The sequence below is a fragment of the Salmo salar genome, chromosome ssa24 (assembly GCF_905237065.1).
Source record: "Salmo salar chromosome ssa24, Ssal_v3.1, whole genome shotgun sequence".
In the NCBI taxonomy this organism is placed as follows: domain Eukaryota; kingdom Metazoa; phylum Chordata; class Actinopteri; order Salmoniformes; family Salmonidae; genus Salmo; species Salmo salar.
The window spans coordinates 10,889,725-11,033,903 of record NC_059465.1 but is presented as its reverse complement, the minus strand read 5'-3'; the positions used below and the strand labels follow the sequence as shown (position 1 = coordinate 11,033,903).

Below are 144,179 nucleotides of genomic sequence, written 5' to 3'. Positions count from 1 at the left end.
CTGGACGCATTGTTTTTTCCAAGTTCCCATGAAACGTGTCTAGAAGCATTTCGCTACACTCGCAATAACATCTGCTAACCGTGTGTATGTGACCAATACAATTTGAATTGATTCAGAACATTATCTTAAATTCGGAGAACATGGTAACAAAGTTCTGGGTAAGTTCTATTTGACATTAAGGGAATGGTCTCTTTGAAACATTCCTTGCACATCACAGGAGCATTCCTATGAAAACATTAGTTAATGACCTAATGAGACTCTTAAAGGAACGTTCTCTAAAGTTGTGGGAACGTTTGTTAGCTGGGGAAATCCATTATCCTCATTGTCAGATATTACACAAGGAAAATATGAAAAGTTCAGTAGATGGGTAGGTATCTGCACCAATTACACTTGACAACTGTACTTTTAAAAATGCGTTTTATAACTCTGCCAGTCCAGTGAGTCAACTGAAAATGGGCTACCTACCGTACTCCACTGTCCTTGAGGAAGATATTGGCTTTGACACCTATTGCTCCAGGCTCTCTGAGTCACTACAGAGATGAAAGCTCTGTACTGAAGGGGCCATTAAAGACAATTCTTGCATCCCAAATGGCACGGTTGGCACTCTAATTCACTTTATAGTGCACTACTTTTGACCTGTTACACTATAGGGAATAGGGTGCCATTTGGGATACATCCTATCATCCTATCATGCTCTATTCTAGTTCTTGTGGATCTCAGTGTCCTGATTGACACAATTGATCATAACATTCTTGTTGACCGGTTGCAGAGGTGGGTGGGAATCTCCAACGTTTCCCTCGACCGGTTCAGGTCATATCTATGTGGCAAATGTTTCTCAGTGAGCATGGGTGGTTCAGTATCGTCCCAAGCATCCATTCACTATGGTGTCCCTCAGGTCAATTCTGGGCCCCATACTTTTTTTGGTGACATCATCCGCAATCATAACATTCAGTTTCACTGCTATTCAGATGACACGCAGCTGTATTTACCAATCCGACCCATTGACCAAGCTAACCTTCACAAGTGTCTTGCTGACATCAAATGTTGAATGTCTGACCATTTTCTCCAGCTTCCATAGCTCCAGAGTCCAATGGCGGCGAGCTTGACACCACTCCAGCTAATGCTTGGCATTGCGCATGGTGATCTTAGGATTGTGTGCGACTGCTTGGCCATGGAAACCAATTTCATGAAGCTCCCGACGAACAATGATTGTGCTGGCGTTGCTTCCAGAGGCAGTTTGGAACTCGGTAGTGAGTGTTGCAACCGAGGACAGACGATTTTTACGCGCTGCGCCATTCATCACTCTGTGGTCCCATTCTGTGAGCTTGTGTGGCCTACCAGTTCACGGCTGAACCGTTGTTGCTCCTAGACATTTACACTAAACAATAACGGCACGTACAGTTGACCGGGGCATCTCTAACAGGGCAGAAATTTGAAGAACTGGCTTGTTGTCCTATGACGGTGCCACGTTGAAAGTCACTGAGCTCTTCAGTAAGGCCATTCTACTGTCAATGTTTGTATATGGAGATTGCATGGCCGTTTGCTCAATTTGTATACACCTGTCAGCAACGGGTATGACTGAAATAGCCAAATCCGCTATTTTGAAGGGGTGTCCACGTACTTTTGTATATATAGTGTATCTGGACCCATTACAACGGTTAGGACTGTGCATAGTACATAAAGAACTGCATTTAATAACTCCGCCAGGGTCCAGAGGCTCTGACTCAGTAAGGTACTCGCATCACTTACCATCACAGGAGTTGTCCTGACCTATAATCACTTCTGATCAACACTGATTGTAACCAGTTTGTCCTTAGCATTGATGGAGGTGGTGATGACATTCTAACAATAGCACTTATAGTCTTGTTAGGGCTCCCGAGTTACGCACTGCATCTCAGTGCTAAAGGTGTCACTACAGACCCTGGTTCAATTCTAGGCTGTATCACAACCGGCTGTGATTGGGAGTCGCATAGGGCGGCGCACAATTGGCCCGGTGTCGTCCGGGTTAGGGTTTGGCCGGGGTAGGCCGTCATTGTAAATAAGAATTTGTTCTTAACTGACTTGCCTAGTTAAATTTAAAATAAACAGCACAATTAATTTGTCAACAACTGTGTGATCTGCTTGCTTATTTTTCCATTTAAATTGATGGATGGAAGAAACAGACCATTAGCTAGTACTGAATTGACATCACTAATACAAATGGAGGAGGCTCTCACTGGCTGTAATTACAGAACTTGCTGTGTAGAGACTTCTAATGATGGGCTCATTCTATTCAAGCCAGTTAGAAGGAGCTTGTTGCTGTAATGCATGTGAATCTCGCCTGTAGCATGTTGGCTGAAGTTCATCGGGTACATCCAAACTCCCCTTAGATCTAAATGCACTGGTCGCTCACAGAGTCACAGAGAAGTCTCTTGGGCTAAATCCCTCCTTCCTCCCAAAGTGTGCACTTGTTCACTTCTGTTCACTGATTTGAAAGGAAATTACTGCTATTAGAAATATGGTAAACTCCTACTATCCCATGCCTCCATCAATCCAATGGTTTCAGATCTGTGGGATGTAGTGAACAAGTGTAGGAGAAAGGTGATATTTTTGGGAAGTACCCTAGCTCTGTTGGCTAAGACTTTGAGTTGCATGTGTTGGATGTTAGCGTTCCGGTGGGGGTACAACAGAACATAAGCTAATAGTGATGTAACAATGTCCAAATGACATTAAATAATGCAGAGGAGTCTCCAATAACTATGGAAGAAAGGTTTGTTCAGTTCAAGCCAATTAAAAGGAACTTGTTGCAGTAGCGGAAGCAAATATTTGTACAAAATCTTAACATGAAAGGGCTGTCAACTTGTCAGTCATTAACATCAACCTTTTCCTTATTAGCCATATTCTTTGCATGACTTTAAAATCTCTGTCCCAAATGTACTGTCTATTTATCTCATATGAGTAAGCAGTTTTTCTGATCCATCAACATCTCTAAAACAAGTATGCCATTGAATTATGGATGAGTAATCTATCAATCATGAATTTATCAACCTCTAAACACAAGTCTGATATTGAGTGATCCATGTGTTTACGTACTGGTCAAGCATGCAGCCCCAGGCTGGAAAATCAAGCATCAAGCAAAATCAAGCAAGAATTATAAGTGAAATAATCTGCCTGTAAACAATTGTTGGAAAAATTACTTGTGTCATGCACAAAGTAGATGTTCTAACCGACTTGCCAAAACTATAGTTTGTTAACAAGAAATTTGTGGAGTGGTTGAAAAATGAGTTTTAATGACTCCAACCTAAGTGAATGTAAACATCCGACTTCAACTGTAGCACGCTTCTGTCTATTTGAGCTGGTCAGTATGTTTAGGTAATCCTGTCTAACACAGCTTTTTTTTATTAAGTGTATCACGTAGTAAAACTGCATAAGTGTTGCTCTCCACTTTCTGGAGGACAGAGTTTTGAAATTATTGGAATTCGAGAAGGATAGCTAAGGAGATGGAGAAAGATAGGCATTCAGCATGTTTTGGGTATGGTCAATTATTTGGGGAAGTTTGTACCAAATCTGTCAGCTAAAACAGTGAACTTAATGGACACTCCTTCAGGTCAAGACAGAGTTCTCGTGGAACAGAGAACATGAAAGAGTGTCATAAACCATCACTCAGAACCCCGTCAGTACAACATGTCTTCGGATTACATCTTTAAACTAAGGGCAACCGTGGCATCCATGACCGGAAGATGCGTCCATCCATGAATAATGTATGTAAGATAGTCTAGCGTTACCTGTATGATCTTATTATTCGTATCTCAGAGCCATTTCCATTGCTAGTTATAACTTAATGTTAGCTAGGTAACATTGAACCTGGTTGGTTAGCTACCTGCAGATTCATGCAGGGTAGTAATGTCATGAATTGGGATTATGGGTAATTGTTTAGCTAGCTAGCTAGCTACATGTCTTACAAAAGACTCCACTATGCAAGTATCCATTTCAATAGAATGTCACTGCAACAACTGTTGATGCACGTAGCTGGTAAATTCACTCTGGCTATCTACTCCGATTTCAGACCAGAGGTAAGATAGTCTAGTTAGCTACATTTTGACATCAAGTCTTTTCATTTCAAGTTAAAGTGTACTGTTAGCTGGCTGGCTCGCAAGCTAAGGTTACGTGTATCAGCTTATTATTCGTATCTCAGAGACATTTTCTTGGCTAGTTATAGCCTAATGATAGCTAGCTAACATTGAGCCTGGTTGGTTAGCTACCTGCAGATTCATGCAGGGTAGTAATGTCATGAGTTGGGATTATGGTTAATTGTTTAGCTAGCTGCATGTCTTAACAAAAGACTCCACTATGCAAGTAACCATTTTGGGTCCGTTCGTAAATTCAATACTCTGATTTCAGAGCACTCTCGTCTGAGTGTGGCAGAGCACAGATTAATTTACGAACGCTCAACACTTGTTGAATATGGCCGGTGTCAGTAAACGTCAGCAAAAAGGGCGTAATTAAATTGTTGCCAGCAGCACAGTTACTGTCACGTGTGCTCCCTCTCTGGCCTCTAGGTCACCAGGCTGCTCGTTATGGCGCACATCTGTCACCATCGTTACGTGCATCAGCGCATTATGACACTCACCTGGACTCCATCACCTCCTTGATTACCTGTTAGTGTTTCTTGTTTTGTATTATGTTCCGTTTATTTTATTAAAACTTGCTTCCCGACTCTCAGCGCACATCGTTACAGAATGACGCCTCACCAAAGGGAAGCATCAGTGAGTGTATTTTTTTTTGGGGGGGGGGGGGTTGATGTCGGGTCTGGGTGTCAGAACCGGAGCTACCTGGGAGGCCGGTTTGTCGGATTCCCCTGCCTCGGCGGGTTCGACAGGTTCCCCTGCCTCAGCTGGCTCAACGGATTTCCATACCTCAGCGGGTTCGATAGGCTCCCGTGCCTCAGCGGGTTCGATAGGCTCCCGTGCCTCAGCGGGTTCGATAGGCTCCCGTGCCTCAGCGGGTTCGATAGGCTCCCGTGCCTCAGCGGGTTCGATAGGCTCCCGTGCCTCAGCGGCCCCGATAGGCTCCCGTGCCTCAGTTTGGTGAACAGGTTCCCGTGCCTCGACCGAGGCAACCGGGGAGGGCTCAGTCGGCTCATCAGGTTTCTGCGCCTCAGCGGAGGTGACCGGTCCGCTCCTGATCCCCGGGATCTTCCCTGTGGTTGGCGTCCTGCGGCTGTAGCAGAACACGCCGGGGAGGGGGTACTGTCACGTATGCTCTCTCTCCGGTGCTCTAGGTTGCCATGCTCCCGTGCCTCAGCTGGTTCGACAGGTTTCTGCGCCTTAGAGGTGACTAGTTCGCTCCTGATCCCTGGGATCGTCATCTTGGTCGGCGTCCTGCGGCCGGAGCCGCGCGTTGGGGAGGGGGTACTGTCACGTGCGCTCCCTCTCCGGCCTCTAGGTCACCAGGCTGCTCCTTATGGCGCACACCTGTCGCCATCGTTGCGCACATCAGCGCATTATGACACTCACCTGGACTCTAATCACCTCCTTGATTACCTGCCCTATATATGTCACTCTTTGGTTCCTTCCCCAGGTGTCATTGTTTCTGTTTCTTGTCTGTGTGCTGTCAGTGTTTCTTGTTTTGTTTTGTGTTATATTCCGTTTATTTTATTAAAACACTCACCCCTGAACTTGCTTCCCGACTCACAGCACACATCGTTACAGTTACAGTCACCAACACTCTGGATAACATGAAAACAGCCTAACCAGCTCTGCTAGGGTGAGTAAAATGGTCAGAGTTTGGGTGGGGGCTAAAGCTTAAGAGGGTGTGAACAATGCTGAGTGGGTGTAGACAAAGAAGAGCTCTCCAGTAGGTACCAAAATATTAAAAGGCAATTTTCTGAAAAAGTGAGCTTACAAGTTTATCAACTTTCAAAGCGGAATTACCTTCCCATTGTTCATCAAATGCAGTGTATGATATACCATTTTGTAGCTCTGTGTCTCTGCTTTTATCCAAAGTAAAAAAACTCAATTTTGCTACATAAGACCGAATCAAGGTGGTCGGTCACATATGTAGAATGAAGCACATTGAATAAAAGCCTTTTCCATCTTTAATTGTTTAGTTTTCTCTCTATCAAGCTTTATATTCCTTTTATCTCCCTTTTCTTTCTATTTATCTGTAACCCTCTCACCAGGCTCGAATATGACTCTCACAATATTAACTTATGCAGAGTATCTCAGCAGCATGGGATGTTAGGTGAGAAGGACATCTCCAATAAGAATTCCTATTGTAAACTATCTAGGGGTATGACAATAGGGTATTAACTTCAGATGAAATGATTATAGGTTTCTGTTATTGAATCAGGATAAACCATCCCATGCATTAAATGAAATTGAAACAATCAATGACTCCACCAAGGCAATATACATAACGTTCCATATGTGTATTAAAACATTTTTAAACACAAATACATTTTCAGACACAACATCAAAAGAAATAAAAAAAATAATCCCCAATCAGTCATGCACAACCCGTGTCCAAATTATTTCAAGTTTGCTTAAATAAACCGTTGGCGCGCGTTGGAGCTAAAAAAAAATGACGACACCCAAAAATATCCTGAAGCACCTCACGTTGTGGTTACTCACTGCTTGGTAGATATTCCCTCAGCGAAGTATAGCAGTTCCATGCAGGTTTCCTCACAAAGTCCAAGGCAAGCACAGCTACCCATGCAGACAGTACTCCTTAGCCGTAACCGATATCCCCATGGGAACACGAACTCGTTAAGCTTCCCAAGCAATTATCTCCCGGTGTCACACGATGCTAGGCTAACCTCAGGGCTGGCAAATACCTCCACGACAAGACGGTAGCTTCAGTCTTTACTAAGTTTTAACAAAATTATAACAACTCTTTTATAAAATAAAACATGTCTTAGTAAGTATGGGTTTTGTTCTAGTTCTGTCGTCTTCTTTTATAACTTTTCTTCACCAACCGTCCTAAGGTAAAACGTCCATCCTTTCATCAACGTCTTTTTCCCTCTCTTTTTCCCAGGTCTCCCGTTAACCAGGTCAACTCCCATTGGCCACAACTTAACAAGCGACCTTATTGGTCAAAACTTAAACTTCAAAGTAAAACAAACTATTCACTTATACATTAAATAAATATTTCTTCAAAAAGCATAATACATTAACAACATTACAGTTTAGGAGCAATTCAATCATCTTTTAAATATATAACCAATTAATTATAACAAATAAACTCAATACCTGGTTCAAACAAGGGTATTACATATCTTTTTACTTAAATGTAATAGAATGGAACACTTTTTCTTTGTTCCATTGATAAACTGAATCACATGCGACTTGGGTTTATTAAAGATGTTCAGTTGTTCGTGGAGGAAAACTGAAGAAAATACTTCATCCTAAAGGCCATGATAATAAGACTTTGGGGCGGCAGGTAGCCTAGTGGTTAGTGCGTTGGACTATTAACCGAAAGTTTGCAAGATCGAATCCCCGAGCTGACAAGACAAAAATCTGTCGTTCTGCCCCTGAACAAGGCGGTTAATGAAAATAAGAATTTGTTCTTAACTGACTTGCCTAGTTAAATAAAGGGGGGGGGGGAAATGAAAAACTTGACTGTGAGCTAGTACCCTAACAGTATACTGTGATTTTTTTCTCCCCTTTGTGACTATAAGTACACAATACTGTCCACCCACACACCAGCAATTAACAATGGCATTTAGAAGTCTACCCATAATAATACATCTGAGAACAGAATAGAAACGTGTCTTCAATATGGCAGAACAGGACTGCTTCCCAAATGGCACCCTTTTTCCTATATAGTACACTACTTTTGACCAGAGCCCTATGGTATAGTGTAGTCCACTAGGGGATAGGGTGCCATTTGTGATGCACACCTGCACATGATTGTTGCTAAAGCCTATTAAACAGAACCACAGAAGTGGATTAATTGTGTGTGTGTGTGTGTGTGTGTGTGTGTGTGTGTGTGTGTGTGTGTGTGTGTGTGTGTGTGTGTGTGTGTGTGTGTGTGTGTGTGTGTGTGTGTGTGTGGTGCAAGGTACAAGCTCTTGCAGGAAGACGTCAGGTTAGAAAAATCTGCCTAACAATGTCTACAATTAACAATAACTGATGTAATAAGGAAATACATTTCTGAAATATACTGCTGATGGTTCAGTTACAGTACATCCACTTTGAAGCATTTTCTTTTACTGTGCTACAGTGCAGATTACATTTTTAATGGCAGAACTGACTGTATTTCATATTTGGAAGCTGCACAAATGACACTTTATTGATTAGACATTCTAAATGGCAAATAGATAAGGACAGAACCCTAGATAGATAAATGCCATGGAAATATCAACAATGCCTTGATAGCAAAAAAAAACGTATTTAGCCAGCACTGTCCAACTGTCATCATAACATTGTCCATCTCATCTCAAGGGCTTTACGTTAACGAAAAGCCCTTGAAAGCAGCAAACTGTGAATTTATGGATTGAGGACAAATTAGAGGCACTGAAGGGGTGCTTTCTATGCAGATCATTTATTTCAGATCCAGTTGGGCAATTATGAAATACAAAGATTGACACAGGCTATGTCCATATTTTGGTGATGACCAAAAATCACAGTTAAAGAATGAAACCGTCTCTATGATGTCTTTGTGGTTCTAAAATATTATAAAGGATATGCAATCTGGAAACAGGTGTGAACAGGTCCGAGAATCAGAGTGGTTAGTACAGTGGTCTGATGGATGAACAACGTTTCATACTTACTTTACTGTCAAAATAACACACTAGAGGAAATCATTTTCAACTAGCCTGAGGCTTTCCATAATGACACCAGAGAAGCACATAGTCTAAGTATCTGGGTGTAAACATCAATAGAAAACTATACTGTGTCCAGCGCATTCCAGAGTTCACCAACCTTATTTTTAATGAGACCCAAGAGTTTACAAGCTGGATAGCATATTGTCTAGGTTCACACAATCATATGATTCAGAATTCAACAACTGTATTTTTTTATTACACCCACTGTAGGTCTTTGGAGTTTACTATATGTTGATTCTTTGGACATTCTCCAAGTAAACCATTTTTGTTTTATCATGTTTGGTACAAATTTGACCATTTAAACATTTTCCAAAAGTGAATGGTTTTTCGGTTCCAGTTTCACACAGAATGACCCTTCTGTGTATCACGTGTTGTTGGTTTCTATAAAGCAATGTGTACACTACCGTTCAAAAGTTTGGGATCACTTAGAAATGTTCTTGATTTTGAAAGAAAATCACTTTTTTTGTGCATTTAAATAACATCAAATTGAACAGAAATACAGTGTAGACATTGGTAATGTTGTAAATGACTATTGTAGCTGGAAACGGCCAATTTTTTTAATGGAATATCTACATAGGCGTACAGAGGCCCATTATCAGCAACCATCACTCCTGTGTTCCAATTGCACGTTGTTTTAGCTAATCTAAGTTTATCATTTTAAAAGGCTGATTGATCATTAGAAAACCCTTTTGCAATTATGTTAGCACAGCTGAAAACTGTTGTTCTGATTAAAGAAGAAATACTAGTTGAGTATCTGGAGCATCAGCATTTGTGGGTTTGATTACAGGCTCAAAATGGCCAGAAACAAGAACTTTCTTCTGAAACTCGTCAGTCTATTCTTGTTCTGAGAAATGAAGGCTATTTCATGCGGGAAATTGCCAAGAAACTGAAGATCTCGTACAACGCTGTGTACTACTCGCTTCACGGGACAGCACAAACTGGCTCTAACCAGAATGGAAAGAGGAGTGGAAGGCCCCGGTGGGCAAGAGGACATGTACATTAGAGTGTCTAGTTTGAGAAACAGACGCCTCACAAGTCCTCAACTGTCAGCTTCATTAAATAGTACCCGCAAAACACCAGTCTCAACGTCAACAGTGAAGAGGCGACTCCGGGATGCTGGCCTTCCAGGCAGCATCCTGTTTATATTTTTGTTTAGTACAATTTACAGTGCCTTGCAAAATAATTCAAACCCCCTTGGACTTCTTCACATTTTATTGTGTTACAAAGTGAGATAAAAATGTATTTAATTCTCATGTTTTGTCAACAATCTACACAGAATACTCTAATGTAAAAGTGGACTAAAATATAGTTGTTGTGTAAGTTTTCACCTTCAAATCAAATTTTATTTGTCACATACACATGGTTAGCAGATGTTAATGCAAGTGTAGCGAAATGCTTGTGCTTCTAGTTCCGACCATGCAGTAATATCTAACAAGTAATCTAACAATTCCACAACAACTGCCGTATGCACACAAGTGTAAAGGAATGAATAAGAATATGTACATAAAAATATATGGATGAGCGATGGCCGAACGGCATAGGCAAGATGCAGTAGATGGTATAGAGTACACTATATACATATGAGATGAGTAATGTAGGGTATGTAAACATTATATAAAGTGGCATTGTTTATATTGGCTAGTGATACATTTACTACATCCAATTTTTAATTATTAAAGTGGCTAGAGATGAGTCAGTATGTTGGCAGCAGCCACTCAATGTTAGTGATGGCTGTTTAACAGTCTGATGGTCTTGAGATAGAAGCTGTTTTTCAGTCTCTCTGTCCAAGATTTGATGCACCTGTACTGACCTCGCCTTCTGGACGATAGCGGGGTGAACAGGCAGTGGCTTGGGTCCTTGTTGTCCTTGACAATCTTTTTGGCCTTCCTGTGACATTGGGTTGTGTAAGTGTCCTGGAGGGCAGGTAGTTTCCCCCGGTGATGCGTTGTGCAGACCTCACTACCCTCTGGAGAGCCTTATGGTTGTGGGCAGAGCAGTTGCCGTACCAGGCGGTGATGCAGTCCGACAGGATGCTCTCGATTGTGCATCTGTAAAAGTTTGAGTGTTTTTGGTGACAAGCTGAATTTCTTCAGCCTCCTGAGGTTGAAGAGGCGCTGCTGCACCTTCTTCACCACGCTGTCTGTGTGGGTGGACCATTTCAGTTTGTCTGTGATGTGTACGCCGAAGAACTTAAAACTTTCCACCTTCTCCGCTACTGTCCCGTCGATGTGTATAGGGGGCTGCTCCCTCTGCTGTTTCCTGAAGTCCATGATCATCTCCTTTGTTTTGTTGACATTGAGTGTGAGGTTATTTTCCTGACACCACACTCCGAGGGCCCTCACCTCGTCGTTGTTGTTAATCAAGCCTACCACTGTAGTGTCGTCTGCAAACTTAATGATTGAGTTGGAGGCGTGCATGACCACGCAGTCATGGGTGAACAGGGAGTACAGGAAAGGGCTGAGAACGCACCCTGAGGATGAGGATCAGTGGAGTGGAGATGTTGTTTCCTACCCTCACCACCTGGAGGCGGCCCGTCAGGAAGTCCAGGACCCAGGTACACAGGGCGGGGTCGAGACCCAGGGTCTCGAGCTTAATGACGTGTTTGGAGGGTACTATGGTGTTAAATGCTGAGCTGTAGTCGATGAACAGCATTCTTACATAGGTATTCTTCATGTACAGATGGGTTAGGGCAGTGTACAGTGTGATTGCGATTGCGTCGTCTGTGGACCTATTGGGGCGGTAAGCAAACTGGAGTGGGTCTAGGGTGTGCGGTAGGGTGGAGGTGATATGGTCCTTGACTAGTCTCTCAAAGCACTTCATGATGACGGAAGTGAGTGCTACGGGGCGATAGTCATTTAGCTCAGTTACCTTAGCTTTTTTGGGAACAGGAACAATGATGGCCGTCTTGAAGCATGTGGGAACAGCAGACTGAGATAAGGATTGATTGATTTGAATATGTCTGTAAACACACCAGCCAGCTGGTCTGCGCATGCTCAGATGACGCGGCTAGGGATGCCGTCTGGGCCGGCAGCCTTGTAACACGTTTAAATGTTTTACTCACGTTGGCTGCATTGAAGGAGAGCCCGCAGGTTTTGGTAGCGGGCCATGTCGGTGGCACTGTGTTATCCTCAATGCGAGCAAAGAAGTTGTTTAGTTTGTCTGGGAGCAAGACATCGTAGTCTGCGACGGTGCTGGTTTTCTTTTTGTAGTCCGTGATTGACTGTAGACCCTGCCACATACCTCTCGTGTCTGAGCCGTTGAATTGCGACTACTTTGTCTCTATACTGATGCTTAGCTTGTTTGATTGCCTTGCGGAGGGAATAGCTGCACTGTTTGTATTCGGTCATGTTTCCGGTCCCCTTGACCTGATTTAAAAGCAGTGGTACGCGCTTTCAGTTTTGCGCGAATGCTGCCATCAATCCACGGTTTCTGGCTGAGGAAGGTTTTAATAATCACTGTGGGTACAACATAACCGATGCACTTGCTAATAAACTCGCATACCGAATCAGCGTATTCATCAATGTTATTGTCCGACACTATGCGGAACATATCCCAGTCCACGTGATCGAAGCAATCTTGAAGCGTGGAATCCGATTGGTCTGACCAACGTTGGACAGACCTGAGCACGGGCGTTTCCTGTTTTAGTCTATAGGCTGGGAGCAACAAAATGGAGTCGTGGTCAGATTTTCCAAAAGGAGGGTGGGGGAGGGCTTTCTATGCATCGCGGAAGTTAGAGTTACACTGATCCAGGGTTTTGCCAGCCCAGGTCGCGCATTCGATATGCTGATAAAATTTAGGGAGCCTTGTTTTCAGATTAGCCTTGTTAAAATCCCCAGCTACAATAAATGCAGCCTCAGGATATGTGGTTTCCAGTTTACATAGAGTCCAATGAAGTTCTTCAGGGCCGTCGAGGTGTCTGCTTGGGGGGATATACACGACTGTGATTATAATCGAAGAGAATTCTCTTGGTAGATAATGCGGTCGACATTTGATTGTAAGTAATTCTAGGTCAGGTGAACAAAAGAACTGGAGTTCCTGTATGTTGTTATGATCTCACCACATCTCATTAATCATAAGGCATACACGCCCGCCCTTCTTCTTACCAGAGAGATGTTTGTTTCTGTCGGCGCGATGCGTGGAGAAACCAGGTGGCTGTACCGATAACGTATCCCGAGTGAGCCATGAAACAAAGAACGTTACAATCTCTGATGTCTCTCTGGAAGGCAACCCTTGCTCGGATTTCGTCTACCTTGTTGTCAAGAGACAGGACATTGGCGAGTAGTATACTCGGGAGCGGTGCGCGATGTGCCCGTCTACGGAGCCTGACCAGAAGACCGCTCCGTCTGCCCCTTCTGCGGCACGTTGTTTTGGGTTGCTGGCTGGGATCCGATCCGTTGTCCTGGGTGGTGGACCAAACAGAGGATCCGCTTCGGGAAAGTCGTATTCCTGGTCGTAATGTTGGTAAGTTGATGTTGCTCTTATATCCAATAGTTCCTCCCGGCAATGTAAGAAATAATACATAAAAAAACAAAATACTGCATAGTTTCCTAAGAACGCGAAGCGAGGCGGTCATCTCTGTCTCATTCATGAGGTAATACATGTTAGAAACACCTTTGGCATTGATTGCAGCTGTGAGTCTTCTTGGGTAAGTCTATAAGAGCTTTGCACACCTGGATTGTGCAATATTTGCCCATTAATTATATTCAAAATTCTTCAAGATGTTGGGGATCATGGTTAGACAGCGATTTTCAAGTCTTGCCATAGATTTTCAAGCAGATTTCAGTCAAAGCTGTAACTTGACCACTCCGTAACAATCAAAGTCACTTATTGGTAAGCAACTCCAGTGTAGATTTGGGCTTGTGTTGTAGGTTATTGTCCTGCTGAAAGGTGAATTCCTCTCCCAGTCTCCGGTGTAATGCAGACTGGATCAGGTTTTCCTCTAGGATTTTGCCTGTGCTTAGCTACATCCTGTTTATTTTTATCCTGATAAACTCCCCAGTTTTTGGCCTCATTGCAACGTCCCTGAGTAGTTGCATTCCTGTCCTGCAGCTCAATTCAGAAAGAAGACTGTCTTTGTGTCTGGGGTGTTTAATACATAATCCACATCATAATTTTTAACTTTGACTATCTCTATAAGTATTGTAATGTCACTGCCATTCGTTATGAGGCTTTCAAAAAGCTCCCTATAGTTAAATCTGTGTTTTGAAATTCAATACTTGACTGAGGAACCTTACAGATGTTGTATGTATGGGGGTAGGAGGAAGGGTTAGTCAGTCAAAAATCATGTCAACCCCTATTAATTCCCTATGTCCATGGAACTTATGTGATTTGTTAAGACACATTTGACTACTGAACTAATTTAGGCTTTCCTAAACGAAGAGGCTGAATAGGCCAACTTAGGCAATGACTATATTTTAGTTCTATTTTTTTTTTTGTATTATTACCTTAAATACGTTTTTTTATATTTTGTGTAGCTTGTTGACAAAAAAGTACAATTAAATCAATTTTAATCCCACTTTGTAACACAATAAAATGTGAAGAAATCCAAAGGTCCTGAATATTTTTGCAAGGCAGTGTGATTTTTTTTTTTTCTTCTTGCACACATGATAGTTAAGGCCTTGTTCATTGTTTTATAATATAATTATTATAAAACACATTTCCAGTATCTGTGAAAGGCAATTTATTAAGAAAAAGGTTCAGGATAAGGTCACTTATTGTACATGTCTCTCTTTGTTCTCAGGCTCTTATTATTTTAGGGCCTTGTTCGTAGATTAAAATTATAACACACGTAATGTCTTCCTGGCCTACAGTATGCTGTTTCAAAAAGGCGTCTGTGAAAGAAAGGAAAAGAACAAGAACAATTTTCAGGTTAAGGCCACTTATTGTAAAGGTCTCTCATTGTACGATTCACTGAGAGCATACAATGATCCTTGTACGTGACTCTGTCAAAGATGCAATGTAAGATAAATGATTAGTGACAGTGAGTCTCTAAGGGGAACCCACTGGGCACACACTGGTTGAATCAACGTTATTACGTAGAAACAACGTGGAATAGTGGGAAGTGATTGTGGTCTTGGAAAACATTTAAAAACATTCGAAAATGAGTACCAAGTAAAATAAAAAGGTTTTCCAGTAGATGGCATGAAAACATCAACAGGTGTAGTCAAAACTGTTCGCTGCTCTGGCACCCCAATGGTGGAACAAGCTCCCTCACGACGCCAGGACAGCGGAGTCAATCACCACCTTCCGTAGACACCTGAAACCCCACCTCTTTAAGGAATACCTGGGATAGGATATAGTAATCCTTCTAACCCCCCCCCCAAAAAAAAGATATAGATGTACTATTGTAAAGTGGTTGTTCCACTGGATATCTTAAGGTGAATGCACCAATTTGTAAGTCGCTCTGGATAAGAGCGTCTGCTAAATGACGTAAATGTAAATGTAAATGTGTAGGATCTTAATTTGATCACCCTGTTGCAGGACAAGGAGATTTAAATCTTTGAGGTTTAAAAACGCTTCTGAAGTTTAATAGCCACTTTGAAATTTCAGACTTGATTTTCCCTTCAAATAAAGATCCTACATGTCTAAGTGTACCGATATTGTATGAAGAAACAGAAAGTTAAGTTGACAGACATTACATTTTTGGAATAGAATTATAGAAGCAGAATAAATGCCATATCAGAACATTTTATGTACAGTATATAATTAAATACTTAAAATAATTAGACTGAATAAGATTGTATGTGTCCTTTAATTGGAGAACATCTTGAGATTTAACCTACAACTAAAGATTAATTTACTTTTCTACTGCCTTCCAAAGGCAAACATGAATTTGTCATTTTACTCAACAAGCTTTTTCAAATTCAGCTCACTTCGAGCAGTTTGTTGATCGAACAAACTAAAACATTGGCCCAAATTCTTGTTCATTTAAAGTCCACTCAACTCAGAATAAGCAATTGGTTAGCATGGCTTTTTTTTATATAGTAGACGTTTGTCGATGATTTGGGTATCATGTGCACATAATTGAATTACAGTAACTGGTTCAAATATAGAACTGTGTAGAACCTGATTTAGTGTTTGATTCAGGAGGTGATCGTTGCTGGACATTTTTTGAGGTCAACGACTGGGCTAACTGGCATGTAATTTTAGCTCTCATCAATGGGAGCTGCTTGTGAGTTAACTTTATCTATTACTAAGAATTGTGCTTCATGTCATTGTGATTCATCTTAGTGTGTCTGAGGTAAGCGTACATTACTACAATGACAAATTGATGATACAGTGGGGGAAAAAAGTATTTGATCCCCTGCTGATTTTGTACGTTTGCCCACTTACAAAGAAATGATCAGTCTATAATTTTAATAGTAGGTTTATTTGAACAGTGAGAGACAGAATAACAAAAGAAATCCAGAAAAACACATGTCAAAAATGTTATAAAATGATTTGACGTTTCTTGTAGTTGGCCACCAGGTTTGCACACATCTCAGGAGGGATTTTGTCCCACTCCTCTTTGCAGATCTTCTCAAAGTCATTAAGGTTTCTAGACTGACGTTTGGCAACTCGAACCTTCAGCTCCCTCCACAGATTTTCTATGGGATTAAGGTCTGGAGACTGGTTAGGCCACTCCAGGACCTTAATGTGCTTCTTCTTGAGCCACTCATTTGTTGCCTTGGCTGTGTGTTTTGGGTCATTGTCATGCTGGAATACCCATCCACGACCCATTTTCAATGCCCTGGCTGAGGGAAGGAGGTTCTCACCCAAGATTTGACGGAACATGGCCCCGTCAATCATCCCTTTGATGCGGTGAAGTTGTCCTGTCCCCTTAGCAGAAAAACACCCCCAAAGCATAATGTTTCCACCTCCATGTTTGACGGTGGAGATGGTGTTCTTGGGGTCATAGGCAGCATTCCTCCTCCTCCAAACACGGCAAGTTGAGTTGATGGCAAAGAGCTCCATTTTGGTCTCATCTGACCACAACACTTTCACCAGTTGTCCTCTGAGTCATTCAGATGTTCATTGGCAAACTTCAGATGTGCATGTATATGTATTCTTGAGCAGGGGGACCTTGCGGGTGCTGCAGGATTTCAGTCCTTCATGGCGTAGTGTGTTACCAATTGTTTTCTTGGTGACTATGGTCCCAGCTGCCTTGAGATCATTGACAAGATCCTCCCGTGTAGTTCAGGGCTGATTCCTCACCATTCTCATGATCATTGCAACTCCACGAGGTAACATCTTGCATGGAACCCCAGGCCGAGGGATATTGACAGTTCTTTTGTGTTTCTTCCATTTGCGAATAATCACACCAAATGTTGTCACCTTCTCACCAAGCTGCTTGGCGATGGTCTTGTAGCCCATTCCAGCCTTGTGTAGGTTTACGATCTTGTCCCTGACATCCTTGGAGAGCTCTTTGGTCTTGGCCATGGTGGAGAGTTTGGAATCTGATTGATTGATTGATTGCTTCTGTGGACATGTGTCTTTTTTACAGGTAACAAGCTGCGGTTAGGAGCACTCCCTTTAAGAGTGTGCTCCTAATCTCAGCTCGTTACCTGTATAAAAGACACCTGGGAGCCAGAAATCTTTCTGATTGAGAGGGGGTCAAATACTTATTTCCCTCAGAAAAATGCAAATCAATTTATAACATTTTTTACATGCGTTTTTCTGGATATTTATGTTGTTATTCTGTCTCTCACTGTTAAAATAAACCTACTATTAAAATTATAGACTGATCCTTTCTTTGTCAGTGGGCAAACGTACAAAATCAGCAGGGGATCAAATACTTTTTTCCCCCACTGTATGAGATCCTTGTTATTTATTCTGAAAGCAATGTCCTCAAGTCAGATCGAATGTCTATTACAGTGTCTTTGTCCCAATATCCAAACTTGTGCACTACCAAGTATGAAGTGTATTGGCCACTAAGTAGGCTATGAAAAATTCAAATGACTGAATAATTAGAACGTCTGGAGATACTCTGTATGGATACACAATGAATCTGCTAGAATTTCATAAGGAAATTATTTGCTTCTGTTTGTCTGTGTCCCAAGGTGCAGAGTGGTGTGTGTGAGTGGCTGCGTGCCCCACCCTGAAAAAGAGAGGAGTGATGGAGGTGTGGAGCAGCGAAGAAGAAAAGGGTCTGACTGAACTGGAGGGCTTGAAAGGCACCATGATAGCCATGAACTCCTCCAGCCACCACCTCTACTATGATGCTGCTAACCACACCAACTACACCACCACCAACAACATCACCTATTTCCCTTACTATCAGCACTCCCTCCCTGTGGCTGCTAGCTTCATCCTGGCCTACCTGTTCATCTTCCTGCTGTGCATGGTGGGTAATGTGCTGGTGTGTCTGATCGTGCTGGGGAACCGCCGCATGAGAACCGTCACCAACCTTTTCATCCTCAACCTGGCGGTCAGCGACCTGTTGGTGGGCATTTTCTGCATCCCCACAACGCTGGTGGATAACCTCATCACAGGTAGGTAATGGTTTAACTGACCTGGTGAATGCAACTCTGTATGGGGTGGCGAATGCAACTTTGTCTGAGCCGGCGAACCAAAACTGGTCTACTACATCACATATGTACAGATACTGTGCATCCGGAAATATTTAGACCCCTTCACTTTTTCCACATTTTGTTACGTTAGTGTTGTTCTAAAATTGATTAAAAACAAAATGTTCCTCATCAATCTACACAAAATACCCCATAATGGCAAAGCAAAAACAGGTTTAGACATTTTTGCAAATGTATAAAATAAAAAAAGATATCTTACTTACATAAGTATTCAGACCCTTTGCTATGAGACTCGAAATTGAGCTCAGGTGCATCCTGTTTCCATTGATCATCCTTGAGATGTTTCTTCAACTTGATTGGAGTTCACCTGTGGTAAATTCATTTGATTAGAGATGATTTGGAAAGGCACACTCTTGTCTATATAAAGTCCAACAGTTGACAGTGCATGTAAAAACAAAAACCAAGACATGAGGTCGAAAGAATTGTCCATAGAGCTCCCAGACAGGATAGTGTCGAGGCACAGATCTGGGGAAGAGCAACAAAAATGTTTGCAGCATTGAAGATCCCCCAAGAACACAGTGCCCTCCATCATTCTTAAATGGAAGAAGTTTGGAACCACCAAGACTCTTCCTAAAGCTGGATGCCCGGCCGAACTGAGCAATCGGGGGAGAAGGACCTTGGTCAGAGAGGTGACCAAGAACCCAATGGTCACTCTGACATAGCTCCAGAGTTCCTCTGTGGAGATGGGAGAACCTTCCAGAAGGACAACCATTCCTGCTGCACTCCACCAATCAGGCCTTTATCGTAGTGGCCAGGCGGAAGCCGCTACAGTGAAGCATGGTGTTGGCAGCATCATGCTGTGGGGATGTTTTTCAGCATCAGGGACTGGGAGACTAGTCAGCATTGAGGGAAAGATGAACAGAGCAAAGTACAGAGAGATCCTTGATGAAAACCTGCTCCAGAGCGCTCAGGACCACAGACTGGGAGAAAGGTTTACCTTCCAACAGGACAATGACCCTAAGCACACAGCCAAGACAACGCAGGAGTGGCTTCGGGACAAGTCTCTGTGTAACGGCTGTCTGAGGAAGAAGTGGACCAAAATGCGGCGGAGTTAGGGTTCGTCATATTTAATTCAACGAACACTATGCAATTCACAAAAACAACAAAACTGACAGCCAACACAGTCCTGTCAGGTGCAACCACAATGACAAGAACAATTACCCACGAAACACAAAGGAAACGTAGGCAACTTATGTGTGACTCCCAATCAACCACAACCCTCTACAGCTGTGCCTGATTGGAAGTCACACGGCCAAAATCAATGAAACAATAAAACACACACTCCCTTCGGCCACATCCTGACCCAACTACACCCTCTACTGGTCAGGACGTGACACTCTGAATGTCCTTGAGTGGCCCAGCCAGAACCCGGACTTGAACCCGATCGAACATCTCTGGAGAGACCTGAAAATAGCTGTGCATTAACACTCCCCATCCAACCTGACACAGCTTGAGAGGATCTGCAGAGAAGAATGGGAGAAACTCCCCAAATACAGGTGTGCCAAGCTTGTAGCGTCATACCCAAGAAGACTCGAGGCTGTAATTGCTGCCAAAGGTGCTTCAACAAGGTAGTGAGTAAAGTGTCTGAATACTTGTGTGAATGTGATATAATTTTTTTAATTTGTAATACATTTGCAAACATTTCTAAAAACCTGTTTTTGCTCTATCATTATGGGTATTGTGTGTAGATTGATGTGGGGGGGGGGAACAATTTAATCAATTTTAGAATAAGGCTGTAACGTATCAAAATGTGAAAAAAGTGAAGGGGTCTAAATACTTTCTGAATGCACCGTGTCATTTGTCTCTGTCTCGCTCTGCTGTGTGTGCATCTTGCTAACTATCATGCAAATGGCAGGGGCTGAAGCTTATTGGCTGGAACTCAAATTGTTAGGGGGCTGGCCAATGTGGGGGAAAATGGTGCAGCACAGCTTCCCAAACAATTGTTGATTTTAACTAGGGATTTTGTTGCTAATTGAAGTAAGACATTCTGCTCATAGATTATGCATGTATGAACTACACATTGACACATCCAGACCACAGCGGGAGGTAAAAAAAATACTTAATAGCAAAGTTCCGGAGCGTGTCTTTAGTAATTTGTGAATTTACTGAATGACTCATCAAAAACAAAGAACAGAAACATTGTTATAATGAATATAAACAGTGTTGCTGCAGGCAACATTAAATGATCAGAGGAGACATAACAGAGTGAGAAATATTGTCAGAGATCCTTCCTGCTGAATGCTTTTCATGAGTTTGTATTTTTACCACTTACCACTGGCCATTTTCTTCTTATCTTCCAAAAGCAGGACCAAAAAAAATAGGAAACTTGGCTACTTCAGAACTCAATTTACATAAGTATTAATATTTTATCACTGGGTTTGGATATTGGCGGGACCCATGTATGCCCATAAGCATTGAACATTTTAACCTTGGTCCACCCCACTATCTTTTCGTCACCCCCAAGACCCAATGTAAAGGCCAAACCCTGCCAGTGGACATACATTACAAGTCAAAACACACACTTACTCATTCCAGGGTTTTTCTTAATTTTTTTACTATTTTCTACATTGTAGAATAATAGTGAACACATCAAAAGTATGAAATAACACATATGGAATCGTGTAGTAACCAACAAAGTGTTAAACAAATCAAAATATATTTTATATTTGAGATTCTTCATAGTAACCACCCTTTGCCTTGATGACAGCTTTGCACACTCTTGGCATTCTCTCAACCAGATTCATGAGATGGTCACCTGGAATGCTTTTCAATAAACAGGTGTGCCTTGTTAAAAGTAAATTTGTGGAATTTCTTTTCTTCATAATGCGTTTGAGCCAATCAGTTGTGTTGTGACAAGGTAGGAGTGGTATACAGAAGATATCCCTATTTGGTAAAAGATCAAGTCCATATTATAAAAGAACAGCTCAAATAAGCAAAGAGAAATGACAGTCCATTACTTTAAGACATGAAGGTCAGTCAATCAAGGACTTTTTAAAGTTTCTTCAGGTGCAGTCGCAAAAACTATCAAGCGCTATGATGAAACTGGCTCTCATGAGGACCACCACAGGAATGGAAGACCTCTGCTGCAGAGGATAAGTTCATTAGAGTTATCAGCCTGTCATTTCTCTTTGGTTATTTGAGCTGTCCTTGCCATAATATGGACTCGGTCTTTTAACAAAATGTTTGACTGGTACTGTACATTAACTGACAGAAACAGCAAATCCTCCATGTAATTAATCTCATAGGCCTAATAGTACTGTAGAGCTCTTTTTACTTGCACACAATATAGCTGGGTCGCCCTGTCCTTTCCATAGGGGTTCACCACCCTGTAGCGCCCCAACTTAACACATCCCAGTCACTCACATCCCACTGAGCAGCCCAGCAGCTAGGGATTGACTAAATGGGTATCTCCCCTGACGTGGGCATGTTTTCAATGCAGACTCCTTTAGTCATACTGTATTCCATATAAGGCATCCAGACCTTATGAAAGTTGCCCAGTATACCCTTTAATCTTGTAATAAATCAAATCTAGTGATACATAACTAGACATTGTGGGAGGATAACCAACCTTCCAATGAATGGCAATCCATGTCTTAGCTGCTATAAATGCTTGGTTACACAGTTTCTTCAGATAAGTCTCCAGTAGCAGCATTTCCAAGCAAACAAAAACAGGAAGAAGGGAGAATCTGTAGACATGCTGTGATAAAAGAACATACAGAATTCAGCCAGCCTTCACAAGATCATAACATATGCAAATATGTCCCCTTCAGTGTTTTATACCTCCAGCAGAGGAATAACATTTCTGAGTGCATGATATTCAGTTTCACTGGCATATAGTATGTTCTATGGATGATCTTAAACTGCTGCAATTTATGTCTGAGATTATATGAACATGACTGGGCATTCAAACATATCTCTATCCATTCATCGTCATCAATATCTTCTACCAGGTCTTCTTCACATTTTTGTTTTGCATGTTTTGTCTCATTGGGAAAGCCTATCATCCCTTGATACAGTTTGGAAATTAACTTTGGAGGTTTGTCAGACTGCCTTAAAATAGCACAGAGAGAATAAAGTGTTGTATCTGGACAAATTCACCTAAGCGCCGTCACAGACTGGTCTTCCCTGGTTGCCTGACCCTGCTGAGAGCCCTGTCACCCTCTGATCCTCCTAAAATGAGGCGTGTCAAAGAATTACCTTGGTGTACATTGTTACATTAATTATATTATTGGATAATATAATGGTTCAATAATTGAAATGACCATTATTCCCAGAACCAAGACTATAGCTTTAAGATTAAGCTGCTGTCCTATAGCTACTTTAGGTCTACCTATCAATTCAAGATGGAACCCCTGTCACCATCTGATCCTGCTAAGACATGGTGAGCAGTGTTGAGTACTGATTGTGCACTAGAGGGCTGCATTCCCCCGGGAGGCCTGTGGTACCTGCGGGTGTTAGGCCAAGGGTCCCGACAGAGATCATTGCGGATACACAGACGACTTTGGGATGACTTTTTTTTGTCCCACAGATTATTTGGAAACTGTCCTCTTTCTGCGTTGTATGCGTTAGCCTACCTATTGTATTAATAACACATATTTTTCGCATTATTCACACACTCAGAATATGCTGTTTCAACTTCAGTAGCCTGAGATATTATCACAGATCAGATTTGCCCTAACAAAAAATGCCCCTTAGATATATTAATTTAGAATCCTCTAAATCTAATTATTGGTGAAGTCACGTCATTGAAATTTTTTTTTTGTTGATATACTGTAGGCGACAAGAGTCTCACTAGTGTTGAGTAATGTGCTGTTAAAAGTGATGTAGGTCTTATCTATTTAAAAAGCATATTGAAGTTAGAAGCAATAGGATATGAAGCAATAGCCTACCCGCTGTGGTCCACTATTTCAGCACCGTTTCGCGCTGCTCTGAGACAAGCATGGGGACTGGTCTTGATAAATCACTGCGCACATAGGTTAGGCTACTATGGCGAGCGAGTGTTACGCCTTTTCATTTTCAATAAGAATTGATTACCCATTTATGCCTCTGCCTGCAAATCATCCTCCTAAAAGGCAGGCTATAGGCCTATGCAAAACGTAGCAAGTGTCGCTGTCATCATTCTTGCTGCTTCAAGTTCAGTAGCCATAACTGCGAGTTCAGGTGCGGGTGTGGTCTCAATTAAATAGAGTAGGCTATAGCCTATGCATGGGCGTAGAAGCACAGGGAAGTTACCTGTCCAAGGAAATTTACTTCCTAAATACTTTACTACATTGCCTAGAAATATGCCTAAATATTGATCAACCATATTTCTCAGTCTGAAAATCTTTGAACTCCTAAAAGCTAGGCTATAAAAATAGCTCAATAGAAAGTGCAAGTCTCTCCTACTCTGCTCTCTTCAAACTACATCTAGCATATTGGCTGATATAGCCCAGTAATACAGGTAGCCTAATATAAGGGCCATGTGAGAATCTCTGTTAATTTAAACAATTTATAAAGTTATTTTTGCGCATTTGATATTGCCTATAGGGCGCAAAATTGCTGGGACCATGGCTGGCAAGTGAGCTGTGTCACATACGCCTAAAATAACATTGCGGGACTGCAGTTGGGTTTGGGACCAGGGAGTCCAGCAGGTGCGGGCGGAGTGCGATATGAAAAGCTGTGGATGCGGTGCAGACCTCTACTTTGCACCATGACCGTAATGCCTGTAATGCTAGTGCTGTTTATTACTGTCTCAGTGTGAAAAGTAGGGAATTAGCTAGGGAAACTGACAGATCAATAATGTTACATCGACGTACAGACTAATAAAAGCTCACATTGCACTGAAAAAAACTTCTGAATATCAATCTTCAATTGTTTGGCTGATGGTTTCATCATTTGATTCAGGTCTAGTGTGATTGAGGCAAAAATAATAGCTAAAGTTAGCCAACTTTTGGCAAGCTCTCTCTCTCTAATGGTACATCAACTGGCAAAAGCTAGCCAAGTGAATTTACTTCTGTTGAAATGGGACAAAACAAAGGCTACAAAACATTTCCATACAAACAACTGCTGTTAGATAGTAGTAATAATAGCCACCTTATATCGCTATCTCACAGATAGCTAGAGGCTAGAGCTGACCTGGCTGTGGTAACTGCTAGCTAGCGTAGCTAATTCATTCACCTCAGTCGAGAGGGGATGAAACATTAGCTAACGTTACATGTCAGTTACAATACTAGCTCAGAACTGCGAATAAAAACTAGTTTAGTTTTTTTCTGTAAAGTTAAACAGCAGTTACCTGGCCAGCTATATCAGTCAACTAAAGAGTAGCCAGTTTCTGCTCTACTTGCGTTTACAACTCGGTGAAAGAGGTCCACACACACACACTGAACTATGCTCAACTCTTGCGTGCTGATCCAGCCAGCCTTCCAGAAGCTTTGCATGACCCCCGTCCCCAGTGAAAGTTGCACCCCTGTAAAAATATATGAAAAATGTATCCAAAGTTAGAAACCTAGCATGACATTACGGTCAACAACCTTCATCAGACAGAGTAGTACCACTACTGCAGTTGTTTGAGCACCAAATCCTCTTTTTCCTTTGAGACAATGTAGAGTCATAATGAGATTTAATTCACATTAATGATGGGTAAGAGTAGCACCTCGTGGACAAAGATCAGATCCTGATTCTCTACATTCTCTGTTGAGAAACCATCCCTATAAGAATGGTTGTACATATCCTCTTGTACATATCCTCTTGTCCTCATTATTCATAATGTTAACCTTTTGCATGCCCATTCATTTGAGGAAATTAAATTACTATTGAACTAAAGTGTTTTGTAGAAAGCAATCTAATGAACAGAAAATCATTGCTTCTTGTTAATATACATTTTCTGCAATTTCTCTAGGCAACAGGATATAAATTGTGCCAATACCCTGCTGAGCTTGGTGTGATGAAGAGCTTTGTTCAAACATAATTTAGAAATCTTAGACACTGTTTTGAGTTTTATTTAATGCATATTTCATCATGTTCATTTCAGACTGTCATTATGCACTTTCTACTGATGGAAAATGGGGGAATGTAAATTGCTAATTTATAGACTAGTTGTATAACTGTTATACATATAGAGAATGGCTCATCTATAGTTATATAATTTCATGATAGCAAATTACAGCCAAATAGCAAATTATACTTATGATTCCCCATTCTACAGACACAATCGAATTGGTTTTCATTACCATCTTATGCCTTATTCATCAAGTCCTTCAAAACAAACAGAATAGATGTTTAACCAGTGTTTATCTCCATCTGTAGGTTGAGTGATTGTGTCTGTGTAAATGTAAATATTGTGCCATCAACTTGTTAGTGCATATGACAACTGTGTACAAGGCCTAGGAAATTGCAGCTGGGAAAGTCTATATATTTTCATTTGTCCTTATTTTACCAAGTAAATTGAACTATATGGCTGCTGTCTCTTTGTAGTTGTTGGTAATTGTCATGGATTTTGTCAACAGGCTGGCCGTTTACCAACACTGTGTGTAAACTGAGTGGTCTGGTGCAGGGGATGTCTGTGGCTGCCTCAGTCTTCACCCTGGTGGCCATCGCAGTGGACAGGTTGGTATGATGTAGCTCTACAGTGAGGCCGGGGAGGGAATTTGGTTGGAGGCAATGATTCTTGTTTACTGTGTAATTTCTCACCTGTGATTGAGGGTGCCCTACAGTGTAGAAATAGCCATTTAACCAGTTTTGAAAGTAAAAAACAGAACATTGGGTGCCCAATATATTTGACCACATTTGTATAGTGCCTTGGCACAAAAAAACAGCAAGCATTCTTCCTTTTCCTCTCTCCATTTCCACTCTCCACAGGTTCCGCTGCATTGTGTACCCTTTTCAGCCCAAACTCACCCTCCTAGTTGCCAAGGCGACCATAGCGATGATCTGGGTTCTGGCTGTGGTAATCATGTGTCCCTCAGCAGCTGCCCTGACCGTGGAGGAGGTGGCTGATCACTACATGGTTTACAGCCAGAACTACAACATGACCTACCCCCTGTACTCATGCTATGAGAACTTTGCTGACCCGAAGATGAGGAAGGTATACACCACGGTTCTGTTCGCCCACATCTACTTGGTGCCCCTGTCTCTCATCATCGTCATGTACGGGCGCATCGGGGTGAAGCTCTACACCTCTGTGGTGTCAAGCAGAGAACCTCAGGATGCAGCACCTCCTCCCCCCCCAGCCAGGCACGAGGGGGGAAGGCCACAGATCTCCCAGAAGAAGATCAAGGTGATCAAGATGCTGATCGTGGTGGCCCTGCTGTTCATGTTGTCCTGGCTGCCGCTGTGGACTCTGATGCTGCTGACGGACTATGGCGGGCTGGGAGAGGAACAGCTGGAGCTCCTCACTGGATACATCTTTCCCTTCGCCCACTGGCTAGCCTTTTCCAACTCCTCTGTCAACCCCATCATCTACGGATACTTCAATGAGAACTTCAAGAGGGGCTTCCAGGCTGTCTGCCAGACCAACTCTTGCTGCCCCACAGGGAATAGGGATGAGGTAACGGGAAGGGGAACTAGGGAAGGTAGAGCAAGAGGTGGGGGTAATGGTGGATTGGATGGAGGCGGACTGAGGGATCCCACAAGCAACCCCAATCCTCTCTTGTTTGGGGCAAGAAACAAAGTATACACCGATGGTAATGTGGCAGACTCTGTGCTCCTTGAGCTGGAGTTGAAGAAGAATTCTAAGGTGGGAAGCAACACGGTCCATGTTGAGGGCAGGGGGACTGGGGCGAGTGGAGGAATGGGGATTGGCTATGTGATGAACAAAAAGGGGATTCATGTTGAGGAGCCCACCAGCCCAATGGGAGTGTGTCAGGCCTGGGATCATTAGTGGGGATTGAAACCATGGAGGTGCTTTCAGCATCCCGTATGAATAGAAAAGATAGGCACAGTCTTATTTATTGTCTTTCAGATGGTCTGGTATGTGGACTCATGTCAACATTAAATTAGACCACATGACAAACTTTGATCTTGGAGTCATTCTAAGACTCCAACCACTAAAAAAAACCTGGGCCCGTATCCACAAAGTGTCTGAATAGAAAATTGGTCATAATAAGTGCTGAGAATAGAGACATCCCAATGGGCGCAAAATGGTTGAATCAACGTTGTTTCAAAGTAATTTGTCAACACGTTGTGCTGTTGAATCAACGTAGAAAATGCGTAGGATTTTTTTTTTTCAAAGTCATCAACCAGCACTGTTTATCAAATTTCAAACCAGCGTTGTAAACATTGAAATTAGATTAAAACAAACTTAAATACATAACCTGACTAACAGGTTGTTAAATTTATGTCAATCTAATTCCAACATTATCATCAGAACTATGTCTACTTTAAACTGGGTTAAATTCTACATAGAAATGTTAATCTTTTTCATCGTATATTCAATATACATTGTTTTGGGTGGTTGGAATTATGTTGAAATTCATCTTTGATTAGACATACAGTGCCTTCAGAAAGTACTCATACCCCCAGACTTATTCCACATTTAGTTGTGTTACAGCCTGGATTCAAAATGGATTAAACATATATTTTTCTCACCCATCTACACACAGTACACCATCATTACAAATATTTTTTTGCACATTTATTGAAAATGAAATACAGAAATCTAATTTACATAAGTATTCACAACCATGACTTGTAGAAAAGAGGCAGAAAAGAAAAATTGCCAGAGCTGAAGGCATCTATATCGGTCCGCTAATACAGAATTAGTAAAGGCCCAGTGCACTACTTTTATGAAAGAAAATGTAAACTAAACATCTGAGTGTTTACCAGCAACTTGAGTCTGATAATTGTGTACAAAATAGTTATCTGATAATACTTGTGGAATATAAAAATACTTTCTTGATATGTTTTCTAGTTTTTTGAAATACTTTGCAAATGCAACTTATTTCTATGTAAAAACTGACATGGTCTATTCATTCCTATTCCATTTTAGCATACACTCTTATCCAGGGCTACTTACAGTAGTGAGTGCATACAATTTTCATTACTGGTCCCTGGTGGGAATTGAACCCACAACTGTAACATTGCAAGCACCATGCTCTACCAACTGAGCCGCATAATCTCATCACAAACCACTTCGTGTCTCAATGTACTCAGTTACTGTATTGTGCATAGTTTTTCTTCTTGGCGATGGAACATCTACAGGTACAAACCTAGATGAAGAGCCTATGTTCAATACCAACAAAATCTCACACTATATTCATGCAAATATGTACAAAAAGTATTTTAGCAGATTGTGCGTTTTCGTGAGGCTTAAGTTGTGTGAAAATACAGACATTTTTGTGTGACTTCGTTCATAGGAAAATACATTTATTTCGGGGGCAAACTGAAGAACAATCTTTGAAAGTTATTGGAGCAATGCATTTTGACAAATGCTGTTCTACACTGCCTTTTGTGTCCCACATTTATTCATATAAAAAAAACTGTTAGCAACCCAATATTGTTAATCAACCAGGTTGTCACCGAAATACTTTTGGAATCTTTTTGATTAATGCCTATGCTGTTTTCTGTTTGTTTTTGCTTAATACTTTGGGATACTGGTGCTATGTTTGCAACTATAATGAGTCTGGACTATGATCAAGCCATAAATGCAGTTAAACAGGTTCATATAAAATAATGAATTATGTTGGCTTACACTTATGGCACTTCCAAGGCCATTTCATTATGATTATTACGGTACATAGGCTATTGTAACAAGGTATATGCCAGCATTGTAGGCCTACTGGCTTTGCCCAGAGGCTTACTAGGTTTCCATGGCAATGGCTGTTAGGGAAAAAAAGTAAGCTCTAGGTATGACATTTCCATTTTAGTAAGTTAGCAGACACTCTTATCCAGAGCAACTTACAGTAGTGAATGCATACATTTCATACATTTTTTTTTCTTCTCCGTACTGGTCCCCCGTGGGAATCGAACCCACAACCTTGGCGTTGCAAACACCATGCTCTACCAAATGAGCCACACGGGACCACTGGTGTGCCGTGGTTAAAGTCCCTTTTGCAGCTTTCACTCTTCCACTACATCGGTGGCAATGTCGGGATCACATCCAGCTCGTGTCTAATTATGTGATCTAGTGGTGGAAAGCGTTCTGTTTTTCAACATTTGTGTTGGGTGTAATTACATTGATATATCTAGTGAACAATGGATAAGCAACAATTTTATATTCCACAAGCGGACCGTGATCAAGCCTTACATCAAAGTTGCCTGAAGCTGAATGGAAAGTGCTATGCCCTGACTAGTTATTCAGAAGGAAATCCTCTGTGACTGTCTAATTTACATAAGTTAACTTACCAGTGTGGACCCAAAACAAAAACACATTCTACACATTTACTAACTACCTGTTTAAAGTGTTATTACAACCATGGTGGTGTTTTGTTACTGAAGCGTGAATATCTAATAACCTAACAATGATCCACATCATATGGGTAAACAAATAATGGAAGTGTGTTATGCAACAAAAAACAACTATCCTTTTTTAGGATGCAAACCAGTAATATGAATCACTGTTGTTCCATCCTGGTCTGATCTAATGAGATGGAAGTAGGATTTTCTACGGCCTAGAATCGAGTCCTTTCCCAGTCGTGAAGGACGAAGTAGGCCTCTCTTGGTTCTCATTGATGAAGACTGAACTCAAGTTAGGGGTTATATGTCAGACTCTCCTATACCACTTTGCCCAACATGTTAAACCCCAGAGATAGTAAATAAACAATTTTTAAGGTGATATACAGTACTAGTCAAAAGTTGACACACCTACTCACTCCAGGGTTTTTCTTTATTTTTCATTTTCTATATTGTAGAATAATAGTGAAGACATCAAAACTATGAAATAACCAACCAAGTGTTATTAAAATATTTGGATTTGTTTATTTGAGATTCTTCAAAGTAGCCACCCTTTGCCTTGACAGCTTTGCACACTCTTGGCATTCTCTCAGCTAGCTTCACCTGGAATGCTTTTCCAACAGTCTTGAAGGAGTTCCCACATATTCTGAGCACTTGTTGGCTGCTTTTCCTTTACTCTGCGGACCAACTCATCCCAAACCATCTCAAGTGGGTTGTGGTCGGGTGATTGTGGAGGCCAGGTCGTCTGATGCAGGACTCCATCACTCTCCTTGGTCAAATAGCCTGGAGGTACTGTATGTTGGGTCATTGTCCTGTTGAAAAACAAATGATAATCCCACTAAGCGCAAACCAGATGGGATGCCATATCGCTGCAGAATGCTGTGGTAGCCATGCTGGTTAAGGGTACCTTGAATTCTAAATAAATCACGCAGTGTCACCAGCAAAGCACCCCCACACCACCTCCTCCATGCTTCACAGTGGGAATCACACATGCAGATCTCATCCGTTCACATACTCTGCGTCTCACAAAGACACGGCGGTTGGAACCAAAAATCTCCAGTTTGCACTCATCAGACCAAAGGACAGATTTCCACCGGTCTAATGTCCATTGTTCGTGTTTCTTGGCCCAAGCAAGTCTCTTCTTATTAGTGTCCTTTAGTAGTGGTTTCCTTGCAGCAATTTGACCACAAAGGCCTGATTCAGGCATTCTCCTCTGAACAGTTGATGTTGAGAAGTGTCTGTTACTTGAACTCCGTGAAGCATTTATTTGGGCTGCCATTTCTGAGGCTGGTAACTCTAATGAACTTATTCTCTGCAGCAGAGGTCTTCCTTTCCTGTGGCGGTCCTCATGAGAGCCAGTTTCATAATAGCGCTTGATTGTTTTTGCGACTGCACTTGAAGAAACTTTCAAAGTTCTTGAAATGTTCCGGATTGACTGACCTTCATGTCTTAAAGTAATGGACTGTCGTTTCTCTTTGATTATTAGAGCTGTTCTTGCCATAATATGGACTTGGTCTTCAACTAGCTGTCATCAAGGCAAAGGGTGGCCACTTTGAAGAATCTCAAATATAAAATATATTTTGATTTGTTTAACAATTTTTGGGGGTTTCTACATGTGTTGCAACGCCCTCAGCTTCCCTACTTCCCGCTGCTATGAGCATCCACATTAATGTACTCGTTTTTTTATTTTATCTTTATTTAACTAGGCAAGTCAGTTAAAAACAAATTCTTATTTTCAATGACGGCCTAGGAACAGTGGGTTAACTGCCTTGTTCAGGGGCAGAACGACAGATTTGTACCTTGTCAGCTCGGGGATTCAAACTTGCAACCTTTCAGTTACTAGCCCAACGCTCTAACCACTAGGCTACCCTGCCACCCCAGTATTTAGAAACATATTCTATTCTTAATTATAATAAAAGTAACTCCAAAATGGCAATACATTATTTACCCTTCATTGCTAATGGGTACAGAATAGTCTGAAACAACCAAAAAGAATTGCAAATGCATCCAAGAAGTTTGTAGTCACAAGCTTGATGTAGTCATTGTGTGCTAGAAATAATGCGACCAAATACTAAAGTTTTGACTACTTTATTCATAAGAATCTTTAGGGGTGTACATTTTTACCCCTACCTTAGAGAAAAAAAAGTATTACCTCTTTCTCTGAGCAATTGTATTACTATAAAATAATATACCCATTTTTTTCAGCATACAATATAGCTCAGTATTTGAATGATTTATTTTGTACAGTCATTATTGCACGTTATCTTTTTTTGTCACACCGGCTAGGTGCAGTTTTACAGGGTCACTCATAGTAGTACGGCACCCCTGGAGCAAATTAGGGTTAACTGCCTTGCTCAAGGGCACATCAACATGTTTTTCACCTTATTGGCTCTGGTATTTGAACCAACAACCTTTCGGTTACTGGCACAACGTTCTAAACGCAACATTTGGTTTGTTTACAAATAAATGCTTGACATGTTAGATTTTTGGTTGAGATAGAAACGTGAATCTAAGTTAAAGAATAGCACTAAATCAAATCAAAAACTTTAAATGCACTTCAAATAAAGTTTGATTTAGTCCTATTTTAAAAACTTAGATTGATGTCACCATCTTCACCAAAAATGTAACATATCAAGCATTTATTTGTAGACAAACTAGATGCTGCATTTAGAGCGTTGGGCCAGTAACCGAAAGGTTGTTGGAAGAGCTACATTTTACATTTACGTCATTTAGCAGACGCTCTTATCCAGAGCGACTTACAAATTGGTGCATTCACCTTATGATATCCAGTGGAACAACCACTTTACAATAGTACATCTATATCTTTTTTTTTTGGGGGGGGGGGGGTTAGAAGGATTACTTTATCCTATCCCAGGTATTCCTTAAAGAGGTGGGGTTTCAGGTGTCTCCGGAAGGTGGTGATTGACTCCGCTGTCCTGGCGTCGTGAGGGAGCTTGTTCCACCATTGGGGTGCCAGAGCAGCGAACAGTTTTGACTGGGCTGAGCGGGAACTGTGCTTCCGCAGAGGTAGGGAGAGAGCTACTCCTCTGTTTAGCACTTACACTTGGCTTTAGGTTGTTGAACAGAGCCTCTGCCTTTGGTTTCCCATATTTGAGTTTGCGCCACTTTTGTTTTCGCTCCCTATACTAAATTGGTTTGGGTTGTTTCTTTTGGTTTGTCGGATCTCAGGCAAGTCCAGTGGGTGTCCATGGTGGGGATCTTTTAGGACTCAACTGGAGTTGCTTGCCCAGCACCCCCATGGATGCCATTCGGAACCTATGTTTGGGACCCAATGCGTTTTGTTTTTTTGGATTTCCGTGGCTCATTTGTTAATTCCCTTTATGATTTTTAAAGACTAAATCTAGCTAATATTTCATAGAATACAAGATAACAAACCGTAAGCTGATAAGATACAATTTAGCAAAAGAGAACTCATTTGCAACTGTTTAAAGATCAAAGTTGCTTGCAATAAGATCTGCTGAATCATGTTCAAGTGTTACAATGGTTGTATTGACTGTTGCAATGGCATGATACTGCATTGGTGCACTGAAATCCTCCATATGTGTTGTGTTAAGTATATACAGTGGGGTATAAAATGATTGACACCCTTGATAAAGATTAGCAATAATGAATATATTCATATTGAGCTATACTGTATAAAAAAATTGAAATTATACTAAAACAAAATCTCTTTCTCTGAGCAATTGTATTACAAGAAAATTGGTACTCCTAAGGATTTTTATACATAAAGTAGTAAAAAGTTTAGAATTTGGTCCCATATTCCTAGCACGCAATGACATCAAGCTTGTGACTCTACAAACTTGTTGGATGCATTTAAAGTTTGTTTTGGTTTCTCAGATCATTTAATAAACGTTGGACTCAAACTGAAAAAGGCTTGTCAGAACAAGCCTTTTCGTAGGTGTTGGGGCAAAGCCGAAAAACATGAAGTTGATTGATTCTCGTGGAGGGAGGAGCAGATTTATTGTACGACGCTCAAAACATTCTTATGACTATAAAATGTTCTCATAAGAAGTATATTTTTTAACACTGTTTGCTCAGGCAAATTTGCCGAACTGCTAAACCAAATCAGAACTCCCGTACATACCCCGCCTGATGAAGGCAGCCAATGGCCTGCTTCTATCTACGATGTAAACACAGCCTCTAGTGAAAATACGAACTGCATTCAGATATACAGTGCAGTCGGAAAGTGTTCAGACCCCTTGACTTTTTCCACATTTTGTTACAGCCTTCTTCTAAAATTGATTAATTTATTTTTCCCCCTCAATCTACACACAATACCACATAATGACAAAGCAAACAGGTTTTTACACTTAAGTTTTCAGACCCTGTACTCGGTACTTTGTTGAAGCACCTTTGGAAGTGATTACAGCCTCAAGTCTTCTTGGGTATGACACTACCAGCTTGGCGCACCTGTATTTGGGGAGTTTCTCCCATTCTTCTCTGCAGATTTTCTCAAGCTCTATCAGGTTCGATGGGGAGCGTCGCTGCACAGCTATTTTCAGGTCTCTCCAGAGATGTTCGATCGGGTTCAAGTCTCTGCTCTGGCTAGGCCGCTCAAGGAAATTGAGACTTGTCCCAAAGAAACTTCTGCGTTGTCTTGGCTGTGTGTTTTGGGTCATTGTCCTGTTGGAAGGTGGATCTTTGCCCCAGTTTGAGGTCCTAAGCGCTTTGGAGCAGATTTTCATCAAGGATCTCTCTGTACTTTGCTCCTTTAATCTTTCCCTCGATCCTGACTAGTCTCCCAGTCCCTGCCGCTGAAAAACATCTCTACAGCATGATGCTGCCACCACCGTGCTTCACCGTAGGGATGGTGCCAGGTTTCCTCCAGACCTGACACTTGACATTCAGTCCAAAGAGTTCAATCTTGGTTTCATCAGATCAGAGAATCTTGTTTCTCATGGTCAGAGTCCTTTAGGTGCCTTTTGGCAAACTCCAAGGGGGCTGTCATGTATGAGCCTTTTACTGAGTGTCTTCCGTCTGGCCACTCTACCATAAAGGCCTGATTGTTGAGTGCTGCAGAGATGGTTGTCCTTCTGGAAGGTTCTCCCATCTCCACAGAGAAACTCTGGAGCTCTGTCAGAGTGACCATCGGGTTCTTGGTCACCTCCCTGACCAAGGCCCTCCCTGACCAAGGCCCTTGTCATTATCAGGTATTGTGCATAGATTGAGGGAAAAAATGTAATCTGTTTTAGAATAAGGCTGTAGCATAACAAAATGTGGAAAAGTCAATGTCTGAATACTTGAATGCACTGTAACTAGCTCCCAAAGAATGAAATAAGATCAAATATATGTTTGAGTGCATTTGAAGTATGCAGCATGCAATACAATACATCGTATGAAAAAGGTAACTCCGTTGACCATTTATTAAGGCACTTTGAAGTCAACCCAGGTTGGGCTGGCCTTAGTGAGCTAGCTCAACTTGCATTTCCACTACTTCCAGATATTAGAAATCATGTCATGTTGCTAGGTAGACAATATGTGACTGCAGCTGGCAATTAAGTGCTAGTGGAAAAGGGGCTTTAGCCAGTTTATTGAAAGCTAGCCAATGTTAGTTTGACTAGCCTAGCCAGCTACTGTAAATACCAATTTGTGTTTCATTAGCTATAGCACTGTCAGTGAATTCAATTGCCATAGCCACGGGAGGTAGGGGTGCTGACCTGAAAAATCTGAATTAAAAAGTTTTTTTCTTCACAATAGTAGTGCATTGGGCTTTTAGTGTTAGTGGACAGCTGTCTGTAGCACAGGTACACATTTTTTTCCAGCATCTCCACTTTGGAGAGATGTATAATAAAGAATTGTATCTTTCAGGATGCAATAGTTGGAATTATAAGAGTTGTTGCCCTGTCCCATTCTGTGTGATTGTTATTCCAATGGAATCAGTAAAGAACAAAACCCTGTCCTCAAAAGGCTCAAGGTTATGGGCAAAGAAAATATCCATATCAAATTAAATATACTGCTCAAAAAAATAAAGGGAACACTTAAACAACACATCCTAGATCTGAATGAAAGAAATAATCTTATTAAATACTTTTTTCTTTACATAGTTGAATGTGCTGACAACAAAATCACACAAAAATAATCAATGGAAATCCAATTTATTAACCCATGGAGGTCTGGATTTGGAGTCACACTCAAAATTAAAGTGGAAAACCACACTACAGGCTGATCCAACTTTGATGTAATGTCATTAAAACAAGTCAAAATGAGGCTCAGTAGTGTGTGTGGCCTCCACGTGCCTGTATGACCTCCCTACAACGCCTGGGCATGCTCCTGATGAGGTGGCGGATGGTCTCCTGAGGGATCTCCTCCCAGACCTGGACTAAAGCATCCGCCAACTCCTGGACAGTCTGTGGTGCAACGTGGTGTTGGTGGATGGAGCGAGACGTGATGTCCCAGATGTGCTCAATTGGATTCAGGTCTGGGGAACGGGCGGGCCAGTCTATAGCATCAATGCCTTCCTCTTGCAGGAACTGCTGACACACTCCAGCCACATGAGGTCTAGCATTGTCTTGCATTAGGAGGAACCCAGGGCCAACCGCACCAGCATATGGTCTCACAAGGGGTCTGAGGATCTTATCTCGGTACCTAATGGCAGTCAGGCTACCTCTGGCGAGCACATGGAGGGCTGTGCGGCCCCCCAAAGAAATGCCACCCCACACCATGACTGACCCACCGCCAAACCGGTCATGCTGGAGGATGTTGCAGGCAGCAAAAATGTTGCAGGCAGCAAAACATTCTCCACGGCGTCTCCAGACTCTGTCACGTCTGTCACGTGCTCAGTCTGTACCTGCTTTCATCTGTGAAGAGCACAGGGCGCCAGTGGCGAATTTGCCAATCTTGGTGTTCTCTAGCAAATGCCAAACGTCCTGCACGGTGTTGGGCTGTAAGCACAACCCCCACCTGTGGACGTCGGGCCCTCATACCACCCTCATGGAGTCTGTTTTAGACCGTTTGAGCAGACAAATTTGTGGCCTGCTGGAGGTCATTTTGCAGGGCTCTGGCAGTGCTTCTCCTGCTCCTCCTTGCACAAAGGCAGAGGTAGCGGTCCTGCTGCTGGGTTGTTGCCCTCCTACGGCCTCCTCCATGTCTCCTGATGTACTGGCCTGTCTCCTGGTAGCGCCTCCATGCTCTGGACACTACGCTGACAGACACAGCAAACCTTCTTGCCACAGCTCGCATTGATGTGCCATCCTGGATGAGCTGCACTACCTGAGCCACTTGTGTGGGTTGTAGACTCCGTCTCATGCTACCACTAGAGTGAAAGCACCACCAGCATTCAAAAGTGACCAAAACATCAGCCAGGAAGCATAGGAACTGAGAAGTGGTCTATGGTCCCCACCTGCAGAACCAGTCCTTTATTGGGGGTGTCTTGCTAATTGCCTATAATTTCCACCTGTTGTCTATTCCATTTGCACAACAGCATGTGAAATTTATTGTCAATCAGTGTTGCTTTCTAAGTGGACAGTTTGATTTCACAGAAGTGTGATTGACTTGGAGTTACATTGTGTTCCCTTTATTTTTTTGAGCAGTGTATTTCTCTATCAAATAACATAGAAAACCACTTTGTGCAGTATTGATTTACTTAATGTACATTACTGTATTTTGCAGAGTCTGGTCATCTAGGTTTGTACCTGTAGACTTTCCATCACCATGAAGAAAAACAATGCACAATACAGTAATTGAGTAAGTTGAGACATCAAGTGATTTGTGATGATGTGGCTCATTTGGTAGAGCATGACGCTTGCGGGTTCAATTCCCACTGGGAAAAAGTATGAAAATGTATGCACTAACTGCTGTAATTTACACTGGATAAGAGTGTCTACTAAAATGGAATAGGAAATAGACCATTTCAGATTTTACATAGAAATCAGTTGCATTTGCAAAGTATTTCAAGAAACTGGAAAACATTTTATATTCCACAAGTATTATCAGATTAACTTTTGTACAGATAATTATTAGACTCAAGTTATATATGCTAGTTAACACTCATACGTTTAGTTTACAATTTCTTTCATAAAAGAAGTGCACTGGGCCTTTACTAGTTCTGTATTAGTGGACCGATATAGGACTTCTTCAGCGCTGGCAATTTTCTTTCTTCTGCATTCTGATGTATAAATAGTGACGGCAGGGCTAATTCAAACTGTAGTAGGATAGTTCTCACAGGTGAGTGAGTCAACCCAGGCTTGGTGAATAGCACTTGGTTGATCTCTGGGAGCAGGACACGGGAGTGCTGAATAGATCATGTGAGAGAAGAATTTGTCAAATAAATCACATTACAGGAATGTAGTTTAAGAGCTAGAAAATGAACATCCTGACAGTCTGAGGCAGAGTGCTCTGCAATCATCCTACTCCAAATATAGACAGGGATAATTTGGCATTCCTTATTTGTTAGTATGAATGAAAATAGTGGGTGGTGCCTTAATGACTATTATATTTTACACTACTTGTGCTCTAGATTTTTGTAGTCTTAAATTATTACTTGGAATAAACTGATAGCTAAAACTCTCCTTGTCCCAGAATGACAAGGAGAGTGATAAAGATATCTGCTCCTGCTAACTAGAAACAGATATACAGTACTTGTGACTAGCTAGCTACATTGCTAGGGTTGCGGTGTTCTTTTGGGAGTCATTTTATAGCTTGCATTTTTTTTGTTTAGCTTTATTTAACTAGGCAAGTCAGTTAAGAACAAATTCTTATTTTCAATGACAGCCTAGGAACAGTGGGTTAACTGCCTTCAGGGCAGAACGACAGATTTGTACCTTGTCAGCTTGGGGATTTGAACGTGCAACCTTTCAGTTACTAGTCCAACGCTTTAACCACTAGGCTACCCTGCCGCCCCACTGATGGTATCACATTTCTATAACTAAATAGTTAGATTACTAATAAATAAAAAACCTGATAGCAGTTTGTCACCAGCTGTCTACTACCTTAGATACAGATAACATGATCAGCAGAGATAGAACACAGGTTTAGTACTGGGCGGCGTTTGCCTGTCCAGCTAGCTAACAGATTTATTTTTATATTTGCAAAAATTGGCATTGCTAACAAACGGAGATGTGTTCAGAATAAATACATATACACAATTAAAAAAACAGCTCCTTCGACAGAGATTGATCATCTCAAACTAAAGCAGACAGCTTGCTACGGCCCACCACCTATCTGAGATATAAACAGAAGGAAACAAAAGGCAGGGTAGGAAATGGCCGGCACCAGATAAACTCTGGCCAATCCAATGTCAACCTTAAGCCCTCATTCCCTGTGCACTTTGGAGATCATACCTCACTTGTAAACCTTGAGGAAAATTGGACTTTCAGTTTACCTTAAGAATTTAAATGGAAATATAATTGACTCCAATTGTGATAGCAGTGCTTGTGCTGCATGTAGTTTGCAGGCAGTACTGTCTGTGTCAGACACAGGTATGTATTATTCTGACAACTGGAAGCCTCCCCATGTGAGGGAAGCCTACCATGTTGTAGAAGGTTTTTACAATGACCAAATACCATTGTGTATTTTAGAGCCACTTTGTAAATACTGCAATGCATGATCGAACCACTGCTTCAAATGATTTTCAGACTAGTGATTGTCAAACTACTGTGTTTATCTATTTGTAATGGGAGTGGTATTTGTAATTTCATGTTTATGTATCCTGATATTATTGGTGTTATGGGAGTAATTGTTTTATAAATGTTAAACCTGAGTTCATGTTGCAATGAGAGAGTCAAAATGACTCATTACATGTTTTAATCACATCAAATCAAACTGAAAGTCATCAGTTACATTAATTGAATCTATTGGAACATGATAAATGGGAGTAAAGGGGCTTACTGGTTCTTTGGCTACATGTAAATTGATACTCCACCATGAGTTTTAAAATGGTGCCTTGCATTAAATGGTCTAAAGTGGGTGGAGGAATATTGAATTAGTTATTGTATTTTTTAAATGATCTGCACTTAAGTGAAACATTTTCCAATTATACTTATCTTTAGGCAACAGGTAAATGAAACAATTGTGTACTAATTATTAATGTACTAATAATGTTCTAATGTTGTTTGATTTATATTGCAGCAGGGTGGCCAATGGTCATAATGCACCACAAGGCATGCCGGGTCAATTAAGTGTAATCTATACTGCCCTACCAAGCAAGCAAGAAGGCAGTAACTGCTCATTTGGTCAAAAATGAGTTACCGTAAATTCCGGACTATAAGCTGCAACTTTTTTCCCAGGCTTTGAACCTCGCGGCTTAAACAATGACGCGGCTAATATATGGATTTTTCCCGCTTTCAATTAATTTTTTTCCAAAAAACACATTCTGTGATGTGCTCAGTTTCTTGGCGGCATGAAGCTTTCATTAGACCAATGAAATTGCCGAACGGGTTAAGGTCAAACAACTTTTTTGTTTAGATTAAATCGAGCCCTCTCAAACTTCCCATCATTCTGATTACGGTAGTCATTTTGTCACCCTCATCATGGCAAAGACACGGAGAAATGCATATGATGCAGCTTTCAAGTTGAAGGCGATTGATCTGGCTGTTGGAAAAGGAAATAGAGCTGCTGCACGGAAGCTTGGTCTTAATGAGTCGATGATAAGACGTTGGAAACAGCAGCGTGAGGAATTGACTCAGTGCAAAAAGACAACTAAAGCTTACTGCTAATTTTTTATTTTTGTTACAAGCCGTGTTTCGTTAAAGCCTATTTATTTTTGTTACAAGCCGTGTTTCGTTAAAGCCTATTTATTTTTGTTACAAGCCGTGTTTCATTAAAGCCTATTTATTTTTGTTACAAGCCGTGTTTTGTTAAAGCCTATTTATTTTTGTTACAAGCCGTGTTTCGTTAAAGCCTGTGTAAAGTTCATTTGTTTCAATGTACCGGTAGGCACCTGCGGCTTATAGACATGTGCGGCTTATTTATGTTCAAAATAATATTATTTTTTTTAATTCAGTGGGTGCGGCTTATATTCAGGTGCGCTTAATAGTCCGGAAATTACGGTAGTCATTTTTGCTACATTAAATACATGCTTAATCATGTGGACAAGTATCCTGCCTCGTATTGTGTTTTGGAGAAAATGGGGGTCATGTTAGAAGTAACTGCATAAATGTTCTGTGTAAATAAGTCATTTTTCTCAGTTACACACTATGAGCAGTTACTGCATTTTTGCTTGGTAGGGCAGAGTATCTTTCAAGGTCAATTTGCTAAAATGTTGTGTAGGCATAAAGATGTTTAGTAGTATACTTCTGTCAACTTCGTGTGAGTGCCTGCGTATTACAAACTGAGCTATTGCAGTTTTTGCGACCTATTTTCTTTGTCTGCTTTTGCCTTTCTATGTACTAGTTGCTCTGCCCCAAAAAATTATAATTACTGTTAGATGTATGTGATCGCTGCAGGAATTGAATCCATGGTGATGCAATGATGTTACCAGTGTTAAACTCATACATACTGAGCAACACACCTCTGAAGTAATATTCCTTATCTATGGATATAGTTCTCAGTGTAGGGAGGTCTTCAGAAATGTAAAATATATTCAGTGCAGGGAGGAGAATATACAGGATATGCTGAAGGCTGCAGAACAAGCTGTTAAATGCGCCACAGGCTTACAGTTAGCTTACCTGTAGGGACATGCAATCTGCTGAGTGCTGTGTGGCTGAATTCTCTAAATCTTGGTTTTTAAACTGTTTGTAAGAACAGCATGGTATGACTTACCTTAACAGCATGATATATGTGCAGTTGTTTATGCAGAGCTGATTTTAATTGTACTTAGTGTATGCCAGCTGTGCTATGAATCATCTAAAACCACATGAACTAGAACCTACAGTGGTTCCTCCTGTAAAAGTTGCGTCATACTGCAGCACACCTTGCGGGCTGCCGCAGAATTCTATGGCACGTTATTTAAATTGTCTGCCATTGTTGCCATTAATGCTAGTTTGACCACCAGAGGGCATCTTTGAGAAGCATTTGATAGTCTTGAATATTGGCTATATTAGAGAAAGTGTACCTTTTTTATAAGAACATAGTATGCGGGATTGATTTTAAGAAATGTAGCTTAATTAATTTGATTAATATTATGGCGTTTCTATTAGAAAAAGAAAAAAGAAATCCTCAGGGTTTCCGTTAGGAAAATGTGACAGTCAGGAGTAGGCTACAGTACTAAGAACATAACATTTCCACACCCTAATTGTAGTCTAACCAATACCCAAACGGAGATTCAGTGAAAATAAAAACCGAATTGATTTATCAAGACCAGTCCCAATGCTTGTCTCAGAGCAGCGCGAAATGGTTCTGAAATAGTTGACTACAGTGGGTAGGCTATTGCTTCAAATCCTATTGCTTCTAACTTAAGACTTACACCACTTTTAACAGCACATTACTCAACACTAGTGACTCATGCTGCCTACGGTAGGCTTAAAGTCAGAAGTTTACATCCACCTTCGCCAAATACATTTAAACTCAGTTTTTCACAATTCCTGACATTTGATCCCAATAAAAATCTGCTGTTTTAAGTCAGTTAGGATCACCACTTCATTTTAAGAACGTTAGAATAATAGGAGAATGATTTATTTCAGCTTTCATTTCTTTCATCACATTCCCAGTGGGTCAGACGTTTACATACTCAATTAGTATTTGGTAGCATTGCCTTTAAATTGTTTAACTTGGGTCAAACGTTTCGGGTAGCCTTCCACAAGCTTCCCACAGTAAGTTGGGTGAATTTTGGCCCATTCCTCCTGACAGAGATGGTGTAACTGAGTCAGGTTTGTAGGCCCCTTGCTCGCTCGCACACACTTTTTCAGTCTGTCCACAAATGTTCTATAGGATTGAGGTCAGGGCTTTGTGATGGCCACTGCAATACCTTGACTTTGTTGTCCTTAAGCCAATTTGCCACAACTTTGGAAGTATGCTTGGGGTCATTGTCCATTTGGAAGACCCATTTGTGACCAAGCTTGAACTTCCTGACTGATGTCTTGAGATGTTGATTCAATATATCCACATAATTTTCCTTCCTCACAATGCCATCTATTTTGTGAAGTGCACCAGTACCCCCTGCAGCAAATCACCCCACAACATGATGCTGCCATTCCCATGCTTCACGGTTGGGAGGGTGTTCTTCGGCTTGCAAGCCTCCCACTTTTTCCTCCAAACATAACGATGGACATTATGGCCAAACAGTTCTATTTTTGTTTCATCAGACCAGAGGGCATTTCTTCAAAAAGTACGATCTTTGTCCATATGTGTAGTTGCAAACCGTACGGGGGCATTGTCATGTTGAAACAGGAAAGGGCCTTCCCCATACTGTTGCCACAAAGTTAGGAGTGCAGAATTGTCTAGAATGTCATTGTATGCTGTAGTATTAAGATTTCCCTTCACTGGAACTAAAGTGGCCTAGCCCGAACTATGAAAAACCACTATGGACCATTATTCCTCCTCCACCAAATGTTACAGTTGGCACTATGCATTCGTGCAGGTAGCATTCTCTTGGCATCTCCCAAACCCAGATTCGTCCGTCGGACTGCCAGATGGAGAAGCGTGATTCATTACTCCAGAGACGTTTTCAGCTTCCAGGAATTGTGTACAGATCCTTGCGAAATGAGGCCGTGAATTATCATGTTCTAACATGAGGTGATAGAGGCGAATGAATGGCACGACAATGGGCCTCAGGATTTTGTCACAGTATCTCTGGGGATTCAAATTGGCATCGATAAAATGCAATTGTGTTCGTTGTCCACCCACACACAACACGGTCTACCATCTGCCCAGTACAGTTGAAGCCAGGATTCATCCGTGAAGAGCACACGCGTGCAAGTGGCTATCAAAGGTGAGCATTTTCCCACTGAAGTCAGTTGCAACGCTGAAATGCAATCAGGTCAAGACCCTGGTGAGGACGACGAGCACACAGATGCACTTCCCTGACACGGTTTCGGACAGTTTGTGCAGAAATTCTTCGGTTGTGAAAACCCACCGTTTCATCAGCTGTCCGGGTGGCTGGTCTTGGATGATCCCACTGATGTTAGGTGTAATGTTGAAAAACAATTCTGCTTTGATGTCATGGGGTATTGTGTGTCACTATATCTCAAGCAGCAGCGTAAAAACAAGCGGGGGGTGGGGTTCGATACCACTTGCCGTGCAGTAGCAGAGAGAACAGTCTATGACTTGGGTGACAAGTCGTTGACAAATTTTATGACCTTCCTCTGACACCGTCTAGTATATACAGTCGTGGTCAAAAGTTGAGAATGACACAAATATTAATTTTCACAAACTCTGCTATCTCAGTTTGTATGATAGCAATTTGCATATACTCCAGAATGTTATGAAGAGTGATCAGATGAACTGCAATTAATTGCAAAGTCCCTCTTTGCCATGCAAATGCACTGAATCCCCAAAAAACTTTTCCACTGCATTTCAGCCCTGCCACAAAAGGACCAGCTGACATGTCAGTGATTCTCTCGTTAACACAGGTGAGTGTTGACGAGAACGCTGGAGATCACTCTGTCATGCTGATTGAGTTCGAATAACAGACTGGAAGCTTCAAGAGGGTGGTGCTTGGAATCATTGTTCTTCCTCTTTCAAATATGGTTACCTGCAAGGAATCACGTGCCATCATCATTGCTTTGCACAAAAAGGGCTTCACAGGCAAGGATATTGCTGCCAGTAAGATTGCACCTAAACCAACCATTTACCGAATCATCAAGAACTTCAAGGAGAGCAGCTCAATTGTTGTGAAGGCGGCTTCAGGCCGCCCAAGAAAGTCCAGCAAGCGCCAGGACCGTCTCCTAAAGTTGATTCAGCTGCGGGATCGGGGCACCACCAGTACAGAGCTTGCTCAGGAATGGAAGCAGGCAGGTGTGAGTGCATCTGCATGCACAGTGAGGCAAAGAATTTTGGAGGATGGCCTAGTGCCAAGGAGGGCAGCAAAGAAGCCACTTCTCTCCAGGAAAAACATCAGGGACAGGCTGATATTCTGCAAAAGGTACAGGGATTGGACTGCTGAGGACTGGGGTAAAGTCATTTTCTCTGATGAATGCCCTTTCCGATTGTTTGGGGCATCCGGAAAAAAGCTTGTCCGGAGAAGACAAGGTGGCTGCTACTATCAGTCCTGTGCCATGCCAACAGTAAAGCATCCTGAGACCATTCATGTGTGGGGTTGCTTCTCAGCAAAGGGAGTGGCCTCACTCACAATTTTGCCTAAGAACACAGCCATGAATAAAGAATGGTACCAACACATGCTCCGAGAGCAACTTCTCCCAACCATCCAGGAACAGTTTGGTGACGAACAATGCCTCCTTCATGATGGAGCACCTTGCCATAAGGCAAAAGTGATAACTAAGTGGCTCAGGGAACAAAACATCGATATTTTGGTCAGGAAACTCCCCAGACCTTAATCCCATTGAGAACTTGTGGTCAATCCTCAAGAGGCCGGTGGACAAACAAAAACCCACAAATTCTGACAAACTCCAAGCATTGATTATGCAAGAATGGGCTGCCATCAGTCAGAATGTGGCCCAGAAGTTAATTGACAGCATGCCAGGGCGGATTGCAGAGGTCTTGAAAAAGAAGGGTCAACACTGCAAATATTGGCAGCAGCTGAAAAATGAGCTCCTACAAATATTGAAATTTACATGGTTTTTAGAGTGAAGTACATCGGAAAAAAGCAAAAGAAAACTGCAAGACTGAATAGGAGAAAAAACAAGCAACAAACAAAGAAGATAGGCTTTTGAAAAATAACTATTTTTCATAAAATTGTAGTTATCTTAGCAAGCTGAATTGTTTACCAGTTGCTAAGCAGTTGCTAGGGACTCTTTTGGAAGAAGCTAGCTAGCTAACGAAGAACAACAAAGAATATCTAGTTAACAGAAGAAAAGAAAGAGAAAATCAGGACAGAAGAAAAAGGATATCAAAGTGAAACAGTTCTCTAAAGACACAGGAGACAATAATACAAGAAACAACACTTCTGTAGCTTGTCAACTATGTGTCTGTCTATCCCTGTTCTCTCCTCTCTGCACAGGCCATACAAACGCTTCACACCGCGTGGCCGCTGCCACTCTAACCTGGTGGTCCCAGCGCGCACGACCCACGTGGAGTTCCAGGTCTCCGGCAGCGTCTGGAACTGCCGGTCTGCAGCCAACAAGGCTGAGTTCATCTCAGCCTATGCTACCCTCCAGTCCCTAGACTTCCTGGCGCTGACGGAAACATGGATTACCACAGATAACACTGCTACTCCTACTGCTCTCTCTTCGTCTGCCCACGTGTTCTCGCATACCCCTAGAGCATCGAGCCAGCGGGGTGGTGGCACTGGAATCCTCATCTCTCCCAAGTGGACATTCTCTCTTTCTCCCCTGACCCATCTGTCTATCTCCTCATTTGAATTCCATGCTGTCACAGTTACCAGCCCTTTCAAGCTTAACATCCTTATCATTTATCGCCCTCCAGGTTCCCTTGGAGAGTTCATCAATGAGCTTGACGCCTTGATAAGTTCCTTTCCTGAGGATGGCTCACCTCTCACAGTTCTGGGTGACTTTAACCTCCCCACGTCTACCTTTGACTCATTCCTCTCTGCCTCCTTCTTTCCACTCCTCTCCTCTTTTGACCTCACCCTCTCACCTTCCCCCCCTACTCACAAGGCAGGCAATACGCTTGACCTCATCTTTACTAGATGCTGTTCTTCCACTAATCTCATTGCAACTCCCCTCCAAATCTCTGACCACTACCTTGTATCCTTTTCCCTCTTGCTCTCATCCAACACTTCTCACTCTGCCCCTACTCGGATGGTATTGCGCCGTTCCAACCTTCGCTCTCTCTCTCCCGCTACTCTCTCCTCTTCCATCCTATCATCTCTTCCCTCTGCTCAAACCTTCTCCAACCTATCTCCTGATTCTGCCTCCTCAACCCTCCTCTCCTCCCTTTCTGCATCCTTTGATTTTCTCTGTCCCCTATCCTCCAGGCCGGCTCGGTCCTCCCCTCCTGCTCCGTGGCTCGACGACTCACTACGAGCTCACAGAACAAGGCTCCGGGCAGCCGAGCGGAAATGGAGGAAAACTCGCCTCCCCTGCGGACCTGGCATCCTTTCACTCACTCCTCTCTACATTCTCCTCTTCTGTCTCTGCTGCTAAAGCCACTTTCTACCACTCTAAATTCCAAGCATCTGCCTCTAACCCTAGGAAGCTCTTTGCTACCTTCTCCTCCCTCCTGAATCCTCCTCCCCCTCCCCCCCTCCCTCTCTGCGGATGACTTCGTCAACCATTTTGAAAAGAAGGTTGACGATATCCGATCCTCGTTTGCTAAGTCAAACGACACCGCTGGTCCTGCTCACACTGCCCTACCCTGTGCTTTGACCTCTTTCTCCCCTCTCTCTCCAGATGAAATCTCGCGTCTTGTGACGGCCGGCCGCCCAACAACCTGCCCACTTGACCCCATCCCCTCCTCTCTTCTCCAGACCATTTCCGGAGACCTTCTCCCCTTCCTCACCTCGCTCATCAACTCATCCTTGACCGCTGGCTACGTCCCTTCCGTCTTCAAGAGAGCGAGAGTTGCACCCCTTCTGAAAAAACCTACACTCGATCCCTCCGATGTCAACAACTACAGACCAGTATCCCTTCTTTCGTTTCTCTCCAAAACTCTTGAACATGCCGTCCTTGGCCAGCTCTCCTGCTATCTCTCTCAGAATGACCTTCTTGATCCTAATCAGTCAGGTTTCAAGACTGGGCATTCAACTGAGACTGCTCTTCTCTGTGTCACGGAGGCTCTCCGCACTGCTAAAGCTAACTCTCTCTCCTCTGCTCTCATCCTTCTAGACCCATCTGCTGCCTTTGATACTGTGAACCATCAGATCCTCCTCTCCACCCTCTCCGAGTTGGGCATCTCCGGCGCGGCCCACGCTTGGATTGCGTCCTACCTGACAGGTCACTCCTACCAGGTGGCGTGGCGAGAATCTGTCTCCGCACCATGCGCTCTCACCACTGGTGTCCCCCAGGGCTCTGTTCTAGGCCCTCTCCTATTCTCGCTATACACCAAGTCACTTGGCTCTGTCATATCCTCACATGGTCTCTCCTATCATTGCTATGCAGACGACACACAATTAATCTTCTCCTTTCCCCCTTCTGATAACCAGGCGGCGAATCGCATCTCTGCATGTCTGTCAGACATATCAGTGTGGATGACGGATCACCAGCTCAAGCTGAACCTCGGCAAGACGGAGCTGCTCTTCCTCCCGGGGAAGGACTGCCCGTTCCATGATCTCGCCATCACGGTTGACAACTCCCTTGTGTCCTCCTCCCAGAGTGCTAAGAACCTTGGCGTGATCCTGGACAACACCCTGTCGTTCTCCACTAACATCAAGGCGGTGACCCGATCCTGTAGGTTCATGCTCTACAACATTCGCAGAGTACGACCCTGCCTCACACAGGAAGCGGCGCAGGTCCTAATCCAGGCACTTGTCATCTCCCGTCTGGATTACTGCAACTCGCTGTTGGCTGGGCTCCCTGCCTGTGCCATTAAACCCCTACAACTCATCCAGAACGCCGCAGCCCGTCTGGTGTTCAACCTTCCCAAGTTCTCTCACGTCACCCCGCTCCTCCGCTCTCTCCACTGGCTTCCAGTTGAAGCTCGCATCCGCTACAAGACCATGGTGATTGCCTACGGAGCTGTGAAGGGAACGGCACCTCCATACCTTCAGGCTCTGATCAGGCCCTACACCCAAACAAGGGCACTGCGTTCATCCACCACTGGCCTGCTGGCCCCCCTACCTCTGAGGAAGCACAGTTCCCGCTCAGCCCAGTCAAAACTGTTCGCTGCTCTGGCACCCCAATGGTGGAACAAGCTCCCTCACGACGCCAGGACAGCGGAGTCAATCACCACCTTCCGGAGACACCTGAAACCCCACCTCTTTAAGGAATACCTAGGATAGGATAAAGTAATCCTTCTAACCCCCCCCCTTAAAAGATTTAGATGCACTATTGTAAAGTGGTTGTTCCACTGGATATCATAAGGTGAATGCACCATTTTGTAAGTCGCTCTGGATAAGAGCGTCTGCTAAATGACTTAAATGTAAATGTAATTGACTCTTTGCATCAACTTCATGTAATTACGCATAATAAATGCTTGTAATTACACTTCAGTATTCCATACTAACATCTGACAAAAATATCTAAAGACACTGAGGCAGCAGACTGTGAAAATTAATATTTGTGTCATTCTCAAAACTTTTGGCCACGACTGTACAGTTGAAGTCGGAAGTTTACATACACTTAGGTTGGAGTCATTAAAACTCGTTTTTCAACCACTCCACAAATGTCTTGTTAACAAACTATAGTTTTGGCAAGTCGGTTAGGACATCTACTTTGTGCATGACAAGTCATTTTTCCAACAATTGTTTACAGACAGATTATTTCACTTATAATTCACTGTATCACAATTCCAGTTGGTCAGAAGTTAACATACACTAAGTTGACTGTGCCTTTAAACATTCTTGGAAAATTCCAGAAAAATGATGTCATGGCTTTAGAAGCTTCTGATAGGCTAATTGACATCATTTGAGTCAATTGGAGGTGTACCTTTGGATGTATTTCAAGGCCTACCTGGCCTCTGACCGCAAGGCACTACAGGGGGTCATGCGTACGGCCCAGTACATCACTGGGCTAAGCTGCCTGCCATCCAGGACCTCTACACCAGGCTGTGTCAGAGGAAGGCGCTAAAAATTGTCAAAGACCCCAGCCACAGACTGTTCTCTCTACTACCGCATGGCAAGCGGTACCGGAGTGCCAAGTCTAGGACAAAAAGGCTTCTCAACAGTTTTTACCCTCAAGCCATAAGACTCCTGAACAGGTAATCAAATGGCTACCCGGACTATTTGCATTGTGTGGGACCCCCCCCCCCACCCCTCTTTTTACGCTGCTGCTACTCTGTTTATCATATATGCATAGTCACTTTAACTATACATTCATGTACATACTACCTCAATTGGACCGACCAACCAGTGCTCCCACACATTGGCTAAAACGGGCTATCTGCATTGTGTCCAGCCACCCACCAACCCCTCTTTTACACTACTGCTACTCTCTGTTCATCATATATGCATAGTTACTTTAACCATATCTACATACTACCTCAATCAGCCTGACTAACTGGTGTCTGAATGTAGCCTCGCTACTTTTATAGACTTGCTACTGTATATAGCCTTTTCTTTACTTACCCATTGTTCAGCTAACACATTTTTTGCACTATTGGTTAGAGCCTGTAAGTAAGCATTTCATTGTAAGGTCTACAACTGTTGTATTCGGCGCACGTGACATAAAACTCTGATTTTATTTGTGAAGATGCTGGAGGAAACTGGTACAAAAGTATCTATATCCACAGTAAAAACGAGTCATATATCGACATAACCTGAAAGGCCGCTCAGCAAGGAAGAAGCCACTGCTCCAATACTGCCATAAAAAAGCCAGACTACAGTTTGCAACTGCACATGGGGACAAAGATCGTACTTATTGGAGAAATGTCCTCTGGTCTGATGAAACAAAAATAGGACTGTTTGGCCGTAATGACCATCGTTATGTTTGAAGGAAAAAGGGGGAGGCTTGCAAGCCAAAGAACACCATCCCAACCATGAAGCACGGGGTTGGCAGCATCATGTTGTGGGGGCGATTTGTTGCAGGAGGGAATGGTGCACTTCACAAAATAGATGCCATCATGAGGAGGGAAAATTGTGGATATATTGAAGCAACATCAAGACATCAGTCAGGAAGTTAAAGCTTGGTCGCAAATGGGTCTTCCATATGCACAATGACCCCTAGCATACTTCCAAAGTTGTAGCAAAATGGCTTAAAGACAACCAAGTCAAGGTATTGGAGTGGCCATCACAAAGCCCTGACCCTCATCCTATAGAACATTTGTGGACAGAAATGAAAAGGCTTGTGCGAGCAAGGAGGCCTACAATCCTGACTCAGTTACACCAACTTTGTCAGGAGGAATGGGCCAAAATTCACCCAACTTATTGTGGGAAGCTTATGGAAGGCTACTCGAAACGTTTGACCCAAGTTAAAAAATTGTAAGGCAATGCTACCAAATACTAATTAAGTGTATGTCAACTTCTGACCCACTGGGAATGTGATGAAATAAATCAAAGCTGAAATAAATCACTCTACTATTATTCTGACATTTCACATTCTTAAAATAAAGTGGTGATCCTAACCGACATAAAACAGGGAATTTTTACTAGGATTAAATGTCAGGAATTGTGAAAAACAGTTTAAATGTATTTGGATAAGGTGTATGTAAACTTCCGACCAACTGTAGGTCCTGGATGGCAGGAAGCTTGGCCCCAGTGATGTACTGGGCCGTACGCACTACCCTCTGTAGTGCCTTAGTCAGATGCCGAGCAGTTGCCATACCAGGTGGTGATGCAACCGGTCAGGATGCACTGTATGTGATAGACTGCAATTGTTAATTTAATTGGGGTGTAAAAGGTCATGGGATTCAAATGGATCCAAATTTCAAGACTGACATTAAAGTCAACACAGTATCTTCATCCTGTATCCCTTACATCTCATATTTTGAAAGAATATTGTTCAACTCAATTGTTTGTACTTTTATTTACTGTAGATTTGGATGAAAATAGAGTAAAGCAAACACAATTGTAGTACTCTGGTCTCCCTCTGCAGTACACCTACACATGCTGCCAAACAAATAAAACAAAAATAAATTGCAGTAGTCATTCCTCACCTAGTCCTCCATTGCAGTAGATGAATGATAGCCCGGTTCCCTACAGAATACACTTGACAGAGGATTTACATGGTTTGATAATTCGAGCAAACCAAACTACTGGAAATCAGTCATTTTCAATGGATAGATTAGAGCAGCAGCAAAGACAATGGACTTGATGGATTAAGTCTCCTGTCAAGAACAAATGCCCCAATTACAATGATTGCACAAATCAAACCAGACTGATTAGATAATGACGGAAGAGCTTCTACTCATTTAATCTATTGTTTTGAGAGCCTCTTGGGGGTAGGGACATTTTATCCCCGGCTACTTTGGTAGGGTACACAGTTGTGGTGATGCATGGAATAATTGAGGCTACAATTGAGTGAATTATTTTATTCTATGCTTTTATAAATTGCTTACTGGAAATCAGTTTTGCCTAATTTTATATTTATTTACCCCTCTTAACACCTCTGCCAAAGCCTGTCCCCAGCCCCTCCCAGAAAGTCCACAGTCTGTCTGTTTAAAATCCTTTGCATTGGTTAAAATACCCCAGCCACCTCAACATACTGGACACAGTATATCGCACTGCAATTATCCCTAATGGCTCCTAACTTGAACCGTTTACGAGCAAATTCATATTAAGAGGGTCCTAGTGTAGAGGTTGGGGACCCTAAATTGTTTAATGGTTTGTAATTATCTGTACTCTACTATTCCTGTATACAGTAATTACCTGTGAAGTACTTATAGGAGAAGGTGATTTGGCATATAGATGGATCCAGAGGGTGGTGTTTGACTGGCTTTTGCCCATGTCATGTGTGCCAAATTATTTGTCCAACTCATTTTGAATATAAGAATAACAAATAAAAGTAGTAAATAATTAAAGAGCAGCAGTAAAATAACAATAGCGGGGCTATCTATATACAGGGGATACCGGTACAGAGTCAATGTGCGGGGGCACCGGTTAGTCGAGGTAATATATACATGTGGGTAGAGTTATTAAAAGTGACTTATGCATAAATAATAGAGTAGCAGCAGTGTAAAATGGGGGGGGGGGGGGGCAATGCAAATAGTCTGGGTAACCATTTGATTAGATGTTCAGGAGTCTTATGGCTTGGAGGTAGAAGCCTCTTGGACTTAGACTGGGCGCTCCGGTACCGCTTGCCATGCGGTAGCAGAGAGAACAGTCTATGACTTGGGTGGCTGGAGTCTGACAATTTTTAGGGCCTTCCTCTGACACCGCCTGGTATAGAGGTCCTGGGTGGCAGGAAGCTTAGCCCCGGTCATGTACTGGGCCGTACGCACTACCCTCTGTAATGCCTTGCGGTCGGAGGCCGAGCAGTTGCCATACCAGGCAGTGATGCAACCAGTCAGGATGCTCGATGGTCTAGCTGTAGAACCTTCTGAGGACCCATGCCAAAGTATAGCTGGTAATCAGTTTGCTTGCCAGCTTTGGTTGGCTTTTTGCTTTAACAGCTAGAATAAAATAAGACTAAGAATTTTCAGATCACTAAAACTAAGAAGTACTCACCTGTATAGTTATTTCTGTGTTTAAAAGATAGATTTGAGTGGTATACACATAATTACCCAATAAGATTTATGCTTTTTGCTCTGTTGAATAAATCAAAAAAAGCTTCTGAGTATTGTTAAATAATAAAAAAAGAGCTTCATCAGGGGAAGTGTGTCTTTAACTACATTACATCTACTCTCTGCTTGCAATGATAATTACTTTATCTACAATATGGAGAGACATCTTCGATGAAAGATGAGTTTTTATAAATACTAAAAAGGTAAATGGTAAGCAGCTTTTCTATAAAATGATTTAATAAGTTGCTACCGCAATCTGAAAAATGCAAAAACACAGATCTGTACAAATGAACTCGTGTTGCCATAGGGCAGTCCACTAGCTGAACAAGAAATGTTAGCAGTATACAGCAGTAAGCAATATCAGAAATTAATAAAATGTAAATATGCAGCAAAATATATTTATTAATAATCTTCTCTAGAGACCGATTAAAAGAAGTAGGTGTCTTGATGACTCATGCAGATGTTTTAATGACGATACTATACAAAAATATAGTTCATAAGGAAATCAGTCAATTGAAATAAATAAATTAGGCCCTAATCTATGGATTTCACATGACTAGGCAGGGGCGCAGCCATGGGTGGGCATAGGTCCACCCACTTGGGAGCCAGGCCTAGCCAATAAGAATACATTTTTCAAGGGCTTTATTATAGACAGAAATACTCCTCAGTTTCATCAGCTGCCCGGGTGGCTGGACTACGATTCCACAGGTGAAGTTAGACGTGGTCTGCGGTTGTGAGGCCGGTTGGATGTACTGCCAAATTTTTTAAAACGACATTGGTAGAGAAATGAACATTTAATTCTCTGGCAACAGCCCTGATGGACATTCCTGCAGTCAGCGTGCCAATTGCACACTCCCTCAGAAGATGAGACATCTGTGGCTTATGTTGTGTGACAAAACTGCACATTTTAGAGTGGCCTTTTATTGTCCCCAGCACAAAGTGACCTGTGCAATAATCATGTTGTTTAATCCGCTTTTTGATATGCCACACCTGTTAGGTGAATGGATTATCTAGACAAATGAGAAATGCTCACTAACAGGGATGTGAATTAATTAAACTTCCAAGCTCTACCCAACAGTGCAGTAATCAATATATATATATATATATATATATATATATATAAAAAAAAAGAAACATAAATGACCTGAAGCTATAAACAGGGTCAGTGCCAATACCAAATGTACAATGGCAGATACTGGAGTGTAAGGTAGATAGGCCTTTCGGAAAGAATTCAGATCCCTTAACTCGTTCCGCATTTTGTTACCTCAGTCTTATTCTAAAATTGATTAATTAAAAAAATGTTCCTCAATCTACACACAACACCCCGTAATGACGAAACAAAAACAGGTTTTTCAAAATTTTGGGAAATGCATTAAAAATAAACATTACTTATGTAAATAAGTATTCAATTGATTGGACATTTGGAAAGGCACACGCCTCTCTACATAAGGTCCCACAATGCATGTCAGAGCAAAAACCAAGCCATGAAGTCAAAGGAATCTCCCAACGAAGGAGTGTCGAGGCACAGATCTGGGGAAGGGAACCAAAAACAATCTGCAGCATTAAAGTTCCCTGCTCCAGAGTGCTCAGACTGGGGCGAAGGTTCACCTTCCAACAGGAAAACGACCCTAAACACACAGCCAAGACAACATAGGAGTGGCTTCGGAACAAGTCTCAATGTCCTTGAGTGGCCCAGCCAGAGCCCGCACATGAACCCGATCAAACATCTCTGTAGAGACCTGAGAATAGCTGTGCATCGACACTCCCCATCCAACTTAACAGGGCTTGAGGGGATGGGAGAAACTTCCCAAATAATGGTGTGCCAAGCTTGTACAGTCATACCCAAGAAGACTCGAGGCTGTAAATCGCTGCCAAAGGTGCTTCAACAAAGTACTAAGTAAAGGGTCTGAATACTTATGTAAATGTAAAACAACCTGTTTTTGCTTTGTCATTATGGGGTACTGTGTGTAGATTGAGGAAAAAAACCAATTTAAATTCATTTTATAAGGCTGTAACGTAACAAAATGTGGAAAAAGTCAAGGGGTCTGAATAATATGTACCTGTAGGCGGGGATTAGGAGAAAGTGACTGGTAGCAGGATAAATAATAATAGTAAGCAGTACAGCAGCAGCATAAGTGGTGGGTGGGTGGGTGGGTGTGTGTGTGTGTGTGGTGGTGAGTGTGCGTGTAAGTGCAAGAGTGTAAGTGTAGATGTGATATGCTGATATTTTAAACAGGGATGAAAAGTGACTGGTAGCAGGAATATATAAATACGAATGGTAACATACTAGTGGTAATGTATACATGTAAACAGGAGTAATATTGACCAGTAGCAGGATATATTGTTAGGTATTAATGGTAACGGCAAACAATGAACAGTAGAGTAGTAGTCGTAATAAATCAAATAAATTATCATTTCAGCAGCAGCGTAGGTGTGAGGGGGCACAGTAGTTGTAAGCCATGCCCCCAAAAAAATCTAGCCAAGATGCAAGTTCTGTGCATCCGTGTCTTCACATTCTTCGAAGGAGCCAGATGCAGCCAACAATAGCTGAATATGTTTGGCTGAAAGACGAGCACAGATGTGAAAGCTTTCTCATCCAAAAGGTTTTCCTGACAAAGGTTCAATGGGAATCTTTGTACAATTCATCCCGTAACAACGGTGTTTCAAACTGGGTGCATGTCACATAAAAGATTTTATAGAAACTTTTAGACAAGGACATACGTAGTCAAATCGCGAGCAGATGGGAATTCATTCACATCAAGAATTTGATGAAACCATATTGTACAAGAATACACAGTTTGTAAGAGATGCACAAAACACAAACCTAGCCAAGGCTAATCAGCTCAAACCTACCAATGTCTTATCATTATAAAACATGCTCTCTCTTGCAACTCACAAACAATACATTTATTACACTGCATCGCAACCCTCATTATATTGGTGTGTGACCCTGAGCTTCTGTGCATATTGAGTGTGGCCATTGGTCTTGATTGAGTAATTGATCATTAAAACATTCCCGGACTCCAGGGTAACAATCTACTCCACACAAATCTTCTAAAGCTGTAACAATTAATGCCAGATATCACAGTTGATTAGAAAACATATCATACAACCCCAAAAATGCCTGGTAGGGTAGTTCCTCTTAAATTAGGTATACTGCAAGTAGCTCATTTGTAAGAGGAAAACATGATTAAGTCCACTCTCAATATGGCACACAGTATAAAAAGTTGGTCATTTAAAAAATGTCAGGTTATACCACGATACTGCTTTGTATCGATTCCTTTCACGGTTATTACTGAGTTTGGGACTCATACAGCACTATCCATTGTCTACACTGTTTCCCAATGCATCACAGTGAACTTGGGGATTTTATACCCTTCAGTCATTTTTCCATTCTGTTGCAGAATGGAATCTATGGTATTGGTATACTGAATGGTAAATCTTTTGTTATGATGGTGTCTCGTTTACCCCGGACCATCATCAAATACACTGCTCAAAAAAATAAAGGGAACACTTAAACAACACAATGTAACTCCAAGTCAATCACACTTCTGTGAAATCAAACTATCCACTTAGGAAGCAACACTGATTGACAATAAATTTCACATGCTGTTGTGCAAATGGAATAGACAACAGGTGGAAATTATAGGCAATTAGCAAGACACCCCCAATAAAGGAGTGGTTCTGCAGGTGGGGACCACAGACCACTTCTCAGTTCCTATGCTTCCTGGCTGATGTTTTGGTCACTTTTGAATGCTGGCGGTGCTTTCACTCTAGTGGTGTCTGCTCAAACGGTCAGAAACAGACTCCATGAGGGTGGTATGAGGGCCCAACGTCTACAGGTGGGGGTTGTGCTTACAGCCCAACACCGTGCAGGACGTTTGGCATTTTCCAGAGAACACCAAGATTGGCAAATTCGCCACTCTTCACAGATGAAAGCAGGTTCACACTGAGCACGTGACAGACGTGACAGAGTCTGGAGACGCCGTGGAGAACGTTCTGCTGCCTGCAACATCCTCCAGCATGACCGGTTTGGCGGTGGGTCTGTCATGGTGTGGGGTGGCATTTATTTGGGGGGCTGCACAGCCCTCCATGTGCTCGCCAGAGGTAGCCTGACTGCCATTAGGTACCGAGATGAGATCCTCAGACCCCTTGTGAGACCATATGCTGGTGCGGTTGGCCCTGGGTTCCTCCTAATGCAAGACAATGCTAGACCTCATGTGGCTGGAGTGTGTCAGCAGTTCCTGCAAGAGGAAGGCATTGATGCTATGGACTGGCCCGCCCGTTCCCCAGACCTGAATCCAATTGAGCACATCTGGGACATCATGTCTCGCTCCATCCACCAACGCCACAGACTGTCCAGGAGTTGGCGGATGCTTTAGTCCAGGTCTGGGAGAAGATCCCTCAGGAGACCATCCGCCACCTCATCAGGAGCATGCCCAGGCATTGTAGGGAGGTCATACAGGCACGTGGAGGCCACACACACTACTGAGCCTCATTTTGACTTGTTTTAAGGACATTACATCAAAGTTGGATCAGCCTGTAGTGTGGTTTTCCACTTTAGATTTTGAGTGTGACTCCAAATCCAGACCTCCATGGGTTGATAAATTGGATTTCCATTGATTATTTTTGTGTGATTTTGTTGTCAGCACATTCAACTATGTAAAGAAAAAAGTATTTAATAAGATTATTTATTTCATTCAGATCTAGGATGTGTTGTTTAAGTGTTCCCTTTATTTTTTTGAGCAGTATATTTACTATTCAGGATACCAATACCATTGATTCCATTCTGCAACAGAATAGAAAGTGTCCACCATTCATTCTGACTGTTCTCTTAAAAAGTTTGTTAAAAGGTGAATTTGTAATGTTCTTTCAAGAATGTAATGTCCTAACAGTTAAGGACAATGTCAGAGTATATACGGCTCCAAATGGCATCTCCCACAATAGCATTACATTTTTATGCCCAAATTTTAAAAGATACTCTACATGCCAGACGGTGCAAGCGCTCTTAAAAATTAAGTAGGCCTACCACTTTTAGATGATAGCCTACCTACATTATGTGAACACACCTTCAAATTAGTGGATTCAGCTATTTCAGCCACACCAGTTGCTGACAGGTGTATCAAACCGAGCACACAGCCACACAATCTCCATTTACAAACATTGGCAGTAGAATGGCCTTACTGAAGAGCTCAGTAACTTTCAACGTGGTACCGTCATAGGATGCCACCTTTACAACAAGTCAGTTCTTCAAATTTGTCCTGCTAGAGCTGTCCCTGTCAACTGGAAGTGCTGTTATTGTGAAGTGGAAACGTCAAGGAGTAACAACCACTCGACTGTGAACTGGTGGGCCACACAAGCTCAAAAGAACGTGATCGTCGAGTGCTGAAGCGCGTAGAAATAGTTTGTCCCCAGTTGCAACATTCACTACAGAGTTCCAACCTGCCTCTGGAAGCACCGTCAGCACAAGAACTGTTCGTCGGGAGCTTCATGAAATTAGTTAATGGCCGAGCAGCCGCACACAAGCCTAAGATCACCATGCACAATGCCAAGAGTGGTGTAAAGCTTGCAGCCACTGCACTCTGGAGCAATTGAAATGCATTCTCTGGAGTGATGTATCACACATCCCCATCTGGCAGTCCAACGGATGAATCTGGGTTTGGCAGAATGCATAGTGCCAACTGTAAAGTTCGGTGGAAGAGAAATAATGGTTTGGGCTAGGCCTAGAGAGCCACAGCTGTGGCAATACAAACAGTGGTAACTGCAGGACATACTGGCCCTGAACCGATCATGTGTAACGAGAGAAAACCATGCACACAAAAAAAACAATCCTTGTATCTATAAAATGTCTTGCACAACTAGCTACAATTATTGAGATTCATCCTCTAAACCAGTGGTTCCCGTACCCCTTCAAACATTCAACCTCCAGCTGTGTACCCCTTCCAGCACCAGGGCACTCTCAAATGTTGTTTTTTGCCATCATTGTAAGCCTGCCACACACACACACTATACGATACATTTATTAAACATAAGAATGAGTGTAAGTTTATCACAACCTGGCTCGTGGGAAGGCAAGATACTCTGAGCGCAGCCCAATCCAGTAATCTGGTAGTGGCTTCTGATTAAATTCAATTTTTACAGAACCGCTGGCTGCAATTTCGATGAGGCTTTCTTGTTCAGATATGGGTAAGTGGACTGGAGGCAGGGCATGAAAGGGAGAACGAATCCAGTTGTTTGTGTCATCTGTTTTGGGAAAGTACCTGTGTAATTGCGCACCCAGCTCACTCAGGTGCTTCACTACATCACATTTTACAATGTAAGCTTGAGTTCATTTGCACACAAATCATACAATGATGGAAAGACCTGTGGGTTGTCCTTGTTAATGCAGACAGAAAAGAGCTCAAACTTCTTAATCATAGCCTTAATTTTGTCCCGCACAATGAATATAGTTGCGGAGAGTCCCTGTAATCCTAGATTCAGATCATTCAGGCGAGAAAAAACATCACCCAGATAGGCCAGTCGTGTGAGAAACTCGTCATCATGGAAGTGGTCAGACAAGTGAAAATTATGGTCAGTAAAGAAAACTTTAAGCTCGTCTCTCAATTAACAAAAAAGTGTCAATACTTTGCCCCTTGATAACAAGCGTTACATGGTCACTGCCCAAATCATTGCATAAATGCAGAAAATACACGAGAGTTCAGGGGCCTTGCTTAAACAAAGTTAACCATTTTCCCCTGTAGTGTCCAAAACGTCTTCCAAGCTGTCAGGCATTCCCTTGGCAGCAAGAGCATCTCGGTGGATGCTGCAGTGTACCCAAGTGGCGTCAGGAGCAACTGCTTGCACGCGCGTTACGACTCCACTATGTCTCCCTGTTATGGCTTTTGCGCCATCAGTACAGATTCCAACAGATCTTGACCACCAAAGTCCATTTGATGTCACAAAGCTGTCCAGTATTTGAAAAATATCCTCTCATGTTGTGCTGGTTTCCAGAAGAGGATGTTTTCCCTAATTGACCCCCCATAAACATAACGGAGCTGTGCCAGGCCTGCCACGTCTGGTGATTCACCCAGCTGTAACACATATAATTCACTGGCTAGTATGCAAAGCAGTAATTGTTTTGTTTCAAAACATCTCCTGCCATGTCACTGATGCGCTGTGAAACAGTGTTGTTTGATGAAGTCATTGTCTGTATAGTTTGTTGGGGGCCTTTTTCCCCAGCATTGTCCCAGCCATATCTGCGGCAGCAGGAAAATTAAGTCCTCCACAATAGTATGGGGCTTGCCTGTCCTAGCCACTCAGTGGCTCACCATATAAGACGCTTCTTATTAATGGTATCTGTTGCTTTTACTACTCGAAAGTCATCTTTATTCTTGCTCAAAACTCCCATGGCTTATTTTTGAAATTGTCATGTTTAGTTTCTAAATGTCTGCGCAAGAATGAAGGTTTCCCGCGAGAGAGTAACAGTTAATGTGACTGGATGTTAATTATTTGACAAGGCTACCTGTATTTGACAGTGTTATTTCGCGCAACACTAGATGGTTTCATTTTATTTTTGGAAGTGAAACAAGGCTACTCAGACGAAAAAAAGAAAATCACATTTTTATTTGGCGTACCCCTGACGGAATACCTGCTCTAAACGTTTGACACACTAGCAGAGAGGAGTCAATTTATACAAGCACATGTTTCAAAAGTTGCCTCCTTTTGAAAAAGGACAAAGGTAAGAAAAGGTGAGGAGGATGCGAGCAGTCGTTAAACCAATTGGAAATCTACCATGTGCACTTTCTCTATTCCCCTTTCCTCCATTCCTCGCATCCTCTCTCGACTCCTTCTCAAAAGGTCAAAGGTCCCCTCAGGTCCACCTTCTCCAATACAGTTGATAATATAGCAAGAAGATACTGTATAATGCTAGGAAAAGCAGAAAGAAATTTAGATTAGAGCCATGGACAATCATTTAATTTTCCATTTCACCTGCAGACAAACCAGGACATACTCTAAAATAAGGTGTATTCCAATCGGTAATTGTCCGTGTTTGAATTCACAATTTAGCCTCACTTTGGATTTTACCTTTATTTAACTAGGCAAGTCAGTTAAGAACAAATTCAGATTTTCAATGACGGCCTAGTAACAGTGGGTTAACTGCCTTGTTCAGGGGCAGAACGACAGATTTGTACCTTGTCAGCTCAGGGAGTCCAACGCTCTAACTACTAGGCTACGCTCTAACCACTAGACTCCCACTTTTCATTAGTTAGAGGCATTTTATGAAACACAATACATTTCTTAAATAAATTAATGTACCATTCTAGTTCTAACAGAGTGGCATTAATGGACTTGGTACATAATAAGTACGGTATTGTGGGCATATTCTGTTATGTTAATGAGTTGAAGTACTATTGGAAATCTGTTAAAATACTTTAGCTGTGCTTGATTGAGCTGCCTGTTGCAAAGGACCCAATAGAAAAATCCCAAAAGTTCCAACTTAACCCACCTGGCACTCCAGGTAGAGTAAAGCAAATGCTCAAAAGTATTTGAAAGATTTCAAATATCAGATTCTGAACCCAGGTGTGCTTTCATTCCTAGTACAGCAGTCACCATTCTGAAGACATGAGCTGTGTTCGAATACCCATACGAACATACTATATATTTATTGAGTATATACACACACTACTAGTTCATTTTAGTATACTGTAAACAAACGGTATCCTTTAAGTTGAGCGTACTAGTGCTTCGCCTGTCTACCTGAAGTTAATGCTGTTGCTATGCAACCTCTTGCTAGCTTGTTAGCATAACAAATGACTAGCTAGACATTTTACGATTTCGGGTGTGTTTGTAAATTCAATCCATTGTCAGATTGTCCATTTGTAAATTCTAAGTGTTTCTATCTCGGAGCGTTCAAGGCGTAGGGTTGATCCGAGCGTTCGGACCTCACAACGGCAGTCAAGCACCCAAGCTAACTGGCTAACTACAGTCGAACACAAATGAGAGACCACCTCACTGACCATTGTACTCATCCTAGCCGAGTTGGTTAGACTGTTTTCATGTTATCCAGAGCGTTGGTGACTCCAACTGTGCTGCTGGCAATAATTTAATTACGCTTTTTTTTGCCGACATTTACTTTGCCGACGACACCGGTCATATTCAACGGGCGTTGAGCGTTCATAAAATTAATCTGTTATTCTGTGATCTTGCACACTCAGACGAGAGTGCTCTGAAATCAGAGTAGATAGCCAGAATTAACAATTACTATACCACTTAGCTAAGAATGATGTGAATAATCAAGTCCATAATGTTGGGTAGATAGATAGCATATAGTTAATATACTTACTGCCTGGCAAGTTCGATGTATTAGTAGCCAACTAATGTTAGGTAACTAGCTAACATACCGGTACTGCTGTAATGGTATGCGGTTTGTAAGGATAGCGTGGCTAACAAATTGTCAGCCAACATATAACTTATTTGTAAAGCCATGACTTTATTACATTGATTAACATTTTAACATTTGTCATCATTAGTTAAAGCAATGAATTTGCATCTGCTCTCGTCTGACTTCGGCTGCATATTTTCCACCATTTTCTTCAAATCTGAAAACGTTGTGAAGCCATGCTCATTTTCTGAAGAATTGCATTATGGGGCCCTAAAAGCACAGAAATAGTGTTCACTGCTTGTATACTTTGTATTTTGGCGAATTTAGTACAACATCTCGGGAACTTTTGGCATACTAACTCCATCCATACTGTGACCAATAAGAATACTACATACTCAATTTATGTCACAAAAAGTATGGTTAGTATGCGTAATCGAACACAGCTAGGGTCATCAATATCACATTTCACATAAGAAAACAGAATCTCTGCTTCTGTTAGAAAACGAAAACATATTCATAACTAAAATATTTAATTCTCTGCAAGTCCCTTTTCAACGTGGCCCACCAGCCAAGTACCTTCTATTACAAACACACACCAGAATCAAAAAAACTGAAGAAAAAAAACAACGCAGGCTGTTGTGAACATCACTACTTTTGATTAACAGATGCGATGAGGCACAGCAAATCCCTAAGTAAGAAGTCCGTTGTGCTCCTTTTCCAGTATCCCTTTGTCGTCCTGTTCTGTCCCTGTTGTGACCCCCACCCATGGCTGTGTCCCAAATGGCCCCCTATTCAGTACACTACTTTTGAGCATAGGACACTGGTCAAAGGTAGTGCAATATTTAGGAAATAGGGTGCCAATTGGGACATAACCCTTGTCCCCTCGCTCAGCGCTGTCCGGCGTCTCGGATGCGACAGGCCACCGCCGTGATGAGAGCCGCCCCCTTCCCACTTCCGTCCTCTGATTGGAGGAAAGTGACCTCGCACTGAGGCGCCAGGTCCCTGACCGTCTCATGCATGATGCTGGAGAAGCTGTGAAGAGGAGAGATAGGGAGAGAGATCAGAGGCAGGTTAGAATGTTCTTACTGAGAATAGACAATGGACCAGAAGCTGCAGGGAACAAAGGGGAAGTGAGTTCATACGGCCAGGGACAAGAGAATGAGGCAAACCCATAGGCAGATGTACATGCAGCCACTGTAAAAAGGTGCTATTAACTTCATCGGGGTAGGGGACAGTATTTTGACATCCGGATAAAAAGCCTGCTACTCAGGCCCAGAAGGTAGAATATGCATATTATTAGTAGATTTGGATAGAAAACACTCTGAAGTTTCTAAAACTGTTTGAATGATGTCTGAGTATAACAGAACTCATATGGCAGGCAACAACCAGAGAAAAAAATCCAACCAGGAAGTGTGGAAATCTGAGGTTAGTTTTTCAAGTGATTGCCTATCTAATACACAGTGTCAATGGGGTCATTTTGCACTTCCTAAGGCTTCCACTAGATGTCAAAAGTCTTTAGAACATTGTTTCATGCTTCTACTGTGAATGGGGAGAGAAAAAGAGCATATGGAGTCAGATGACTGAGAAAATTACATGAGCTCAATCTCGCACGCTCCCGTGAGAGTTAGGTGTGTTCCTTTTCATTTCTGAAGACAAAGGAATCGTCCGGTTAGAATATTATGGAAGATTTATGATAAAAACATCCTAAAGATTGATTCTATACATCGTTTGACATGTTTCTACGAACTGTAATATAACTTTTTTTACATTTCGTCTGAACTGCGCGAGCACAGTGCATTTGGATTACTCCACTGAACGCGCAAACAAAAAGGAAGTGTTTGGACATAAAGATTAACTTTATCGAACAAAACAAACATTTATTCTGGAACTGGGATTCCTGGGAGTGCATTCCGATGAAGATCATCAAAGGTAAGTGAATATTTATAATGTTATTTGGGACTTCTGTTGACTCCAAAATGGCGGGTATCTGTATGGCTTCTTTTGGTGTCTGAGCGCTGTACTCAGATTATTGCAAAGTTTGCTTTCGCCGTAAAGCTTTTTTGAAATCTGACACAGCGGTTGCATTAAGGAGAAGTGTATCTATAATTCTTTGAATAACAGTTGTATATTTTATCAACGTTTATGATGAGTATTTCTGTAAATTGATGTGCTCATTCACCGGAAGTTTTGGGAGGCAAAACATTTCTGAACATTACACGCCAATGTAAAATGGGGTTTTTGGATATAAATATGAACTTTATCGAGCAAAACATACATGTATTGTGTAACATGAAGTCCTATGAGTGCCATCTGATGAAGATCAAAGGTTAGTGATTAATTTTAGCTGTATTTCTGGTTTTTGTGACAACTCTCTTTGCTTGGAAAATGGCTGTGTGGTTTTTCTTGTCTAGGCGCTGTCCTAACATAATCTAATGTTATGTTTTCGCGGTAAAGCCTTTTTGAAATCGGACAGTGTGGTTGGATTAACGAGAAGTGTATCGTTAAAATGGGATATAATAGTTGTATGTTTGAGAAATCTGAATGAGATTTTTGTTTTGAATTTGGCGACCTGCTATTTCACTGGCTGTTGGCGAGTGTGTCCCGCGTCCCACATACCCCAGAGAGGTTAAAAGGTATGAGGCTAGACTTATGTATTTATATCATGTTACATCCTTATTCTTAAATGGATTAAATTGTATATATCAACATATACACACAATGACAAAGCAAAAACAGGTTATGCATTTCAGCAAAATGTTAAACTGAAATATCACATTTACATAAGTATTCAGACCCTCTTACTCAGTACTTTGTTGAATCACCTTTGACAGCGATTACAGCCTTGAGTCTTATTGGGTATGACACTACAAACTTAGCACACCTGTATTTGTGGAGTTTCTCCCATTCTTCTCTGAAGATCCTCTAAAGCTCTGTCAGGTTGGATGGGGAGTGTCGATGCACAGCTATTTTCAGGTCCCTACAGAGATGTTTGATCGGGTTCAAGTCCGGGCTCTGGCTGGGCCACTCAAGGACATTGAGACTTGTCCCGAAGCCACTCCTACGTTGTCTTGGCTGTGTGCTTAGGGTCGTTGTCCTGTTGGAAGGTAAACCTTCGCTAAAAAGTCTGAGGTCCTGAGCGCGTTATCAAGGATCTCTGTACTTTGATCCATTCATCTTTCTCTCGATCCTGACTAGTCTCCCAGTCCCTGCCGCTGAAAAACATGCCCACAGCATGATGCTGCCACCCCCATGTTTCACCGTAGGGATAGTGCCAGGTTTCCTCCAGACGTGACACTTGGCATTCAGGCCAAATAGTTCAATCATGGTTTCATCAGACCATAGAATCTTGTTTCTCATGGTCTGAGAGTCCTTTAGGTGCCTTTTGGCAAACTCCAAGGGGGCTGTCGTGTGCCTTTTTACTGAGGAGTGGCTTCCATCTGGCCACTCTACCATAAAGGCCTGATTGGTGGAGTGCTGCAGAGATGGGAGAACCTTCCAGAAGGACAACCATCTCCACAGAGGAACTACGGAGCTCTGTCAGAGTGACGATCGGGTCCTTGGTCAAATACCCCATAATGACAAACCGAAAACAGGTATTGTGTGTAGATTGTTGAGAATATTTTGTATTTAATCAATTTTAAAATAAGGCTGTACGTAAAAATAATGTTGATAAAGTCACGGGGTCTGAATATTTTCCAAATGCACTGTGTGTGTGTGTGTGTGTGTGTGTGTGTGTGTGTGTATAAATATAAATCTCTCACACCAATTAAACTCAAATTCTTATCATTATTGAAAGGAGATTAGGTTTGTAAATGCATAAAGAAACCATGCGTAACATTTTAATTAACTAGATTGATGTTTGCATTTTACCTACGTAACCACGAAATGGAAACCATGGAAACAGAGCCTTGAAGAAGAACTTATGTTCGAGTTTCAATGTTTATCCTTTTGGCACCCACAAATTTTATTCATAGATTCAGTAAGATAACAAAAGGAAAAAGTAAGAGCAAAGTAAAGGCTATAAACTAAAACTACCAGCTGCCTACAGTTAAATGTGCAATTAATGTGCATATGTTTTTCATTGCAATCGAAAAGGCTAAATCCTATATCAGCACTCGTACTCTGAGACGATTCATGAATACAGCCCCTGAAGTATAGCTTTAACCTGACTCTCTTTTTGTGATAATACTATCTAATCACCACTCACTGTGGATGTAGTTTGTAGAGCGTTCCATCGACACCCACTGTGATTTTGAGCTCGGAGAGGTTGCGGTTCTGCCGGATCTTGTCGACCACAGCGGCCAGGCCGGCACCACAGAGTTGGGCAGCACGGCGAGCCACCACGCTGCACACCTCCTTCACCAGGATACTGTCGTCACACGTAGAACTGGTCAGACCCAGGTGCTGCAGGATGGAGCGCACCTGCCTCAGGGCCAGACGGTCACTGACAGGGGGGGGGTTGAGACAGGCAGGCACTGACTGTTACAGACAAATCATTTTTGTGAACATGAAGTGCACACAACACTGTTCTCCATCCTATGCTAGACATTGGTGTCTAGGAGGGACATAATATTGAAATCCAATAGCTTTGATACCCTGAAAAAGGGACGCACACGTTGCTCCCACCATGGCTGTTAGCCTTTTTAGTGACACTTTTCCAAATCTTCCTTTTGCTCATCAGACATCAACACTAGATAGTGACTGAAGGCATAAATTGTCAAACATTCCCAGACAAGCAAACTCTGACACCAACTCACCTCTCGATCTGCGAGAGGAACTTGGTTTCAAAGATGCCTCTGGTCTTCAGCCTCTCAGAGAGTTTGCCTCGGAACAGAAGTCCCTTTGCAGTGAACTCCAGCAGTACGTTCCTCACTATCTCCCCAAGGTACATCCCACTGATCAGCTTCTCATACCTGACAGAGACCGAGAGAGAGAGAGAGAGACTTGAATCCTGAGGCTTACTGCTACACAGTTTAGTTGACAGAATCCTACTGTGGAAAACCACACTTCAGGTTTTATGGATGAAAGCATTATTGCACTGGTGCGTGTAGTAGTCCCAGCTAGGGTTGCAAAGCTACTGGTAATTTACCAAATAATTACTGCAAATTTCTGCTATTTTGGTAATTAACAGAAAATATATGTTGGCATTTTATACTTTAATAACTATTTTGTTTTATATACACACACATTACCAGTCAAAAGTTTGGACACACCTACTCATTCAAGCGTTTTTCTTTATTTTTGACTATTTTCTACATTGTGTGAAGACATCAAAACTATGAAATAACATGTGGAATCATGTAGTAACCAAAAAAGTGTGAAATCAAAAAGATATACAAAGCTGTCATCAAGGCTACTTTGAAGAATCTAAAATAAACTCAGCAAAAAAAAGAAATGTCCTCACTGTCAACTGCGTTTATTTTCAGCAAACTTAACATGTGTAAATATTTGTATGAACATAAGATTCAACAACTGAGACAAACTGAACAAGTTCCACAGACATGTGACTAACAGAAATTGAATAATGTGTCCCTGAACAAAGGGGTGGGTCAATATCAAAAGTCAGTATCTGGTGTGGCCACAAGACACATTAACCTGTTAGGGCTAGGGGGCAGTATTCGCACGGCTGGATAAAAAAATGTACCAGATTTAATCTGGTTACTAATCCTACCCAGTAACTAGAATATGCATATACTTATTATATATGGATAGAAAACACCCTAAAGTTTCTAAAACTGTTTGAATGGTGTCTGTGAGTATAACAGAACTCATTTGGCAGGCAAAACCCTGAGACAGATTCTGACAGGAAGTGGATACCTGATGTGTTGTATTACCTTTAAACCTATGCCATTGAAAAACACAGGGGCTGAGGAATATTTTGGCACTTCCTATTGCTTCCACTAGATGTCACCAGCCTTTACAAAGTGTTTTGAGTCTTCTGGAGGGAGATCTGACCGAACAAGAGCCATGGAACGATGATGGCCCATTAGACACCTGGCGCGCGAGTTCATGTTGGGTACCCTCGTTCCAATACGTTATAAAAGAGAATGCATTCGTCCACCTTGAATATTATTCATGTTCTGGTTAAAAAAGGCCCTAATGATTTATGCTATACAACGTTTGACATGTTTGAACGAACGTAAATATATTTTTTCCCCTCGTTCATGAAGTGAAGTCCGGCGGGCTTAGATCATGTGCTAACAAGACGGAGATTTTTGGACATAAATGATGAGCTTTTTTGAACAAAACTACATTCGTTATGGACCTGTGATACCTGGAAGTGACATCTGATGAAGAGAATCAAAGGTAATGGATTATTTACATAGTATTTTAGATCTCCCCAACATGACGTCTAGTCTGTATCGCAACGCGTATTTTTCTGGGCGCAGTGCTCAGATTATTGCAAAGTGTGATTTCCCAGTAAGGTTATTTTTAAATCTGGCAAGTTCTTTGCGTTCAAGAGATGTAAATCTATAATTCTTTAAATGACAATATAATATTTTACCAATGTTTTCTAATTTTAATTATTTAATTTGTGGTGCTGACTTGAATGCCGGTTATTGGAGGGAAACGATTTCCTGAACATCAACGCCACAGAAAAACGCTGTTTTTGGATATAAATATGAACTTGATAGAACTAAAAATGCATGCATTGTCTAACACAATGTCCTAGGAGTGTCATCTGTTGGAGATTGTAAAAGGTTAGTGCATAATTTTAGCTGATTTTATGGTTTTGGTGACACCTGTCTTTGAATTGGCACAACATTACACACAACTCTTGTAAATGTACTGTCCTAACATACTCTAAATTTATGCTTTCGCCGTAAAACCTTTTTGAAATCGTAAAACGTGGTTAGATTAAGGAGATGTTTATCTTTCAAAGGGTGTAAAATAGTTGTATGTTTGAAAAATTAGAATTTTGACATTTATTTGGATTCAAATTTGCCGCTCTTGAAATGCACCTGCTGTTGATGGAGTGCACCACGGGTGGGACGCTTGCGTCCCACCTAGCCCATAGAGGTTAAGTACTACAGTGCATCTCCTCATGACTACACCAGATTTGCCAGTTCTTGCTGTGAGATGTTACCTCACTCTTCCACCAAGGCCCCTGCAAGTTCCCAGTCATTTCTGGGGGGAATGGCCCTAGCCCTCCGATCCAACAGGTCCCAGACGTGGTCGATGGGATTGAGATCCGGGCTCTTTGCTGGCCATGGCAGAACAATGACATTCCTGTCTTGCAGGAAATCACGGACAAAACGAGCAGTACGGCTGGTGGCATTGTCATGCTGGAGGGTCATGTCAGGATGAGCCTGCAGGAAGGGTACCACGAGGGAGGAGGATGTCTGCAATGACAACAAGCTCAATCCAATGATGCTGTGACACACCGCCCCAGACCATGACTGACCCTCCACCTACAAATCGATTCAGAGTACAGGCCTCGGTGTAACGCTCATTCCTTCGACAATAAACGCGAATCCGACCATCACCCCTGGTGAGACAAAACCGCGACTCGTCAGTGAAGAGCACCTTTTGCCAGTCCTGTCTGGTCCAGCGACGGAGGATTTGTGCTCATAGGCAACGTTGTTGCCAGTGATGTCTGGTGAGGACCTGCCTTACAACAGGCCTACAAGCCCTCAGTCCAGCCTCTCTCAGCTTATTGCGGACAGTCTGAGCACCGATGAAGGGATTGTACGTTCCTGGTGTATCTCGGGCAGTTGTTGTTGCCATCCTGTACCTGTCCCGCAGGTGTGATGTTTGGATGTACCGATCCTGTGCAGGTGTTGTTACACGTGGTCTGCCACTGCGAGGACGATCAGCTGTCCGTCCTGTCTCCCTGTAGCGCGGTCTTAGGCGTCTCACAGTACGGACATTGCAATTTATTGCCCTGGCCACATCTGCAGTCCTCATGCCTCCTTGAAGTATGCCTAAGGCACGTTCATGCAGATGAGCAGGGACCCTGGGCATGTTTCTTTTGGTGTTTTTCAGAGTCAGTAGAAAGGCCTCTTTAGTGTCTTAAGTTCTCATAACTGTGACCTTAATTGCCTACCGTCTGTAAGCTGTTAGTGTCTTAACGACCATTCCACATGCATGTTCATTAATTGTTTATGGTTCATTGAAAAAGATTGGGAAACCATGTTTAAACCCTTTACAATGAAGATCTGTGAAGTTATTTTGATTTTTACTAATTATCTTTGAAGGATAATCTCCTCTGTGGAGATGGGAGAACCTTCCAGAAGGACAACCATCTCTGGAGCACTCCACCAATCAGGCCTTTATGGTAGAGTGGCCAGACGGAAGCAACTCCTCAGTGAAAGGCACATGACAGACCGCTTGGAGTTTGCCAAAAGGCACCTAAAAGGACTGACCATGAGAAACAAGATTCTCTGATCTGATGAAACCAAGATTGAACTCTTTGGCCTGAATGCCTAGCGTTATGTCTGGAGGAAACCTGGCACCATCCCTACGGTGAAGCATGGTGGTGGCAGCACCATGCTGTGGGGATGTTTTCCCATGGCAAGGACTGGGAGACTAGTAAGGATCGGGGGAAAGATGAACGGAGTAAAGTACAGAGATCCTTAATGAAAACCTGCTCAAGAGCGCTCAGACTGGGGTGAAGGTTCACCTTTCAACAGGACAACGACCGTAAGCAAACTGCCAAGACAATTCAGGAGTGGCTTCAGGACAAGTCTCTTAATGTCCTTGAGTGGCCCAGCCAGAGCCCAGACTTGAACCCGATCTAACATCTCTGGAGAGACCTGAAAATAGCTGTGCAGCGACACTCCCCATCCAACCTGACAGAGCTTGAGAGGATCTGCAGAGAATGGAAGAAACTCCACAAATACAGATGTGCCAAGCTTATAGCTTCATACCCAAGAAGACTTAAGGCTGTAATCGCTGCCGAAGGTTCTTCAACAAAGTACTGAGTAAAGGGTCTGAATACTTATGTAAATGTGATATTTTTAATAGATTTGCAAAAATCTGAATACTTTCCGAATGCACTGTACATACACACTGAACAAAAATGTATAACGCAACAATTTCAAAGATTTTACTGAGTTACAGTTCATATAAGAAAATGAGTCAAATGAAATAAATTCAGTAGGCCCTAATCTATGGATTTCACATGACTGGGAATACAGATACCTTTTTTTTAAGTAGTGGCGTGGATCAGAAAACCAGTCTGTATCTGATGTGATCACCATTGCCTCATGCAGCGCGACGCATATCCTTCGCATTGTTCAGCAGGCTGTTGATTGTGGTCTGTGAAATGTTGTCTCACTCCTCAATAGCTGTGTGAAGTTTCTGGATATTGGCAGGAACTCGAACACGCTGTACTACACTTCGATCCAGAGCATCCCAAACAAGTTCAATGGGTGACATGTTTGGTGAGTATGCAGGCCATCGAACAGACATTTTCAGCTTCCAGGAATTGTGTACAGATCCATGCGACACGGGGCCATGAATTATCATGCTGAAACATGAGGTGATGGCGACGGATGAATGGCACTACAATGGGTCTCAGGATCTTGTCACAGTGTCTGTGCATTCAAATTGCCAAAGATAAAATGCAATGATGTTCGCTGTCCGTAGCTTATGCCTGCCCATACCATAACCCCTTGCCACTATGGGGCACTCTGTTCACAACGTTGATATCAGCAAACCGCTCACCCACACGACGCCATACAAGTGGTCTGCGGTTCTGAGGCCAGTTGGACGTACTGCCAAATTCACTAAAACGACTTTGAAGTCTGCTTATGGTACAGAAATTAACATTAAATTCTCTGTCAAGAGCTCTGGTGGACATTTCTGCAGTCAGCATGCCAATTGCGCGCTCCTTCAAAACTGTTGTTGTGAAAAAACTGCACATTTTAGAGAGTCGTACACCTGAGTAATGATCATGCTGTTTAATCAGCTTCTTGATATGACACCTGTCAGGTGGATGGATTATCTTAGCAAAGGAGAAATGCTCACTAAAAGGGATGTAAACAAATTTGTGCACAGAATTTGAGAGTAATAAGCTTTGCGTGTGTATGGAACATTTCTGGGATCTTTAATTTCAGCTCATGAAACATGGGACCAACACTTTAAATGTTGCATTAATACTTTTTCAGTGTATTATTCATTTATTATCGCCGCCTAGTCGATAGCCCATGTTGAGAAAATAGCATAATAAATTTAAAAAATAAATCGAAAAACAATGTCATTATTTTCTATTAACACCGCAACTCCCAACTATTTACTTTAATCACAACTGCTACCTGTTTAACTTCAAAACATTAACAAATACATTGACATAGCAAAATAAGTTCAATAAATGAAGGATATTTCATGCTAAAACCCTCATATTAAACACCAATGGTATTCACTAAGTTGGTTAATATTTCGATTTCTTTTTTTTACAGCAGTCACTTTTTATTTTAAAATAATCTAATTTAATATATTTCATATTGATAAAGCCACAGAGGGCCAGAGATAATTACAGACACCTGTGATAATCTGAAGTACCCAAAATGGCCACTAGATGTTTTGTGATAGATTACACAAATTCTGGTAGTTTACTGGTAAATTTAGAAAGATTCCTTTAATATACCCTCCCTTTGCAAACCTAATCCCAGCCTCCAAAGACGCATAAATCAACTTTAACAAACAGTCCAATAAATCCACAGGAAGGAGATTTAATTTGTTTAATTCAGCCTCCGTAAATCAGCACCCCAACTAAAGGTGTGCTCCTTCTTTTTCTTTCAACACCATTATAAAACAGTAATAGGCTACCTCTGTTTGCCAGGGTTGGTGGCACAGTCGTCCACGGCTCTGTCGAATTCTGTGCTGAAGTCGTCCAGCTCCCCGTGGTCCCCAAAGGCCCCCCACTCCATGTTAACACACATCCTCCCCTCGTCCCCCTCCACCAGCTCCACATTCTGCATTTCCTCCATGTAGCAGGCATTGGTGCCAGTACCTGGAGAGAGGGGAAATGTGTGTGTGTGTGTGTGTGTGTGTGTGTGTGTGTGTGTGTGTGTGTGTGTGTGTGAAAGAGAGAGAGACAGACACTCAAAGGAAGGCAGTTATTGATTTCTTACAGACTGTGCTTGTGATCCAGAAGGAACATACAGTAGGCTATTGGAGACTCACCTACGATGAGGCCCACCTCACACAGTGGGTCTTCGTAGCCACAGGTCATCATGGTGCCCACAGTGTCATTCACCACGGCAACCACGTCCAGGTCAAACTCCTACAAAAACATCAACACAAGGACTTATGGATCACTAACATGGAACCCTTCTCATAACCGAAGGATTTCAGATTGGTATACTATAATATCAAATTCCAAAAAAGTTACGTTTGGTGTACTTTCATGGTATCATATGCAATTTAAAATGGATTTGAGATCCTACAGGTACTGTAATGTGTAACAGCGTTTTGATTCTGGGCAGTGTAGGATTGTGACTAAGCCCAGTGGGTGGGTGTGACCTCTAACCTCTCTGCGGTGGATAGCATCCTTCAGTAGAGACACAACATCCTCTCCCTCGCAGCCGGTAGCTTTGAAACCTTTGGTCCACTTTAGCAAGATACCCTGAGGAGGAGGAGGAATGGACATCACATTAGGAGGGCGGGGGATGGGCATCTTTACCTGGCCCTGAGCAGAGTGTTGGTTAGTCTATACTATGTCAGGATCGCAGGCTACAGGGCGACCGATTAATTGGCATGGCCGATTTCAAGTTCTCATAACAATCGGTAAATCGGCATTTTTGGACGCTGATTACATTGCATTCCACGCGGAAACTGCGTGGCAGGCTGACCACCTGTTACTCGAGTGCAGCAAAGAGCCCAGTTAAGTTGCTAGCTAGCATCAATCGTCACAATCACGAGTTAACTTAGTAATATCATCAACCATGTGTAGTTAACTAGCTTGTCCTGCATTGCATATAATCGATGCGGTGCCTGTTAATTTATCATCGAATCACAGCCTACTTCACCAAACAAGGGATGATTTAACAAAAGCGCATTCGCGAAAAAAGCACAATCGTTGCACGAATGTACCTAACCATAAACATCAATGCCTTTCTTAAAATCAATACACAGAAGTATATATTTTTTTTAAACCTGCATATTTAGTTAAAAGAAATTCATGTTGGCAGACAATATTAACTAGGGAAATTGTGTCACTTCTCTTGCGTTCATTGCACGCAGAGTCAGGGTATATGCAATAGTTTGGGCCGCCTGGCTCGTTGAGAACTAATTTGCCAGAATTTTACATAATTATGACATAACATTGAAGGTTGTGCAATGTAACAGCAATATTTAGACTTAGGGTTGTCACCTATTCGCTAAAACACGGAACAGTTCTGTATTTCACTGAAAGAATAAACGTTTTGTTTTCGAAATGATCGTTTCCGGATTTGACCATATTAATGACCTAAGGCTCGTATTTCTGTTTATTATATTATAATTAAGTCTATGATTTGATATTTCATAGAGCAGTCTCACTGAGCGGTGGTAGGCAGCAGCAGGCTCGTAAGCATTCATACAAACTTTACTACGTTTGCCAGCAGCTCTTAGCAATGCTTGAAGCACAGAGCTGTTTATGACTTCAAGCCTATCAACTCCTGAGATTAGGCTGGCAATACTATAGTGCCTATTAAACATCCAATAGTCAAAGGTATATGAAATACAAATGGTATAGAGAGAAATAGTCGACGTGTCATAATTCCTATAACTACAACCTAAAACTTCTTAACTGGGAATATTGAAGAACTGGGAATATTGAACCACCAGCTTTCATATGTTCTGAGCAAGGAACTTAAACGTTCATTTTTTTTTACATGGCACATATTGCACTTTTACTTTCTTCGCCAACACTGTGTTTTTGCATTATTTAAACCAAATTGAGTATGTTTCATTATTTATTTGAGACTAAATAGATTAATGCATTATGTTAAAATAAGTGTTCAGTGTTGTAATTGTCATTTTTACAAATATATATATATATTAAAATCAGCCGATTAAATGGGCATCGGCTTTTTTTCGGTCCGCCAATAAATCGGTATCGGAGTTGGAAAACCATAATCGGTTGACCTCTACTACAGACGCCTATAGAATGTGTGAATAGACCATGTGATGCACTTCGTCCACTCCTGTCAGCACTTGTCCTTCCAAGCGTTGCCATTTGAATGAACAGGTGCAGACAGAGCACATTGACTGTTCTCAAGTGTTTAACGTTTTGTCTTAGAGAGGTTCAGTGGTTCAAGCCATCCAAAAACGATGTTTAAAACGAGTTTTGCGTGTGCGAGTTTGCTTTGTTACCTCGTCCAGTTTGTTCTGATGGCAGGGGAAGGAGAAGGTGAAGCCGAGGGGCAAGGAAGCTCCTTTCATACCCATGTACTCCAGGAAGTCAGCGATGCAGTGCACTATGTGGTCAAACAGCTGACAGAGAACAGACCGAGAGAGATGTGTCAAATGACCAATGCAGTGGACTGGGACTGTGACGTAACAGACATTGAGACGGACATTTCCGGATTACCTCCTCTCCAGTGCCCTGCATAGCCTCCTGGGGTATGGCATAGATCTTGTTGTGCATCTCCACGCTGCGTCTCTTCCCGCCCCGCACGCGAACCAGCAGAACTCGGAAGTTGGTCCCACCGAGGTCAAGGGCCAAGAAGTCACCGTGCTCTGATAAGTTCAATGAGTCAGACAATAGGGAAGGTAGCTAAGCAAGCGCGAAAACACTCCTACATTTAACTTAACATATTTTTTATTTAATTGTTTACCTTTAGCAGCTTGGGGGTCATGTGCCTTGTTTAAGAACAGCAGTAGGTATTCACATCCTGGCGGACTTTGTCAGCCCTGAATTTCCAACCGGTAACCCTCTAATTGCTGGCTGACCACCCACCCACCCACCCACACATCCTAGGTACAGGTGGAATTGGTGTATTGATTTGGTAAATTCTTAACTACATGTAACGGCTTAAGGTTACATCCTACTCCTCAGTCTCCTGCTATAGTCCTTCCAAGGACATCTTGTCTATTTTCCAGGATGTTCAATCAAAGGCTTTCTAAAATTCTAAAATGTAAGGCCCATTGGGGGGTACTGATACAAATTAGTCTATGTTTTAAGATAATGGCTAAAGTGTTCCACTCTGAAATTGTATAATAGTGTTAAAATGAGGATGTGTGTAGATCTGTTAGAATGTTAATACTAGGGTATTATATTCTTTAGTAGGGGTGTAAGCAGAGAAGTTGAAAAACAGATAATTGAAAACCATTTGAGGTTTACAAACCAAGAGGGGGAGGGGAAGTGAAAGCCTTGAAGAATGTGACAAGATTGATGGTTCTTTCTCTATAATGTGGTTAGTGGAAAAATACTGGCCGTTTGAGCAGGGAGTAGCCTAAAGATAATGTGAGTGTGTATTATAAAAGGTACTGGGTCCTCATTTTTTAGTTTAGAGCTCTCGTGAATTTTTACAACGAACATTTTACAAAATCTGAGACTTTGCCCAATTATTATTGAACCCAGGGTCTTACAAACCTCGGGAAATTGGTCAAAGATTAAATTGTTTAATTATCATTATTGGGATTGAAAATTCTCGTGACAGGTACCCTTCAATTAACATCGTACGGCTCCATCTCCTCCCAGACACACTCCTCCCATCTCCCTCCCCTCTGACCTTCTAATCCAATGTTTTTTGAGAATGAGCCGAGAGAACATGAGGAACTGAAATTGAGATTCTTCCGTAGATACCACCCATTCCTATGCTGAACCTATACCTGTGCCGTCGGGGGTGGAGCGGACGTAGGTGGGCAGCATCTTGACGGTGGCTTGGTCATGACTCTCCTTGGCCAGGCCTCTGTTAATCTCCTCTCCCATCCTCCTCTTCACCTCCAACAGCTGCTCCCGGCTCAGACGCAGGGCGTCCAGGATACGCTGCCGCTCGGCATGTTGGGTAGCCAGCCGGTATGCCACCGCCGTCACCATGGCCGCCCCCTTCCCGCTGCCGTCCTCTGAGCGCAGGAAACGCACATCGCAGTCCGGCACCAGCCGCCGCACCATCTTGTGTAGCCGCCGCGCAAACCTGGGCGAGGAGAGGCACGACTTTACTTTTAAGCTTATAAAAAAATGTAAAGGTTTAATTAGCTGTTGGTAAATTAAATATAATTTGTTCATGTTTCTTAGTGAATACATGTGTATAAACCATTCCTTACTTGGTCCTGTAAATTTAATTGGCACTTGAGATTTAAGGGTGATTTCCATTGTAATTCCCCTCATCCAGTATAATTTATACTAAATAAAAATATAAAAAAGCAACAATTTCAAAGACTTTACTGGAGTTACAGTTCATATGAGAAATCAGTCAGTTCTAATGAAATCAATTCATTAGGTCCTAATCTATGGATTTCACATGACTGGTAATACAGATATGCAGCTGTTGGCCATAGACACCTTCATTTATTTATTTTTAAAAGCCACACAATAGGCCTCAGGATTTCTTCACTGTATGTCTGTGCATTCAAATTGCCATCGATGAAATGCAATCGTGTTCACTGTCTGTAGTTTATGCCTGCACATACCATAATCCCTCACCACCATGGGGCACTCTGTTCACAACATTGACATCAGCAAACTGCTCGCCCACACGACGCCATACACATGGTCTGTGATTGTGAAGCCGGTTGGACATAGTGCCACATTTTCCTAAAACGACGTTAGAGGTGGCTTATGGTAGAGAAATAAATGAATGAGGTCTTAGTCCAAACAGGCGACAGTTCGTGAGAAAAGTATATGACTACTGTGAGAGTAGTTTCTAAATGTACCAAAGTATTCTCTCGGTCTCTCATAACAAGCCGCAATATTGTGTCAGTCTGCTAGGGACCTGTTTCTAATGTATTAAGTGTGTATGTTTATCCTGTGTTATCATTTAGTTAGCTAGTAAACAAATAATTCAACCAATGTGTAGTACTGAATCATAAGGATGGGGTTTTGCAGATGGAGGTTACGACTGTTCAGAATGACGATATGATGTCATGATCAATGAGTTTACCGTTTATGGATATAATAGGTAAAGACCTTTAGAGTTTAATTTGGGAGATGGTTAAAGTTAACTAAAAAAAATACAAATAAACCGCTCTCGTGGTGTCCCAATTCCTAATGAGTTAATTTTTGCATGATACATTTTTTTATTTTATTTTTTAAATCGGTAACAATTAAACATCGTTAGTTGATTAGATAAATAACAGTCAGATTAATGAAAGTAAAGTAACAATAGTTTATTCTAGGAAAATTCCTATACTTCAGTGAGTCATGGCTCTGGTGTGAAACGCAGAGTTGTAGATTGAGTGTCAAATTGAGTCTGAATACATTTGAAGAAATGTGATATTGTGCAATTGCATTTAATTTTTGATGTGGTGAAAGCACTGGAGTAGTAGTGTATTTGAGCCTAGCGCTGCATAAGATCTACAGTGTCCACAAGGGATAGAGGAAATGATGGCACTTGATTTGAAGGTCTTATTTTACATGGCGTAGAATCTTAAATTTGACCAGTTTCTCACAGCAGGAAAATCCTGCAGAGACAGGAAATCTGAATTAGTGTGGGAATTATAATTAATATACATTTTTGTTGGGATGGATACATTTTTGTAAAGTCAAGTGGAAATTACTAAGCCTTTTTAAACAAATACACTAAAAGTTTGCTGCAGGAAATTTCCTGAAACAACAGCGCGATCAAATTAAAATCCAACATCTGTAGAACAGGATGAACTGAAAGCCAACCAAATTCTGGACTGGCATTTGAGAGGAGGGTCAGTTCCACTGTAATTACACAGTGCAGTCTAGTTTAGTTCATTCTAATGCCATAGAAGTAAGAGCACTTCTTCTATACTTCAGTGAGTAGTAACCCACAGTGGTGTCACAGAGAAGATGTAGATTGCCTGAGTATCTAGTAAAATACGTGCCATTTCAAGTACAACCCTTAATCTGTTCTATCCTGAATTGGCGGGAGCCACAATAACAATGTCATTGATCCCCACTCTTGTTAGAGATAACCCCAGAGTACAACATCTCAAAGCTCACACACACACTTGGGCTAAAACACACGCGACGCACAAAGACTGCTCCACTCACTGTGGGTGGTTCTTGTAGACAGAGCCGTCCACTCCTATGGTTGTCCTCAGCTTCTCCGCAGCCTTGTTGTCTCTGATCTGTCTCAAAACAGAGACTAGCGTGGCAGCACACAGGTGGGCGGCCCGCGTCGACACCACCTGACACACCCTCTGAGTGGCCACGCAGTCCTCCCCAGAGGGGTCCAGGCCCAGCCCCCTCAGCACCTTCTCCGCACTCACCAGACCCTGCTGGTCTCTGTCAGAAAGAGAGCACCACCTCAGTTACATACTGGTTTAAAAAGTATAACATTAGGTTTGGTACTTGCTCATCATTATCATCAGCAGCATCCTCACACTATCATCATATTCATCATCATCAGCATCATATTCATGATCATCATCATTAGCAGCAGCATCATATTGATGATCATCAACCAAGTTATATCAAGATACAAGACGGAGTCAAAGAAAGAGCCATGTCATCTATTATTTTATACTTTGATTAAATAGGCCCACAGTCTCACACATATATTGACCACTCATACTACTGACTTGTCGTTTTCGATGGCGGAGACGAAGCTGGTCTGGAAGTGTCCTGTGGTGAGGAGGTCAGGAGTGGTGTGACCCATGAACACCAGGCCCTCCTTGGCCATCTTTACCAGGATCAGACGCACCAGCTCCCCCATGTACATCCCACTGATCATCTTCTCAAACCTACACACGCAGACACACAGGCACGCAAATCCTGTCATGATTACTTGGTTGGTACAGGTGAGCACGTCAGCGGTGGAGCTCGAATGATTGCTCTCGGTCTCATGGAAATAGTTTGTGTTTAGCTGTATATAGTCAGCTAACTAGTTGGTTGTTCAATCTTGTTTCTACCGATGTAATTCATATGGAAAACAGCCCAAGCTGCTTGCTATAGCTTGCTAGCTAGCTAATCTGTCTGGTCAGAACAGTTGTTTGGTGGTAAATTTGGCCTGACTTGCGGAGTGTCAACTTCAGCTGTCACTTTCACTAGCTAGCCATGCAGACAACCAGCTAACTAGCTGCCAAAATGGAGATCAGAGTAATGTTGTTTATCTGTTAGGCTTAGGTTATGGTTTTTCATGTTTGCTAGGTACAGATATTCACTGTTATCCTAAAATTTCACACCTTAGCTGTCGGGTTAGGGTAGAAGCCCGCACAGTGGAGCTCATATGATATCGATTTGCAGTGATATTTGTTTGCATAGACAGCTAACAAGTTGCTTGTTTTGTCCCGTTTCTACCGATGCTATTCATTTGGAAACTGTCCCAGCTTTGTAACTAATTGAATCTGTAAACAGTTCTGCCACATACTTTGACTTCTTACCATCTATGAAAAGTAATCTGACCATGGGTCTTGAAGTGCGAGTACCCTATATTAGAGGTCGACCGATTATGATTTTTCAACGCCGATAACGATTATTGGAGGGCCAAAAACCCCGATACCGATTAATCGGACGATTTTTTATTTTATTTTTGTAATAATGACAATTACAACAATACTGAATGAACACTTATTTTAACTTAATATAATACATCAATAAAATCAATTTAACCTCAAATAAATAATGAAACATGTTCAATTTGGTTTAAATAATGCAAAAACAAAGTGTTGGAGAAGAAAGTAAAAGTGCAATATGTGCCATGTAAGAAAGCTAACATTTAAGTTCCTTGCTCAGAACATGAGAACATATGAAAGCTGGTGGTTCCTTTTAACATGAGTCTTCAATATTCCCAGGTAAGAAGTTTTAGGTTGTAGATATTATAGGAATTATAGGACTATTTCTCTCTATACGATTTGTATTTCATATACCTTTGACTATTGGATGTTGTTATAGGCACTTTAGTATTGCCAGTGTAACAGTATAGCTTCCGTCCCTCTCCTCGCTCCTACCTGGGCTCGAACCAGGAACACATCGACAACAGCCACCCTCGAAGCAGCGTTACCCAAGTAGAGGAAGGGGAAACAACTACTCCAAGTCTCAGAGCGAGTGACGTTTGAAACGCTATTAGCGGGCACCCGGCTAACTAGCGAGCCATTTCACATCGGTTACACCAGCCTAATCTCGGGAGTTGACAGACTTGAAGTCATAAACAGCGCAATGCTTGAAGCATTGCAAAGTGCTGCTGGCAAAACGCACGAAAGTGCTATTTTCAATGAATGCTTACGAGCCTGCTGCTGCCTACCGTCGCTCAGTCAGACTGCTCTATCAAATCATAGACTTAATTATAACATAACACACAGAAATACGAGCCTTAGGTAATTAATATGGTCGAATCCGGAAACTATCATCGAAAACAAAACGTTATTCCTGTTATATTGCACAATCTTCAATGTTATGTCATAATTACGTAAAATTCTGGCAAATTAGTTCGCAACGAGCCAGGCGACCCAAACTGTTGCATATACACTGACTTTGCGTGCAATGAACGCAAAATGACACAATTTCACCTGGTTAATATTGCCTGCTAACCTGGATTTCTTTTAGCTAAATATGCAGGTTTAAAAATATACTTGTGTATTGATTTTAAGAAAGGCATTGATGTTTATGGTTGGAACAACGTGTACCTAAGCGATTATATGCAACGCAGGACAGGCTAGATAAACTAGTAATATCATCAACCATGTGTAGTTAACTAGTGATTATGATTGATTGTTTTTTACAAGATAAGTTTAATGCTAGCTAGCAACTTACCTTAGCTTCTTACTGCATTCGCGTAACCTCGTGGAGTGCAATGTAAAGCAGGTGGTTAGAGCATTGGACTAGTTAACCGTAAGGTTGCAAGATTGAATCCCTGAGCTGACAAGGTAAAAATCTGTCGTTCTGCCCCTGAACAAGGCAGTTAACCCACCGTTCCTAGGTGGTCATTGAAAATAAGAATGTGTTCTTAACTGACTTGCCTAGTTAAATAAAAGGTCCAATTAAAAAAAAAAAAAAAAAATCCCAATTTTGTAAAAAAATAAATTCAGTTACAAAAATATTAAAAATAAAAAAAAAAAAAAATCGGACAAATCGGCGTCCAAAAATACCAATTTCCAATTGTTATGAAAACGGCCATAATTAATCGGCCATTCCGATTAATCGGTCGACCTCTACCCTATATAGCCTTTATGGTTATAATCTAACCCCGCTGGTCATCCATGAGCATATTAAGTGTGTATGCTTAGTGGGACCATCATTTGTTTTTCAACAGGACAATGACCCAACACACCTCCAGGATGTATAAGGACTATTTGACCAAGAAGGTGATGGAGAGCTGCATCAGATGACCTGGCCTCCACAATCACCCGCTCTCAACCCAATTGAGAGGGTTTGGGATGAGTTGGATCACAGAGTGAAGGAAAAGCAGCCAACAAGTGCTCAGCATATGTGGGAACTCCTTCAAGACTATTGGAAAAGCATTCCAGGTGAAGCTGGTTGAGAGAATGCCAAGAGTTTGCAAAGCTGTCATCAAGGCAAAGGGTGGCTACTTTGAAGAATCTGAAATATATTTTGATTTGTTTAACACTTTTTTGGTTACTACATGATTCCATAATGTGTTATTTCATATTTTTGATGTCTTCACTATTATTCTACAATGTATAAAAGAGTCAAAATAAAGACAAACCTTTGAATGAGTAGGTGTGTCCAAACTTTTGACTGGTACTGTATGCACGCCATGAACTGAGAAAATCTGGACACTAAGGTTTTCATGAAATCATTTTAATTGATTGACTGAAAGTGCTGTATGACATCATGATGATACTGTTTACTGTGAGATGGGAGGCGTGTAACTGTACCACAAAATATTATGGAAACCCCTAACAGTTGATTATTAGGAAGAAAGTATGTGTATAGTTGAGGAAAAAAAAGAGGGAGAGCAAGACAAGTCTGAGAGGGACAGAGAGAGAGATATATTCCCCCCCCCGTTACTCTAGGTCAATGACAGGAGTGAGGGAAGTGGTTGGGAGAGTCATGGCTCAGCACCAGAAGGCAGGGAGGAGGAGTTGGAGATGATTGGAGGGATAGAGTGAGGATCAAGAGGGGAATGATGGAGGGAGAGGGGAATGATGGAGGGAGAGGGGAATGATGGAGGGAGAGGGGAATGATGGAGGGAGAGGGGAATGATGGAGGGAGAGGGGAATGATGGAGGGAGAGGGGAATGATGGAGGGAGAGGGGAATGATGGAGGGAGAGGGGAATGATGGAGGGAGAGGGGAATGATGGAGGGAGAGGGAGGAGAAAGAAGGGAATGGAGGGAGAGGGAGGAGAAAGAAGAGTGAAGGGGGAGGAGAAAGAAGAGTGAAGGGGGAGGAGTGGCAGACAAAGTCAGGACTATTATCAAAATACTGCAAGAGAATTTACCCAAACTACTTCACCTATGGCAAGCCCTCTCAGTGGATAAAGCTATGATACAACTTGACAGTAGACTACTGTGGAAGCAGCATAGGCCCCCCCAAAAAAACAGTAAAGTGGGGGGTAAAATATTGTGTCTCTGACTCCTTGACTGGCTACTGCCTAGCTTTCAGTGTGTACATAGGTCGGGGGGATCAAGCAATTGAACTTGGCTTAGCCTGCAGAGTTGTCATGGAGCGCATGAGGAGCTCTCTCATCACAACACCATGTCTATGCTGATGACAACTTTCCAGCCATACCTCTGGTGAGATATCTTCTTCATGTCGACATACTTTTGTGGCACAGTGAGGCCCAATAGAAAGAATTTACCCAAGGCCATAATGAAGGCAAGCTCCATACAGGTCAGTCTAAAACGGTGTGCAGATAATCTTAAAGCGTGCTACTGTAGGGACAAACGAGATGTGTACTTTCTATGTCCTAACAGCTCAGGGAATGATACCCTAAAACCAGTATCAAAACATGGGCAGAATGTACTCGTGTGATCCAGAGCTGGTCCTGGATTACAATTAAAAAAATGGGCCGGGTTGACCAGGAATTCCACGTAGAATAAGAACACCTCTCAGCTGCCCACTGCACTGAGGCTAGGAAACACTGTCACCACCGATAAATCTATAAGATAATCGAGAATTTCAAATAAGCATTTTTCTACGGCTGGCTATGCTTTCCACCTGGCTACCCCTACCCCGGTCAACAGCCCTGCACCCCTCACAGCAACTTGCCCAAGGCTCCCCCCTTTTCTCCTTCACCCAAATCCAGATAGCTGACGATCTGAAAGAGCTGCAAAATCTGGATGCCTACAAATAAGCTGGGCTAGACAATCTGGACCCTCTCTTTCTAAAATTAGCCACCACAATTGTTGCAACCCCTATTACTAGCCTGTTCAACCTCTTTCGTATCGTCTGAGATCCCTAAAGATAGGAAAGCTGCCGCAGTCATCCCCTTCTTCAAAAGGGGGAGAAACTCTAGACCCAAGGTTACAGACCTATATCTATCCTACCCTACCTTTCTAAAGTCTTCAAACAGAACACCGACCATTTAAATCCCATTGTACCTTCTCCGCTATGCAATCTGGTTTCCGAGCTGGTCATGGGTGCACCTCAGCCACGCTCAAGGTCCTAAACAATAACCGCCATCGATAAAAGACAATACTGTGCAGCCGTCTTCGCCCATCTGGCCAAGGCTTTCGACTGTCAATCACTGCATTCTTATCGGCAGACTCAACAGCCTTGGTTTCTCAAACGACTGCCTCGCCTGGTTCACCAACTACTTCTCAGACAGAGTTCAGTGTGTCAAATCGAAGGGCCTGTTGTCCGGACCTCTGGCAGTCTATGGGTGTGCCACATGGTTCAATTCTCGGGCCGACACTTTTCTCTGTATACATCAATGATGTCGCTCTTGCTGCTGGTGATTCTCTGATCCACCTCTACGCAGACGACACCATTCTGTATACTTCTGGCTAGAGGGCGACCAATTATGATTTTTCAGCGCCGATACCGATTATTTGAGGACCAAAAAAGCCGATACCGATTAATCGGACGCTTTTTATATATATTTGTAATAATGACAATTACAACAATACTGAATGAACAATGAACACTTTTACTTTAACTTAATACATAAATAAAATCTATTTAGTCTCAAATAAATAATGAAACGTTCAATTTGGTTTAAATAATGCAAAAACGCAGTGTTGGAGAAGAAAGTAAAAGTGCAATATGTGCCATGTAAAAAAGCAACGTTTAAGTTCCTTGCTCAGAACATATGAAAGCTGGTGGTTCAATATTCCCAGTTCTTCAATATTCCCAGTTAAGAAGTTTTAGGTTGTAGTTCTAGGAATTATGACACGTCGACTATTTCTCTCTATACCATTTGTATTTCATATACCTTTGACTATTGGATGTTTAATAGGCACTATAGTATTGCCAGCCTAATCTCAGGAGTTGATCGGCGTGAAGTCAAACAGCTCTGTGCTTCAAGCATTGCTAAGAGCTGCTGGCAAACGTAGTAAAGCTGGAATGAATGCTTACGAGCCTGCTGCTGCCTACCACCGCTCAGTCAGACTGCTCTATGAAATATCAAATCATAGACTTAATTATAATATAATAAACAGAAATACGAGCCTTAGGTCATTAATATGGTCAAATCCGGAAACGATCATTTCAAAAACAAAACGTTTATTCTTTCAGTGAAATACAGAACTGTTCCGTGTTTTAGCGAATAGGTGACAACCAAGTCTAAATATTGCTGTTACATTGCACAACATTCAATGTTATGTCATAATTATGTAAAATTCTGGCAAATCAGTTCACAACGAGCCAAGCGGGCCAAACTGTTGCATATACCCTGACTCTGCGTGCAATGAAGTGACAATTTCCCTAGTTAATATTGCCTGCTAACATGAATTTCTTTTAACTAAATACGCAGGTTTAAAAATATACTTCTGTGTACTGATTTTAAGAAAGGCATTGATGTTGATGGTTGGGTACATTCGTGCAACGATTGTGCTTTTTTCGCGAATGCGCTTTTGTTAAGTCATCCCACGTTTGGCGAAGTAGGATAAATTAACAGGCACAGCATTGATTATATGCAACGCAGGACAAGCTAGTTAAACTAGTAATATCATCAACCATGTGTAGTTAACTAGTGATTATGTGACGATTGATATTTAAGTTTAATTAATGCTAGCTAGCAACTTACCGTGGCTCCTTGCTGCACTCGCGTAACAGGTGGTCAGCCTGCCACGCAGATTCCTCGTGGAATGCAATGTAATCTGCCATTATCGGCATCCAACAATGCCGATTGTTATGAAAACTTGAAATCGGCCCTAATTAAAAATCGGTCGACCTCCACTTCTGGTCCTTCTGTGGACAGTGTTAACAAACCTCCAGATGAGCTTCAATGCCATACAACACTCCTTCAGTGGCCTCCAACTGCTCTTCAATGCATGCAAAACTAAATGCATGCTCTTCAACTGATCGCTGCCTGCACCTGTCCGCCCGTTCAGCATCACTACTCTGGACGGTTCTGACTTAGAATATGTGGACAACTACAAATACCTAGGTGTCTGGTTAGACTGTAAACTCTCCTTCCAGACTCACATTAAACATCTCCAATCCAAAATTAAATCTAGAATCGGCTTCTTATTTCGCAACAAAGCATTCTTCACTCAAGCTGCTAAACATACCCTCGTAAAACTGACTATCCTACCAATCCTTGACTTCAGCAATGTAATTTACAAAATAGCCTCCAACACTCTACTCAGCAAATTGCATGTAGTCCATCACAGTGCCATCCGTTTTTCCCCATTTACTACCCACCACTGTGACCTGTATGCTCTGGTTGGCTGGCCCTCGCTTCATATTCATCGCCAAACCCACTGGCTCCAGGTCATCTATAAGTCTTTGCTAGGTAAAGCCCCCACTGGTCAACATAGCAGCACCACCCGTAGCACACGCTCCAGCAGGTATATTTCACTGGTCATCCCCAAAGCCAACTCCTCCATTGGCCACCTTTCCTTCCAGTTCTCTGCTGCCAATGACTGGAACGAATTGCAAAAAATAAGAAAATTCACTAAAGCTGGAGTCATATCTCCCTCTCTAACTTTAAGCATCAGCTGTCAGAGCAGCTTACCGATCATTGCACTTGTAAATAGCCCACCCAACTACCTCATCCCCCATATTGTTTTTTTTGCTCCTTTGCACCCCAGTATCTCTTGATGATACGCACATTCATCTTCTGCACATCTATCACTCCAGTGTTTAATTGCTAAATTGTAATTATTTCGTCACTATGGCCTATTTATTGCCTTACCTCCCTAATCTTACTACATTTGCACACACTGTATATAGATTTTTCTATTGTGTTATTGACTGTACATTTGTTTATCCCATGTGTAACTGTGATGTTTTTGTCGCACTGCTTTGCTTCATCTTGGCCATGTCGCAGTTGTAAATGAGAACTTGTTCTCAACTGGCCAACCTGGTTAAATAAAAGGTGAAATAAAAAAATAAAACTTCAACCAGCTCAGGAGCTACTAGAATGTTGGATGGACAGGCAGGAAAATGGTGGAAGTATGTGTTGAGGGATGCTCAAAACTGCTATTATTAATGCTTACATTGTGTGGGGACCCTGCAAAGACCCCTTCCCAGAAACCGCAGGCACTTGTCCCTGAAGGCATTCAAAATGCAAATTGCACATTGGCTTTGTGATGGATAAAGTGGCAGGAAATGGAGAGCCAAGAGTGTGGCACCAGGGGTGTGGACCGAGTTGTAACTCATAATTTGAAAGCAGAACAAAAATTATGAGAGGGCGCAGGAGAGGGTGTGTGGTGTACATCCGGAGTGGACACAGGGCAAAGAGTGGGAGAGTGGGTTTTGAAATAATTTCTGAGTAGTGCCCTCCGGTCAACTTTTTGATACATTTTTGAATATGTATACGTAAATAATATTTCTAAGTATAATGTGTTATAGTTTGTAAATTGGGAAATTTGGTCAAATTTACTACAATTTAAATACTCAATTTCTTTGTTGTGTGGAATGTTAATACTTTTTTTATAGTGAGTGTCTGTACACAATTGGAGACAAAATTTGTGTTATTCCTATTGAAATGAATGTGGTATCATACTAAAGATGAGTTAACTTGTAATTGTAATTTCTCTGTTTTTGAGCTATGTCTGTTTGAAATGTGAGAAAATTAGTTGAAAATCCTCAGTAATCTACAGCATTATTCTAGAATTCTACCGTGGTCCAAAGAGTTAACAAGGTGAAAATTACAGTTCAACAACAAGCCAGATCTACATGGCAGCTGGAGGTTGATATCTTTTCCAGGTGGCATTGGGCAATAGACAAAGAGGACTAGCGTAATAGACAGTACAGTAGAAGTAGAGGGCGGGCCATGCGTCTGCCCTTTCACTCACAGCTGTTTGCCGGGGTTGAGGGAGCCGGCGTCGATCTCCCGGTCGAAGTCTGTACGGAGGTCATTCAGAGCGCCGTCGTCGCCGAACGCCCCCCACTCCATGTTGACACACATCCTCCCCTCGTCCCCCTCCACCAGCTCCAGGTGACGCATCTCTTCCATGTAGCAGGCGTTAGTGCCGGTACCTAGGGGGGCAGCGACAGACAAAAGGTCATACTGTTGGCAACAGGGACATAAGGACTGACTAATCTGATGACAAAGAAAATTAACCTCTGGAGCGCATATGTGGATATTGACTCAACAATCACGCTTCAAAATCTAATTAAGGTTTAGATGTGTACAGAGGTTTCAATGCTAAGCCTTTCTTATAATCAACAGCACAATTGAACATGTCACAATAAACCCACAGTTTGTGTATTATTTACATACTGATTATACTCCCCTCCATATGTATTTGAACAGTGGACATTTTGTTTCATATTAGGCGAAAGTACAGAATGTCAGCTTTTATGTGAGGGTATTTTCATACATATACAAAAATATAAATGCAACATGTTAAGTGTTGGTTTCATGAGATTAAATAAAAGATCTCAAATGTTCCATGCGCACAAAAAACGTATCTCTCAAATTTTGTGGACAAATTTGGTTACATCCTTGTTAGTGAGCATTTCTCCTTTGCCAAGATAATTCATCCACCTGACAGGTGTGGCATATCAAGAAGCTGATTAAACAGCATGATCATTAAAGCCACACTTTGTGCTTGGGACAATGAAAGGCCACTAAAATGTGTAGTTTTGTCACGCAACACAACGCCACAGATGTTTTGAGGGAGCGTGCAATTGGCATGCTGACTGCAGGAATTTCCATCAGAGCTGTTACCAAAGATTTTAATGTTAATTTCTTTACCAGAAGCTGTGTAAAACATTTTAGAGAGTTTGGCGGTGTATACAACCGGCCTCAACCACAGACCACGTGTATGTGGTGGGCGAGCGGTTTGCGGATGTCATCGTTGTGTTGGTGGTGGGGTCATGGTATGGGCAGGGTTAAGCTATGGACAATGAACACAATTGCATTTTTATCTATGACAATTTTAATGCACAGAGATACCGTGACAAGATCCTGAGGCCCATTGTCATGTCATTCAACCGCTGCATTTACCTCAGGTTTCAGCATGATAATGCATTGCCCCATGTTGCAAGGATCTGCACACAATTCATGGAAGCTGAAAATGGCCCAGGTCGTCCATGGCCTGCACACTCACTAGATATGTTACCCATTGAACGTTTGGATGCTCTAGAGCGACGTTCCCGCCAATACCCAGCTACTTCGCACAGCCATTGAAGAAGAGTGGGGCAACATTCCACAGGCCACAATCAACAGCCTGATCAACTCTATGCGAAGGAGATCCCGCACTGCATGAGGCAAATGGTCACTGATCCAAGCCTCTACCTTTTTTTTTTTAAAGGCATGCATCTGTAATCAACAGATGCATATCTGTAATCCCAGTCATGCGAAATCCATAGATTAGGGCTTAATGAATTCATTTTAAAATGGACTGATTTCCTTCTATGAACTGTAACTCAGTAAAATTGTTGCATTTATATTTTTGTTCAGTGTATGCTTTACTGTTTAGAAATGAAAGCACTTTATCTAATCCCCCATGTGAAGAAGTCACTTTAGTGTATTAATGTAGTCAAAAGTTTAATATTTGGTCCCATATTCCTAGCATGCAACGACAACATCAAGCTTATGTGACTACAAACTCATTGGATGCATTTGCTGTTTGTTTTAGTTGTGTTTCGGATGCTTTGCCCAATAGGAAGTCAATAATGAATTGTGTCATTTTGGAGTCACTTTTATTGTAAGAATAGAAGATGTTTCTGCTCACTTCTACATTCATATGGATGCTACCATGATCATAACCCCCCCCAAGAAAATGCTAACCTCCCCTGTTATGTGTAATGGTGAGAGGTTAGCATGTTTTGTTGTAGCCTCTACCCTCCTTACTCATCATTATTCATGATTTTCCTAATCATGGCATTATCAGGATTAATGTAGACGTGTTTAGAAACATCTTATCTACTCATTTAGAAAGACAATTACTCCAGTCGCCATTCAGTTACTATTAGGAAAAACCCAAAACACAACAAAAACAAACTGCAAATGCATCCAACGAGTTTGTAGAGTCACAAGCTTTATGTAGTCATTTCGTAATTAATACTGTAAAAGTGAATTTGTCCAAATACTTCACATGGTGGCGACTAGATATATAAATAATATAATAGCCATTTCGCAGAATTGACTTACAGTCATGCGTGCATACATTATTTACGTATTGGGGGGGTCCCAGGAATAAACCCACTATCCTGGCATTGCAAGAGTCATGTGCTACTAACTGAGCTACAGAGGACTTTCATTTCTAAACAGTAAAACATATGTATGAAAATACTCTCAAATAAAAGAGTTTACATCCCTGTTAGTGAGCATTTCTCCTTTGCCAAGATAATCCATCCACATTATGTACTGTTGCCTCATATGAAATACTTGATCTGAAACCAAAAATTCTGATCTGAAACCCCCCCAAAAAATGTTTTGCTTCACTGTCCAAATACATATGGAGGAGAGTGCATGTATGGACTGTATTCACACAATGGAGGCCTCTCAGCAAACACATTTTCATAAACATCAAAACATAGTGAAAGTGAGCACCAAGAGACCCTATAATAATTCAGTGTTCTATATGTAATTCTACGGTGAGGAAATAGGAAGCCAGAACATTGGAAGTGAGTCCTATTGATTGTGTACGGATTGCATTCATGATGGAGTGCTCAGTACCTCGCTCAAAACACTTGGATCGAGAGCATTGTGTTGGATTACACAAAATCCAACTAATCCCCATACATGTTAGGATGGAGAGGGACTCACCGACAATGAGGCCAATTTCACAGTGATGGTCGTCGTATCCACAAGTCATCATTGTGCCCACAGTGTCATTGATTACGGCCACAATGTCAATGTCAAAGTCCTTAGGAAAGATAAAAACATGTCGTAATTAACAAGTGACTCCCTTGGCCAGCGTGCAATGACTGAAACCATTACGCATGATGCAACTCCTATGAGAAACAACAAGTCAAGATGCAGGGTGTGATCAGGGCCCGTATTCAGAAAGCGTCTGAGTAGTAGTGCTGTTCTAGGATAAGTTCCCTTCTGTCCATGTAATCTTATTCATTAAGATCTAAAAGGCTAAACTGATCCTAAAAAAAATTAAAAAATAAATCAAATCAGCAGTCCTACTCCGATGTTATAAGCAGCTAATTTAATCTGTTTTATATTTTTGGGGGGCCTCCTATTCATCTCATTTAACACTTGATTTACTTAACAAAAAGACATCTCTCAAGAGTTTCGCTTCATATATTAATGAAGAAAAGTTACAAGTGCAACAGAATAGGTCCGGACCCTGTCCAGCACTGGGCGGGAACCAGCAACTAATCCCAACAACACCGTCACAAAGCAGCATTAACGTTCCATAGCCCTTGCAGAGCAGGGGAAACAAGCCCTGAACATGCCCTGAATTGACACTGAAATCTAAATGAAAACGGTGGCACAACATGTTGTCAAAGCAACAAAATGTGAACCTCTGGGTTGCATTTGAGAGTGAGCAGCTAGCTTGTTCAGCCCAGAGGTCTCTGACAGAGCTGGTACTTCTGCTACATGCTGGGAAAGTAGCTGTGTTTCAGCAAATATCTCTTAAGAAATCAACAACTTGTGTTAGTTTCGGAAATCCATGGCTGACAGTACACAATATAATGATGACCTATTCAAATATAATTTGGTGCTTTTCTTGGAAGGACGAAAACACAGTAATTCCATTATAGATCAGGGCAGCGGTCAGGACAAGCACAAAGCACAAGAAAACACTCCAATCCCATCTTTCCCACCAAGCATAGTGTAGACTAAGCAAGACATGTGGACGGTGCATGCCCTGCATTCAGCAAGCGACTAGTTCATCATCAGACAAACAACAAATAAACAGAAACGTATAGTGAATAGCTTGGCTGACAAATAGCACGCTCTGCATCTCTAGGGCCTCAAACAGCCCTCTATACACTCCAGGTGCATGCCTATCATTTTTCCATGTACATTCCCATAATATTCTCCAAAATGTTACTGTAAATGTACATTCCCATCACCCCCCCCAATGAGTCCCACAATTATCTTACGGTATTGAGTGTTTACCAAGGATACTTGAGACCAGCCCATTTAATGCCCCTTGATGTATGACTGAGCAGACTGGCTCTGAACAACAGCTTTTGTCACACATCCAGACTTTTGTATACAAGGGAAAAAAAGATATGCACATCCAAAGAAAACATTATAAAGGAATGAGTGTTGTGTAACTCTTGTATTGTATGCTCCCACTGTGGTTTATTGTGAGGCACACAAAACAGATTACATCAATAAAGCAAAAAAGTGGGCTACAACTACTTGTTTTGAATACACCCTCAGGAGAACTACTGTAAAGCTCAATATGAAGAGTTAAACTTAATGGTCACGTACTAAAATGGGTAAAAACATTTATGGATTTTCTTTGTGAAAACAGCAAGCACGGGAACAGAAACTCACATTCTGTGTGTAATGTGGTTCCCCTGCCTGTTGTTATTAAATATAAATATATACTTTTTTAAATCACACAGAAGAACCTTGGGTTATTTGCCTATTGTGTTATAAAAATATATATAATTTATTGGATTTATTATACATTTGTGTGCGTGCATCTCTTATTGGGACCGGTTTTAGGCACCAATGAATAACTTCTAAACCCCCAAGTGGGTTGAGTGCGATGGTATCTTTCTAAATTTGAATTAACACGGTTTCAGTTAGCCATAATAGTGCTGGTCTAACACCTTCATGCTATACTTTCCGCTTAGCCTTAGTGGGTCAAATGATGTGTGTAGCACACAATATCTGGAAAGCTCCTAGAAGTCCAGAAATGATCTGTATAGGGGAAACAGCATGATGTGGCAATTTAGTAGGCACAGAGTGCTGCTACTGCAATGGCTACTCAGTGCATAACCTTGGCCTATTAACTTTCTATCGACTCACCCCTCTCTTTTTGATGGATTTCCTCAGAAGGCTGACCACGTCTCTCCCTTCCACCCCGTGTGACTTGAAGCCCTTGGTCCATGACACCAGAATACTCTGCATGAAGACGCACACAAACGGCCACACACACAGGCAATGAAAACTTCTGGAGCATTCTGTAATCAGTGACTTTTTTCCCTTTAACTTTCCAATGCGGTCTTCAAATGGTCACCCTTCTTATTCCTCACCTCATCCAGTTTGGTCTGCTGGCAGGGGAAGGAGAAGGTAAAGCCCAAAGGAAGCTTCTGATTCTTTATCCCCAGCTTTTCCAGGAAGTTAGCTAGACACTCAGCAATGTGGTCGAAGAGCTTAGGGAGAAAGAGAGGGGTGTTCTGTGTTAACATACAGCAGCAAACTGGTCAATGTGCTAGAAAACCCTTCAGCTCATTGATTGGTTATTTTTCAAACCCCATTTATTTTGTATAATAGCGAAATTATAATGTTACGGTAAAATATTACTTTATAGCCCTCACCAACACCACTGAGATAAATCTGACAACCTTAATTAAGAGCTTAATTAAGAGCATCAAAACAGGCACGAAACAGGAGAAAACTGTTTGAAACGGAGGAGGTAGTGCTTGTCGAATATCAAACAAATTGTTTTATTTTCAGTTCTCTCAATTCTGTGCCTACTGAACACAACCCTGCATGCATACATCCCTAGTAGTGGTGAGCGATTAGTGTTTGAGGTCGGTTCGGTTTTGGTTCGATTATTTAAAAATTATCTCGATTTATGCTTTTTTTTTTGTAAAGCATGAAATGCACTATGCATTATGTGGGTAACACAGAATAAAACAAGCATTAAAAGTCCCATGATGGTAGTGACTGCCCATTACTGCTTATCACAACTATTATTCACATTACTTTAATAACATATTCCATTGTGTTTATTACATTTGTTTCATTTGATGACATTTCATTCCAAGTCAACTCATCTCTATAGAGCTGCTGTCTATGCTCTGACAAAAATCACTATTTTAGTAGTTCTTCAAAAGTAAATAAAGGCCTAGTTTTATGAATGCTGAATACCAACTATCAATTGTCTTAGATCATGTATTTCCTGGTAGAGAACATTTATGGTAAACAAAAATTTCATTCCATTTATCAGTTTTGTCAATTTATTGTCTTTTGTTCGAAACACTCCAGTCAATGTTGAATGAGGACCCTTGCATTCTCTCAATCAGCTTCACCTGGAATTATTTTCCAATTCTTGAAGGCGTTTGCACATATACTGAGCGCTTATTGCTGCTTTTCCTTCACTCTGCGGTCCAACTCATCCCAAATCTCAATTGGGTCATGTCTTAAAGTAATGATAGACTTCCATTTCTTTTCGCTTATTTGAGCTGTTCTTTCCATAATATGGACTTAGCCCTATTTGGTAAAAGACTATCTTTTGTATAAACACCCCTACCTAAAAATAAAAATGAATGAGTAGGTGTGTCCAAACTTTTGACTGGTACAGTAGTTGATTTTATTTAACCTGTTGGGGCTAGGGGGCAGTATTTGCACGGTCGGATAAAAAAACGTACCCGATTTAATCTGGTTACTACTCCTGCCCAGTAACTAGAATATGCATATAATTATTGGCTTTGGATAGAAAACACCCTAAAGTTTCTAAAACTGTTTGAATGGTGTCTGTGAGTATAACAGAACTCATTTGGCAGGCCAAAACCTGAGAAGATTCCTTACAGGAAGTGGCCTGTCTGACCATTTCTTGCCCTCCTTGATCATCTCTAACAAATACAGGGGATCTCTGGCATGACGTGACACTTCCTACGGCTCCCATGGGCTCTCAGAAGGCGGGAAAAAGCTGAACGATGTAATTCCATCCCCAGGCTGAAACACATTAGCGCGTTTGGCAAGTGCTCTATCAGAGGGCCATTAGACTGAAGCTCGTGCATGAGGGGATAGCATGCTTTTACTTTCACTCTCTTTGTAATAAAAACGATTTCCCGGTCGGAATATTATCGCTTTTTTACGAGAAAAATGGCATAAAAATTGATTTTAAACGGCGGTTGACATGCTTCGAATTACGGTAATGGAATATTTAGAATTTTTTTGTCACGAAATGCGCCATGCTCATCACCCTTATTTACCCTTTCGGATAGTGTCTTGAACGCACGAACAAAACGCCGCTATTTGGATATAACAATGGATTATTTGGGACCAAACCAACATTTGTTATTGAAGTAGAAGTCCTGGGAGTGCATTCTGACGAAGAACAGCAAAGGTAATAACATTTTTCTTATAGTAAATCTGACTTTGGTGAGTGCTGAACTTGCTGGGTGTCTAAATAGCTAGCCCTGTGATGCCGGGCTATCTACTTAGAATATTGCAAAATGTGCTTTCACCGAAAAGCTATTTTAAAATCGGACATATCGAGTGCATAGAGGAGTTCTGTATCTATAATTCTTAAAATAATTATGTTTTTTTGTGAACGTTTATCGTGAGTAATTTAGTAAATTCACCGGCAGTGTTCGGTCGGAATGCTAGTCACATGCTAATGTAAAAAGCAGTTTTTTGATATAAATATGAACTTGATTGAACAAAACATGCATGTATTGTATAACATAATGTCCTAGGGTTGTCATCTGATGAAGACCATCAAAGGTTAGTGCTGCATTTAGCTGTGGTTTGGGTTTATGTGACATTATATGCTAGCTTGAAAAATGGGTGTCTGATTATTTCTGGCTGGGTACTCTGCTGACATAATCTAATGTTTTGCTTTCGTTGTAAAGCCTTTTTGAAATCGGACAGTGTGGTTAGATTAACGAGAGTCTTGTCTTTCAAATGGTGTAAAATAGTCATATGTTTGAAAAATTGAAGTTTTTGCATTTGAGGTATTTGAATATCGCGCCACGGGATTACACTGGCTGTTGAGTAGGTGGGACGCAAGCGTCCCACCTAGCCCATAGAGGTTAAAAAAATGGAATGGGAAAAAAAATCCATAAAAAATGTTGACCAATCGATCATTTTTTTGTCAGGGACATGGTCCACTCCACTCCCCCCACTCACCTCTGAGCCGCTGCCCCTCATCAGCTCCTCAGGAATGGCATAGATTTGGTTCTCCATCTCCACCTTCTGCTTCCCATTGTCAGACACTTTCACCAGCAGGACCCGGAAATTGGTCCCACCCAGATCTAGAGCCAGGAAGTCTCCCTTTTCTGGTGGATAAAAAAATTATAAAAAATAAATAAAAACACACTGAAGGTTGGCCCCTAAAACATGTATTTTTCACAACTTGCTGTAAAGCAATACAACTTTTTTTTTTTTTTAAATCACACCACACACACTACAGTGGTAATTGCAATAGAGATGGTAAAGAATACAAATATATGCTACCAAAGATTTAAGTGGGAATGTGGTGTTTGTCTAGTTAAATATACTACAAGTCTTCCAAATAGCCTGAACCACAACTAGCCCTAAATGGTATTTTTAATGAATTAGGGATCTTTTATAAAAACCGTGTGTGTTTCTATCACAGCCTATCAAAGATGCATAGCTTCAAACAGATATGACCGCAAGCAGCAAGAATGTGATTGAAGCCAAGTCTCTCGAGCCAGATGACTTACACAATTTTAGAAATACCGTCTTTCTGACGTCGCTGCTTTTTCTACTTATTGCCCTACCGTAAACATCCCCTTAACAACATAGAGGAACTAGTAGCTAGCAAGATGGACATAAGAGGTTGTTCTTAATGACTGTATTTAATGACTGTTTTGTGAAGAGTAGTTTTAACACTAGTAGTATTTGAAACCAACCAGTGCCAAGGTTATCTAGCATTTACAGTTTGGTATAATTTTCTATTTGTGATATCAGATACAAACACTTAGAACAAAGTAGGTGGGGTGAAGATGAGGCTAACCCTACTCTCTTGCCTCCGCTCCAGCCCCTGGTTGCCCACCAGCCTGATAAGCCAGAGAGGCTGCTTGAGATGACACTGTCTGGAGCCCGATCAAAGTTCCCCTGCATGTCCCCTGTCTAACAGCATGCCATCATCGGAAAGGATTACAAACGGCAGGGAAGGGAATACAGTGAAATGATAAGGAAAGTCTACAAAAAGGCTTATGAAAACAATCTGTGTTCAACAAGTAGTTGCACAGGCGATTTAGCAAAAAACACATATGCAACACTTAACACCTATAAAAAAAAAATAATAATGTTGCCCCCTCAGTTCTAGGTACAGTAGGCGTTAAAAGAGTTCCCGACTCAGACTCCTGCACTGGTAAACAAACAAACGAGGCTGCAATGGCTGCTGGAGTTTCTCTCCCTCCCTCCCTCGGAACAATACTAGTCAAATACGAGTCGCAAGAGCCCTCACCAGACATCGGCTTTGAAATGTAATGTCTGTTCTATTCATTCTAATTCTATGGTACCAAAATAGCCAAATATCTTTGAATGCCCCATTGAAGGTTTAAGTAACCCTAGTCTCTGGCTCTTCCCTCTCCCCCAAGGTAGCAAGCATGTGTTTGGGGCACAGTTGGATGTGTCTGGCGGAGCTGAAGAGTAAGCTGGCCTCATCTGGGACCAGCTGCATCACAACACAGTCAGGTAAACAAATCCCTCTCTCCAGGGGTGAAATTAAAGCGGTACGGTCCGGTACACCGTACCAGTAAAACATGAGCCCGTCACAATAATTAAAACAAAATGTCCAGAAAACTGTAGGCTACTACAACATTTTGTATCATTATCGCATGTCAGAGGCATTAAACATTTGTGACTGGACTTAAACTGGTGGAATAGCCTACACTCCAAAATGCGATGTGATTAGATGAAAACAAATTTGGCCAAAGCAGAGATGAGTGGCTGACACCGAGACGCTCGCGGACAACAGGTGACGCATAAATTCTGGTCTACACTTTGTGGTGTTGTGTGTAACAGATGTCTCTTTCCATTCACCAGTTTGGATCAGTGCTTGACTTGGACTGACATAGGTGCTGGTACTTTTCAGCTAATATTCTATAAGAGGAACAAGAGCTCAAGCAGCAGAAATATTTTATGTGTCGGTGTAACAGTGTAGGTTCCGTCCCTCTCTTCGCCCCAACCTGGGCTCGAACCAGGGACCCTTGCACACATCAACAACTGACACCCCACGAAGCATCGTTACCCATCGCGCCACAAAAGCCGCGGCCCTTGCAACGCAAGGGGAAACCCTACTTCAAGTCTCAGAGCGAGTGACGTCACTGATTGAAACGCTATTAGCGCGCACCACCGTTAACTAACTAGCCATTTCACATCGGTTACACTCACCCCCCTTTTGACCTCCTCCTTTTCCGCAGCAACCAATGATCCGGGTCAACAGCATCAATGTAACAGTGTAGGTTCCGTCCCTCTCTTCGCCCCAACCTGGGCTCGAACCAGGGACCCTTGCACACAACAACTGACACCCACGAAGCATCGTTACCCATCGCGCCACAAAAGCCGCGGCCCTTGCAACGCAAGGGGAACAACCACTTCAGGTCTCAGAGCGAGTGACGTCACCGATTGAAACGCTATTAGCGCGCACCACCGCTAACTAACTAGCCATTTCACATCGGTTACATCGGTTCTCAGGTCAGGTGAGCTCCTGTCCAAGTCTAGCACTGGGCACTGCAAGTGGATGAACGTGCACGGGTAGCCTAGTAAAAAGGAGCCCTTTGAAGTGATTGACAAATCAGATGAAAAACATAATGACCAGTTATGTGTATGCCACAATAAAAAGGTAATATATTTGAAAAAGTTAAATGACAAATCTTTACGACTAGGCCCAGAGAAATCCTATTGAATTAATAGGGATTCTATATGTAACTATATGATTAGGCAGATAAAATGTTGGGGCACGGATATAGGAGGTCCGAGAATAAATTAATTCTACTTATGTTAGTCAAGTGTTTCAAAGAGGAAATTTACAGACAGAGTGAAAGTTACTTCAAGTTTCACAGAAGGTGATCATTTTTTTTGCCTTTATTTAAAAATGGGTAAATCATTGAGATCTTTCTCTTCTACAACAATCTGACCAAAAAGGAGCAATGAATCAAATGGCAAAGCAAACCAGTGATGTTGCAAACAGAATACACTATTAGCTACTCCTTAAGTTCAATATGTACATTCTACTACACCCATTTGGTGTGGTCATATCTAACCCCAGACCCCATCCCTGACTGTTTCCCAGGTTCGCTCTGCTGGCGTTTTCTAGGGGGTGATGGTATAATGCCCAACACTGCAGGAACCCACAGAGGAGACGTTTCATGATGCGGTGCAGTAGGCGTGTCAGCTCGACACCAACACCCTAGAGGTGAAGGTTTCGGTAATAACTGGCTGTGTCATGTTATAACCTCTGGGTAATAACTGGCTGTTCTAAGTTGTGTATGCTCCTCAGACTGAATGACAGTTTAGGAACAGTACGGGCCTGTACATTCTGTTCCAGTTACCCGGTTATGTCACGCTATAACCTCTGGTCCACAGCCAGTCTGGGGAGCAGAGTGTTATGCTGAATATCAGTGTTTCACAATTGCATAGAGTAGCCGGCCTCTGGTACATTCGAATGTCTTCATTACATCCGAAATTCACAGCGAAATTATTGGATAATGAAGTAAGATGGCGCTGACAGACATGGCAGCTCTGCTTCTAGCTCCTAAGCAACTATACAGTATTTTGCTTTTGTGTCATTTCTTACATTATTAGCACAGAACGTTTGTGTTATTTCATACAGCCAGAAATAACTTTTGGATATCAGCGCGGCAGCAACTCACCAGCATTATGAATCTCAAATATATTTTGATTTAACACTTTGAAATAACACATGGAATCATGTAGTTACCATAGTTTTGATGTCTTCACTATTATTTTACAATGTAGAAAATAGTAAAAAAAATAAAGAAAAACCGTTGAATGAGTATGTGTTCTAAAAAATCTTGACCGGTAGTGAGTGAGATAGATAAACTCTGCAACAAAAAAAAAGTCCCTTTTCAGTACCCTATCTTTCAAAGATAATTCGTAAAAATCCAAATAGCTTCACAGATCTTCATAGAAAAGGGTTTAAACACTGTTTCCCATGCTTGTTCAATGAACCATTCAGTGCTGGAGAAGAAAGTGCAATATGTGCCATGTAAAAAAGCTAACGTTTAAGTTCCTTGCTCAGTACATGAGAACATATGAAAGCTGGTGGTTCCTTTTAATATGCGTCTTTAATAATCCCAGTTAAGTTTTAGGTTGTAGTTATTATAGGACTATTTCTCTCTATACCATTTGTATTTCATATACTTTTGACTATTGGATGTTATTATAGGCACTATAGTATTGCCAGCCTAATCTCAGGAGTTGATAGGGTTGAAGTCATAAACAGCGCTGTGCTTCAAGCATAGAGCCTGCTTACGAGCCTGCTGCTGCCTACCACCGCTCAGTCAGACTGCTCTATCAAATCATAGACTTAATTATAATAAAGACACAGAAATACAAGCCTTAGGTCATTAATATGGTCAAATCCGGAAACTATCATTTCGAAAACAAAATGTTTATTCTTTCAGTGAAATACGGAACGTTTCAATATTTTATCTAACGGGCAGCATCCCTAAGTCTAAATATTGCTGTTACATTGCACAACCTTCAATGTTATGTCATAATTAAGTAAAATTCTGGCAAATTAATTACGGTCTTTGTTAGGAAGAAATGGATCTCACACAGTTCACAACGAGCCAGGCGACCCAAACTGCTGCATATACCCTGAACGCAAGAGAAGTGACGCAATTTCAGGCACCGCATTGATTATATGCAACGCAGGACAAGCTAGTTAAACTAGTAATATCAACCATGTGTAGATAATTAGTGATTGTTAAGATTGGATGTTTTTTATAAGATAAGTTTAATGCTAGCTAGCAACTTACCATGGCTCCTTGCTCTCTGCACTCACGTAACAGGTGGTCAGCCTGCCACGCAGTCTCCTTCGTGTATTGCAATATAATCGGCGTCCAAAAATGCAGATAACTGACTGTTACGAAAACGTGAAAATCGGCCTTAATTAAATCGGCCATTCCGATTAATCGGTCGACCTCTACTACAGACGGTAGGCAATTAACTTCTCTAGGGCCAGTGGGACGATTTCGTCCCACCTACGTAACAGCCAGTGGAATCCCGTGGCGCGTTATTCAAATACCTTAGAAATGCTATTACTTCAATTTCTCAAACATATGACTATTTTACACCATTTTAAAGACAAGACTCTCGTTAATCTAACCACACTGTCCGATTTCAAAAAGGCTTTACAACGAAAGCAAAACATTAGATTATGTCAGCAGAGTACCCAGCCAGAAATAATCAGACACCCATTTTTCAAGCTAGCATATAATGTCACAAAAACCCAGAAGACAGCTAAATGCAGCACTAACCTTTGATGATCTTCATCAGATGACACACCTAGGACATTATGTTATACAATACATGCATGTTTTGTTCAATCAAGTTCATATTTATATAAAAAAACAGCTTTTTACATTAGCATGTGACGTTCAGAACTAGCATACCCCCCGCAAACTTCCGGGGAATTTACTAAAAATGTACTAAATTACTCACGATAAACATTCACAAAAAGCATAACAATTATTTTAAGAATTATAGATACAGAACTCCTCTATGCACTCGATATGTCCGATTTTAAAATAGCTTTTCGGTGAAAGCACATTTTGCAATATGCTAAGTAGATAGCCCGGCATCACAGGGCTAGCTATTTAGACACCCAGCAAGTTTAGCACTCACCAAAGTCAGATTTACTATAAGAAAAATGTTATTACCTTTGCTGTTCTTCGTCAGAATGCACTCCCAGGACTTCTACCTCAATAACAAATGTTGGTTTGGTCCCAAATAATCCATAGTTATATCCAAATAGCGGCGTTTTGTTCGTGCGTTCAAGGCACTATCCGAAAGGGTAAAGAAGGGTGACGAGCATGGCGCATTTCGTGACAAAAAATGTCTAAATATTCCATTACCGTACTTCGAAGCATGTCAACCGCCGTTTAAAATCCATTTTTATGCCATTTTTCTCGTAAAAAAGCGATAATATTCCGACCGGGAATCTGCATTTAGGTAAACAGACGAAAGAAAATAAAGCATGGGGTCGACTCGGGCACGCGCCTAAGCCCATTGTCCTCTGATCGGCCACTTGCCAAAAGCGATAATGTGTTTCAGCCAGAGGCTGCCTCGATATCATTCAGCTTTTTACCGGGCTCTGAGAGCCTATGGGAGCCGTAGGAAGTGTCACGTTACAGCAAAGATCCTCAGTCTTCAATAAAAAGAGCCAAGATGAACAACAACTTGTCAGACTGGCCACTTCCTGTAAGGAACCTTCTCAGGTTTTTGCCTGCCATATGAGTTCTGTTATACTCACAGACACCATTCAAACAGTTTTAGAAACTTTAGGGTGTTTTCTCTCCAAAGCCAATAATTATATGCATATTCTAGTTACTGGGCAGGAGTAGTAACCAGATTAAATCGGGTACGTTTTTTATCCGGCCGTGTCAATACTGCCCCCTACCCCCAACAGGTTAAGGTCACAGTCATGAAAACTTAGGACACTAAAGAGGCCTTTCTATTCACTCTGAAAAACACCAAAAGAAAGATACCCAGGGTCTGTGCTCATCTGCGTGAACGTGCTTATGCATGCTGCAAGGAGGCATGAGGACTGCAGATGTGGCCAGGGCAATAAATTGCAATGTCCGTACTGTGAGACGCCTAAGACAGCGCTACAGGGAGACAGGACGGACAGCTGATCGTCCTCACAGTGGTAGACCACGTGTAACACCTGCACAGGATCGGTACATCCGAACATCACACCTGCGGGACAGGTACAGGATGGCAACAACTGCCCGAGTTACACCAGGAACGCACAATCCCTCCATCAGTGCTCAGACTGTCTGCAATAGGGTGAGAGAGGCTGGACTGAGGGCTTGTAGGCCTGTTGTAAGGCAGGTCCTCACCAGACATCACCGGCAACAAGGTTTCCTATGGGCACAAACTAGAGGTCGACCAATTATGATTTTTCAACACCGATACCGATTAATCGGACGATTTGTTTTTATTTGTAATAATGACAATTACAACAATACTGAATGAACACTTATTTTAACTTAATATAGAACATCAATAAAATCAATTTAGCCTCAAATAATGAAACATGTTCAATTTGGTTTAAATAATGCAAAAACAAAGTGTTGGAGAAGAAAGTAAAAGTGCAATATGTGCTTTGTAAGAAAGCTAACGTTTTAAGTTCCTTGCTCAGAACATGAGAACATATGAAAGCTGGTGGTTCCTTTTAACATGAGTCTTCAATATACCCAGGTAAGATGTTTTAGGTTGTAGTTATTATAGGAATTATAGGACTATTTCTCTCTATACAATTTGTATTTCATATACCTTTGACTATTGGATGTTCTTATAGGCACTTTAGTATTGCCAGTGTAACAGTATAGCTTCCGTCCCTCTCCTCGCTCCTACCTGGGCTCAAACCAGGAACACATCGACAATAGCCACCCTTGAAGCAGCGTTACCCAAGTAGATGAAGGGGAAACAACTACTCCAAGTCTCAGAGCGAGTGACGTTTGAAACGCTATTAGCACACACCCGCTAACTAGCTAGCCATTTCACATCGGTTACACCAGCCTAATCCTGGGAGTTGACAGCCTTGAAGTCATAAACAGCGCAATGCATTGCGAAGAGCTGCTGGCAAAACGCACGAAAGTGCTATTTTGAATGAATGCTTACGAGCCTGCTGCTGCCTACCATCGCTCAGTCAGACTGCTCTATTAAATCATAGACTTAATTATAACATAATAACACACAGAAACACGAGCCTTCGGTCATTAATATGGTCGAATCCGGAAACTATCACCTTTATTCTTTCAGTGAAATACGGAACCGTTCCGTATTTTATCTAACGGGTGGCATCCATAAGTCTAAATGTTCCTATTACATTGCACAACCCTCAATGTTATGTCATAATTACGTAAAATTCTTGCAAATTAGTTCGCAACGAGCCAGGCGGCCCAAACTGTTGCATATACCCTGACTGCGTGCAATGAACGGAAGAGAAGTGACAATTTCACCTGATTAATATTGCCTGCTAACCTGGATTTCTTTTAGCTAAATATGCAGGTTTAAAAATATATACTTCTGTGTATTGATTTTAAGAAAAGCATTGATGTTTATGGTTAGGTACAGTCGTGCAACGATTGTGCTTTTTTCGCAAATACGCTTTTGTTAAATCATCCCCCGTTTGGCGAAGTCGGCTGTCTTTGTTAGGAAGAAATAGTATTCACACAGTTCGCAACGAGCCAGGCGGCCCAAACTGCTGCATATACCCTGACTCTGTTGCAGAGGTGACACATTTTCCCAAGTTAAAAGAAATTCATGTTAGCAGGCAATATTAACTAAAATATGCAGGTTTAAAAATATATACTTGTGTATTGATTTTAAGAAGGACATTGATGTTTATGGTTAGGTACAAGTTGGAGCAACCTTTGTCGCGAATGCGCACCGCATCGACTATATGCAACGCAGGACAGGCTAGATAAACTAGTGATTATGATTGATTGTTTTTATAAAGATAAGTTTAATGCTAGCTAGCAACTTACCTTGGCTTCTTACTGCATTCGCGTAACAGGCAGGCTCCTCGTGGAGTGCAATGTAAAGCAGGTGGTTAGAGCGTTGGACTAGTTAACCGTAAGGTTGCAAGATTGAATACCCGAGCTGACAAGGTAAAAATCTGTCGTTCTGCCCCTGAACAAGGCAGTTAACCCACCGTTCCTAGGCCGTCATTGAAAATAAGAATGTGTTCTTAACTGACTTTCCTAGTTAAAAAAAATAAAAAATTCAGCCAAAAATACAGATTACCGATTGTTATGAAAACATGGAATCGGCCCTAAGTAAAATCGGCCATTCCGATTAATCGGTCGACCTCTAGCACAAACCCACCGTCGCTGGACCAGACAGGACTGGCAAAAAGTGCTCTTCACTGAGGAGTCACGGTTTTGTCTCAGCAGGGGTGATGGTCGGATTTGCGTTTATTGTCGAAGGAATGAGCGTTACACCGAGGCCTGTACTCTGGAGCGGGATCGATTTGGAGGTGGAGGGTCTGTCATGGTCTGGGGCGGTGTGTCACAGCATCATCGGACTCAGCTTGTTGTCATTGCAGGCAATCTCAACGCTGTGCGTTACAGGGAAGACATCCTCCTCCCTCATGTGGCACCCTTCCTGAAGGCTCATCCTGACATGACCATCCAGCGTGACAATGCCACCAGCCATACAGTGTTCTGCCATGGCCAGCGAAGAGCCCGGATCTCAATTCCATTGAGCACCCCTCAGACCTGTTGGATCGGAGGGTGAGGGCTAGGGCCATTCCCCCCAGAAATGTCCAGGAACTTGTAGGTGCCTTGGTGGAAGAGTGGGTTAACATCTCACGGCAAGAACTGGCAAATCTGGTGCAGTCCATGAGGAGGAGATGCACTGCAGTACTTAATGCAGCTGGTGGCCACACCAGATACTGACTTACTTTAGATTTTTTTTGACCCCCCCCCTTTGTTCAGGGATTATTCAATTTCTGTTAGTCACATGTCTGTGGAACTTATTGAGTTTATGTCTGGTGTTTAATCTTATGTTCATACAAATATTTACACGTTACGTTTGCTGAAAATAAACGCAGTTAACAGTGAGGACGTTTCTTTTTTTGCTGAGTTTAGAAGCGCAAGCATTTCGCTACACTCGCAATAACTTCTGCTAACCATGTGTATGTGACCAATAAAATGTTTTTTTCTTTTTTTTTTTTAAATGTCTCAAAATCTGTTTTTGTTTGTCATTACGGCGTAGTGTGTCGATTGATTAAATAGTTGTTTTTTTCTCATCAATTTTAACAAAGCTGTAACGTAACAAAATGTGGAACAACTCAAGAGTTCTGAATACTTTCCGAATGCACTGTAGCCTAGCTAATATGAAGTGGAAAAAGTAAACTGCTGATTAGCCGGCAGCCAGCGCTAATGGAAAACACTGGAGTATGAGGATGGAGGTTGTGGGGGTGCTATAGTATGCAAATGCAGTGTTTAAATCAGAAAGATTTATTTCGAAATGACAGATCCAGTCTGAAAACTGTCCCATCTACATGTCCTTTTATGTTTTACAGAACACCAGTTAACCAGAATCATGCTACTGAGGCTGAACAATAATTGTTCCACTGCACCAGGGGACAGAGGAGAATGAAAACAGACCACTCACTATACAGTGGCAGCAGAAGCCCCTGGAGGAGCAATGGCGATGCCTACCATCACCATGGCACCCAGCACTGCATGCAAATTGTAATCTCTTCCCCTCTCTTTCTCTCTCCATCTCTACTGCTGTAGGATGCAGAGACGAAGGCAGCGTTCAAGAAGTTAAGTTATTGTCATGTGCACAAGTACAGTGAAATGCCTTTCTTGCCAACTCTTTCCCAACAATGCAGTAATCAATATCAGTAATACTACACCGCTGTGACAACTCATCTACATCCATGGTAATGTGGATGACAGACCCAAGTCAGCCGGCCCCCACTCACACCCAAGTTGTGCCACAAATGCACTCAACTGAATGGTTCTACAAAGTCAACAAGGGTGAGATGCTACAGATCTCCAATGGCATACGTTGACTAGGGATCAAAAGGTTATTCTTACATCCAGGTGACATCTTGCCAATGTGCAAACAATCGCTACAGTACATATTCCTAACTCAATTTCATAAGTCAGAAAATGTGCACGCTTACTGGGTTGAGGCTGCACTACTTTCCGGCCTGGTTTGTGAAGGTTAGGAACCAAACCAGAGTGTGATGCTGAATATGAAGATGCCGGTTGTGGGGGTGTTATATTGTGCAAAGGAAGTTTTTAACAAGATATGTTTCAAAATGTCAGATCCAGTCTGAAAATGTCCTTTCACTGTTTACAGAATGCCAGCTATCCAGAGTTATGCTACTGAGGCTGAATAATTGTTCCACTGCACCAGGCGACAAAGGATGAAAACAGAAACACATTCACTCAATTTCACCCAAAAATGTATAGATTTTTGTACAAGCGCTCAGTTCTCTTTACATTACTAAATGTTGAATTTGATCAGGGGTGTCACTCAATTCATGGAGGGTCATGCGTCTGCTGGTTTTGGTTACGTCCTTTCAATTTGTGTCCAATTACAGGGATACTTCGGGATTTTGGATACAATTTTTTTGTCTGTCTGGGAAGATGGGAGTTAGAAGTAGTTTCTTGAGCCAATGCTAACTGGAAGTCTATGGGTATCTGCTAGCATGCTACAGTAGAATGCATGGGTGATTGGTTTATGTGAACAGGGCATTCAAGCAGAAATATGAATAACTTCAGTGAAGGGAAACGTTTAGCCTGTAGTAGAGCTAGCTAACTGGCTAATTTATAACAACAACATACATTACCAATGGCTAGTAAGCAAGCTAAAGCTATTATAAGCTTGCTAGCTTGCTGGATGAATATGGGCTTAACAATGCTCGTTATGTAGCTAGCATAAGTTGCTAGCTACCAGATTGCAACCTGTCAAACGTTGCGGTCATCTAATATGACCCTTTTAGTATAGAAGGTTTGTAAACATTTTGAAATGGTATGATGATTTATGTGCCATAATTATTCCTCGCCTCATCCAGAGTAGACTGCCAGTCTTTCTTCCCTGCTAAGCCTAGCTAGCCATCTGCGTCCGCATTTTTACAAGGGGAATCTTTTCCATGAGCACAATTCCCACCCGCATTTTAAGCCCCACCTACCCAAACTCATGATTTGTTGGGAGAATTGTCTGTGAGATCCCCCTCATTTCTAAAAGTCCGGGAAGTGTTAACATCCTACCCAGATCTTGTGGCGTTACCCAAGGTCTGGCTCCTCTAGACTAATTGGAGCGGGGAGGGAATCATGGTGAGCCTAAAATGAATTTCATTACAGCCACAGAGAGGACTGACCATGAAGCAATAGAATCCTTACCACCACATTCCTCTATGAAAAGTGTTTGGTCTTTTCACCTATTGCCAATAACATACACACGGCCTTTAAATGTGCTGCAGATTTCTCAGAATTTCTCCCCTGTGGGAGCTAGGTGAATTGCAACAGCACAAGGCTGCAATCTTAAAATCTCTTCCTCATCCTACTTCCCCATAACATAGTGGAGACTTGCATTTTGAGCCTTTTACTTTCAGTTTTGGTCCACCAGCTTTAAAAACAGTTTAGATGGTACAATGACTCCCTACACTATTCAGTGCTTGTATTCTTCAACAAACTGACATTGAGCGAACAGTGTAGAGTTTTAGCAACCACGAAGTGACAAAGGGATTTCTACATTGACAGCTTACCCTGGGTTTCCACTAGACAACACAGTCAAAAACAGAACAGCTTTCCCATTTTGACAACAGAAGCCGGCGGGAGAAATCAATAGGCAAATATCGTAGCCAATCACAACACTGGCAGTTATGTATTACTGTGAAACACTCATTCCACCATCATTCCCCTTGCCTCTCCCCAAAATATTTCTAGAAAATTAATCAAATGCCTTTCGTGAAACACTCGCACTTGATGTTTTCCCCCCCTTACTAGCTCGGACTTTGCTGATAACTACTTTGAGGAAAAATTTACTTACTATGACGCGTAGCTATCTTAATATGAATGCACTAACTGTACGTCGCTTAGGATAAGAGCGTCTGTTAAATTACTCAAATGTACTGCAGCTATATTATACATTCTGAAATTACAATGCAAAAAAAGTTTAATTATGTGTATCAACTTTAACTGTTTCATGAGATAAATTGGTGAATCTTCCAATGGACTGACATTCCGCTTTAATGCATAACAACCAGACAAACAAAATGTTAATTATCACACTGAGGTTTTATTCAACTCAAACAAGTATAAAATCTGTTTCGAATCCTGTCACATTCGTTAAGTGACTAGCCTAACATTTCAATGCCCTTTAATTTGAATGTCATTTTCAAACTGAGGAATACTTGATCAAAAGGTCAGTCTCAACTTAAGGAACATTTCTTTAGATAGAAAATAAAACCATGACTTGAGAACAAAGACAGTGGGGCAGAGAGAGAGAGTTGAGAGTGAGAGAGAGAGAGATAAGTGGTTCAGTTGGATAGACACTTATCTGCTAGGTTGGGGTTTAACGTGCCAATAATGACCCGAGTCAACAGGCTGGGCAAATAGGTTTGGCCTGGTCACCTCTTCAGTCACTAATGATAAATCACCTTCCCCAGTCTCTGAGAATGTCTTTGATATGCCACCTGCCCCGGTCACAAATCACTAACACCGGTCTAACTCTGGGAAAACGCAGCTGGGACTCAAGGCTTCACATTACAATGTTCATGCAGCATAGCCCTACCGGTAGAGTGCATGCCCAATTCACAGTTACCTTCTTAGTGGTACACTAGTGTGGATGGATATTGTAACAGAGCTCAGATGTTATATGTGCCATTCTTCACCAGCATACTCTCATTAGCTAAAATTGGTCATTGAATGTAAATTAGATTTTTGTGAAATATTTTGGTCTGTAATGTCTTTTTAGTTATGAGTCGGACCCCAAGAAGACTAGATGTCCTTATGGAGTCAGCTAATCGGGCATCCTAAAACATCTAAAAAGGGGTTAATCAATCAGAAAACTCCGACAACCTATTAATCTCAGCAAATTACAGAACTGTCCATAGTTGAAATGTTTAAGCACACTCCAAGCCGCTAATCATGTCCTAAACAAGTACAACGGCCACTGTGAAAAAAATAAAACTTCCGTTCACAATCCGCACCCATTCAACCGATCATTACTTCCAAACAAAAACCCTTCCTGGGGTTCTCATAGGTTTATGTAGTTTTGATTATTGCTTGAACAGTTGCAAAAATTATATTTGGTCGTGCTAGTTGCAAAAGTCCTATTTTGGATGCAGCAGTTGTTTGCTGAAATGCTAACGCTCATTGATATAGGCTGGTAGCAAAGTTAGCCAAAGTGCCATTTTACTAGATGAAGTGTTTATTTGTATTGGTATAATGCAGTTGATTTGCAAAGATAAACATTTTAAGCAGGATATTTCAATCCAATTATAATCCAAAATGTGTGTGAAATACACTCATAAGCAACATGTAAATGCAACATGTAAATGCATTTTTTTTGCTGCCGGTCTGTAGACGGGTTGGTTGTTTAACAACAAAACCGGCGTGTGCACAACAGACGGGGTTGGCTTAGATTGTTGACACATGTAAACTATATTTCGTATCTAATATTTATTGAAAACAAATACATTTGCACAATGAGCACTTGTCTCTCAAATCGTTACAGTTATTGGTTAGCTAGCTAGTGACCATGTTAGCATAGACGTGACATCAGTCAAAAGACATGGCATCAAGAAAAAGACAAATCTAGCTGAAACGAGCCACCTACAATTTCCCAAATGGCTAGCAACAATAAGTTGCCGCCATCTGGCCATCCAGAATCCCAATAACACACTGCCTTCTGCCCCACTGAAGTGTGTGCATTGTTTTCATGACGTCAGCTAACCAGTCTATGAGAACTCCCCTGTGTTTCCCCCATGGTACGGTAATTGTCAATAGCAACTCAGAGTATGGGTTGTGCCATTTCGTTGAATAATCCAATTACAGTGCATTACAAGTCCAAGGCTTGAAGGCCAGGTCTCTCTGGAGAAAGAGGTCTTTTGACACCAATGGGACTTCCTAGTTAAATACAGGCTAAATAACACTTCGGATTGGGCCAGAGCTAGCTAGCTATAAAGATAGAGCGAGATTATTTATATATATATATATATATATAAATAAATAAATAAATAAATAAATAAATAAATAAATAAAGTGCCTTCGGAGAGTACTCAGACCAATTGACTTTTCACACTTTACAGCTTTTATCTAAAATGGATTGCCTGCAATGACAAAAACATTTTTTTTAAAGATCCTCAGCAATCGATACACAATACCACATAACGACAACGTGAAAACAGATGAGACATTTAAGCAAATGGATTAAAAAAGAAAACAGAAATAACATATTTACATACGTATTCAGACCCTATGCCATGAAACTCGAAATTGAGCTCAGGTGCATCCTGTTACCACAGATCATCCTTGAGATGTTTCTACAACTTGATTGGAGTCCAAATGTGGTAAATTCAATTGATTGGACATGATTTGGAAAGGCACACACGTGTCTATATAATGTCCCGCAGTTGACAGTGCATGTCATACCAAAAACCAAGCCATGAAGTCAAAGGAATTGTCCGTACAGCTCCGAGACAAGATTGAGTTGAGGCACAGATTTGGGGAAGAGTACAAAAACATTTCTGCAGCATTAAAGGTCCCCAAGAACACAGTGGCCTCCATCATTCTTAAATGGAAGAAGTTTGGAACCACCAAGACTCTTCCTAGAGCTGGCCGCCCGGCCAAACTGAGCAATCCGGGGAGAAGGGCCTCGGTCAGGGAGGTGACCAAGAACCCGATGGTCACTGACAGAGCTCCTCTGTGGAGATGGGAGAACCTTCCAGAAGGACAACCATTTCTGCAGCACTCCATCAATCACGCCTTTATGGTAGACTGGCCAGACGGAAGCCAGTCCTGAGTACGACAGCCTGCTTGGAATTTGCCGAGAGGCACCCAAAGACTCACAGACCATGAGAAACAAGATTCTCTGGTCTGATGAAACCAAGATTGAATGCTTGGGCCTAAATGGCAAGCATCACATCTGGAGGAAACATGGCACCATCCCTACAGTGAAGCATGGTGGTGTTGGCATGATGCTGTGGGGACGTTTTTCAGAGGCAGGGACTGTCAGGGACTGGGAGAATAGTCAGGATCGAGGGAAAGACGAACAGAGAGATCCTTGATGAAACCCTGCTCCAGAGCACTCAGGACCTCAGACTGGGGTGAAAGTTCACCTTCCAACAGGACACCGGCCCTAAGTACACAGCCAAGACGACGCCTGAGCCCGGACTCGAACCCGATCGAACATCTCTGGAGAGACTTGAAAATAACTGTGCAGCAACACTCCCCATCCAACCGGAGAGCTTGAGAGGACAATACTATACTCCCCAAAACACAGGTGTGCCAAGCTTGTAGTGTCATACCCAAGAAGACTCAATGCTGTAATTGCTGTTAAAGGTGCTTCAACAAAGTACTGAGTTAAGGGTCTGAAAACTTACGTAAAATGTGATTACATTTCTTATTTTTTAACAAATTAGCAACAAAAAAAATATCTAAAAGCCTGTATTTTCTTAGTCATTATGGGGTATGTTGTGGAGACGGATGAAAAATGTTTTTAAATATATTTTGGAATAAGGCTGTAACATAAAATGTGGAAAAAGTCAAGGGGGTCTGAATACTTTCCGAAGACAATGTATATCTGTGTTGTTGTATGTGTCAAACTGCTTTGCTTCATCTTGGCCAGGTCGCAGTTGCAAATGAGAACTTGTTCTCAACTAGCCTACCTGGTTAAATAAAGGTGAAATAAATAAAAAAATATACAGTTGAAGTCAGAAGTTCACATACACTTAGGTTGGAGTCATTAAAACTCGTTTTTCAACCACTCCACAAATTTCTCGTTAACAAACTATAGTTTTGGCAAGTCGGTTAGGACATCTACTTTCTGCATGACACAAGTAATTTTTCCAACAATTGTTTACAGACAGATTATTTCACTGTATCACAATTCCAGCGGGTCAGAAGTTTACATACACCAAGTTGACTGTGCCTTTAAACAGCTTGGAAAATTCCAGAAAATGATGTCATGGCTTTAGAAGCTTCTGATAGGCTAATTGACATCATTTGAGTCAATTGGAGGTGTACCTGTGGATGTATTTCAAGGCCTACCTTCAAACTCAGTGCCTCTGCTTGACATCATGGGAAAATTAAAAGAAATCAGCCAAGACTTCAGAAAAATTATTGTAAACCTCCACAAGTCTGGTTCATCCTTGAGAGCAATTTCCAAATGCCTGAAGGTACCAGTTTGATCTGTACAAACAATAGTACGCAAGTATAAACACCATGGGACCACGCAGCCGTCATACCACTCAGAAAGGAGACGTGTTCTGTCTCCTAGAGATGAACGTACTTTGGTGTCAAAAGTGCAAATCAATCCCAGAACAACAGCAAAGGGCCTTGTGAAGATGCTGGAGGAAACAGGTACAAAAGTATCTATATCCACAGTTAAACAAGTCCTATATCGACATAACCTGAAAGGCCGCTCAGCGAGGAAGAAGCCACTGCTCCAAAACCGCCATAAAAAAAGCCAGACTACAGTTTGCAACTGCACATGGGGACAAAGATCGTACTTTTTGGAGAAATGTCCTCTGGTCTGATGAAACAAAAACAGAACTGTTTGGCCATAATGACCATTGTTATGTTTGGAGGAAAAAGGGGGAGGCTTGCAAGCCGAAGAACACCATCCCAACCGTGAAGCGCGGGGGTGGCAGCATCATGGGGGGGTGCGTTGCTGCAGGAGGGACTGGTGCACTTCACAAAATAGATGGCATCATGAGGATGGAAAATTATGTGGATATATTGAAGCAACATCTCAAGACATCAGTCAGGAAGTTAAAGCTTGGTCGCAAATGGGTCTTCCAAATGGACAATGACCAAGCATACTTCCAACGTTGTGGGAAAATGGCTTAAGGACAACAAAGTCAAGGTATTGGAATGGCCATCACAAAGCCCTGACCTCAATCCCATAGAATATTTGTGGGCAGAACTGAAAAAGCATGTGCGAGCAAGGAGGCCTACAAACCTGACTCAGTTACACCAGCTCTGTCAGGAGGAATGGGCCAAAATTCACCCAACTTGTTGTGGGAAGCTTTTGGAAGGCTACCCGAAACGTTTTACCCGAGTGAAACTATTTAAAGGCAATGCTACCAAATACTAATTGAGTTCATGTAAACTTCTGACCCACTGGGAATTAAATGAAAGAAATAAATCGCTCTACTATTATTCTGACATTTCACATTCTTAAAATAATGTGGTGATACTAACTGACCTAAGACAGCGAATTTGTACTAGGCTTAAATGTCAGGAATTGTGAAAAACTGAGTTTAAATGTATTTGGCTAAGGTGTATGTACAGTTGAAGTCAGAAGTTTACATACACCTTAATCCTAGTACAAATTCCCTGTCTTAGGTCAGTTAGGATCACCACTTTATTTTAAGAAGGTGAAATGTCAGAATAATAGTAGAGAGAATGATTTATTTCAGCTTTTATTTCTTTCATCACATTCCCAGTGGGTCAGAAGTTCACATACACTCAATTGGTATTGAGTGTATGTGGGGTCCATAATTATTGGCACCCTTGATAAATATGAGCAAAAAAGACTAAAATAAATAATAATAATGAGCTATATTGTACGTGCCAAAAAAAAAATAGGGACATTATATTATACTAATGCAATTGCTCAGAGAGAGAGATTGTTTAACAAGTAATACAACAAACCTCGGAGGGGTCAAAATTATTGTTAACCCCGTTTTCAAAACTCTAGCACCTTCCCTTGCGAGGATAACAACACAGCCTTTTTCTAAAATATTTTATGAGATTGGAGAACACGTTGGGAGGGATGCCATACAGAATCTTTCCAGATCCTTGATATCCTTTGTCTGCACTTATGGAGTCCTCTTCAATTCAAACCACAGGTTTTCAAGTCTGAATACTGAGAAGCCCATTGCAAAAGGTTGATTTTGTGGTCAATTAACCATTTCTTTGTGCTTGGGGTTGTCTTGCTGGAAGATCAACTTGCGGCCTTGTGTCAGCCTCCTGGCAGAGGCAAACAGGTTCCTGGTATTTGGTAAAGTTCATGATGCCCTTGACCCATAACATCAAAGATCGACCACCATATTTTACCATAGGTACGAGGGACTTTTTTGCATATGCTTCTGTTTTTCAACACCAAACCTACCATTGGTGTGCGTGACCGAAGAGCTCCATTTCACGTCATCTGACCATAGCGTCAGTTCCAATCCAAGTGCCAATGCAGTTTTTCAAACTCCAGGCAGTGCTTTGGTCAGATGACATGAAAATAGAGTTCTTAGGCAACGCACACAAGTAGTGGGTTTGGCATCTTAATTTACAACTCAATCTACATTTTTTTTAATTACTCAACTTTCAGTCAAACCCCCTTCCCCGATGCTCTCACCTGTCCCATCAGGGGTGGAACGCACAAACGTGGGCAGCATCTTGACAGCGGCTGTGGGGTTGGAGTCACGGCCCAGACCCTTGTCCATCTCCCTTCGGAATCTCACCGACACGTCCATCAGGTTCTCGTCCGATAACCGCAGGTGGTACAGGTATTTATCCACCTTGAGAAAAAGAGTAAGTTAGAGTAAGCTAGCAACCAGAGGTGCAACAAGTATTTAGGGAGCGAGCGAGAGAGGAAGATGGATGAGTAAGCCTTGTTCGAGCCAGAAAGGCTCATAGGGTAGGAGCAGATCTCCTGACTCTGTAGCATGAGGCAGCTTGATGTACCAGTGCACTTCCCTGGACAGCAAGCTAGGATAAATATGAACCAATATTCCCTATTGATTACGAACTACGTCTGACTTCTATTCTGACATGAGTATCCATTGCTCATGAGGGTTGCCATGCAGTGACATCAGTAGCTATGAAAAGGAACAAACATCTGTTTGTTTAGGCCTAGATATTTGCTTACGTGGTTATAAGCTTGTCTCTCTATTTTGTCGCTTTACCACTGAAGTTAGCCTATATAATGTTGTGTTCAATTAGTATGAGTGTGTGTCAGGGTTTCCGTTAGCTGATAAAACTGTTTCTGGACAAAAAAAACAGGAAGAAAAAAAATCCCATTGCAAAATAATGCTTTTCATTCATTGCAGGAAATACATTTGACCGTCATGCTTTTATTTATTTCACCTTTATTTAACCAGGTAGGCCAGTTGAGAACAAGTTCTCATTTACAACTGCAACCTGGCCAAGATAAAGCAAAGCAGTGCGACAAAAACACCAGAGTTACACATGGGATAAACAAACGTACAGTCAATAACACAATAGAAAATCTGTATACAGTGTGTGCAAATGAAGTAAGGAGGTAAGACAATAAATAGGCCATAGTGGCAAAGTAATTACAATATAGCAATTAACACTGGAGTGACAGATGTGGAAAAGAGCAGAAAAAAAACAAAAACAAATATGGAGGTGAGGTAGGTAGTTGGTTGGATGGGCTATTTACAGATGGGCTGTGTACAGCTGCAGCAATCTGTAAGCTGCTCTGACAGCCGATGCTTGAAGTTAGTGAGGGGAATATTAGTCTCCAACTTCAGTGATTTTTGCAATTTGTTCCAGTCATTGGCAGCAGAGAACTGGTTATCGGTCTATAGGTTAATTGGCATAATTTAAAATTAAATTACCACGCGTGTATTTGTTAGTCTTCATGTATCTTTATCCAACACAACTATCAAATGCGCAGAGCGCCGATCTTGAGCGTCATATCTCCTGCAGCTCCTTAGCTGGTTGCTAAGCCCATTCACTGCCCAACAATTCTAAATGCAATAGCGTGTTTAAAAACCTTAGTGCATGATTGAAAATATAATTTTATTTCTCAACTGGTAATTGAAGCGTGCCTCCCATTCGTGGAACAGTTTCATTTTAATAATACAATTTTAGTTTCTCAAAATCATTGTTACGCGGTTAAACAAAAATCTGAATTAAAATTATAACAATCTAAAAAAGCTAAATTCAACTAATGCGAGAGCACCAGCTTCTGCCATATGGACATATTGATACACTGATTTATTGGTGGCTTAAGAAATGAGCGCATGGAACTCATAGCCTATAGACAAATGAAGCAGAAGGCCTATCACCTCTAATGTCAACTAAGTAAAAATACATCAAGCTGACAAACAAAAACAGTACTAGAAATTGAAAATTCAATCGGAGTCATCACTACTCAGCCAGCCAATAGCGTCTCCACACCTCTCCCCTTCTTGTCAACATTTTAAAAATTATACCCAAGACGCATTATGCTTTTCACTGACAGCCGCAGCTCAAAACCGCTAGGCCCATTGCCACTCCCGCTGCCCAAATAGGCATAGGCCTACGAGCTTGTGATTTGAAGCAATCCACAATCCTTTTTTTTTAAGAAGCTAATGATCCTCGATTCTTCTGACTAAGTCATGCTTTCTGGTGAATTATTTTGAATGATTTCATTCTGTATTAACAGGAGTAATTATATACCGTAAATTCCGGACTATAAGCCGCAACTTTTTTCCCACGCTTTGAACATCGCGGCTTAAAACAATGACGCGGCTAATATATGGATTTTTTTTTTTTTTTAAAACACATTCTGTGACGTGCTCAGTTTTTTGGCGGCATGAAGCTTTCATTAGACCAATGAAATTGCCGAACGGGTTAAGGTCAAACTTTTTTGTTTACTGTTTAGATTAAATCGAGCGCTCAAACTTCCCATCATTCTGATTACGGTAGTCATTTTGTCACCCTCATCATGGCAAAGACACGGAGAAATGCATATGATGCAGCTTTCAAGTTGAAGGCGATTGATCTGGCTGTTGGAAAAGGAAATAGAGCTGCTGCATGGGAGCTTGGTCTTAATGAGTCGATGATAAGACGTTGGAAACAGCAGCGTGAGGAATTGACTCGGTGCAAAAAGACAACTAAAGCTTACTGCAAATTTTTTATTTTTTGTTACAAGCCGTGTTTCGTTAAAGCCTATTTATTTTGTTACAAGCCGTGTTTCGTTAAAGCCAGTGTAACTTCATTTGTTTCAATGTACCGGTAGGCACCTGCGGCTTATAGACATGTGCAGCTTATTTATGTTCAGAATAATATATATTTTTTTTAATTCAGTGGGTTTATATTCAGGTGCGCTTAATAGTCCGGAAATTATGGTAGCCAAAATTAATGTACTTCAAATGTACTTCCCTAGCCTATTGAACCTGCTGCTATGCCATTTCTCTCCTGTTCTATTGGTTTTCATATTAACTTTCTTTCCTTGTCCAGAAGCCAAAAGCACAATCCTAGTCATATTAGCGACCCATCCTAGTGGTTGCATCTTTAGATTCACCCTCTAATGTTGGCAAATATTTCGAAAATGATGTCTTATTGGCTGCTTTATTACAGGAGTTGCATGTTCTGTTCAGATGAATTACCATAATCTAAAATGTATTTCCTGTCATTCTGAGCACAGTGGGTGGATGCCCTAATGGGTTACACACCCAATGCATATGGGTCTGGTAAATTTCTCAAATGGCCGGTAAATTAAAATCTTCCCGGTTACGTTGTTCGGCGCCACATTTTCTTAACGGAAACCCTGGTGTGTGTGCATGCATTCATGCGTGTGTGTGTGTAGCTATGGACCGGAGCCAGTAGGGACAGTGGCATTACATCTTATCATACTACAATCTCCCCTGGCTGAAATGCCAACAGTCATGTGGTAATGCCCGCTTTGTCATGATAATAGTAATGGTTCAGAATCTGAACAGTGACTGTTTCCACAATCTGGGTGACATTACAGACAAGCAGTCAACAGAGACTACACAATGGAAAATCATAATTATCTATCTTATTTGTTAGGCACGTCGTCTACAATAGCCCTAGACCCATTTCACTGTCAAAGCCAAATCTGACTACCTCTGTAGGCCTCAACTCAAACCTCGGATAAAATGTTATTGTACTGGAAGTCACATTTCCCCAGGGCTAACTAACCCCACCCCCTGCATTACTGGTTGGCTCCAACTCCAGGAACTGAATGCCTCTGCTAGGCAGCAGCCATAAGTACTGTACAAGCAGCTGATTTCACACATGGCCCAACCACACTACTCTAAATACCAGGAACCTCACTGACTTGCAAAACGTGTCCGGCAGCAAGGAGCACATGACTGGAGGAAGGGGTAACACGAGACGAGTGAAAAGGTCTAGCAAACCACAAACCAAATATTATGGCTTTATTGTATTTGTCTCAATGGCTAGACCTAGCTGATCTACAGTAAAAGCATCCAAACTGCAACATAGCCTATACTTGCTGATATCATTGATAAAAGTGGTAGACTGCTGCCTTGCACAATCACGTGGCCCAGTGCCACTAAGTAAGGTAAGACCCTGGTACAGTGGCTGAGTCCCAAATGGCACTGTATGTATGTATGTATGTATGTATGTACACAACTTTTGACCAGAAGGCTCTAGTCAAAGGTAGTGCACGACATAGGGAATAGGGTGGCATTTGGGACACATCCCCTTAAGTCACCTTGGCCTGAAGGTCCTGGCTAGCAAAAAGACTGATTAATAAATATCTGATACAGACAGGACACAACGTTCCAGCAGCAACCTGGAACAGACTGACCGTACAACATTCAATCTGAAACTGGAGATGGACTTAGAAAGCAGAGCCTCACCGGAAAAGGGAGGGGTAGAGGGAAAAAGGGGGAGAGCGGCGAGGGAAGAATGGTCGAGACATTATGACACTCCCATAGCCACGAGAAGATGTTTTGAGTTAATGGAAGGCCTTCAATTTTACGTCATTAAGGCCTACATGACATGAGACATTCTCAGTATATTTTTTAAATACTACACAAATGACAGAAATCTACTCTGACACTGTCAAACAGATAATAAATAAAAACGACAAAAGACCACTTGTAGAATACATACATACATACATACCCAAAAGTACGTGGACACCTGCTCGTTGAACATCTCATCCCAAAATCATGGTCATTAATATTGACTTGTTCCCCCCTTTTCTGCTATAACAGCCTCCACTCTCCTGGGAAGGCTTTCCACTAGATGTTGGAACATTACAGCGGGGACTTGCTTCCATTCAAATACAAGTGCATTAGAGAGGTTGAGCACTGATGTTAGGCCTGGTGTTCGGCGTTTCAATTCATCCCAAAGGTGTTCGATGAGGTTGAGGTCAGGGCTCTGTGCAGGCCAGTCAAGTTCTTCCACACCAATCTCAACAAAATTTCTGTATGGACGTCGCTTTGTGCACGGGGGCATTGTCATGCTGAAACAGGAAAGCACATTATTGTTGAGAATGTTATTGTATACTGTAGCGTTAAGATTTCCCTTCACTGGGACTAAGGGGCCTAGCCAGAACCATGAAAAATAGCCCCAGACCATTATTCCTCCTACACCAAACTTTACAGTTGGCACAACGCAGTCGGGCAGGTTGCGTTCTCCTGGCATCCGCCAAACCGAGATTCGTCCGTTCAACTGAAGAGTGATTCATCACTCCAAAGAACACGTTTCCACTGCTCCAGAGGCCAATGGCGGCGAGCTTTACGCCACTCTAGCCGACGCTTGGAATTGCGCATGGTGATCTTAGGCTTGTGTGCGACTGCTCGGCCATGAAAAGCCATTTCATGAAGCTCCCAACGAACAGTTATTGTGCTGACATTGCTTCCAGAGGCAGTTTGGAACTCAGTAATGAGTGTTGCAAATGAGGAGACACACATTTTCAAAAGCTACAGCACTCTTCGGTCCCGTTCTGTTCGCTCCTGTGGCCTACCACTTCACGGCTGAGCCGTTGTTGCTCGTAGACATTTAGTTTTCACAATAACAGCACTTACCATTAACTGGGGCAGCTCTAGCAGGGTAGAAATTTGACAAACTTACTTGATTGAAAGGTGGCATCCTATGACGGTGCCACGTTGAACGTCACTGAGCTCTTCAGTAAGGCCATTCTACTGTCAATGTTTGTATATGGAGATTGCGTGGCTGAGTACTTGATTTTATACACCTGTCAGCAACAGGTGTGGCTGAAATAGCTGAATCCACTCATTTGAAATGGTGTCCACATTAATATACACTACAGTTCAAAAGATTAGGGTCACTTAGAAATGTCCTTATTTTTGAAAGAAAATCACATTATTTTGGCCATTAAAATATCAAATTGATCAGAAATGCACTGTAGACTTTGTTAATGTTGTAAATGACTATTGTAGCTGGAAACGTCCGATTTCTAATGGAATATCTACATAGGCGTACAGAGGCCCATTATCAGCAACCATCACTCCTGTGTTCCAAAGGCATGTTGTATTAGTTAATCCAAGTTTATTATTTTAAAAAGGCTAATTGATCATTAGAAAACCCTTTTGCAATTATGTTAGCACAGCTGAAAACTGTTGTTCTGATTAAAGAAGCAATAAAACTGGCCTGCTTTAGACTAGTTGAGTATCTGGAGCATTTGTGGGTTCGATTGCATGATCAAAATGGCCAGAAACAAAGAACTTTCTTCTGAAACTCGTGAGTCTATTGTTGTTCTGAGAAATGAAGGCTATTCCATGTGAGAAATTGCCAAGAAACTGAAGATCTCGTACAACGCTGTGTACTACTCCCTTCACAGAACAGCGCAAACTGGCTCTAACCAGAATAGAAAGAGGAGTGGGAGGCCCCAGTACACAACTGAGCAAGAGGACAAGTACATTAGTGTCTAGTTTGAGAAACAGACGCCTCACAAGTCCTCAACTGGCAGCGTCATTAAATAATACCCGCAAAACACCAGTCTAAATGTCAACCGTGAAGAGGCGACTCCGGAATGCTAGCCTTCTAGGCAGAGTTCCTCTGTCCAGTGTGTGTTCTTTTGCACATGTCAATCTTTTCTTTTTATTGGCCAGTCTGAGATATTGCTTTTTCTTTGCAGCTCTGCCTAGAAGGCCTGCATCCCGGAGTCACTGCTTCACTGTTGGAGGTTGAGACTGGTGTTTTGCAGGTACTATTTAATGAAGCTGCCAGCTGAGGACTTGATGTGCCTACGTAGATATTCCCATTGAAAAATCAGCCATTTCCAATAGTCATTTACAACATTAACAATGTCTACACTATTTCTGATCATGTAGTTACCACAATAAAGTGTTAAACAAATCAAAATATATTTTATATTTGAGATTCTTCAAAGTAGCCACCCATTGCCTTGATTACAGCTTTGCACACTCTTGGCATTATCTCAACCAGCTTCATGAGGTAGTCACCTGGAATGCATTTCAATGAAAAGGTGTTCCTTGTTAAAAAGTTAAATGTGTGGAATTTCTTTCCTTCTTAATACATTTGAGCCAATCAGTTGTGTTGTGACAAGGTAGGGGGTGGTATAAAGTAGATAGCCCTATTTAGTAAAAGACCAAGTCCCTATTATGTCAAGAACAGCTAAAATAAGCAAAGAGAAATGACAGTCCATCATGACTTTGAGACATGAAGGTCAGTCAATCCGGAACATTAAGACCTTTGGAAGTTCCTTCAAGTGAAATTGCAAAAACCCTCAAGCACTATGAAACTGTCTCTCATGAGGACAACACAGGAAAGGAAAACCTATTCTGCAGAGGATGAGTTCATTAGTTACCAGCCTCAGAAATAGCCCAAATAAATGCTTCAGAGTTGAAGACACATCTCAACATCAACTGTTCAGAGGAGACTGCGTAAATCAGGAATTGCTGCAAAGAAACAACTACCAAAGGACACCAATAAGAAAATACTTGCTTGGGCAAAGAAACACGAGCAATGGACATTAGACCGGTAGAAATCTGTCCTTTGGTCTGATGAGTCCAAATTGGAGATTTGTGAGACGCAGAGTAGGTGAACGGATGATCTCCGCATGCGTGGTTCCCACTGTGAAGCATGGAGGAGGTGGTGTGATGGTGCTTTGCTGGTGACACTGCCAGTGATTTATTTAGAATTCAAGGCACACTTAACCAGCGTGGCTACCACAGCATTCTGCAGCGATATGCCATCCCATCTGGTTTGCGCTTATTGGGACTATTATTTGTTTATCAACAGGACAACGACCCAACACTCCTCCAGGGTGTGTAAGGGCTATTTGACCAAGAAGGAGAGTAATGGAGTGCTGCATCAGATGATCTGGCCTCCAATCACCCGACCTCAACCCAATTGAGATGGTTTGGGATGAGTTTTTATTTATTTCACCTTTATTTAACCAGGTAGGCAAGTTGAGAACAAGTTCTCATTTACAATTGCGACCTGGCCAAGATAAAGCAAGCAGTTTGACACATACAACAACAGAGTTACACATGGAGTAAAACAAACATACAGTCAATAATACAGTAGAAAAATAAGTCTATATACAAAGTGAGCAAATGAGGTGAGATAAGGGAGGTAAAGGCAAAAAAGGCCATGGTGGCGAAGTAAATACAATATAGCAAGTAAAACACTTGAATGGTAGATTTGCAGTGGAAGAAAGTGCAAAGTAGAAATAGAAATAATGGGGTGCAAAGGAGCAAAATAAATAAATAAATAAATACAGTAGGGGTAGAGGTAGTTGTTTGGGCTAAATTATAGATGGGCTATTTTGTAAATGACATCGCCGAAGTCGAGGATCGGTAGGATGGTCAGTTTTACGAGGGTATGTTTGGCGGCATGAGTGAAAGATGCTTTGTTGCATAATAGGAAGCCAATTCTAGATGTAACTTTGGATTGGAGATGCTTAATATGAGCCTGGAAGGAGAGTTTACAGTCTAACCAGACACTAGGTATTTGTAGTTGTCCACATATTCTAAGTCAGAACCGTCCAGAGTAGTGATGCTGGTGGGGCGGGCAGGTGCAGGCAGCAATCGGTTGAAGAGCATGCATTTAGTTTGGACCGCAGAGTGAAGGAAATGCAGACAATATGCGCTCAGCATATGTGGGAACTCCTTCAAAACTGTTGGAAAAGCATTCCAGGTGAAGCTGGTTGAGAGAATGCAAGAGTGTGCAAAGCTTTCAAGGCAAAGGGTGGCTACTTTGAAGAATCTAAAATATATTTTGATTTGTTTAACACATTTTTTGGTTACTACATGATTCAATGGACTATTTCATAGTTTTGATGTCTTTACTATTATTCTACAATGTAGAAAATAGTAAAACCCTTGAATGAGTAGGTGTCAACTTTTGACTGTTACTGTGTGTGTGTGATATATATATATAAATAATAAGCTACTAAATCAACTTTCCAGCAGCACTGACTAAATCGATGAAGATGGCATGAATATGCGTAGCCTAAGCTTCTCACCATACCGGTGATCGTCTCCAAGACAGGCCTGAGCTACTGAAACAGTGCTGTTCATCAGTTGCGAATTGTTGCTTCTATTGACTGAGATTAGATTTCTCTTTTCAGCAGTAGGCATTTGCTTTGAAAACACATTTCCCAAGATGGTATTTTGACATTTGTGAAAGGCACTTTAGTCCCTCCAGGATTTTTTGTGATATTGGTGGGAAAAATGTTGGATTTTACTGCGCCAATCCTCACATTTTGCATGGCAATATGCAAGAATTTTGTGGAATTTGTAGCGGAAATGCGCTGACGAGGGAAACATTTTGTTGACGTGTGGCCTAATTGAACCATATAATGCGGAAAATGAGCACTGATTGGTTGAAATTGCGAGTCCTCTTTTTGTACTGCGGTGATGGGTCAGTATCATGAGATATTGTTAAATTATTTTACTGTTTTATGCAGAAATAATGCAGCGATTGTCAAATTTGCAAGCACTTGCATAATATGCAGGGAATTGTTGATTTTGCAAAAACAAAATGTGATCAGCGAATCCTGTAGGGGCTAAAATGTTGCTATTCACAGACACCGAAAAGAGAAATTAAATTCAGGACTGGCAGCCATTTTGAGCGAACCCATGAGTTTACCAGTCAAATTTCCAAGGTGAGAGGTTCCAAAATCCTTCTATGGATTATATTCTTATTACCGCAACACAAGTTGTTTGCTATTTGGTGTGAGTGCTGCCCAAATTCGGTCAGAGTTCAGACAGGAGTAATTGTATAATTTGGGCAAAATTATTTCAATTTATCAGTGGGCGCTGCAGCACCTCTACTTCCCGTTGCTATGGACAGGAATCAATTTTGTCAGGACATAAGTAGGGTAAAGCAGACTAGCCTAGAGAGAAAGGATCAGAAGGGTGAAAAGGACAAATGTAGCAGCCATTGACAGAGCAGGCAGATCAAAAAGGATAAGTATGTGACATTTATTGACCTAATGTAAAATGTTTTAAGTCTGATGCTAGTAGTACAGTCTGTGGCCACACCTTACAGACTTAGCAAGTCAAACTCACAGCTGGTGAGTTTGTCTGGACTGGTGCAATAGCAACAACGAGACAGCCTACAGGGAGGAGATGAGAGCCCTGGCAGAGTGGTGGCAGGGAAATAACCTCTCCCTCAACGTTAACAAAACCAAGGAGCTGATCGTGGACTTCAGGAGATAGCAGAGAGAGCACGCCCCCATCCACGTCGATGGGGCCACAGTGGAGAAGGTGAAAAGCTTCAAGTTCCTCTGCGTACACATCACTGACAATCTGAAATGGTCCACCCACACAGACACTGTGGTGAAGAAGACTCAGTGAGGTCAGTACAGGTGCATTAATACTGGGATCTCAAGGCCATCAGACTAAAATAGCCAGTCTCCACCCAGTACCCAGCCCTGAACTTAGTCACTGTCACTAGCTGGCTATTGTACATTGACATGGAACACTGGTCACTTTAATAACGTTTACATACCGTTTTACACATTTCTTCGTAACCTTTATTTAACCAGGAAGGGCTAATTGAGATTTGAAATCTTTTTTCCAATAGCATCCCTGTGGCTCAGTCGGTAGAGCATGGTCTTTGCAACGCCAGGGTTGTGGGTTCGATTCCCACGGGGGGCCAGTACAAAAAACAAAACAAAATAAAATATGCATGAAATGAAATGTATGTATTCACTACTGTAAGTCGCTCTGGATAAGAGCGTCTGCTAAATGACTAAAATGTAAAAATGTAAGTCAATGTTCAATTACAGACAGACAACATGAAAATCTACAGGTAATCTAATAGTATACTGTATTCTAGTCTTGGCCATCTATTAATCTATTGCTGTACATATACAATTCTATCCACTTATTCTTCAGATATACTATATATTCTATCCACATTCTGTGCATGTCTATACATCACATACACACACATAGTTGAAGTCAAAAGTTTACATGCACTTAGGTTGGAGTCATTAAAAGTAGTTTTTCAACCACTCCACAAATTTCTTGTTAACAAACTATAGTTATAGCAAGTCAGATGTGTCATGCACAAAGTAGATGTCCTAAGTAATTTTTCCAACTATTGTTTACAGACAGATTGAGCCACAGTCCCGTGTGGCTCAGTTGGTAGCGCATGGTGTTTGCAACGCAAGGGTTGTGGGTTCGATTCCCATGGGGGACCAGTGCGGGGGGAAAAAAATTTATGAAATGTATGCATTTACTACTGTAAGTCGCTCTGGATAACAGCGTCTGCTAAATGACTAAAATGTAAATGTAAATTCCAGTGGGTCAGAAGTTTACATACACTAAGTTCACTGTGCCTTTAAAAAGCTTAGAAAATTCCAGAAAATGTCATGGCTTTAGAAGCTTCTGGTAAACTAATTGACATCATTTGAGTCAATTGGAGGTGTACCTGTGGCTGTATTTCAAGGCCTACCTTCAAACTCAGTGCCTCTTTGCTTGTCATCATGGGAAAATTTAATGAAATCAGCCAAGACCTAAGAAAAGTAATTGTAGACCTCCACAAGTCTGGTTCATCCTTGGGAGCAATTTCCAAACGCCTTAAGGTACCACGTCCATCTGTACAAACAATAGTACGCAAGTATAGACACCATGGGACCACGCAGCCGTCATACGCTCAGGAATGAGACGCGTTCTGTCTCTTAGAGATTAATGTACTTTGGTTCAAAAAGCGCAAATCAATCCCAGAATAACAGCAAAGGACCTTGTGAATATATCAGTAAAAGGTGTGTTTACGGACATAATCAATCCCTATCCCAGTCTGCTGTTCCCATATGCTTCAAGAGAGCCACCATTGTTCCTGTTCCCAAGAAAGCTAAGGTAACTGAGCTAAACGACTATTGCCCCGTAGCACTCACCTCCGTCATCATGAAGTGCTTTGAGAGACTAGTCAAGGATCATATCACCTCCACCCTACCTGACACCCTAGACCCACTACAATTTGCTTACCGCCCCAATAGGTCCACAGACGACACAATCGCAACCACACTGCACACCACCCTAACCCATCTGGACAAGACGAATACCTATGCAAGAATGTTGATTCATCAATTACAGCTCAGCATTTAACACCATAGTACCCTCCAAACTCGTCACTAAGCGCCGGAGAGGTCGACCGATTATGATTTTTCAACGTGGATACCGATTATTGGAGGACCGAAACAGCCGATACCGATTAATCCGCCGATTTTTTTTATTTATTTATAATAATGACAATTACAACAATACTGAATGAACACTTATTTTAACTTAATATAATACATCAATAAAATAAATTTAGCCTCAAATAATGAAACGTGTTCAATTTGGTTTAAATAATGCAAAAACAAAGTGTTGGAGAAGAAAGTAAAAGTGCAATATGTGCCATGTAAGAAAGCTAATGTTTAAATTCCTTGCTCAGAACATGAGAACATATGAAAGCTGGTGGTTCCTTTTAACATGAGTCTTCAATATTCCCAGGTAAGAAGTTTCAGGTTGTAGTTATTATAGGACTATTTCTCTCTATACGATTTGCATTTCATATACCTTTGACTATTGGATGTTCTTATATGCACTTTAGTATTGCCAGTGTAACAGTATATCTTCCGTCCCTATCCTCGCTCCTACCCGGGCTCGAACCAGGAACACATCGACAACAGCCACCCTCGAAGCAGCGTTACCCATGCAGAGCAAGGGGAACAACTACTCCAAGTCTCAGAGCGAGTGACGTTTGAAACGTTATTAGCGCGCACCCCGCTAACTAGCTAGCCATTTCACAATGGTTACACCAGCATAATCTTGGGAGTTGATAGGCTTGAAGTCATAAAAAGCGCAATGCTTGAAGCACAGCGAAGAGCTGCTGGCAAAACGCACGAAAGTGCTGTTTGAATGAATGCTTACGAGCCTGCTGCTGCCTACCACCGCTCAGTCAGACTGCTCTATCAAATCATAGACTTAATTATAATATAATAAACACACAAATACGAGCCTTAGGTCATTAATATTGTTGAATCTGGAAACTATCATCTCGAAAACAAAAACGTTTTTCCTTTCAGTGAAATACGGAACCGTTCTGTATTTTATCTAACGGGTGGCATCCATAAGTAAATATTCCTGTTACATTGCACAACCTTCAATGTTATGTCATAATTACGTAAAATTCTGGCAAATTAGTTCGCAACGAGCCAGGCGACCCAAACTGTTGCATATACCCTGACTCTGCGTGCAATGAACGCAAGAGAAGTGACAATTTCACCTGGTTAATATTGTCTGCTAACCTGGATTTCTTTTAGCTAAATGTGCAGGTTTAAAAATATATACTTCTGTGTATTGATTTTAAGAATGGCATTGATGTTTATGGTTAGGTACAGTCGTGCAACGATTGTGCATTTTTCGCAAATGCGCTTTTGTTAACCTGTTATGGCTAGGGGGCAGTATTTTCACGGCTGGATAAAAAAAACGTACCCGATTTAACCTGGTTACTACTCCTGCCCAGTAACTAGAATATGCATATAATTATCCTCTCTAGGCTAGGCGGGACGAATTCGTCCCACCTACGTAACAGCCACTGCTATCCTGTGGCGCGATTTTCAAAACCTTAAAAATCCTATTACTTCAATTTCTCAAACATATGACTATTTTACAGCCATTTAAAGACAAGACTCTCGTTAATCTAACCACACTGTCCGATTTCAAAAAGGCTTTACAACGAAAGCAAAACATTAGATTATGTCAGCAGAGTACCAAGCCAGAAATAATCAGACACCCAATTTTCAAGCCAGCATATAATGTCACCAAAACCCAGAAGACAGCTAAATGCAGCACTCACCTTTGATGATCTTCATCAGATGACAACCCTAGGACATTATGTTATACAATACATGCATGTTTTGTTCAATCAAGTTCATATTTATATCAAAAACCAGCTTTTTACATTAGCATGTGACGTTCAGAACTAGCATACCCCCCGCAAACTTCGGGGAATTCGCTAACATTTTACTAAATTACTCACGATAAACGTTCACAAAAAGCATAACAATTATTTTAAGAATTATAGATACAGACCTCCTCTATGCACTTTCGATATGTCCGATTTTAAAATAGCTTTTTGGTGAAAGCACATTTTGCAATATTCTAAGTACATAGCCCGGGCATCACGGGCTCGCTATTTAGACACCCGGCAAGTTTAGCACTCACCATAATCATATTTACTATTATAAAAGTTTGATTACCTTTTGTTGTCTTCGTCAGAATACACACCCAGGACTGCTACTTCAATAACAAATGTTGGTTTGGTCCAAAATAATCCATCGTTATATCCGAATAGCGGCGTTTTGTTCGTGCGTTCCAGACACTATCCGAAATAGTAAAGAAGTGTCGCGCGCATGGCGCAATTCGTGACAATAAAATTCTAAGTATTCCATTACCGTACTTCGAAGCATGTCAACGACATTCTGTTTTTTCCCGGGCTCTGAGCGCCTATGGACGACGTGGGAAGTGTCACCTTAGAGCAGAGATCCTTAGTAAATGATAGAGATGGAAAAGAAGTTCAACAAATGGTCAGACAGGCCACTTCCTGTAAAGGAATCTCTCAGGTTTTGACCTGCCATTTGAGTTCTGTTATACTCACAGACACCATTCAAACAGTTTTAGAAAATGTAGGGTGTTTTCTATCCATATGTAATAAGTATATGCATATTCTAGTTACTGGGTAGGAGTGGTAACCAGATTAAATCGGGTATGTTTTTTATCCAGCCGTGTCAATACTGCCCCCTAGCCCTAACAGGTTATTGGCTTTGGATAGAAAACACTCCAAAGTTTCTAAAACTGTTTAAAGTACGGAATATTTAGAATTTTTTTGTCACGCATTGCGCCATGCGCGCGACCCTGATTTACCATTTCGGATAGTGTCTGGGACGCACGAACAAAACGCCGCATTCGGATATAACGATGGATTATTTTGGACCAAACCAACATTTGTTATTGAAGTAGCAGTCCTGGGAGTGCATTCTGACGAAGACAACAAAAGGTAATCAAACTTTTATAATAGTAAATCTGATTTTGATGAAGGCTAAACTTGCCGGGTGTCTAAATAGCTAGCCCGTGATGGCTGGGCTATGTACTTAGAATATTGCAAAATGTGCTTTCACCAAAAAGCCATTTTAAAATCGGACATATCGAGTGCATAGAGGAGTTCTGTATCTATAATTCTTAAAATAATTGTTATGCTTTTTGTGAACGTTTATCGTGAGTAATTTAGTAAATTGTTAGCAAATTCCCCGGAAGTTTGCGGGGGGTATGCTAGTTCTGAACGTCACATGCTAATGTAAAAAGCTGTTTTTTTTATATAAATATGAACTTGATTGAACAAAACATGCATGTATTGTATAACATAATGTCCTAGGTGTGTCATCTGATGAAGATCATCAAAGGTTAGTGCTGCATTTAGCTGTCTTCTGGGTTTTTGTGACATTATATGCTAGCTTGAAAAATGGGTGTCTGATTATTTCTGGCTTGGTACTCTGCTGACATAATCTAATGTTTTGCTTTCGCTGTAAAGCCTTTTTGAAATCGGACAGTGTGGTTAGATAAAGGAGAGTCTTGTCTTTAAAATGCTGTGAAATAGTCATATGTTTGAAAAATGGAAGTTTTTGTATTTTTGAGGAATATGTAATTCGCGCCACGCCTATCATTGGATATTGGAGCAGGTGTAAGAGGTTAAATCATCCCCCGTTTGGCGAAGTCGGCTGTCTTTGTTAGGAAGAAATAGTCTTCACAGTTCGCAACGAGCCAGGCGGCCCAAACTGCTGCATATACCCTGACTCTGTTGCAAGAGAAGTGACACATTTTCCCTAGTTAAAAGAAATTAATGTTAGCAGGCAATATTAACTAAATATAAGGTTTAAAAATATATACTTGTGTAGTGATTTTAAGATAGACATTGATGTTTATGCAACGTGTACCTAAGCGATTATATGCAACGCAGGACAGGCTAGATAAACTAGTAATATCATCAACCATGTGTAGTTAACTAGTGATTATGATTGATTGATTGTTTTTTATAAGATAAGTTTAATGCTAGCTAGCAACTTACCTTGGCTTCTTATTGCATTTGCGTAACAGGCAGGCTCCTCGTGGAGTGCAATGTAAAGCAGGTGGTTAGAGCGTTGGACTAGTTAACCTGTTGGGGCTAGGGGGCAGTATTTTCACGGCTGGATAAAAAAACGTACCCGATTTAATCTGGTTACTAATCCTACCCAGTAACTAGAATATGCATATACTTATTATATATGGATAGAAAACACCCTAAAGTTTCTAAAACTGTTTGAATGGTGTCTGTGAGTATAACAGAACTCATTTGGCAGGCAAAACCCTGAGACATTTTCTGACAGGAAGTGGATACCTGATGTGTTGAATTACCTTTAAGCCTATGCCATTGAAACACACAGGGGTTGATTAATGTTTTGGCACTTCCTATTGCTTCCACTAGATGTCACCAGCCTTTACAAAGTGTTTTGAGTCTTTTACTGTGAGATCTGACCGAACAAGAGCCATGGAACGGTGATGGCCGATTAGACTCTGGCGCGCGAGTTCATGTTGGGTACCCTCGTTCCAATACGTTATAAAAGAGAATGCATTCGTCCACCTTGAATATTATTCATGTTCTGGTTAAAAAAGGCCCTAATGATTTATGCTATACAACGTTTGACATGTTTGAATGAACGGAAATATATTTTTTCCCCTCGTTCATGAAGTGAAGTCCGGCGGGCTTAGATCATGTGCTAACAAGACGGAGATTTTTGGACATAAATGATGAGCTTTTTTGAACAAAACTACATTCGTTATGGACCTGTGATACCTGGAAGTGACATCTGATGAAGAGAATCAAAGGTAATGGATTATTTACATAGTATTTTCGATTTTAGATCTCCCCAACATGGCGGCTAGTCTGTATCGCAACGCGTATTTTTCTGGGCGCAGTGCTCAGATTATTGCAAAGTGTGATTTCCCAGTAAGGTTATTTTAAAATCTGGCAAGTTGATTGCGTTCAAGAGATGTAAATCTATAATTCTTTAAATGACAATATAATATTTTACCAATGTTTTCTAATTTTAATTATTTAATTTGTGGCGCTGACTTGACTGCCGGTTATTGGAGGGAAACGATTTCCTCAACATCAATGCCATAGTAAAACGCTGTTTTTGGATATAAATATGAACTTGATAGAACTAAAAATGCATGCATTGTCTAACATAATGTCCTAGGAGTGTCATCTGATGGAGATTGTAAAAGGTTAGTGCATCATTTTAGCTGGTTTTATGGTTTTGGTGACCCTGTCTTTGAATTGACAAAACATTACTATTGTCAATGTACTCTCCTAACATAATCTAACTTTATGCTTTCGCCGTAAAACCTTTTTGAAATCGGACAACGTGGTTAGATTAAGGAGATGTTTATCTTTCAAAGGGTGTAAGATAGTTGTATGTTTGAAAAATTTGAATTTTGACATTTATTTGGTTTCAAATTTGCCGCTCTTGAAATGCACCTGCTGTTGATGGAGTGCACCACGCTAGCGTCCCACCTAGCCCATAGAGGTTAACCGTAAGGTTGCAAGATTGAATACCCGAGCTGACAAGGTAAAAATCTGTCGTTCTGCCCCTGAACAAGGCAGTTAACCCACCGTTCCTAGGCCGTCATTGAAAATAAGAATGTGTTCTTAACTGACTTGCCTAGTTAAATAAAGGTGTAAAAAATATATATAAATAAATACCGATTTACGATTGTTATGAAAACTTGAAATCGGCCCTAATGAAATCGGCCATTCCGATTAATCAGTTGACCTCTACTCCGGACCCTGGGTCTCGACCCCGCCCTGTGCAACCGGGTCCTGGACTTTGACGGGCCGCCCCCAGGTGGTGAGGGTAGGAAACAACATCTCCACCCCGCTGATCCTCAACACTGGGGCCCCACAAGGGTGTGTTCTCAGCCCTCTCCTGTACTCCCTGTTCACCCATGACTGCGTGACCATGCACGCCTCCAACTCAATCATCAAGTTTGCAGACGACACTACAGTGGTAGGCTTGATTACCAACAACGACGAGCCGGCCTACAGGGAGGAGGTGAGGGCCCTCGGAGAGTGGTGTCAGGAAAATAACCTCACACGCAACGTCAACAAAACAAAGGAGATGATCGTGGACTTCAGGAAACAGCAGAGGGAGCACCCCTATCCACATCGACGGGACAGTAGTGGAGAAGGTGAAAAGTTTTAAGTTCCTCGGCCTACACATCACGGAAAACTGAATTGGTCCACCCACATAGATAGCGTGGTGAAGAAGGCGTAACAGCTCCTCTTAAACCTCAGGAGGCTGAAGAAATTTGGCTTGTCACCAAAAACACACAAACTTTTACAGACGCACAATCGAGAGCATCCTGTCGGCCTGCATCACTGCCTGGTACGGCAACTGCGCCGCCCACAACCGTAAGGCTCTCCAGAGGGTAGTGAGGTCTGCACAACACATCACAGGGGGCAAACTACCTGCCCTCCAGGACACCTACACCACCCGATGTCACAGGAAGGCCAAAAAGATCATCAAGGACAACAACCACCCGAGCTACTGCCTGTTAACCCCGCTATCATCCAGAAGGCGAGGTCAGTACAGGTGCATCAAAGTTGGGACAGAGAGACTGAAAAACAGCTTCCATCTCAAGGCCATCAGACTGTTAACAGCCATCACTAACATTGAATCTGTATGTTGGCAGCAGCCACTCAATCTCTAGCCACTTTAATAATTGGATATAATAAATGTATCACTAGTCACTTAAACAATGCCACTTATATAATGTTTACATACCCTACATTACTCATCTCATATGTATATACTGTAATCTATACTATCTACTGCATCTTGCCTATGCTGTTCGGCAATCGCTCATCCATATATTTATATGTACATATTCTTAATCATTCCTTTACACTTGTGTGTATAAGGTAGTTGTTGTGAAATTGTTAGATTACATGTTAGATATTACTGCATGGTCAGAACTAGAAGCACAAGCATTTCGCTACACTTGCATTAACATCTGCTAACCATGTGTATGTGACCAATTAAATTTGATTTGAAGTTGCTGGAGGAAACAGGTACAAAAGTATCTATATCCACAGTAAAACGAGTCCTATATCGACACAACCTGAAAGGCCGCTCAACAAGGAAGAAGCCATTGTCTTTTTTATGGCGGTTTTGGAGCAGACTATGGTTTCCAACTGCACATGGGGACAAAAATCATACTTTTTGGAGAAATATCCTCTGGTCTGATTAAACAAAAATATAACTGTTTGGCCATAACGACCATCATTATGTTTGGAGGATAAAGGGGGATGCTTGCAAGCTGAAGAACACCATCCCAACCGTGAAGCACGGGGGTGGCAGCATCATGTTGTGGGGGAGCCTTGCTGCAGGAGGGACTGGTGCACTTCACAAAATAGATGGCATCATGAGGAAAGAAAATGATGTGGATATATTGAAGCAACATCTCAAGACATCAGTCAGGAAGTTAAAGCTTGGTCGCAAATGGGTCTTCCAAATGGACAATGACCCCCAAGCATACTTCCAAAGTTGTGGGAAAATGGCTTAAGGACAAAAGTCAAGGTATTGGAGTGGCCATCACAAAGCCCTGACCTCAATCCCATAGAATATTTGTGGGCCGAACTGAGTGTGTGCGAGCAAGGAGGCCTACGAACCTGACTCAGTTACACCAGCTCTGTCAGGAGGAATGGGCCAAAATGTACCCAACTTATTGTGGGAAGCTTGTGGAAGGCTACTTAAAACGTTTGACCCAAGTTAAACAATTTAAAGGCAATGCTACCAAATACTAATTGAGTGCATGTAAATGTCTGACCCGCTGGGAATGTGATGAAAGAAATAAAAGCTGAAATAAATCATTCTCTCTACTATTATTCTGACATTTCACATTCTTAAAATAAAGTGGTGATCCTAACTGACCTAAGACAGGGCATTTGTACTAGGATTAAATGTCAGGAATTGTGAAAAACTGAATTTAAATGTATTTGGCTAAGGTGTATGTAAACTTCAGACTTCAACTGTATTTATACTCCGGACTACAACATCGCTCATCCTAATATTCCTATATTTTTTAATTCCATTCTTTACTTTTAAAATGTATTGTTAGACATTACTGCACTGTTGGAGCTAGGAACATAAGCATTTTGCTACACCCGCAACAACATCTGCTCAATACGTGTATGCAACCCATAATATTAGATTTCACACAAAATAGCCCTGTCCTGCTACAAGCAACACAAAGCTCTCATTGATGCTGCCCTTGCCACATATGCAGCACAGCTGAGAGGGAGAGTGTGTGTGTTTGGGGTAGTGACCCTAAACCAAAGGTGAGTGAGGTGGAGAAGGGTGAACAAAAGATAAGTTACCAACCTGGTCTCAAATCATTTCGTAATATTCTGTACGTAAATCCAAGACAATACATTTAGGCAAAGGGGGATACTTAATCAGTTGTACAACTGAATGCCTCCATCTGAAATGTGTCTCCAGCATTTAACCCAACCCCTCTGAATCAGAGAGGTGCGGGGGGCTGCCTTAATCGACATCCACGTCGTCGGTGCCCAGGGAACAGTGGGTTAACTGCCTTGCTCAGGGACAAAACGACGATTTTTTACCTTGTCAGTTCGGGGATTCGATCCAGCAATTAGTATATGTTACATTTCATATGGTATGTATTAATTTGTGATTGTCCATCACCCATTTTGTATGATGTTATTAACCTGTTAGGGCTAGGGGGCAGTATTGACACGGCTGGATAAAAAAACATACCCGATTTAATCTGGTTACCACTCCTACCCAGTAACTAGAATATGCATATACTTATTACATATGGATAGAAAACACCCTAAATTTTCTAAAACTGTTTGAATGGTGTCTGTGAGTATAACAGAACTCATTTGGCAGGCAAAACCCTGAGACATTTTCTGACAGGAAGTGGATACCTGATGTGTTGTATTGCCTTTAAACCTATCCCATTGAAAAACACAGGGGCTGAGGAATATTTTGGCACTTCCTATTGCTTCCACTAGATGTCACCAGCCTTTACAAAGTGTTTTGAGTCTTCTGGAGGGAGATCTGACCGAACAAGAGCCATGGAACGATAATGTCCCATTAGACACCTGGCGCGAGTTCATGTTGGGTACCCTCGTTCCAATACGTTATAAAAGAGTATGCATTCGTCCACCTTGAATATTATTCATGTTCTGGTTAAAAAAGGCCCTAATGATTTATGCTATACAACGTTTGACATGTTTGAATGAACGGAAATATATTTTTTCCCCTCGTTCATGACGAGAAGTCCGGCTGGCTTAGATCATGTGCTAACAAGACGGAGATTTTTGGACATAAATGATGAGCTTTTTTGAACAAAACTACATTCGTTATGGACCTGTGATACCTGGAAGTGACATCTGATGAAGAGAATCAAAGGTAATGGATTATTTACATAGTATTTTCGATTTTAGATCTCCCCAACATGACGTCTAGTCTGTATCGCAACGCGTATTTTTCTGGGCGCAGTGCTCAGATTATTGCAAAGTGTGATTTCCCAGTAAGGTTATTTTTAAATCTGGCAAGTTGATTGCGTTCAAGAGATGTAAATCTATAATTCTTTAAATGACAATATAATATTTTACCAATGTTTTCTAATTTTAATTATTTAATTTGTGACGTTGACTTGACTGCCGGTTATTGGAGGGAAACGATTTCCTCAACATCAATGCCATAGTAAAACGCTGTTTTTGGATATAAATATGAACTTGATAGAACTAAAAATGCATGCATTGTCTAACATAATGTCCTAGGAGTGTCATCTGATGGAGATTGTAAAAGGTTAGTGCATCATTTTAGCTGGTTTTATGGTTTTGGTGACCCTGTCTTTGAATTGACAAAACATTACACACAACTCTTGTAAATGTACTGTCCTAACATACTCTAAATTTATGCTTTCGCCGTAAAACCTTTTTGAAATCGTAAAACGTGGTTAGATTAAGGAGATGTTTATCTTTCAAAGGGTGTAAAATAGTTGTATGTTTGAAAAATTTGAATTTTGACATTTATTTGGATTCAAATTTGCCGCTCTTGAAATGCACCTGCTGTTGATGGAGTGCACCACGGGTGGCACGCTAGCGTCCCACCTAGCCCATAGAGGTTAATTACAATATATATATATATATATAACAAATTAACAAAACTTACAATATGTTATGAATTGGAAACCATATATGTTTGGAATTCTAGCTAACTGACTAACGTTAGCTAAGCTAACTTGGAATTCTAGCTAACTGACTAACGTTAGCTAAGCTAAAGGTTAGGGTTAAGTTTAGGAGTTAGGTTAAAGGGTTAGGTCTAGCTAAAAGGGTTAAGGTTAGGGCTAGAAGGGTTCGCTAAAAGGGTTATGGTTAGGGTTAGCTAACATGCTAAATAGTTGCAAAGTATCTAAAAAGTAGTAAGTAGTTGAAAAGTTGTTAATTAGTTCAAATGCAAAAGTTGTCCGTGATGAGTTTCTTACTTACACCCCCGACCGACCAACCAACCTACTTAAGTAACCATCTGTCTTATTTAACCATACCAAATGTATCATATACTAATCTTTTCCGGATTTACGCTTACCATGTTACGTGTAGTCTATGAGACCAGGCTGGATTTACGTAGAAGCACTTCATGATAGGCTCATTTTCACAACCATGTATCCTACTACTGATGTAATGATAAGTGTGCATGCATCCTGTCTAATTATGTGGATAGTCTTGTTTAGGTCAGTGATGTAGACAGTCTTACATTTCTGGTTAAGCCAAGCTGACATGTCAACCGTCTATTTCTCACAACATTGCTTGGTCAGTGCTGCTATTTCTTGGAATCCCTGCCCATCCATGGACAGGGCCGACGGCTCTCGCATTGCATTGAAATGCGGAAACAAGAAGATGCGCAATTATTGCATATTAAACAAGTCAGTAAAAGTGAATAATTCTTGGGCATATCTCGTCAGTGTCTTCAACTTCAACTTAGTTCGTTTGGATATACATTGTGGGGCATTTGACGGAAAAGAAAACGAATTAACTACCACTCCTTAGAGGAAATTCGACACAATGGAAACTAACTAGACGCTCCACTGACGCAATGCCAATATGATCCGAGTCATCACACGACACGTGTGGCGTACTTCAAGTAACCTAGCCTCTTCTTTCGAGTGTTAGCTAACCGGTCAACGGCCAATATCACTTGTAAAATATGTCCCTTTATAACATAAAAAGAGCAAAGACATGTAGCTATGTTTTCTAGGCACTTACTTGCTGAACTTTGTCATGGTGGAGCTCCGTGAAGTAGTAAGCCAGAAGATGAGAGGCTATCATTGTCGTTGTAAATGTCCTTCTCTACCTCTTAGTTAGCTATGTCAATGTAATTATTTCCTAGAGGGCTTGTTCGTTAAAGTTGTCGGAAACTAATCATAACGTCGAACAAAATCTTCTCTGGCCTTCGTAATGACAACTTTATAGAGATGAAGGCTACAGAAGTCACATCGATAACTTCCACCTACTTCGAACAAGTAATTCTTAATATTCTTCGCGTCATTGCTGGCGATTGGCCACGAGGAAGGTGTGGCTTCTCTTCTTATCTAAGGACAAGCAAATTATCATAATGATGAATACTATAATTAAACACAAGATGTCCTTACATATTGTTATTTGATCTCTCAGAGCAACTTTTTTTTAAAATATATATATAATATTAGTATATCTTATTCATAGAGATATAACTATAATCGTATTTATATAAAACAGGAGTGAGTTTGGTTTGTAATACAGATTAAACTGATTTCAGAAAGCAGTTCCATCTATTGACATGACGTTCCTGTAATGACAAGAACTGCCAGAAGAAAAAAAATCTCAAAAAAAATCTCATCATAGGAAGAAAAAAACTGTATGGGGAAGAATACAATTTAATAAGGCAGGAAATTGACAGAAGGAGAGAATTATTGCAACAACAATGTAGCAATATATCCAATTTAGCACATGCTGTAGACTATTCAGGTGCCACATTCAATTATGTAGCCCATTCAGGTGTGTGTGTTTGATGTATTATATGCACCAAGTCAAGGTCAGTTATTTTCTGCAACAAGTAACAACTGAAATCATACTGACAAGATCTCAATACTTTGGTTGACATCTGCACTTCCCATGAAGCTGAATGACTAGGCATTACAGTGATCTGAGGATTCTTCTCTATTAGACCAATAGTAGGCTACTGTCTCAGAGGATGAGGGTTGGGGTCAGTTATATTTCAATTCAGAAAGTTTTTTGTGATCTTGATATTTCAGCATGGACTATAGATATAACCTTCAGATAATGGTGTGACTCAGACAGTGCTGCTCATAGAATCTCTGAGTTGGATACAATAAAACAGATCACAAGGTCAGAACATTGGGATCTAACTCCAAACTGCTGCTGCATAGCAGCTATTGTCCAGAAGAAATGCCACACCAACAGCCACTATTGTCACACCAGAGCAATGCAAACCTACTGGCTGAAGTATGCCTATCTCTTTGTCAGTACCTACGCAGTGGTCAGGCCGTGTACTGGTCATTCTGCCAATTCTCATCCTCATTGTATCTCTCCATCCATCCATTGTATTCCTCTCCATCCATCTGAAACTTTCCCTCCTATGACTCCTTGTCGAACCCTATGGGAGTGCACTAGGGAATAGAGTGCCATGTCAGAAGCAGCCCTTGTCAATACTGTGTTCCTTCCAAACACACACAGTACCACATTAAATCACTATTAAATGAACATAAACAAAGCCATTGCAAAAGGCCATCGGTACTGATTACAGCCCTCACATTGTTCATATTGGACACAATTCAAACAAACACTCTTTCAATAAAATGTGCCTTTTTATGAGTGTAGAAAAGGTCAGTAAATATTATTATGTTTCTAAATATTTCAAGGTTTGAATATCAATTCACTCTATTGCTCTTTTCCTTCTACTAATAAAGCATTGTTCATGCAACTCAAAATACTAGCAACCAGTTTGGCATGTTTTGATCACACAGATGTACACATAAACATGAATGCAAATAGACGTCACATTGTCATGCTGCCTTAGGTCATGCATTCCAATAATGCTGTACGATATGATCATATTCCAAACACATGCTCATGTGGCAGAGGGAAATATCTGATCTAGCTGATCAGACTGAGGGGTGACTGGGAGTTTTAGGGCCCGTATTTATAAAGGGTCTCAGAGTAGGAGTGCTGAGCTAGGATCTGTCAAAGCAATCTTATTCATTATGATCTAAAAGGCAAAACTGATTTAAGATCAGCAGTCTTACTCTGAGAAGCTATATTAATACCGGCCCAGGTTCAGCTTTTGGATATAGCCTAACCCTCTACTCGGTATTCTGGTTGTATTCCCTGTCTTCTGCTTGGACAAGACAGAATAAAAGGAGCGGCAAGATAAACTAGGTAATCCATGATGCAGGTATTAAAGGATTAGCTATTTATAACTCAAAGTTTAAAGCCAAGTGTAGTTGGCCAGAGTGTGAAATGTTTAGGACATTAAGCTATCATGTTGAGATAATGTTGAATAACATTTTTATACTATATATTTATAGTGTTATTCAAAAACTGTCTCCTATTCCTCAGTCATGATGTGACTTTTACGGTGATAAACTCCCATCAGGTTCAGACCAGCTCCTCCTGGCAAAGCCCCCCAAAATGGGTTATGTCATTAATTTAATGTTCAGCGATCCACTCACTTATCTCCCATTTGTATTTTAGCCTACGAGAGAGACTACGAATAATGATAGAGCCTAAATGTCCAAGAAACAAATTAAATGTAATTTATGTGCTTCATTGCAAAACACACATATTTCATGCTCTGTTTTAACACAAACATGTTTTTTTGTGGACCTGAGTTAAGATGTAGATAAAGGATATATAAATGCAGCCAGAGAAAAAACATGACATACTGTGTACTCTAGTCCAGGTCATATTCAAAGTATGCACTCTTTTTCTGTGATAACTGTAGCTTCTATTTTCCCAAAAATATATTACAGCACTCATGACCTCTAGTGGCTAACATTATAAGTACAGTTTTCAGCCAAGCTCAATTGCTCAAGTTCAGTGGTTCCCACATTTTTTATAGTCCCGTACCCTTTAAAACATTCAACCTCCAGCTGCGTACCCCCTCTAGCACCAGGGTCAGCGCACTCTCAAATGTTGTTTTTTTCCATCATTGTAAGCCTGCCACACACACACTATACGATACATTTATTAAACGTGTGAGTTTTTGTCACAACCCGACTCGTGGGAAGTGACAAAGAGCTCTTATAGGACCAGGGAACAAACAATAATATAATAATAATAATCAACAATTCTGCTCTTTATTTCACCATCTTACATATAAAACCTTATTTGTTCATTGAAAATTGTGAATAACTCACCACAGGTTAATGAGAACGGTGTGCTTGAAAGGATGCACATAACTCTGCGATGTTGGGTTGTATTGTAGAGAGTCTCAGTCTTAAATCATTTTCCACACAGTCTGTGCCTGTATTTAGTTTTCATTCTAGTGAGGGCTGAGAATCCACTCTCACATAGGTACGTGGTTGCAAAGGGCATCAGTGTCTTTATAGTGCGATTTACCAAGGCAGGATACTCTGAGCGCAGCCCAATCCAGAAATCTGGCAGTGGCTTCTGAATAAATTAAATTTTCACAAAACCGCTTGCTGCAATTTCAATGAGGCTGTCCTGTTCAGATATCAGTAAGTGGACTGGAGGCAGGGCATGAAAGGGATAACGAATCCAGTTGTTTGTGTCATCCGTTTCGGGAAAGTACCTGCGTAATTGTGCACCCAGCTCCCTCAGGTGCTTCACTATATCACATTTGACATTGTCCGTAAGCTTGAGTTCATTTGCACACAAAAAAATCATAAAATGATGGAAGACCTGTGTGTTGTCCTTGTTAATGCAGACAGAGAAGAGCTTCAACTTCTTAATCATAGCCTCAATTTTGTCCCGCACATTGAATATAGTTGCGGAGAGTCCCTGTAATCCTAGATTCAGATCATTCAGGCGAGAAAAAACATCACCCAGATAGGCCAGTCGTGTGAGAAACTCGTCATCATGCAAGCCGTCAGACAAGTGAAAATGATGGTCAGTAAAAAAAACTTTAAGCTCGTCTCTCAATTAACAAAAAAGTGTCAATACTTTGCCCCTTGATAACCAGCGCACTTCTGTATGTTGTAAAAGCGTTACATGGTTGCTGCCCATATCATTGCATAATGCAGAAAATACACGAGAGTTCAGGGGCCTTGCTTTAACAAAGTTAACCATTTTCACTGTAGTATCCAAAACGTCTTTCAAGCTGTCAGGCATTCCCTTGGCAGCAAGAGCCTCTCGGTGGATGCTGCAGTGTACCCAAGTGGTGTCAGGAGCAACGTTACCACTCCACTATGTCTCCTTGTCATGGCTTTTGCGCCATCAGTACAGATACCAACACATCTTGACCACCAAAATCCATTTGGTATCACAAAGCTGTCCAGTACTTTAAAAATATCATCTCATGTTGTCATAGTTTCTAGTGGTTTGCAGAAGAGGATGTCTTCCTTAATTCTCCCCCATAAACGTAACAGACATATACCAGGAGCTGTGCCAAGTATGACCCATCCAGCTATAAAGCCTAGAATTTACTGGCTTGTATGCGAAGCAGTAATTGTTTCAAAACATCTCCTGCCATGTCACTGATGCACTGTAAAACAGTGTTGTTTGATGAAGGCATTACCTGTATAGTTTCTTGGCCTTTTCCCCCAGCATTGTCCCAGCCATATCTGCAGCAGCAGGAAGAATGAAGTCCTCCACAATAGTATGGGGCTTGCCTGTCCTAGCCACTTGGTAGCTCACCATATAAGATGCTTCTAGCCCCTTCTTATTCATGGTATCTGTTGCTTTTACAAGTCTTACTTCACGAAAGTCGTCTTAATTCTTAATTCCCTTATTTTTCAAATTGTCATGTTTTGTTTCTAAACAAGTACTATCTCATGTTTTGTGAGATAGTACTTTTTAACATATTACACACTGTGGCTGAGGAAAGGCACTCTCCCAATATAAGTGAACACCAAATCAATGTAGTTCTCCTCATATTTGCACCTCTTCGATGGTCC

At 41.5% G+C, this 144,179-nt stretch overlaps 2 protein-coding genes across 2 annotated transcripts; one reads left to right on the top strand and one right to left on the bottom strand.

Annotated features, from left to right (window-relative positions):
- The first annotated feature begins 17,851 nt into the window (after positions 1-17,851).
- On the top strand, positions 17,852-27,229 carry LOC106584930 (neuropeptide FF receptor 1). The gene is made up of 3 exons (XM_045706611.1): positions 17,852-18,276; positions 25,857-25,956; positions 26,209-27,229. The coding sequence occupies exons 1-3, from the start codon at positions 17,901-17,903 to the stop codon at positions 27,227-27,229; spliced, it is 1,497 nt and encodes a 498-aa protein (XP_045562567.1). The 5' UTR covers positions 17,852-17,900.
- Positions 27,230-60,605: 33,376 nt separating this feature from the next.
- Positions 60,606-139,616, bottom strand: hk2 (hexokinase 2). The gene is made up of 18 exons (XM_014170942.2): positions 139,309-139,616; positions 116,111-116,273; positions 96,971-97,119; positions 94,144-94,263; positions 93,917-94,012; positions 91,739-91,838; positions 88,815-88,998; positions 80,030-80,191; positions 79,500-79,733; positions 77,150-77,454; positions 75,906-76,054; positions 75,689-75,808; positions 73,863-73,958; positions 73,517-73,616; positions 73,160-73,343; positions 67,144-67,299; positions 66,594-66,830; positions 60,606-63,418 (listed from the first exon to the last, which is right to left on the bottom strand). Exons 1-18 carry the CDS (start codon positions 139,369-139,371, stop codon positions 63,274-63,276), a joined length of 2,763 nt encoding a protein of 920 aa, XP_014026417.1. The 5' UTR covers positions 139,372-139,616; the 3' UTR covers positions 60,606-63,273.
- Positions 139,617-144,179: the final 4,563 nt, after the last annotated feature.

Excerpts from the sequence above, each read along its gene's own strand:
- hk2 (XM_014170942.2), bottom strand. The coding sequence starts at position 139,371 with ATGATAGCCTCTCATCTTCTGGCTTACTACTTCACGGAGCTCCACCAT. Across the intron at positions 73,617-73,862 it reads ATGCTATCCACCGCAGAGAG|GAGTTTGACCTGGACGTGGT; the intron begins GTTAGAGGTCAC and ends ATGTTTTTGTAG. Across the intron at positions 67,300-73,159 it reads ACCAACCCTGGCAAACAGAG|GTATGAGAAGCTGATCAGTG; the intron begins GTAGCCTATTAC and ends GGTCTCTGTCAG.
- LOC106584930 (XM_045706611.1), top strand. The coding sequence starts at position 17,901 with ATGGAGGTGTGGAGCAGCGAAGAAGAAAAGGGTCTGACTGAACTGGAG. Across the intron at positions 18,277-25,856 it reads GGTGGATAACCTCATCACAG|GCTGGCCGTTTACCAACACT; the intron begins GTAGGTAATGGT and ends TTTTGTCAACAG. Across the intron at positions 25,957-26,208 it reads GTGGCCATCGCAGTGGACAG|GTTCCGCTGCATTGTGTACC; the intron begins GTTGGTATGATG and ends CACTCTCCACAG.